This window comes from Chelon labrosus (assembly GCF_963514085.1).
Source record: "Chelon labrosus genome assembly, chromosome: 19".
In the NCBI taxonomy this organism is placed as follows: Eukaryota; Metazoa; Chordata; class Actinopteri; order Mugiliformes; family Mugilidae; genus Chelon; species Chelon labrosus.
Window position 1 is genome coordinate 21427490 of NC_140352.1, and position 141010 is coordinate 21568499.

The following is a 141010-nucleotide window of genomic DNA, read 5'->3' on the forward strand; positions in this document are numbered from 1 at the left end:
GGGCTAGAACAGAACGCAGGGATTGGCTGGAATAGTAGAACCAGCCATTCTCTCTTTTGTGAATTTATTTTATAAATTGGTAGATACAGGAAGTTATGGATTAGAGAGAGAATGGAGGGATGACATGCAGGAAATGGCACAGACTGGACTCAAACCTGCACCACTGCATTCAGGACTGTAGCCTCATTTTGTGGATCACCTGCTCAAGCACCCCCTTTTTAAAGCTAGCTCACTGTCAGTGCAAATATTTGATGAGCCAACAAACTAACCTTAGACCAAATTTATCCACCCCAATGTCTGTCAACACCATCTAATGTGTTTTAGCTTGTTTGACCATACTACATAAAAGCTATAAAGATTCAAACATTAAGGTCATTGAGTGTCAGCGTGAGTGTCTGCTCCACGTCCATCTGATCATGTGTAGCTGTCCGTTTCTCCCTTTAGGAATCTCACACTGCATAGGACAGGATTATTTGTTTGGTTAAAAAGCAGCTCGGTTCAGACAAAATAAATGACTCATGACCAGATGCTGGAAAAGTAAATCTATTAATCTTCGATTTGACAACAATAGCTTTACTTCTTCATTATCTGGAATTCCATCGTTTTCTCTTCTCCCATCCTGAATTTGCGCCCGAGACTCCCAACAGAAATGTGCCATTTTGTAACCGGCTACTACAACATGTCAGTCCAGAAGAAAAGTCATGAACCCGTAAAGCTAAAAAGGTCTTTAAAAGGTGAAAGACATATCAGTTGAGATGGGATATTCTTTTCACTGTGATTTCATCAGCTTATAATCACCTCTAACCACGAATTGTCCCTTTTTGTTAGCTTAACCTGGGTCCCTCATAGGGAGCAGGTCCTCCTCCACAGAGTCGCTACGTTTCTGCAGTAGCCCAGAATGGAAAAACCAAACACTCACTCTAGAGGGGGCCTTTTGAATTTTTACACAAACGTGCAGAACACTGGCTTGCAAAAAGGAGGGCTAAGGGAAGGCTATTCATTCAGGCTATTCACCACTAGATGTCACTAATGCTTCCACCGTGGACCTTTAATACCTCTGAAGCGATGCGGATGCATATCTATCACTTCACCCAAACCTGACAAGTACAAAACATGATATAGAAGTTTGTCAGTGCAAAGCACAAAATCACATGTCCTCCAGTGCTAGTGCCAAGATAAATTTTGATCAAACTGTTGAGCAATTTCAAATATTTTTTTTTTTATTTATATTGCAAGTGCTCTACAAGGGTGCAATTTAAATTATTCCTGTTTCCAAATGAATAAGGTAAATAAAAATCTCTTCATAACTGAAACTTTTAAGATGAAAAATTACATCAAACGCATCCTATTTAGTATCACTACACATGTTTATACAATGCATGCTTTTTTTTTTTTTTTACAAAATAAATTGCATGGTGTGTGATGGGGTGTGATGGGCCATGCCAAGACAACTTCAAACAAATGGTTATTATCGTAATCATCAACATATAGAATCAGCTGTACAATCATAAATTACTATACTATCCTCAGCCTGGTCACCATACTTGAACACATCATATCACACACACACATCATGAATGTTCCAAATATTTCAACGAACTGGAAATTAATGAATGTTATTCAAATGACCAAATGATGGCTACACGTGTTTTGGAAGGTTTAAGAAAAAACAAAAAAGGTTTGTGATTTCAGAGTAACTTACACTGATGCAACCTATTGGAGACCAAAGGGAGGAAAGTAAGAAGACCAGATAAAGGAAATAAAAAAAGGGAAACAGTTTGAGAGTGCAAAAATGTGAAGGGTTGGGGGACAGGAAGGACTAAGAATCAAAAGGTCAGAGCACATTATGACGCTTCTGTTATGAGCACAGAGTTTTTGTGCTCCTTTCACTCTCGTGCTCAACAACAACCTGGTCATTAGCTGAACGTCTCATTAGGTACATCCACCTTAAGATGGAAGAGCCAGGAATCCGGTTGCAGACCTGAATAAAAATATGTATTAAACATATTTTGGTCTACATCTACCAATTTGTAATCCATGTGAAAATACCCTCTGAAAATAAAGGACCTACTCCATGTTGCTTTTCAGCTGATGCACAGTACGCTTGTCCAGGTAACGGCAGAAGAGAGTGAGCAGGTTTGAGGGCAGGAGGAGCGGCTCCACCAGCGAACACTGGGACAGCTGTCCTGCCACCTGGAATATTGTGTCAGTCCTAAAAGATAAAAGTAAACATTAGACATAACATTAGAATATTGTGAAAAAAAATAATGATTTTACTTCATTTAACACTGGGCTTTAAATTCCTACCAGGTCTCAAAGTCACCAATGCTGGGCTCGAGAGGAACGCCAGAGGAAAGCAGCTTCTCTCCTTGAGACAGGAGAGCGTACAACAAAGATAGTCCAAACTGAAAGGAAAACAGATAAATGACAAGACCTCAAACTTCATAAAATAGCGTTAAATAAAAGCCAGGCAGCTACACAAAGCACAGACCTTGTTCTGACAGGTCAGCGTGAGACACTCATATGTCGTTACAGACTCTGGAGATGTCAGATCTTTGAGGACGCTAATGAGCTGACTGAACGTCAAGCCTCCGATCACGTTTCGGAGAGGTGGGTAGAGCACAGGAAGGGCCTAAAAAGATGACATAGTCAAGATTCAACACACTTTTACAAAGCCTAAACTATTAGACAATTTTGCCACATGTGGACTAAACCTGAACATAATCAACGTTCATTTGCATCTGGATTTAAGACCATTTGTGCTACATCAAGCAACAAGGCAATTATTTGGATAATCAATTAAATGGTCTAGGCATTTTGTTTAATCCCATTTTATGAAGACACACCAACATTTGACTGTTCAGTTTCAACAAAGGATAATATTGTAGTATTAAGTTATCTTGAGCACAGTAGAGAAATAAAGGTGAGAATTTAAACCACCTCCTCTGTATCTCTGCTCATCAGTGTTGTCAGATTTGAGGTCACAACGTGCAGGATTTTTAGTGCAGACTCGTGTTTCAGGAACGGGAGCAAACGGCCAAGAAGCTTTTTGCCCTTTGAGACCAGCAGGAAAGGAATGAACTCCCCTCCTGAATCTCTGAAATAAGGAGAAAATGTATTGCACAAAATCAATTATGGCATACATTTAAGGAAACTTTCACTTTTAAGCTATGTTTCCAACAATAGCTATCATTTCTAGGAAGTGACAGACTGTATAACTCACACATGGTTGTGGTGTTGTAGCTGGGAGTAGATGTGTTCCACTTTCGTCTGGGTCTTCTCCATTATTCTTTTTTCTTCTGCTTCAGGCAAGACTGCAGTTTTCATCCTCACCGCTTCCTCCACCTCCAACAGAACTATGAACAACTGCACCACATAACGCGTTAAAAAGGTAAAACTCAAATCTTGCAGTACCAAATCAAGTAATAAACAGGTACCTTTTCTATTTTGCTAAGGACTTCTAACCGCTGTTGTCTGGTGTCTTTTAGTTCCTGTAATAAGGAGTAATAAGTGTCAGATAATGCAGGCTAATGTGATTATGAAATATTGTCTGACAGTCTAAGACAGTCACCTCGAGTGGACCCTGAGCTTGGACTGCATGAACAGCACTGATGGCACGGCGAGGAGAGTAACACGTGGACACAGCAACTTGACCCAAAGAGCCTTCAATGTGCACCACTGAAACAAAGACTTTTACTGTACAACTGCACAAAATCATGGAAAGCATTGCACGTTTTATGCATTTACACAGTGGCATAACTTTATTTTCAGTATTGGGGTATCACCCTTTCAGGCTGCATATAACCTTTAGTACTAAAGACAAAGCAGGCTGTATGCAGCCCTCACAGCAATCTGATAAGACGACACATAGATGAGTCTATCAGCATTTCTAAATTAATTTAACAAGCCAAAAGATTTTAGTAAGCAATTCTTTAACCCTTTATAGGGCACTCATTGAAATCATTTCAACCTTAGAGTGTTATTGTAGGGCATAAGACTTAACTTTAGTGACATTTTTCAAAATTTTTAATTTTCATGGGGGACCTGGTGTGTAGGTGTCTGTTTTTGTGATGTAAGGTGTGGTGAGTTTGGGTGGCTCCCTCTTGCTCCTGATGCCCAGCTCTTCCTCTGCCATCTTGGCTTCTATTCGCCGATAGTACTCCTATGACAAAGTTACACCAGCAATAAAAATTAAAACAGGACAAAAAAAAATAGGTAGTGACAAATTGTGTCTCAAATGCCACGAATAGTAATAAAGACAGAAGAGCAAAGCTTTTTTTCTACCTGGTAATAGTAATCCTCAAGGTACGGATTTTCACTTTGCAGCTGAATCATCTGTAGCCGGGTGATCCACTCCTTCTCTTTGGCTGTCATGAGATTAGAGTAAGGATCCCAGCCCTCTGACTTTCTAGAAGGGAGTCAGATTGTTCTATAAATAAAAAGGTAGCATTTTTTAAATAAATATATTTTACTGTAGCAGCACCAACCTTTGGAATATATGTTGTTTTTGACAAAGCAGTCGTTTATGCTGGGGATGGAGCTGTGTAACTGGCCCGGGGTACCTGTGAGTCAGCAGTGTTCATTTCATTAACCAAGAAGATGATCAAAAATATTTGTTACTGACACGAGCCCTGTGGCTACTAATTAGGTGGGGAGAATATAGGACTTGAAGGTACGTCACCCTGATATTTATGCATGGTCACCAGAAGTAAGCGAACTATGAAGTTAAATAAGTCTCATCTACTTTCAAGTTGCCGTTTTGCACTACATGAAGTTATTGCCTTCACCAGACTTTTTACTGACACATATCAACAGTGTACAGTAGAGTGTATAATGGATTAGCATTTAGCAAACTAAAATTGTCCATAAATGTAGTTCCTGGAATTAATCCTTCTTGTGTCCAAGTCCAAATAATAAAGTAATACAGTATATCATTCAAGTTGCAATTTATTGTTTAAGATTTGATATGTTGTTTTGCTTCAATAGTTAGAATAGTTACAAGTTCTCTCCTCTTGAATCCACTGGCAGTTATTTTCCTCCAAAGACTAAGACTAAATCAGAAATGGGTGTCAAAATTAACACTGGGTCAGAAAAAGGTGCTTCATCTGCTTCCAGTAAATTCAATCTGCTCGTTTAGACATTCATAATGTCTTCCACCTAATCACTGAAAAGAGTTTTGTATACAAGAATGTAAGGACATAAATTATATTTCAGACCACAAACCTCAAACATCCAAAATCCCTTTGAGATTCATGAGGTGGTGACACACCTGAAATGTTGCACTGGGTTAGACGAGGGACTGTAAAAGGGGGACGGCCTCGGTGAGTTGGCGCCAAAGCGAAGTTGCATCATCTTGGGAGTCAGAGGCTGAGGAGTGGAGGGACAAGGGCGATTTGGAGGAAACATGAAGCCCTGTGTCCAATTCAGCACAAAATATCAACATGAGTCGGTTGAGAACAAACCTGTTTCAGTACATTTGATTTAGTGTCATCAGTAAGGATCTGACTAGCTATGGAATAAACCTGATTGTAATTCTGTCGTGGGGTTAGCGGCTGACGTGTGAAGATGGGAGATCCTGGCACCATAGGCACCTGCATCTGCAATTGAAAAGCACTGTTAAAGCGACTGTTTAAATGAGTAGTTACATATTTTGGGAAATTCTAATTTTTGCCAAGAGTTGTATTTAAAGATTGATAACATGTATCCAGATGAACAGGTATTATCTCCATTTGTTTTTGGTATCAATATCGATATTCAGCTAAGCTAACCCACTGCTATATCCAGCTTCATATTTATCATGCAAAAGTGGTACGAATCTTCTCAGAAGCAAAACCCTTAAAAATTTAATCAGTTATTTGGATTTCCACCCGAGAGGGTCCTCTTTGGCCAAAAGGTCTTCTGGAGTACGATCCTCCGAGTTCCCCTCTCCTGCCCCCAAAGGAAGAGATGGGGTACGGTGAATCCAGTAAGTTGGAGTTCAGCTGCTGACCTCTGCCTCTGTGACCAATCACACACACTACAGCGCTGTCCTGCGAAACGCAGTAAGACAAAAAAAAAAAAAAAAAAAAAGATTGTAAAACTAACCCACTGTCGTGCAAATTATGAAGTGTTTTTTTGTTAGGTTTAACCTGAAGTATTGATCCTGAGATTCTTCTGGTCTTTCTGTAGGAAGGGATCATCCTCTGGAGTAAAATTGAAAAAGAAACATTAGCAGCACAAAGTGTGATAAAAATCACATTCAAAGTTAGCACTTACATCATCCTCAAAGGTATTCCTGTACACGGTGTTCCCACAGTCCACTATAGCACTGTCAAGACTCTTCAAAAACACAACATATCAATGTAAATTATATTATTATGTCCTTATTATAAACATAAATTCACAATAGAATAGATTCATCTTTGTCACCTTAAGGCTCGGTCGCCCCTCTACTATTCTCATCACTGCTGGGTCTTCAAACATCTGTCCCCTGCCCAGTCCTCCCCTGAATCCCCTGCCTCTGCCACGCTGCCCTGGAGGGGCCCGGGGCAGGTACTGTGGTTTCTGTCTAATAGGGGAGGGGGTTCTGTGAGGGGACAGAGGTTTGAGGTCTGGTGGTGGAGGTGTTAGAGGCGGGGGCAGCGGTGGCTCTCCAAACTCAAGGCAGCTGCTGGGGTCTTCCAAGTTGCTGTGTGTATCCAGATCTACGACACATGTGAAACACGGAGTGAAGCTTTAAACTTTTTACACTGGAAAAACTCCAGTTTATACGCTTTGGGATAAATAACAAGCCTTAAGCATGATTTATACTCCTGCGACCAGTCTACGCAGAGCCTACACCATAGGGGGTTACGCCGTCAAAAGCATTTACACCTGTGCGCTGGTGTGTCCATATTGTTCTGCAAGTATGCCATTGAAACACTAGGTGATGACGGGCCAACTATGTTGAGTTTCACTCCGTATTTCACACAATGGCGAGAGGAGCCGAGTAGCTCATGGTGGAATTCAAGTTAATAAACGTGGATTAACAGTTACTTTCACTAAAATCACTAAGGCACAGAACATAGAGAAGACGTCTGAGTAGATGGTGTGTATGAGCCTGAACTAAGGAAAACTTTCTGTGCTTGTCTGTCCACCGAGTCTCAGACAAGGAAATGAATTTCAGACCAATCACAGCTATTATGGTCCGCGTCACCGCAATGCATAGTTTCATTTCTGGGGAGTTGCATGTCAGGTTATGGTGTTGGCTCCAAACGTCAGGACTACAACTTCCTTTCTTTACTTCTTTATGTGCGATTTGTTTTTGTTGTGGAACTTTTAAAGTTGACTCACTTTTTCTATACCATAATATAAATTATTATATTTTACAAACTATGTGAAATTCTGAAACTGTTCGATTTTAAATTGGTTTAATCTAAATGACCACTTTCAGAACTTATATCAACTGATAATGTAAAAGTTTAGTCTTCTAATAATATGTCAAACTGATCACTTAACAAAATGGTTTGGTTATTAGTATGAACTCAGAAAAAAAGTTCATACCACCTAGTGTAGGATGAGTCAACATTTTTAATTAATGACATTAAGAATATACACATAAAACAACGTTTTAGTTATTGCAGTGTCAAACATCGGTGTATAGGTTACATTTAGTGCAAAACATAATGTAAAATCCCTTTAATTTAATGGGGACTTTAATCATTTGTGTTAAAAGGCCATCATTTTTGTAATCCAAATAAAACTAAAAAGATTGATAGTGCTCGGGTCTGGATTGTAAATATGAACCTGCAGCCAGTCAATGGTTAGTTTACCGGGAAAACTAAATTGAACTGAATCAGCTCCTCTGCAGCCACTACATATTAACTTTACTAGCATGAGATCCATGTTCACATGTCAAACTACACTGCCTGGCCAAAAGAAAAGTTGCCGCCTGGATTTAACTAAGCAAATAGATACGAGCCTCCTATTGGGTAATTACTGCATGAGTGATTATCTTTCAGCTGGCAACAAGTTATTTAAACCCAACTGATGCAATGAGTAGCTTCTCATTTCTTAAACAACCATGTCAAGTCGTGGAAAAGATGTTAGTCTGTTTGAGAAGGGTCAAATCATTGGCATGCATCAAGCAGAGGAAACATCTAAGGAGATTGGAGAAACTACTAAAACTGGGTTAAGAACTGTCGACCACATTATTTAAAACTTGAAGGGCAGTGGTGAACCATTGTCATAGAGGAAGAATTGTGGTCGGAAAAAAATTCCTGAGTGATCGTGATCTACAATCGCTTAAATGTTTGATGAAATCAAATGGAAGAAAAACAACAGTAGAACTCAGGGCTATGTTAAATAGTGAAAGTAAGAGCATTTCCTAGGTTCAGCAACATTATGTGCCCAAAGAATGAGGTCAGCTGACTACCTGAATATACTGAATGACCAGGTTATTCCATCAATGGATTTTTTTCTTCCCTGATGGCATGGGCATATTCCAAGATGACAATTCCCAGGATTCATGGGGCTCAAATTGTGAAACAGTGGTTCAGGGAGCATGAGACATCATTTTCACACATGGATTGGCCACCACAGAGTCCAGACCTTAACCCTATTGAGAATCTTTGGGATGTGCTGTAGAAGGCTTTGTGCAGTGGTCAGACTCTCCCATCATCAATACAAGATGTTGGTAAAAAAAAATTAATGCAACACTGGATGGAAATAAATCTTGCGACACTGCAGAAGCTTATCGAAATGTCACAGCAAATGTGTGCTGCAATCAAAGCTAAAGGTGGGCCAACGAAATATTAAGTGTGTGTGACCATTTTTTTTTTTGGCCAGGCAGTTTATTTTCCTAAAGTTGATCAGGAGCATCTGTACACAGAAGCTGAACAGGCATTTTCTTTTTTTTTAGATGTTTTTTGACTTGACCATTATTTAAAAAAAAAAAAAAAAAAAAAAGGAGACACATGTACACACCCATCCCGAAAGTCTCCTCGTTGTAGACGTTGATCTCTTCATCGTCCTCGGCCATGACCTGCAGCAGCCCACAGTCCATGCTGGTCTCACCTTCTCCATCACTCCACTCATCTCCATTCTCAGGCCACTGGGGCTCACCCGCCTTCTGCGCTTCCTGGGTGTTGAAAATGTACACAATATTTTTTTTCCTTCCAAATAACGCACCTTCAGAAGCACAACAAGAAATGTCTCAACCTCCATCTGCTTAATGTCAGCATAGGTGCCTGATAAGCTTCTTAACGTGAAATGAAACGTGCAACGTGAGAACATTAAAAAGTTTAAAAACGATTCTGACTTACTTTTAGCTGCTCTGAATCACTCATAATGTACTTTGAGGTTGTTGTTTTTTGTTTTTTTTCTCTCTCTACACTGAAGCCGGCGAGTCTCGATGACTTTCTTCTCAAAGTTACCTGCTTTCTCTCGTCAGACAGCGAGACGCGCTCATCAACTTTTAATTGGACTCACCTGTGGGGTCAGGCGCACAGGCGCGGGCACGTCAGCACGCGACTTCCAGCAGCCGCCATCTTGTGTCGGGTAAGTCCTGCATGTTTAATTTTGGCTTATGAAGGGTTTAAAAGTTCAGTTATCTCTTGTGTCTTCTGTTCTTTTCCGAACCTTTACTTATCTGAAAGGTGTAATGTCACTGACTAAAACCAGTTATCCAACACTGACCTCTGGTGGCCAAAGTTAACAGCATCACCTTTCCTGCACATTTGGTTCAGTCTTTCTTGTTTTCAGAATGATTAAGATTTCTGCTCCTATTTTGTTTAAAATCAAGAATCTTTATTAGTAGTATTATGTATTATTTTACATATATAATGTAAAATATCCACTATGCATGTCCAGTAAATGCATATTTATAGAGAAATATGCATATAGATTTAATTTCCATTTCATTTGTATAGACAATGACTTTACCCCTATCCAAGTTAGCACTGCATTTCCAAGAATTGGAACAGATTTGCTTTTATGAGGCAATATCCTGTTGATGTTCTTCTTCAAAGCTTTGGCTTAATGGCATGAATTCCGTATCATAAAAAAAAAGCTTACCCTGGAATTTTTTACCACAATTTATTGTCAGGCATGTTCCTTTCAGATAATAAAAGTCATCTTTCTTTTCCCGTTTTAGAATATTAATGATCTCAGTTCAGATATTTGTATTCCCGGAGAGGCTTGTTTAAACTGGCTTACGTGTGAAACTGTTTTCATGTTTATAAAGGAATTCTTTTTCCAGCTTGTACTTCTCAAATAACGGCGAGAAGCACAAGCTGCTTTAATGACAGATTAACGTTTGAATGTTTTCTTACAACAAACACGTCTTCTCGTGTTTGTGATTGGATTCATTCACGCACAAAACAGCAAAACGAGTTGTGTTCGCCTTTATTATATTCTTTGGAATTGATTTTGGCAACTTGCACAGAGCAATAGTGAATGAATAATGCAAAATATTTGACTTTAAACATATGATAGCTGAGTTTGCAACACACATAGCAGTCAGCATTCAATATATAAATGCAATTGCAGTGACGTATACTTTTTGCAACGCAAAGCAAATATATTAAAGGGGAAAAAGTCCTCAGTTGAAACAATAGATTTGTTGTTTTCTTTCTACCTTTGGCAAAATATTTCAAATTTCAATATTCAATTTGAATTAATACAGTATGTAACACTTACATACATGATCATTTGGCATCATATTGTGGCTAACTAATGCTATTTCATACTTCCAGTCCAAATATGGTCCTTTTTTGTCAAATAAACAGAACTGAATCAGAGGATTTTCTCTTTTTCTCTTTCCTGAAATACTAAAACCAACAAAGAGACCAGCTCCACCCTCACTGCTGCAGTAAAAAAACAAACAAATTGAGAACTCAGAGTTCTTGGTGACCTGGCGGACAAGGGGCAAAGTCCCGCTGCGTCCTCAGCCAAAGAGTTTGATGAAGCAGGGGTGGCAGTAGGGCTTGTTCTCCTGCTCCTTGAAGCAGCCTTTGCTCAAGGGCTTCAGGCAGAAGTGACACACGAGGTGGTGCGGGTGGAACTTGGCCCCCATAGCTGTGACGCAGCGGCCCAGGATAGGCTGCTGGCAGGCCTGACACACGCTGCCACGGGACTGGTGGTAGTGGGCTTCACACAGCGGCTTTCCCTCGTGTTCGAAAAAGCTGCCATTGACGAAGGGGCTGTAGCATTCCTGCAGGGGAGAGCAAAAGAGTGAGGCAGTGAGTCACAACGAAGAGCGCTGACTCACGAAGCTGTAATTAGACAGTTCTCATGTGAAACAGTAACTTTCCCATGACATAGTTCCTACTTTTTTAGTTTTACTTTTACATCCTCATGGAAGAGTCAGTGCTGATGTGCAGTTTCACTGCACCAGCTCAGGGCGTCATAGTAAACAAGTATCAGTTCAGTGGCCATGGTTATTTCCCGGGGACCGTTTGCAGCTCATAAATTCAAAATACCATAGAGGCTGACCCCTACAGACTACCAACCAAACTCTCTGTTTCTATTTATTTTCCAAAAGATTAAAAAGATATTAGAAAAAAAAATGTGACACACTCACCCTGCACACGAAGCATTGTGGGTGCCAGAGAGAGTTAAGAGCTGAGATGTAGTTTTCCAGAATGGGCTGGCTGCAGCCTTGACAGCGGGAAGCAAACAGGGTCAAGAAGCACTGCTGGCAGTACTGCTGGCCGTCACGGTCATGGAAACCTGCACCAGATATCGTCACAGTTTTACACAGTCCAAGATTTTCTTTGACAAAAATAAAATGAACGTATAATGAAAACAATGATGAAAAAACTTCCGTCTTTTCCGTCTGACTGGTTTGTGGAACATTAAACTTCAGTCAGGTTGTAATTATTCGTTGTTCTACTGATCTGAACTGTAAATTTGGCCATTTTAATGACAAGGAAATATGAAAATTCAGTGTGGAAATGCTTTTTACAACAGGATGCGAGACATTAAACACATACAAAAGGTTTGACGGGTCTATTCTTCAAGTGAAGAATAATTGTTCTAATTAGGATTAGAGTGTAATGCTGTCTTCGAATTTTAATTAGTTAGTATTGAATATTGGTGATGAAGTTCCATAAGAGGTGACCTCATTATAATACACAGTTAATTCACTTGGATTCAAACAGGATGCAGCAGTGGCGACCATTACCTTCCTCTCCAAAGGCGCGGCTGCACTTCACGCAGCAGAAACACTCTGGGTGCCAGTTCTTGTCCAGAGCGGTGACCATTTTCTAAACAACAAGAGGCGTATAGGCTGTGTAAATGGGGGAATTTAGAGTTGCATAACGTGACTAAAACCGGACTAAGCGTCTCACGTTTAGTATGGGTTTGCTGCACTGTGCACAGTGAGGGGAGAAGAGGGTGAAGTAGTCCGACTCGCAGTATGGCCGGCCATCCTTCTCAAAGAAGTTGCGACTGCCCAACTCCGTCTCGCACTCGGTGCACACAAAGTGCTCTGGGTGCCACACCTTTCCCAAAGCTGTCACCACCTGCTTAAACAAACAGTGAAGTCCATTAAAGTGGGATACTGTTGGGACTGCGCCTGTGTCCATAAAGACCCAATCTGACGTCTCACCTGTCCCACTACTGGCTTTTGACAAGCTGAGCAGTTTCCCTTAGAGGATGTTTGAACCCCTTGTCGGCTCAGGTCCGACTGGAGGAGCCCCAGCATGCTGTCCAACGAGCCACCGGATGAAGCCTGTGGTGGGGCGGCGGGCTGCTGCGGTGCTGTGACCACTGGAGTGACAGGTGCAGCTGGCTGGGAAAAGACAAAGCAGGGAGAAGGCGCACGTGTCTTTGGGATTTGGGATCTTCAGGACTTTATCATCGCTCTGTTGCATTTGTCAGAAATTAAACAGTTTGAAAGACTGCGACTTAAAGTGAAATCATTACAGATAACAGTTTGGGAGCCATAAATGTGAAAACCTTGACCTCAGATTACTCAGAGTAGAGGCTTCATCCTCTAGAGACCATGGATGTCTAGACAAAATATAAAGACAACCCATCTTAGTGACGTGTGCTGCTAGCCAGGTCATAGACTTGCCAGATAACAACATTTTGGACAAGCTGAACATCACATTTTGCAGTATCCAGTGGAGATTAGCCTCTTTTAAAGCTCATTTCCCATAACCTTGTGGAGTCTTGTTTATAACCCACAGCTGGACTGCACACTGAAACCAAACAGCCTCATCAGGACAGAACCGCTTCCCCTGATCACTGACTCTCTGAAAAGACAACAACTACATTATAAACTATCAAACTGTACAGATGTGAATCTGACCTGTCTGAAGCTATTTTTGAAGCTGGAAAATACTTCCACAAGAACAAATTTTTGTCCACAGGCCATATCTGGTGACTGATATGCTCAGTGAGGCACGTGCTGTTGCCAGGCCGTTCAGTAACAGTGTAGTCATTATGAAGTCAAGTGGGACGTCTTCATGAATCCACCGCAAATCAGCTGTGTTAAAGCTCGGGACAGATCGGGCCGAAAGGGAGAAAAAGCACAACACCGTCTTGCAGTCGGTGGGTTTCCAATTAAACCTATATGTGATCGTCACGCTGCAGTGAGGACCCTTACTGTGGTCTGGACTCTGAAGTCAGACAGAGAAGCCATCAGTTTGTCCAGTTCCAGTGTGGCCGATGTTGCTGACGGCTTGGCAGAGCTAGAAAACAGAAGACAAACCAATAAAATGCACAATTTAAATGTGACTCCAGCCATGTTTCACTTTTGTTTAAGTGTGCACAACTTTAGGTGGAGCCCAGCCATTCTGTACACAAACCTAGTGTAGGCTACATAGGAAGAATCAGACTAGTTTAAACTTTATCATTAATTTAGCTGTGCATCCTTCCAACAAAAATCTTAGTAGTTTGCAGTGCAGACCTAACTGACTTTATTTGTTACCTGGAGGAGGGGACGGTGGCCTTGTCCTTGATCTTGTCCCTCTCATCCTTCTTAGAAGAAGGGAACTGAGCCAGGATCTCGTCTAAAAATGAAAACAGGGTCATTAAAAAAAAGAAAGAAAACCTAACCTTGAATTAAGTACACAAAAACACACACACAGTCGCCGACCTGTGATGTTAAACTGGGTGGCATTGAGCTCCTGTAGCAGATGGTCCAGCTCACTTAGGCCTCCGCCCAACAGCGAGGAGGAGAAGGCGGGAGGAGGATCTGCTGTGCGGGGAGAGCGCGGTTTACACACTGTGCTGTGAGAGAGACAAGTCAGACAGCATCCTAATTAACAACGGTTATACAATATAGTGCCATCAATGGATCAATCATGATTATTGGTCTATAGCACATGTTTAAGCTCCAAACACACTCATTAAGGCAGGTGTTTCGCCATGCTAACACCCTGAAAGCCTGACTATCTCTCTGATGTAAAATCTGTAAACAATGTTCTTCCCAGCTAACCAGATCTCCACATGCTGTCCACACACTGCCATGCCAGCTGTATGACAAATGTAGAACCACGGAGCACATCCTGAGTTGCTGTTTCAAGGTCTTGGGAGAGGGGCGATGCTGTTGGCACTGCAATCAAGCCATGAAGGTCATTGCAGGAATCACCAGAGTTGTGTGGCACAAGCAGTCCTGCCCCTCGAAGCGGGCCATCATCAGCTATCCTTTGAGTTGGAAAGCAGCCAAGACCATCATCTGGCGCATCTGCAGGAACCTTGGCTTGTGCAAGGGGCTAACAACAGCTGTTGGTTGATTTGAATAAACAGCTCAAGTTTCCTCGGTAAATCACACCCACTTCTTTGTGACTAGATATCGATTGCGTGTTCAAGTGCTCCAGGCATTTCATCTCACTAGGAGTTAACAGTATAAGAATGAGGCTTACACAAGCAGCAACCTCTGGGATTGAAAGATGACGCCAGCACAAAAGTGCCAAAAGCTCCAGTTCCTCAAATGACCACTTGAGGCTGGCTCCAAAAGCGAGTCAGTCTCTGTGACATGCCAAACTTTACAGCAGTAACTAACATGTTTACAACCTAGTTCAAAAAGGTTTTTGACTCTGTAACTAATGTCCCCATTCATGACAACTGTGCGGTCGGTAATTGTCATATAACTCAACCATTTAAATGATATCATGGCTTAATCTTAAGGAAGTGACCACTCTAAGTATCAGGTGGTTGCCGTCTCAGTTTCGCTAGATGTCGGTCTAGGTGCAGGTCCCCCTCAGCTCCATTCACACTCAACCTCTTTGCCCATTTTTGAATTAGCCTGGAGTCAGGAGTCACTGCCAAGATGGTGATGCCTCTGCCTAGTGCCACCCACATTGAGCTTCAGATATGCTCTTCAGAAAAAAAACATCACAGAAGGTACATCTATTTCTATACACAGTCAATGGGCCTCCAAGAGAAAGCTCACATGCACAAGGGGCTAGTTGGTGAGTGCAAGCAAGTTGAGGTTGGACGAAGGAGAAAAAGGCAGATAAGATCCATCCATAACATCACAGTGTGTCAGAGAGAGCATTGCGATCGAAGGCAGATTCATGGCGAAGATCCATCAGATAGCCGACCTCTACAGTACACTGCTATGTGTTTAAAATGATCAATTTTGATTACTGAAGTTCATCCAGGGCACTAAAGAGACTAGAACCACCTCTGCTTGTGATAGCTGTGGCTCAAGAAAGAAGAACCACAAGTATAATGGCTAGCTGGAAACATCTAATGACACGTTTGCCCATATAGGTAATACTTGGATTATTTAGATGATGTTGTTAACTTAGGAACACATCTCAGAAGGACTTACCTGTATAATTTATCTGGGTTGGAGTTCTGCGAGGACTTCATTGCAGAAGAAACAGTCTGAGAGAAATAAACAGAAGGAGAATCGATCAACGGATTGGCAAACAAGAAGTTACAGGATTTGCATGAAGATTGACCCAAAGCTCAGCACAATCAGAATCAGCATCCAGGAAATGGTTATGAATGAATCCCTGATCGCCCACCTGCTGGGGCGTGTAGGCGGGTGGTGGCGGCCGTGCCTGGGCTGGGTCCTGGATGACAGGATCGGCATTTTGTGGAGGGTCAGAGGTGAGGAGGACGGGACACCGAGGTAGAGGAGAGCTGGTGTTCTCCAGATCAGCAAGGAGGGCATCTGGAATGAAGGGAGCATGTATGTGATGGAAGATTGACTTAATTCACACGGATTCTACCAGATTCATTTGGGATGAGCATCAAAGAAGTTTTCTCAGGGTGTTTGTATGTTTATGAGTCACTGAAGATGATTCAAAGGATGAATGTTAAGAAATCAATTAAAAACCATGCAATGCAAGACACTGAATGACAGACAAAAACGTACAGATGCGCAGGTGAAATGACACGACGGACTGACAGGATGAAACACATACAAACACGTGCACTGACAGTTACGTACCAAACACAACAATACGAGGATTGAGAGGGTAGTTAGGTGGTTCAGGCACTCCTAAAGAGAGACAGACAGCCTGTGTGACCAATACAGCAGCAGAAAATCAGCCCACAAGACGTGGAGGACAATGAGCGTCCTCTGACACTTATCACTTAGAGGACAGCACAGTCAGAACTCAGAAGATAATCCACATTGAACTTATTAGGACACGCAAACATTTCTGCATTCAAACTCTGTGCATGCCAGCATGGAAAGGAAGCAGAGGAGGAAGAGTGTTTGGCAACTGATATCTGTATCCACCCCCCTCTCCCTCACGCTCAGCACTCATGTTGAAGTGGAAGCTGTCCAGAAACTAAACTCGCTCCAGTGCTCAGCCGTATGACATCATTTAGTGCTGACAAGTCCCTGTACGTGCGACTAGGGGCCAAAGCAGAGGACGTTAGGACACTTAACACGAGTAGTTACTAACTCCAAGCTGTAGCAGAGAGCCGCAAGGTTTTGAACTGCAAAGCCAAGGGAACTGATCTTAACTTGATCTCGTCAGGTCAAGCTATGAGGGGTAGCCCTTTATTAAAAACAACAACAACAGCTTGATTTAATCTATTTTTGCAAAAGAATGGCCACAGAGAATAAAATATCCGTGCTTGTAGGCTTTCGAAAGGCTGAAATTCCAATAATGCAACATTAGTGGCAAATGGTAACCTGTGGGGCTAAAATGTGAAGCGATTACCAAGTGCCAACACCTGCAGTTTTTCAAATGGCCTCTAGGGGCAGGCTCTAAAAACTAGTCAGTACACACAGACCCAACTTTACAGCAGAAATGAACATGTCTCCATTAGCTAATTTCTTCATTCATAACGGTACAGGCATAATTGTTTTTTATAACTCATCTGTTTAATTCGTATTAAGGCTTAAAGTCATTCATAATTTAGGATATAGCTGCCTTTGGTAACGGCTTGGTTCTGTTGCTAGCTGCCCACCTCTCTACTCTCTACTCCACTGACGCTCCGTCTCTCTGACCGCTTTTGAATCATTTGGGAGTTATGTCACGTCAGAGGCTACCAAGATGGCGACTGCCAGTGCCACCCACATAGAGCTTTAAAACTACTCTTCAGGAATCCTACAGGTGACTTAACAGAAGGCCGGTCTATCGGTATATACAATCAATGGTACCCTAACTTGGAGATTTCAAAAAAGTCCTAATTATGCTTCGGAACAGAGACATGAATGTCTTTTCAAGTCGATGTTATGATCATTTTGATGAAATTATGTGACATAAGAAAAATAAAAAAAATCCTTTCAAATGAAAATGACACAGATGAACTGTTATGTCACTCCGTGTAGCGCTCTTTAACCAAGTGAAATAATCATGGGAGGTAAAATGTGTGCAGTGCCCCTTTAGTTAGGTCAAACTGAATGTTGTCACACAAAGGTTTTAACACATGACAATGGTTTTGGGATTGTTGAGGTGCAGTTTTGGTCAAGTTTGCACCCAGCTACCAAACTGAACATTTCCCAGTCACTTTTTTTTAGGGATCCTCTAACTCCTCTGTTTGCAAGTGTGGTTCAAGTTAACAGAATCAAGTTAGTCCAGGGGAATTCGTCTCCCGCAGCTGGTGTTTTGTATGTTATTAATGTAGAATAAAAAATAAAAATACACACTGGTAATCACAGAAAATGTATCCTCCAGTTGGATAAACTCAAGTTCATGTTCAGTCTTGTTTGTGAGTTTTGGCAGCATGGCAGCTGAAGGAAAGTCTCACCAAAATGTAAATTTAGTGGCTTTTGATGAATTGCAGGTGTCGAAATTTACTTCTTCTCCATCGCACTTTGGGCAGTTTTCGTCTCTTATGAGTCCTTGTGCCTTCTTGACTTTGGAAAAAGCAGTTCCAATTAAAGCGGCCTTCCAAATATGTTCCCGTGTTTTCTTCACATTCTTTATTAAACTGATAACATGAACGTTCAAACCACAGCGGAACTCCGTGTTCAACATCTGTGGTGATCAGTTACGTGACACCTAAACATGCCCAGCTTTAGTTCATCCCTGCGGTCATTTCTGTCCCAGATGATTCACACTTCTGGTACGACCATGTGGTGAGACTCTTGTGCATATACTACATGCCCTTCTCCTCCCCGCTGTGTCTCTCTGTCTCTTACACACATACTGTTACGGCCCTGAACTGCACATATAAGGAGTTGAACCTCTCTCAATGGGAATTATGACCATATTTAGAGCTGCCTGTCGACTTGTTTGTCTTGGCCAAAGGCCTCTCTAACAAGTGGTCTCTCTCCCTGGAAGCCTCGCCAGATCCAGTGCATAAACTTACAACATTGTTGGACAACAGCGTAAACCGAGAGCCTCAAACATGGCCACTGCCTCACACTAACACTCACCCAGTAACTCGCTGCGTGGAATCCAATCCAGATGTGCCCAGAGGTGCTTGGCTACATCTCGCCTTTGCTCTCCGAATTGCTTGAGAAGCACGAATGCCTGACTTTATTCAGGAAAAAAAAAAAAAAGGTTCCAGAGAGAGCGAACGGGCAGCTTTTCTATTTTCATTGAACTCTGCGGCTTTTACAAATAGCAGCGTTGAACCGGGCTATTTCAGGGGCCTTTCCGACACGGCTGTTCTCAAACACACAAAGCTTCTCAGGATGCTGTTTTAAGAAGAATAAAATCCCGATGCCGCCCCCTTTGATGCTCTCAGCCCTTCGAAATGGGAGACACTCTGTTGAACATCATGTGGCTTTCTCTCCATCCCCGACATGTTAATGTTAATGGACGGAAGGGCCTGCTGTGGATCCCTCTAAATCTAATTTTCAAAGAATTTATTGAATTTGCAGGCTTGAAAAAAACTCAACGGCGGTCGGGCAGATGTAGAACAATGTCCATGTGTTACCTGTGTGTGCCCTTCTGCAAATACTATTTAAAAAGAATCTTTGCAAACTCCTGGATGTCACAGAGATGCACAACATTACAGAAGTCCTTGGACTTCATATTAAAAACATTACTCAGTGTTTGTGACAGAGAACTTGTAACCCTTCATATTTTGGCTTCGGAAATCCTTTTATATAGAAGCCACGTACATGTTCTTGTGAGAAAGGAACTGCACTCTTTGCCTGCCAGAATCAACAGAGACCTTATTTCCTCTGTTTGGGCACACCACCCCTTCCCACAGATCCCTCCAAGATATCCCAACATGTAGCTCCAGCGCATGAAACGGCTGTACTACTTACCCAAATCCTCCATGATATGATCTCAGCCCACTGTTGTCCCTTTGGAGCCACAGCACGGACAGCATTAATGAGTAGTGATGGCCGTATCAGAGCTGGATGGACACTCTATTGTCTGCGTCGGTCCTGAATAACTTCTTGGGGACCGTTATCCGCCGAGAGAGGAGGAGGAGGAGGAGGAGGCGGAGGAGGAAGAGGAGAAGGAGGGCGTCCCGTTTCTTTTTCCTACGCGGCTCTCTTCCTGTGTGTAATGCCTACCAGGACCTCAGACTGGAGAAGGCGTAGTTGAAGAAATGTGGTTGCAAACGCGCATTCCCCGGACACAAGACGTCAGCCCGGACATTCCTAGTCCATATTTGGGAGAGAAAATTTAGGATTTAGCGGCGGCGCAAACGGCGACTGGACGCGCAATGTGTCCTTCACGGGACAGCAGCGCAGGGACAAACCCGGACGAACCAATTCATCGTTGTTCTGTTGTTTATTTTTATTATTTTTTTAAAAGTGGAAACTTTGGGTTTCTTTTAATGTATTCACTTCAAGTCCAAGCGAATAAAAGAAGTATGTTAAATCATTGGCTTAATTAAGACATTTAGAAAATCCTTGTAAATAAACTAGCTCTATATCAGGCTATATCAAAAAGTACAGAAAGAAAAAAAGTAGTAGTTTCAAACGTTTCAGTGATTGTTTATCTATTTCTCCATTACATTAGCAGCATTGGAGGTGCATTCAGGTGCATCTACAATGCTCACATTCACATAAATATGCTAAACCGTAGTTCTCCCCCTGTCCATGTTGTCAAAGCGTTGACCTTTAAAACTCATTTGTAAAGTAATTAGCTGTCTCAGGCTATATTAAAAAGTTTCTCATACAATAAAATAAATAAATGAAAAGAACTGGTTTCTAACGTTTCACTAGACTACGTGATTGTCTTAAATGTTTTTTTCCTACATTACATTGGCAGGGTTGAAGATGCATTCAAGTGCATCTTAGTACAATGCTCACATTCACATAAATATGCTAAAAGTTGATCTGGTCTCTGTGGCCAGTGGAGACACTTTAAAAAATCAGCATATGAGGATATTTCTGTTATCTTTTAATTCCTGTTGCCTCCAAAGCTCAAATCCTACACAGCGCAATACACGGTGTCCAAGACACCTACCTGCACCCACGTACCGGATCATGTTTTCTTTTGTCAGATAGTGGAATTGTGCTTATCATTTGATGAAACACCTTGATTTAGAAAAACGCATCATGTGATGACGCAAAGTCACATTTAAAAGTTAATTGTGGCTGCATTCCATATTGGTTACATGGTTTACTAGAACAATAAATGTCACAGAGGAGGAATGTGACTTCTGGCACAACTTCACCAGAGTCCAAGGCGCACGGAGGAGGAAAAGAAATATGGTCTAGACTTGGTAGAAAGGTTAATTACATTTGTAGCATATGGATCAACTTTACTCCCCTTCATCAGGCCTAATCAAGATGTCCCATATATGGCAAGTGTTGCTGGAGTCTAGACCAATTTAAAGTCAACATGAATGCAGTAAAATATATATATATATATATATATATTTCTGGGCTATATTCATTTACAGACTTAAAATAACTTGAATCCCTGCAGTGGGCAGAATCAATTTGTTAAGGCTGACTGACTGAAGGGTTTACGTGAACGCTAAATAAAATCATCAAATAAGATGTGTACATTTAAATGCCCCAAAACATCGATCAGAGCATACCGTTATTTATGACTTGACCAAGGTGGATCTGCCTGCTGTGGACCATAAAATCGGCCAGAAATTTAACAAAGAAGTTTTTTTTTTCCACAACTTTATTGACAACACTGAATTCACTCAATAGAAAAAGACGACCAAGATGGAACCACGTTTTCAACGGCTCAACCCACGATGATTCCGGCTTTGTTCATTTTTTTCAAACTATGTCTCTATCTCCCGGAAACCAACGGATCAAGCATCTAAATGGTTATTAATAATGCTTAATGTATTGGCGTTTTCCTGTTGAAGGGTTTACACCTCCCCTTTCAATCTAATTGGAAAGTCTTTCCGATCAGGCCAGTCTCCTCAAAATGAGGTGGTTACACATTAGCAGAAAACCTGTGTCCGTGTAAACGTACCAAGTCTCACCTTCTCGCCTGCTTTTCTAAAATTTCTGCTATGAGAGAAGACCTTGGACATAAACCTGTTTTTTTGTTTTTTTTAATAAAAAGAAATAGCCAGCAGAGTAAAAAAAACAAACAGGGAAAACTTTTAATTAAGCAAGCTCACAGTTACAAGCTATGTTTGTGTAACTAGGGGAAGGTGCCACATTAATGTTGATGACATGTCATGTTTGTATTTTTAAAATGAATGTTTAATACAAGGAAACGTGTCCTCCTGCATATACTGTACATCACAGACAAAATGTCCTCTGACCAAAAAAATAAATCCCTCTGCTGTCCGAGAGGCCTTTGGTCTCAGTGCATGAAACACAACGAAGGACTAGCAAGTAAGAGACAAAATGACAACACAAAAAAAAATAACATAACTATCATAAAGACGTGTTTTTTTTGTTTTTCCTGGTATGAAATCAAATTAAAAATGTACAACAGAAATGGGAGAATGAGACCAAGGAAACATATCAGTGGTAGGTCTATCTGTTTCTGTGAAAATAAAGCCTTTGTTGTGAATTTGTTCATGCAGTTTGCTGATTCAGACACTGGACTCCTACCCATGCATGGTACTTCTAGAGCACTGTGACGTAACACTATGCCTCCACCGTTTCCAAAATATTAATGATAATAATTATAACAACTCACACGCACACAATCATACTTTCCAAACCAACTTCGTTACCAATCATTTTGAGCCAGTTGTTGCTTTAGAGCAAATTCAAGGAGCAGAACTGCATGTGATGTGGGTATCATAATAATAATAAAATATTTGTGAAGTAAATTGGGGGGGATGCCTAGATGATAGCATGATGGTAACATGGATAGGCTCGATTACCTACAATGTCCCCATCCATCAACTGAAATTATATTACATATCCTCCACCCCGCTACGTCTTCATTGCAGTTAATCCACACACACCAACCACTTCCATCCTTCCCTCCAGTGCTCGTTTGCTCCCCCGGCTATCACTGCACCGACTGTTCATTGGCAGTGCTACCGGAGTCCTGAGGCTTCATCACATCAGGCAGTTCTGGGGGGCTGGAGAAGGCCTCGATGTGCAGCTGCTCGAACATCTCATCTGGAGGGAGAGGAGAGGAGACAGGGAAACATGAGCTCCATGGTGAGAGCAGAGTTTAATGTGACAACATAAGTCATGTCACGAAAGTTGCTGCAGTGAACATTTACTCTGGCAAGTGTGTCCGGCCGAATCCCCATCAGCTCAAAATGTTGCACAAGTAAATAATAGTAGCCTCAGAGTTGAGTAATTCACAGCTGTGAGGCAAGATGGCCTCGGTGTCACGTCAACACATTTTCAGCACTCGTGAGGGTTAATATGTTGGTAAATCACCCCGATTGATCAAATCTGGAAGGTAAAAATCTACAGATGTAAACTCTGTGAATCATATTTAACCTACACTAACGGACAGTTTAAACCCCAACTATAATTTGTAGACGGATTTAGTTATAGACACTGAAATTACATTTAAACTGTCCCTTATTTCACTCACAATGCACCCCATTCAGTGGTGTTATTACCGAAGCAAACTGATGTCAGTAAAATCCAAGCTGGGATGTATACACCTCTTCTTTCTCTCCAACAACGTGATATGAAGCTTATAATCAATGACCACATGGAGATTTTGTTTGTGAATGATTCGAACAACACGCATGTGACGCAGCAAATCTCGCATTGGGGAGAAATCGGAGCACAAGGGGCAGCCATGTCAGTTTCTCCAGCTTGTGTGAAGCATTGGGAGTACAGATGATGCAAATAATTATTCGATTGATTAATCTATTGATTATTTTCTGAGTAGTCGACTAATACTTTGGTTAACTTACCAGCGAAAAAGAACTTCTATCATTAACCTTTCATTCAAACATGTTCTTGTAGTAACATATTCTAACATCTATTAATCTTAATATTTAATATTAATTAAAAGCCAAGATTTTGATCAACTAACTGCCTTATTAGTAAAGATATTTTTATTAACTCTGTTCTTCCATTATTCAGCTCAGTTAGTGTAAATTGTGTAAGATTTAACCTAAGTGGCTTGTGCCGATTCTAACTGCAAATTTATCTGAATGTAAACATTTCAATCCTTCAACGTGATCTACGCAAATCGATGAGTTTACAGACTTGATATCATCAATAGCACGCCATTACAGGCCTAATTTAGAGCAAAGCCAGATTCACTGTACTGCATCAGATCTGTGCGGTAGCCTGACATACACCTCCATACGTTGCAGTGAAGCAGATCACTACAACGGTAACATGTCTCTCAGCAGTCAAACAACACAGAAACGTCTCCCTCCTTCTGCCTCCACGCCATCTACTCAGATGTCTCCCCTCAGTTCTGTGTTGCTTAACATTTAGCAACTTTAACTTCATCATGAGCTGTTCAGTTCCAAATGGCATTGTGGCACAGCTCAACTCAATCATGTTCTCTGAAAACTGTGAAAGAGCCATTTGGTGTAATATTTAATGAAGAAATACTTGGCAGTGAAGAGTCAAGACTGATATTTAATGGTAGGTACAAAAGAATGGATCAGTGGTTGTTAATAATAGTTATCTACTGTCACTGCCGATGCAGACATTTTTAAAATGACAGGATCGGTATCTGGCTATTTATTTTAGCTTAAACCAAAACCCTCTCCCCGTAAGGTCAAAACTTCTTCTTCCATTTTAATCATGTTAAGCTAGCATCAAAGATGCCAAAAACTGAAGAAGAGGAATTACCAAAGTCACATGACTAATCATGTCTGCTGTGTGGAAAATGCAACCTGAAGTCAAAATGAAAGTCAGCCAGACAGAAATTTGTAAACTGTGCAATGTGGTAGTAGGACATCATTATTCAATACTACCAACTTGATTCGCCACCAAAACAAAACATAATACGTCGAACACTCTAACAACAAACACTGAACGCTGCATTTGAAAGAAAAGAAAAGTTTCCTGGAGACTGTGTTTAGGCGAAAAAACAGATAGGGTTACGGAGTTTAAGGTGCTGGATTACCAGACGAGTTCTGTAGTAGAGAACACACATACACACACAGGTCTTTACTGTATGCTGGAGTCAAGGTACGAGCTACCCTCTCTGTGCTACATTAGCTCTGACAGCCCTATTTATTGGGCTTAATACAGTCACACGATGCACAGCATGATCTATGAGAATACAAGGAAGATAAGAGAAGCCTTTATGAATCTTCAGGGTAGGAAATTTTGTTTATTTAGGATCGGATCGGGACTCTGATCAGCCAATACTGAATATTAAAAGATAGGTATCGATCCGGGAGGCGAAAAACTTGATCGGGACATCTCTAATACATACTACCACAGCACACAAATGTATGAAATGTAATAAAATGCTCTTCCTCTTTTGTGCTAATAATTTCAAAATGTTAATCCAAAAATGGTATTAAACAAGAAAACCCCAAAATACTTCCTCAACCAGAATATCAGGAAAGGGTTGAAAAGGCGTAGAAAAACAGGAAATGTCTTGTGTTGCGCGGAAAATCACAGAACATGAGGAAATAAAATGTATGTCTGAGGCTTAGAAGCACACAAACAGAATACATGGGACCTACCGTTTATACGGAAGGCCAGGCCAATTGTAGCTGGGGCTTGGGGTCTGGCGGTCTGGTTGGTGAATCCACAGTCACCCAGAGTTTTGCTATCCTCTAGCAACTGATCATCCTGTAGAAAAAAAGGATGATAAATGTCACAAAATCACACAAAACTAAACCAAATTGTATAATCAATCCCTCAGACATTGCAACACTTGGCCTTAAACTCACTTTGTAGAGCCGCTGGTCTTCAGGTGATCTTTTAAGTATTCCCTCAACAATACGTTTCAGCTCATAGACAGTAGTGGACTCCTTGGCATCTGTGAAGATTGTGGTCTTGTGACGCCGGATCATTAAGAACACGTCCTGAAAGAAAGTGGGCAAAAATGTTTGATAAGAATGTTAAACACAACTTTTTCTTTTTTTTTTCCCCCTTTAACCAAGAAGACAAGGACTCTTGGCAAGGTCTCGTTGCTGGTTCTGCAAAAGTGTTAAATTCTATTTTTCATTTTACCAAGAATAAAAAGACATGTTACTGGTTCTGCTAAATGTTTCTCCAACACGTTGTTCTATGGTTATGGCCATGTAAATCGTTAGTATTGTGTGTCCACCAGCTGTTTAAATCCCATAATGTGAAAGTAGGCTAAACGTGTCTCGCTAGCATACACATTTAAGGCATCTACAGTATTTTCTTAGTTGTTTTGTCAGTGTGTTTTTCAGACTACATTAACGCTACTGACAATTCATTTATCCGTAAGGTAGGAAACAGAGCAGTGACAGGCAGACGTAGCTCTGAGCTAACGCGACATTAGCCGACATGAAACAGCCTTGTGAATTCAGACAAAAATAGGCCCAACAGTTAAATTATTACATGCGGTATGTCCGACAATGATAGTACCCGTTAGGCTTATCTAAAAAGTCCACCTGGGTTAGTTAGCTGGCTAACGTTACATCTCTTCCAAGGTTAGCCAAGCTAAGCTACCTCGCTAACTAGACCACCCATTACAATACAAATGGGACGGCGAAGCTAACACAGCGAGCTTAGCTTTAGCTGGCTGGCAAAAACAAAGTGAAATTAACATTTCTATAACTGAGAGTATGGTGTATCATTATAACACCTTTGAAAAGAGAGCTAAACGTCGATTCCGTCTTCATATCTAAGCACTAATCGCACAAAATTGCCCCTAATATTAATAAAGTTACCATTTCAAGTGGTCAGCTAGCTAGCCAGTTACGCCAGCCCTGTTTTGTGCAGCAGAACCCCAGACTGCACCGCTTGCGGATATTGCGCAATGTAAATAACAGTTTGTATTCACGGAGGGCAGGTACGCAGCACTGCGTCAAACTTTCAGAATTTGGCGCGAGGTGCCTTCATGCCTTGAAGTGTGTACCCGCAGATTTGGATACAGCGACTGTCCTTAAAACCGTATTGTTATGGTCTGTATGATAACTTTACTTTATTCTGCTTTATTCGACACTGAAGTGGCAGTTACTGGAAGTTATTTCACCGCAAGCCGGCTAGCTAGCTAGCTAGTTTGTGTGTTGTTGGTCCGCCCTTCGTTGACGTTAGCCAAAATTTGTTATTTTGTTTGAAGTGACAGTTGTCAGTGTTAACATAAAATTGATAATAATGCTGTAGCTAGTCATAGCTAAGTAACAAAAATAAATATTACAGGTGAAGACTGAGATTGTCAAATGTGCAGTATGTTTTCTGTGTTAGTGTAGCTACGTTACTTTCAGCAGGGCTGTTCCACCTCTTAGCACCGGTAGCTTTCCATAGACGAGCAAGACTTGTTGTTTCACTAAAGAACTTGTCAGTAATGCATCGATGGGTTTGATACTGATACCTACAACCTGTCAAACGAGATTTTCAAGATGTCATATCTCTCTAGCATGACAAATGGAACATTTTGGGTTCACTTCACTTGCTTGTGAAAACAGATATTTTGTATGTATGTATTTTGTATGTGTTTTGTAGGAATATTTCAATAATAAGTATTTGCTTTTGCTGTGTGGAAGTGTAAAACAAATTGTTCACAAAGATTTTAGATCAGCATTTTCTGTTCATTGCCTGAAAAAACAAGTGCATTGGTTGATCAGTCCAAAAATTGCCACATACATACTAATATAAAAAAAATTGGTTTTCTTCTAAATGTTGCAGGTTGCTGTCTTCATGGAAAGAAGCTAAAAAAAAAGAAAGAAACAAAAGGTCCTTGTCATGATGTCCATGGCAGTGGAAACTACAGTGTCCAGGGTGCCTCTTCCTCTCCCGACCCACTTCTCCCATGCAGAGCAGTCCTTCTCCCTCAAAAAGCGCCGCCTCCCTTTTTCCTCATCGTCCACATCCAACTCATCCTACTCTTCCCCGGCCAGAATTTCACATTCTCTGCCCCCACTGCCACCATCTAAGGGATGTCCCCCTCTGAGCAGGATGTTCCCTCAGCATCCATCCCCCTGGACACCAGTGTCTCATTCCCTTAGTAAATCTCCACCTCCAAATTCCGTATATGATCCCAGCAAACAGCAGTCTTATTTCACTCAGTGCTTTACTAATCTGGGCCTGGTGGGAAGAGGATCCTTTGGAGAGGTCTACAAGGTGAGCAAGACGGAGATTTCTGTGTTTACGTGTGTGTGCATGAAAGCTGTATAACACTGGATTATAGCCTGTTGTGTCTTCACATTAAGGAAATTAGAAATTGTTCTTGAGTTTGTGAGAAAGTGGCCTTAATTTGGTCAGTAGTAGTCAGTAAAATCACTTGTTATTTAATCAGGAATCTCACAATCCAGTTTAGATTAAAGCACCAAATCTATATCTGAACAGAAGACAGGACTTCACAACTCTTTGTTGTTTTTTAGGTGCAAAATAACAAGGATGGCCATCTGTATGCCATCAAGCGCTCTGCTCAGCGGTTCAGGGGTAACAGTGACAGGAACCGGAGCGTGAGGGAGGCCAGGAACCACGAGCGCCTGTGTCCTCACCCTCACATCCTGAATTTTGTGGCAGCCTGGGAGGAGTGCGGCCGATTGTACATTCAGACAGAGCTGTGTAGCACCAGCTTGCTGCTCCATGCCGAGAACCAGCCTCCTGGTCCAGGTCTGTCCGAAAAATGCCGTTTGAATCTAGTTAGACGTTGTATTATCTGACACCTCTTTTGATGCATGTACTGAATTCATACATGTTCTTGTTCTAGAAAATTCTCAAATATCCGAGATATACTGACTCTGCCTTTGTTTGAAACACGTCAATCCAGATGAGCCCGCAGCGTGGGCCTACCTGTGCGACCTCCTTTCAGCACTACAGCACTTGCACTCTCATGGTTTTGTGCATCTGGACCTCAAGCCCGCTAACGTCCTCATCACAGACTCTGGCCGTCTGAAGCTTGCGGACTTCGGCCTGTTGTTTGAGCTGAAACAGACAAGTACAGCCGAGGGAAAGGTGAAAGAGGATTTTCAGGAGGGAGATCCCAGATACATGGCTCCTGAGCTGCTCCGTGGGGAGTATGGACCAGCCGCAGATGTTTTCAGGTTCGCATACCATTATTTAACATGATAAAGTATAATGTGTAATTGATTCCTCTGATTTAAATTACTGTCTTAATCTTATTTATTTAGTTTGGGTGTGTCTATTCTGGAGCTCGCCTGTAACATTGAGGTCCCAAATGGCGGTGAAGGATGGCAGCAGCTCAGGCAAGGCTGTCTCCCCTCAGATTTGACCAGTGGTAAGATCCACTTTCTGTTAAGCCCTCATAAATTGCCCCTGCTGTCTTCAGTCAAGTGTTTTTTTACCTGTCCCATCTGTATTTGCAGGCCTGTCATCTGAGCTGCAGGCCGTCCTACGAATGATGCTGGCTCCAGAACCGTCGGCGAGGCCAACAGTCTCTGAGCTTCTGGCCCTCCCTTCTGTTAGGAAACACCGGTGGAAACGACGCATTTATCTTATGGTTGCTGAAACCTTGCTGACGCTGGCCTCCCTGTGCCAGGTACTCAACCAACAAACACTGTAAAATTTAACTTTTCAATTGAGTTTGATGATTAAATGTATTAATGTGTAGGTTTGAAAAGATTAAGTAAATGTATTTTCAAGGGGTACGCAATTCAGACAGATTTTTCTGAAAATATACAATATGCAAACTTCTTATTTTTCCTCATAGTTGGTGGTTTACTCTGGGCGTAGACTCCTCTCCTCCTTTCACTTGTCCTTCCTTCCCCGTTGGACCAAGCCAGTGCCCTGCACTCCGCCCAAGGACAGCTGGGACAGGGATTTAACCCTGTCCCTCACTGCCATGCAAACTGACACAGGAAGCCCGGATGATGATGAAGTGTTTGTGCATCACGCAGACCCAGAGCTTTCACCCACTTTCTCACAGAGGTAGAAAATGATTGTCTTGATAAGTCGATGTTTGAAGCTTGTTGCCCCAACTTAAATCACTGGGTTACATATATACACTGTATATAAGTCATTATTTGGTTTCATGTTATGTCTTAAATGTCTTTTGTTATTTCTGTTCAAATGAATACTTATTTTTTGCTGCTTCTCGACAGGGTGAAATCCAGACTATCTATGGGAAGCACATCCACTCCTCTCCCAGGTTCACAGATACACAATCATCAGAGTCCTGCCCACACACCCACTCACTCAAGTCTGGGTGACTGGTCCTCCTGTATCTTGGCTCAGACCCCTTCCAGTATTCATTCTAATGGTTCCTGCCACACTTTGACACCCAACGCAAGCCCAATACACAGCAAGCTTCATACATCAATGTCAAGCCCGCATTCTTCATCATCCACTAAATCCTCACAGCGTTGTGCTCGCAGCTGGGTCTGCACAGAGGAAGCTTTACCCCGACCCAGCTTTGAACCAAAGAACCTTCTCAGTCTGTTCGAGGAAACGACTCCAGAGGCACAGCCATAAGTACAAGACTGCCAAGAAGTTGTTTCTCTTTAAAATGTCAGGTGGAGGGGACCTCATGTCTGAATGTACCAAGTTCGCTATTAAGTGTGTATGAACTGTTTCTTGACATTTTCTTACAGTCCTACAATAGCTTTTTTTTTTTTAATGTGTATTTGAATGAACTTAAGGAAAAGGGTTGAATATGTTATAAAACCTCAAAGCACTTTTTTATGTTTGTGTAAATGTAATGTGTTACTGCAATGACAAGTCATGATTTATTGCTAAATAAGTTATCAGTAGCTTGTTGTATTCTGAGTAAATTACCATGAGTTACATAAGAAGATGAAAAGATGGAAACTGAATATTTGTGGAACATGTCTATAAAACAACTGAAAATTCAAAATATAAGTCTGATGGTGTCTACTGTGTTGTCTGGGTTCACGTGAGTTAATTTTTTCCCCACCAACGATTACTTGGAAACAGAATCAGGGATATAAATCAAAAAGATATAAAGTCAGCAGAATGAATGTAGATTTAGTTTTAAAACAGTTTAAACAGTGAGACTGTTTTATTGTTTTAGCTGTTCACCAGAACGTACAGATGTTACAGTTGAGTAGGGTTGATGTGCAGACACTCTTTACTAGCAGGGTCACATCCAAGATGGAGAAAAAGGTGTAGGAATTATAGCATTTTTCAAACCCCACACCCTGTTGTTGGAGACTCAAAGGGGATTAGACAAATAATCATAAATAAAATGTTAATGTTTTAGCTCCGTTATGTACAAAGGCTCCCTGATGTTTGGAAACAACATATATCACTGAAGAGTGGCTTTCTTCCTATTAGCCATCTTTGCCAGGCCTGTCTTAAGATGCTTGTAATTGCATCTTTCTGCCTTTAGTTTTGTCTTCAGCAGGTGAAATGCAGCCGACAGAATAGAATAGATTGTCTTTATTGTTCCACTTCCAGGGTGGGTTGTGTCCTTGAGTATCGCCTGGGCCTTCCTCAGGCAGCGGAAGTTGTACAGTTCCTGTAAAGAGGGGATGGGGCAGCCGATGATCCTCTGGGCTGTGGTGACGACCCCCTGGACCGCCTTCATGTCTGCTGCAGTGCAGCTGGAGAACCACATGCAGATACAGCAGGTGAGGATGCTCTCTATGGAGCATCGGTAAAAGGACACCAGCAGTCTCTGGGGGAGGTGGTTATTCCTTAGAGTCCTCAGGAAATAGAGTTTCTGCCGTGCCTTTTTAATGATCTCTGGTGTTGGTACTTTGAACGCATTTCGCAATCAGGTTCAAAGCAAAGAATTCCGTTCTTTCCTAACAGGATACTTGTCACTTCCTTCTCCAGGCTATAGTTCCACATTTTCAGACAAGCTACACTCTGATACAAACGTTTGAGAGGTAAGTTTGATTTTTCCATTTATTCTTTTCGTCAATATTATGTTTGTCACCATAAGGGTTCAAAATTACACATTCTGGGAAGCGACATTATCCTTTAAATATGACGTACTCTCATATTTACAAAAGCTCTGGTGGTTTTCAGTCGTGTCTATACTTGAGAGACAAGAGCCTGATTTAATGTCTTGAATGTCAGCTTGAATATCTGACTACAATACTTGCTCTGTGGTTCTTCGCTTAGTCTGGATTTCACTTTGAGCATTAAAAAACAAAACATCAGAGCCACGTTCAAGAAAGACAGAAAGAAAGAAAGTGTATATGATCAATATATTTGCTTCTAAATGCATTTACTTAGTTACTTTTTCAATTAATTACATAAATTAAGTCATTTCTTTCTATCTCTATTTCTTTCTGATTATAACAGTTTTGTCCCTCTGTATAGGACCAGGTGTTAAAGTTTTAACACTTTAACACCTGGTCCTATACAGAGGGACAAAACTGTTATATGGAAAGGTTAAGATGAAATCCATTACATCTGAGAAAACTGTGTTGTGCTTAACGAAAATGAGGAAATGGAATATTGTGCTTGTGTTTTCAGACTTTTCTGAGGCAAAACTGTGGTGATGCAGAGCGTCAAGTGTGTGTGTGTTGGAGACTGTCATGTAGGAAAAAGCTGCCTAATCCAGACCTTTGTCAAAAAGACCTTTACAATATGTTACCCAACAGTACTTGACATGACCACTTCAGACGTCACTGTTGACGGCCAGTTGGTGAGACTTGATCTTTGGGACTGTAATGCCATGGACGATTATGAACGTCTTCGCCCCATGCACTATGTCCAAGCCAACGTCATCATCATCTGCTTCTCCATTGACTGTCCGACATCCTTGAACAATGTCAGTTTAAATTGGCACCCAGAGATTAAACACCATTGCCCTGATGTGCCCATTCTCCTTGTGGGAACTAAGAGTGACCTGCGTGATGATCCAGACATCCTTAAGAAGCTGAAGGAGCAGAATCTGACCACAGTCACCAAGCAGCAGGGAACCCAAATGGCTGAACAAATACGGGCTGTTAAATATCTTGAATGTGCTGCAATCAACCAGGAGGGACTGGATGAGGTGTTTGATGAAGCTGCGCGTGTCTTTCTCCCAGCCACCACCAACAAGCCCTGTGTTCTCTTGTAACAACGCACATGAATATTTTCTTTTGAAACAGCGAGGTTAAACTCACAATATGCTTTTCTTCAATAATGATTATGCAATCAATTTTCGAAGCACCTTCTGATTGTTCATGTAAATGTAATCTGTTGCTGAAGTCATGATGTATTGTTAAATAACTAACAAAAGTCCACATGTGGATGCTAAGGTTGTGGAACATGCTGTGACAATAAACCGCCTCAAAATACTAGAAAGAAGTTTGACTAGTGCACTGTGTTTTCTGGGTTCAGGTGAGTTTTTTCCCCAACTCTGACTTAATAACATGCTCATTAATGCATGGAGGAATATGCTGATATAATTATTTACACAGAACCAGATATAAATCATAAATGATGTATCATATAGTCAGCAGTATATGCTCAAATAGTGTTTTTTTGGGCAACACCCATAAACCGTTACCACGCCTTGTTTAAGGACGTTTGTGGGATTCATCAGTGTCTGTGTACTTTGTTCTTATGCATGAGCAACGTTTAGAGTGCTGTCTTTGTGCTGACAGCATGTTTCTTGGTGGTGGTACTGCAGGTCCTGCACAAGTGGAGCATCGGGCTGCAGCGGTCAGTCATACCTGTAGTTCTGACAGTTTTGAGAGTTGGTAAATAGGTTTTCACATTTAACTATTTTTCTTTTCTGGATGATGAATGCAACATGGGGTTTTTATATTGTCTGCTTTTAGCAAGTACAGATACACGAAGGGGAAAAACATTGACGAATGAGGCCCATTGACCCCAGTTTAAAGTTTGTATGTTTTGCGTCTCTACCAGTAGGGGGCAGAAACGTGCTGCACACTGAGACAAATTTACATTTCAGAAAACAAATTAACAAGACTCAAAACACTTTTACAAATGCCTAAACAAATATACAAGTGGCAAAACACTTTTACAATTCCCGAAACAAACTCGTATTGGCCGCTCCTGTTATCACTTCCTGTTCAACCCGGGAAGTTGATACATTCCCTTTCCGGTTGATGGTTGATATTTGTAAATTTGTTTCGGAAATTGTAAAAGTGTTTCACCACTTGTAAATTTGTTTCGTGTCTTGTTAATTTGTTTTCTGAAATGTAAATTTGTTTCGGAATGTGATATGGCAATGTAATTTTGTTTTATGATATTCATTCATTCATTCATCTTCTATACCCGTTTAGTCCTGTTAAAGGTCACGGGGGTCCGCTGGAGCCTATCCCAGCTGTCATCAGGGCAGGGGTACACCCTGGACAGGTCGCCAGTCCATCGCAGGGCCACACACAGAGACAGACAACCATTCACACTCACATGCACACCTATGGTCAATTTAGAATCACCAATTAACCTAATGAGCATGTCTTTGGACGGTGGGAGGAAACTGGAGTACCTGGAGAGAACCCACGCAGACACAGGGAGAACATGCAAACTCCACACAGAAAGGCCAGCCGGCCCATGGATTCAAACCCGGGACCTTCTCGCTGTGAGGCATCAGTGCTAACCACCTCGGCACTGTGCCGCCCCGATATGTAATAATGTTTTCTAAAATGTAAATTTGTCTCAAGCTTTGTAAAAGTGTTTCACATTTTGTAATATTGGTTTGCACCACTCGGCCACCATACACAACCTTAACCGTTTTAGAGATCAGACAGGGTTTAACGGTTTAATGCAAGGAACAAAACACATATTAAGACGCCAAACGGACACCTGCTTGATATTTCTTGATTTTTATAAAGGAGTCATTGTACCTAAATGCAATTACCTGCGCAAGTGTGAATATTGTAAACAAAGTGGGGTTCCAGCTTGAACAGCATTTGATCAACCGGAGGTCATCAAAGACTGACTGCACCTGTTTCCCAAGTTATGAGAATTTTTAGACCTACCCCATAGCAGTGACACTCCTTGATGGCAGCAGCCATCCCCAGCAGGATGCACCCTGACACAGACACACACACAAAAACACTTTAGGAACAACTCAAAAAAACATGAAGAACAGCACAAGGTGTTGACCTGGCCTCCAAATTCACTAGATCCCAAACTGATCAAGTATCTGTGGGATGATCCACAGAGGCCCCTCCCCTCAACCCATAGGACCCAAAGGCCCTCACTAACAACATTCTGTTACGAGACACTACAGGACACCCTCAGAAGGACCATGTCCATTCTCTGATGAGTCACAACTGTTTTGGAGGCAAAAGGGAGACCTACACTATATTAGGAAGGTGGTCATAATGTTATGCCTGATCGGTGTGTGTATATATTTGTATATATTGTGCATATAGGCATCATATCTGTGAGATCTGGATGAGCAAATTAAAGTCAAGAAACATGGTGCTGCTGAAAATTTTTAAAAACATCTACACACTGATCAAACCCTCTTGTATTTTTATCTTTTCAGTTCGTAAAGATGTCCAAAGTCGAGCGTTTGAATGGCAGAGTGGAGAAGCTGCTGTCCAAACAATGCAGGAGGTTCTGGAGGTGGTGAGAGAAACAGTGTTGGAGTACCAGGAGAAAACTGCCAGAACCCAGAGAGAGAACCAGAGCCTGAAGAGGAGGCTGCTGGAGCTCCAAGATTTGATAAACAGTGAGAACAATGGCAAGACAATACACTTATTTGTGACACATTCTCTCCATAGTATACTTGGATAAGGATATACTGTACCTTCTTCCTTGTAGAGTGTTCTTCACTTGGCTGGATATTGTGAAGTGGTTTGTCTTTAGAATATGAAGAATCCTGTTATCATCCACCACTGTTGTCTTCCATCAACATCCACATGGCAGAGATTGTCCATGAGTTTGCTTTTCCTGAGGATGTAAGAATCTAAGGAGTGTTTTTTGAAAAATGTCACAAAAGTAAAAGTCTTTTTATGCTGTACAACAGGGGTGTGAAACATATGACCTGGGGGACAAAACCAGCCCACAAAAGGGTCCAATCTGGCTGGGATGAATTAGCTGCTATTCCTAATTTGTCCACTGTTTCTGTCAGTGTTGCGGACATAATGCAACACAACATCCAGAACTAAACAGCAGATGGCAGCAATGAGCTGAAATTGTACTTTTATTTGTCTTAAGAAATTTCAGGTTGCTCATAAACTGTTTTGTGAAAGGATAGTTCATTAAATATGAACATTTCCATAATGTACTTGTTCTTCTTTGAACTAAATCAAAGGGGGAAATTTAGAGTTTTCATTATTTATAGGTTATTATGCTACTGTTCCGACCCGCTTGACATTACATTACCCCTTACACTAAAATGAATGACACACCTGCCCTACAATAACACTCTAGAAATTTAGAATTTTCAAATATTTCAATGAGTGCCTTATAAAGAGTTAACTGATGAAGACTTAATTAAAGAAAATCTGTAAAATCAAAGCAGGAAAAAAAAATGTTTAGTCAACAGTCACTTTTTAGCCCTAAAAAGTAGAGAACTGTGTATTAAAAATATTGTAATCCTACACCACAGCTGGAAGTCTGCACATTAAGCCTCACACTCAGTATATCATTTCAACTTTACGTTTTAATAGACATCTGAAAGGAAACGTGTCGGTATGGAAACATTTATGGAACCAACTGTATGGGAGGAAATCAGAGCTCAGTGAATGATAAAGCAGTACCTCATATCGTCACTTTTCAGAAAAGATGAGGAAAACCATTTCCCAAAACTTTGAACGCGTTTCTCAATCAGGTTCAAAGCAAAGAAAGTCTGTTCTAAATTCTTTCCTAACAGGATGCAACTTGTTTCAGAGTGAAGCCAGATTTGTCATTTCCTTCTCCAGGCTATAGTTCCACATTTTCAGACAAGCTACACTCTGATACAAGCGTTTGAGAGGTAAGTTCGATCTTTCCATTTATTCTCTTTGTCAGCATCATTTTTGTCACCATAAGGGTTCAAAAATACACATTCTGGGAAGCAACATTATCCTTCAAATGTGACGTACTCTCTCATATTCACAAAAGCTCTGGTGGTTTTCAGTCGTGTCTATACTTGAGAGACAACAGCCTGATTTAATGTCATGAACGTGAGCTTGACTATCTGACTACAATACTTGCTCAACGGCGTAATTATGATTCACATAACAACAAAAGAAGTCACCTGTTTTTCTTCCTCTGTGGTTCTTTGTTTAGTCTGGATTTCACTTTGAGCACTAAGACACAAAACATCAGAGCCACGTTCAAGAAAGACAGAAAGAAAGAAAGTGTATATGATCAATATATCTGCCTCTAAATGCATTTACTTAATTACTTTTTCAATGAATGACATAAGTTAAGTAATTTCTTTCTATCTTTCTTTCTTTCTGATTATAACACTTTCGTCCCTCTGTATAGGGCCAGGTGTTAAAGTGTTAAATGGAAAGGCTAAGATGAAATCCATTACATCTGAGAAAACTGTGTTGTACTTAACGAATATGAGGAAATGGAATATTGTGCTTGTGTTTCAGAATTTTTCGAGGCAAAACTGTGGTGATGCAGAGAATCAAGTGTGTGTTTGTTGGGGACAGTGGAGTAGGAAAAAGCTGCCTAATCCAGACCTTTGTCAAAAAGACCTTTACGATATGCTCCCCAACAATATTTGACATGACCACTTCCAATGTCACTGTTGACGGCCAGTTGGTGAAACTTGATCTCCGGGACTGCTCTGGCATGGACGCATATGAACGCATTCGCCCCATCCACTATGTCCAAGTCGACGTCTTCATCATCTGCTTCTCCATTGACTGTCCGACATCCTTGCGCCATGTCAGTTTAAAATGGCACCCAGAGATTAAACAGCATTGCCCTGATGTGCCCATTCTCCTTGTGGGAACTAAGAGTGACCTGCGTGATGATCCAGAGGTCCTTGAGAAGTTGAAGGAGCAGAATCTGACCACAGTCACCAAGCAGCAGGGAACCCAAATGGCTGAACAAATACGGGCTGTCAAATATCTTGAATGTGCTGCAATCAACCAGGAGGGACTGGATGAGGTGTTTGATGAAGCTGTGCATGTCTTTCTCTCAGCTGCCACCAACAAGCCCTGTGTTCTCTTGTAACAACGCCCATCAGTATTTTCTTTTTAAACTCACAATATGCTTTTCCTCAATAATGTTTATGCAATCAAATCTCGAAGCACCTTCTGAATGTTTGTGTAAATGTAATCTGTTGCTGAAGTCATGATGTATTGTTAAATAACTTATTAGTAACCAGTTGCATTCTGAATGATCTACTTCATAAGTTACAAACAAAAGTCCACATGTGGATGCTAAGGTTGTGGAACATGCTGTGACAATAAACCACCTCAAAATACTAGAAAGAAGTTTGACTAGTGCACTGTGTTTTCTGGGTTCAGGTGAGTTTTTGATACTCTGACTTAATAACATGCTCATTAATGCATGGAGGAATATGCTGATATAATTATTTACACAGAACCAGATATAAATCATAAATAATGTATCATATAGTCAGCAGTATATACTTTTTTATGCCCCATCTATAAACCGTTCCTACACCTTGTTTAAGGACATTTGTGGGATTCATCAGCGTACTTTGTTCTCACGCATGAGCAAAGTTGCTGCTTTTGTGCTGACAAAATGTTTCTTGGTGGTGGTACTGCAGGTCAAACTCAAGTGGAGTATCAGGCTGCAGCGCTCAGTCATACCTGTAGTTTTGACAGTTTTAACAGGTGGTAAATAGGTTTTCAAATCAAACAATTTTTTCTTTTCTGGGTGATGAATGCAACATGAGATTTTTATATTTTCTGCTTTTAGCAAGTACGAATGAGGCCCATTGATCCCCAGTTTGAAGTTTGTGTTGTTTTGCCTCTCTACCAGTAGGGGGCAGAAACGCGCTGCACACTGACCCAACGAGCCCTAGGACCCAGGAAGACAATGGAGAGGCTTCCTGCACGCAACCCTAACCGTTTTAGAGATCAGACAGGGTTTAACGGTTTAACGCAAGGAAAAAACATCTATTAAGACGCCAAACGGACACCTGGTTTGATATTTCTTGATTTATATAAAGGAGTCATTGTACCTAAATGCAGTTACCTGCGCAAGTGTGACTACAAAGCGTGGTTCCAGCTTGAACAGCATTTGATCAACCGGGGGTCATCAAGACTGACTGCACCTGTTTCTCTGAACTGCGTTCAAGGTATGATGCTACTGTCTAATTTTTAGAAATATATGTTCCCGTGCATTTTGTCTGAGAACTATGGTGGTAATTATTATTATTATTATTTCATTTGTAGCTAAATATGTCTTTTCATACACTGAACAGTCACAACATTAAAACCACTCACAGGAGAAGTAAATAACATTGACCATCTTGTGACAATACAATGTTCTGCTGGGAAACTTTTGGACCTGGCATTCATGTGGACGTTACTTAGACATGTAGCAGTGCTACATGTCTAAGTAACATCAATCAGTATGCTACAGTAGCACCCACCTAGACCAGACCAGGCCCATAGCAATGACACTCCTTGATGGCAGCAGCCATCCCCAGCAGGATGCAGCCTGACACAGACACACACACAAAAAACGGTTCAGGAACAACTCAGAAAACATGAAGAACAGCACAAGGTGTCGACCTGGCCTCCAAATTCACTAGATCCCAAACTGATCAAGTATCTGTGGGATGATCCACAGAGGCCCCTCTCTTCAACCCATAGGATCCAAAGGCCCCCACTAACAACATTCTGTTGCCAGACACCACAGGACACCCTCAGAAGGCCCGTGTCCATTCTCTGATGAGTCACAACTGTTTTGGAGGCACAACACAATATTAGGAAAGTGGTCATAATGCTATGCCTGATCGGTGTGTATATATACATATATGTATATATTGTGCATAAAGGCAACATATCTGTGCTATTTGGATGAGCAAATTAAAGTCAACATGGTGCTCCTGCATTTTTTTAAAAAAACATCTACACACTGATCAAACCCTCTTGTATTTTTATCTTTTCAGTTCGTAAAGATGTCCAAAGTCGAGCGTTTGAATGGCCGAGTCGAGAAGCTGCTGTCTAAAGCGGTGCAGGAGGTTCTGGAGGTGGTGAGAGAAACAGTGTTGGAGTACCAGGAGAAAACTGCCAGAACCCAGAGAGAGAACCAGAGCCTGAAGAGGAGGCTGCAGGAGCTCCAAGATATGATAAACAGTGAGAACAATGGCAAGACAATACACCTATTTGTTTGCATTGATAATAGAAGTTTTGTCTCTTCTGTGGCTCATTGCAATTTTTGTCTTGCAGGAATGGTTCCACAAATGTCTGATTCATCCAGACAGACTGAGGGGCAAATAAATGAGAGAGAAAAGCTTGGAGAGGACATCAGAGTCATCCCTCCTGATAAGGACATTGCACTAATCAGTCCCTCTGATCAATTTAAAGATCTCGCTGTGTCTATTAAATCATTAGCTACGCCATGTGTCTCCTCTAAAGGCGCAACAAGACCACATGATAGCTTACACAACCTAGGAAATCTTAAATCAGAGACTGATAGTGGACCAATTTTGAATCATGTGGGCTCCATTGTTGTACTTCCAGTCTCTGAATATGATCATAAAATAAAAGAGCCCACATCAGATGAAGATGGCTTGCACATCGTGGATTGTTTTTACAACAGTGCATCAGACGGTCTAAACCTAGAACTTCCTCAAGCCAGTTCAGGACTCCACAGTGAGTCAAGAGTTGTCTTCAGTCTGAATCACAACGGGACAGAAGAGCCACGGTCTCAAAGATATGACAATGCAAATGATGTTGGAGCAGAAAAACTGTCTACCACTCAGTTCCAGAGTAGTGTGAGAAAACAGTACAGCTGCTCTGTCTGTGGTCGAACCTTTGCTCATGCAAGCAACTATAAGAAACACAGCAGAACGCACACAGGGGAGAAGCCGTACTGCTGCCCGGTATGTGGGAAGAGCTTCAGTCAGTCGGGGTACCTGACGGTGCATCTACGCTACCATACAGGAGAGAAGCCGTTCAGCTGCAGCTACTGTGGCAAAAGTTTTGCTCACTCAAGTAACATGAAGCAACACGAGCAAACTCATCGGTGAGTCTGCTGTTCAACTGAACAGCTGATTGATCCAGACTTCTCCTTTACATATCATGTTATTTATGAATGGACACTTATTTCAAGTCATGTATCATTAGAATTTCTCTTTTTTATCTACTTCAAATATTTGTTGTGTTTTATATTACTATATAAAGAAATACATCTGTGTATAGATTTATTTTTGTTTTACTTGCATTTGCAGTGTGTTTACAAATCACTCAATAAAGAGTTTCAAAGTTCTCCTTCACAAATCTCCCATCCTCTTCTCGTCTGTGAATGCAGCTTGTTAAGTGAGTTTGCTGTAAGACATGTTAATGTAAACATCAATATTCAAAAGTAATGATACTGAAGGTTCACGTCTTGGTGGAACCTCCTTAAAAGCATGTATACTGTCAGAAAACTCATCATTAATGCATCACTGTAATCCCATCAGACTATTTGACAATTTCAACAATAGATCTGTGGTTCCAGGACTCTTAATCCAGCTCAAAATCTGAATTCAAATCCCAGAGGAACCTAGCTTCAAAGTTTATATCCCCTGGCAAAAGTGAAAATTGCAAAAAATAAAAAGGAACATCAGAAAAATACTGGCAGAACGTATAGGTTTTAATGTCTCATTAAACACAGACCATATACTGTGGTATATAAGCTGTGGCTTGGAGGACCCTACAGTAGTTTGGGGAAGTATTTCTTCTTTGGTAGTGTTGCCACTTGCTTGGGTTGCTGAAATTATTGCTACTCTCCACAACTAACAGCTCAGACTATTGTTTGGTGACAGGCTGGTTTCAGCGCCAACTCTTGGACAACTGAACCAACCGTGAACAAATCGTCCGGTCACCGTTTTTTGCTCGAGTCACTGAGCAGTTAAGCTAGGTCTTGTTAAGACAGTTGGCACAAGAGCAGATATTTGGAGCTTTTGCTCGTAGTGAGAAGAGGTTTTTGAATAACTGGCAGACAAGTGTCCAGCCCTATTATAGGGGGAGGGTCTTCACCCTCTAGGATAGTGATGTGCATAGCTCCCCCCAATCTTGGCTGGTGGAGTGCAACTGGAGCTTCCGGTGAAGTCACGCTGTAGGTGTTCCCAATGTGAGACACGAAACCAATGCTCTGAGAGGGAACTTCATTCAGTCTCTTCAGGTTTATCGCAACCTGATCACCATGCTGGTCACTCCATTTACTTGCAAGGCGAATCGGCACATCAGGGCACTTAACAAACGTGCCCTGTGTCTCTGTGGCGCAATCGGTCAGCGCGTTCGGCTGTTAACCGAAAGGTTGGTGGTTCGAGCCCACCCAGGGACGACTGTTTTCGAGATAGGTGTAGATTTATATTGAAAATAAAACTCAAACTACCTCTGCACCACTGGTAGTTTACATTAGTGAAACGTGTTAGTGACGTCCTCAGTCCTCACAACTTTGAGGACTCAGGATACAGGAGCTGGATGAGGGAAAAGGAGACATTTAGGAGATGCTGCTGACCATGGAGAAGTCCACCATGATCAACAACATGGAAAGGTGGTGGCTTGACAAATCAACCACCTTGAGGACCTCCTCCAAAAATAAAAAACAGATCAACCTGGAGATCAAGAAGAGACAAGCTCAAACTGTGGAGTTTGCTCTAAAGAAGGGTGCCCTTGAAGCAAAAGCTCTTTAGAAAAATTTCCAACCAACAGAAGAAAATGTTGAGAGCAAGGTCTCTGTGGCGCAATCGGTCAGCGCGTTCGGCTGTTAACCGAAAGGATGGTGGTTCGAGCCCACCCAGGGACGGCTGTTTTTGAGATAGCTGTGGATTTGTATTGAAAATCTCAATCTACACCAGTAGCAGTCTCCGCTGACCACCAGCGTGTTCGGTTGTTAAGCGAAAGATTGGTGGTTGAACACCACCCAGGGACGAAGCCTTAAGGTTTTATATGCAAAGTGTTTTCACATCCACATTAAATACTCAGGTTTATCAAAAAATTAGTCATCTAAGACCTCTACCATACAACATGAATCACGTTTGAGAAGATGCTGCATGGGAATGCAAAATGCATAAAGGTATGCTTTACTTACTTGCATACATTTGAGAAGGGATGGGATGTTAGGACTGATGCTTGAAACAGCTTAAAGTCCTGGTGGACATTTAGTCTGTTACAAGGGCAGGCTCGCACCTTGGTTTAGTCATCTGCTTTAGTGTGGACATTAGCTGTAGCCATGGTCACTAGCAGGATTTATTAGCTGTAAAGCTATGGGTATGCTCTACTTGAATATGCTAATCTGGTGTGGCTAGGTGATTGCAGGACCCTACAGTGGGAGTATTACTACTTTAAGATCGTAGCCATTGAAGTTATTGTTAGTTTGGGGAAGTATTTCTTCTTTGGTAGTGTTGCCACTTGCTTGGGTTGCTGAAATTATTGCTACTCTCCACAACTAACAGCTCAGACTATTGTTTGGTGACAGGCTGGTTTCAGCGCCAACTCTTGGACAACTGAACCAACCGTGAACGAATTGTCTGGTCACCGTTTTTTTTCGCTCGAGTCACTGGGCAGTTAAGCTAGGTCTTCTTACAGTTGGCACTAGAGGAGATATTTGGAGCTTTTGCTCGTAGTGAGAAGAGGTTTATGAATAACTTGCAGACAAGTGTCCAGCCCTATTATAGGGGGAGGGTCTTCACCCTCTAGGATAGTGATGTGCATAGCTCCCCCCAATCTTGGCTGGTGGAGTGCAACTGGAGCTTCCGGTGAATTCACGCTGTGTTCCCAGTGTGAGACACGAAACCAAGGGTCTGAGAGGAAACTTCATTCAGCCTTTTCAGGTTTATCACAACCTGATGGCCATGCTGGTTACTCCATTTACTTACAAGGTGAATGGGTACATGAGGGCACTTAACAAAGGCACCCACGTGTCTCTGTGGCGCAATTGGTCAGCGCGTTCGGCTGTTAACCGAAAGGTTGGTGGTTCGAGCCCACCCAGGGACGACTGTTTTCGAGATAGGTGTAGATTTATATTGAAAATAAAATTCCCTCTGCACCACTAGTAGTTTACATTAGTGAAACGCGTTAGTGACATCCTCAGTCCTCACTACTTTGAGCACTGAGGACACAGCAGCTGGATGAGGGAAAATGAGATATTTAGGAGATGCTGCTGACCATGGAGAAGTCCACCATGATCAACAACATGGAAAGGTGGTGGCTGGACAAGTCATCCACCTGGAGAAGCTCCTCAGAAAAAAAAAGCAGATCACCTGGGAGATGAAGAAGAGACAAGCTCAAACTGTGGAGTATGCTCTAAAGAAGAGTACCCTTGAAGCAAAAGGTCTTTAGAAAAATCTCAAACCAACAGCAGAAAATACTGAGGGAAAGGTCTCTGTGGCGCAATCGGTCAGCGCATTTGGCTGTTAACTGAAAGGATGGTGGTTCGAGCCCACCCAGGGACGGCCGTTTTCGAGATAGCTATTTGTATTGAAAATAGAACTCAATCTACACTAACCACCAGCGCATTCAGCTTTTATCTGAAAGATTGGTGGTTGGACACCACCCAGGGACGCATCCTTAAATGGGAATTACCATTTTTTACAACCTGGACCTTATTTCTGGCATAAAAATACGATCATTTACTCACCCATATTACTTTGGTGTCATTTGGAGTCGTCCGGACAATATTTAGATCCGTTTAGTCCAGTCCTTTTATGAGGGACAAGACCCTCATAAAAGCGCTGGACAGTGTACTACCAATTACTCAAACTTCATCTCTTCCTCGGTATGAAAAGCAGGGAGGAGGTCTGGTGAGACACTCACTCATGCTACTCAGAGAACCGGGGTTATGCAAGTAACCTAAAGTTCTATTTCGTAGCATTCATTTAATCTCGCATTAAAAAATACTGACTGCGGGGTAGATGTTCCTCAGTGATCCATGGCCCCAGGACGAACCCTGTAAAGGCTTAGTCACACTCAGCTCTAAATGGGCTAATTATATTGCATCATTTCCTGCTTCTGCACCGTGTGGTATTGCTGTTTACAGAGTGTTAGCGTCGCTCAACTTCCAAAAAACGTTCTGTTTATTGCGGGGAATTCTTACGTATCTTCAACCACCTGTCCTCTATAGCTACTTTTTGAACCACACACACTCTCTCTCTCTTCTAATCAACTTTGTCTGCTAACGTCAGCGAATTAACCATGGCTTCTCCCTCTGCTTCCTCTTCTCTCTCCTGCATCTCGTGCCACATGTTTAGTTACTCCTCTGCCTCCTTTAGTGGTAATGGTATGTGTAACAAATGTAGTTTATTCGTAGCACTGGAGGCGAGGCTTTCCGAATTGGAAGCACGGTTCCGCACCATTGAAAAACAACCAGCAGCTAGCCAGGGCCCTGTAGCCGGTGCGGACCGACCAAGAGTAGCTCCTGTTAGCATAGCTCCAGTTAGCTGTCCCCCGACAGCTCCCGAGCAGCCGGGAAACCAGGGCGGCTGGGTGACGGTTCGAAGGAAGCATAGTCCCACAAGGCCCGTGGATCACCACCAAACCCTTCACGTCTCCAACCGGTTTTCTCCACTCAGCGACACACCCGCTGAGAAACCAACTCTGGTGATTGGCGACTCTATTTTGCGGAACGTGAAGATAGAGAAACCAGCGACCATAGTTAGATGCATTCTAGGGGCCAGAGCGGGCGACACTAAATCTTACCTCAAACTGCTGGCTAAGGCTAAGGTTAAATACAGTAAAATTGTTATTCACGTCGGCAGTAATGACACCCGGTTACGTCAATCGGAGGTCACAAAACTTAATGTGGAATCGGTGTGTAAGTTTGCTAAAACTATGTCGGACTCCGTAGTTTTCTCTGGTCCCCTGCCCAACCTGACCAATGATGACATGTTTAGTCGCACGTCGTCATTCCATCGCTGGTTATCTAGGTGGTGTCCAGCAAACAACGTGGCCTTCATTGACAATTGGCACACTTTCTGGGGAAAGCCTGGTCTGATTAGGCGAGATGGCATCCACCCAACTTTAGCGGGTGCTGCTCACATCTCTAGGAATATGGCCGATTTTATTAACCCCCCGAAACCATGACAACCCAGAGTTCAGACCAGGAGGTGGCGTTGTAGTCTTACACACTTCTCTGCCGCTTCTCTAGGACTGTCTCACACCCTAAACTCTATCAACTCTATAGATGTTCTGTCTGCTCCCAGATTATTTAAACCAAAAAATAACAACAGAGGAGTTTCTCATAGGAACCTGATACAAATCAGTACAAGTTCATTGGTAGAACAGAAGAATAGGAAAATTAAATGTGGTCTTTTAAATGTCAGATCTCTCTCATCTAAATCTCTTTTAGTGAATGATCTGATAACTGATCATCAGATTGATCTATTTAGTTTGACTGAAACATGGCTACAGGATGATGAATATGTTAGTTTAAATGAGTCTACTCCGCCCAGTCATAGTAATTATCATATTCCTAGAAGCACAGGTAGAGGAGGAGGAGTGGCAGCAATTTTCCACTCTGATTTATCTATTAATCCTAGACCTAAGGAGAGCTTTAATTCATTTGAAAGTCTTACTCTTAGTCTTCCCCATCCAGAACAGAAAATACAAAAACCAATTCTTTTTGTTGTGGTGTATCGCCCACCTGCTCCTTATTCTGAGTTTTTAGCTGAATTCTCTGAGTTTTTATGTGATTTAGTTCTTAGAACAGATAAAGTCATTATAGTAGGTGACTTTAACATCCATGTTGATGTTGTCAGTGACAGCCTTAGCTCCTCATTTACATCATTATTAGATTCAATTGGCTTTTCTCAGAATGTAAACGGATCAACTCACAGTTTTAATCACACCTTAGATCTTGTCCTAACATATGGCATAGAAACTGAAGGTTTAACAGTATTTACTCATAACCCTCTTTTGTCTGATCATTTCTTCATAACCTTTGAATTTGCAATAATGGATTACACAGGAACTGAAAAGACATTTCATTACAGTAGATGTTTGTCTGACAATGCTGTAACTAGATATAAAGAATTAATTCCTTCTTTATTTACCTCAGTGCCATGTACCAATGTTGTGGACGACAGCAACCACAATTTAACCCCTGCACTAATAGATTATTTTGTCGATGGCACTGCAGCATCGCTTAGTTCAACTTTAAACTTAGTTGCTCCTCTGAAAAAGAAGGTCATAAATAGGAGGAGGCTAGCTCCATGGTATAATTCACAGTTGCGCTGTTTAAAACAGGCAGTCCGAAAGCTAGAAAGAATTTGGCATTCCACTAATTCTGAAGAAGCTCGCATAGCCTGGAAAGATAGTTTAACAACTTATAAAAAAAGCTCTCAGTAGTATTAGAACAGCATATTATTCATCATTAATAGAAGAAAACAAGAACAACCCCAGATTTCTTTTCAGCACTGTAGCTAGGCTGACAAAGAGCCACAGCTCTGTTGAGCCATCTATTCCTTTAGCCCTCAGTAGTAATGACTTCATGAGCTTCTTTACTAATAAAATTGTCGGCATTAGAGAAAATATTCAAGGCATCCTTCCAACAGCTGTTAAAGATGCAAGTACAGCGACATTAGAAACTTTTGTACGACCTTATCAATATCTGGAATCCTTCTCCCCAGTAGATCTTCTTGAGCTCTCTTCAACAATTACAGCATCTAAACCATCAACCTGTCTTCTAGATCCAATCCCAACTAAATTGCTCAAAGAAGTTTTTCCATTAATTAACATCTCCATATTGAACCAGATAAATTTATCTTTATTAACAGGATATGTGCCTCAGTCTTTTAAGATTGCTGTAATTAAGCCCTTACTTAAGAAAGCCACTTTAGATCCAGATGTTTTAGCCAACTATAGACCAGTCTCCAACCTTCCCTTTATTTCCAAAATTCTAGAAAAAGTTGTTGCTAATCAGTTGTGTGACCACTTAAACAAGAATGGTCTGTTTGAAGAGTTTCAGTCAGGTTTTAGAGTTCATCATAGTACAGAAACAGCTTTGGTTAAAGTTACCAATGATCTCCTCATGGCTTCAGACAGTGGACTTGTCTCTATACTTGTTCTGCTAGATCTTAGTGCTGCATTTGACACTATTGATCATAATATTTTACTACAGAGACTTGAAAGTGGGGTCAAGATTAAAGGAACTGCATTAGACTGGTTTGAATCCTATCTATCTGACAGATTCCAGTTTGTTCATGTCAATAATGATTCCTCTACTTATACAAAAGTAAGTTATGGAGTTCCTCAGGGTTCTGTGCTAGGACCAATACTCTTCACGTTATACATGTTGCCATTAGGCAAGATTATTAGAAAACATGGCATAAACTTTCATTGCTATGCAGACGACACCCAGCTATATTTATCTATGAAACCAGATGAAACTAATCAGTTGGTTAAACTCCAAGCATGCCTTAAAGACATAAAGGCTTGGATGACCTGTAATTTCCTACTCTTAAACTCAGACAAAACAGAAGTTATTGTATTCGGTCCTAAGCATCTCAGAGATTCATTATCTAATCACATGGTGTCTTTGGATGGCATTACCTTGGCCTCCAGTACTACTGTAAAAAACCTTGGTGTTATATTTGATGAGGATATGTCCTTTAAATGTCACATAAAGCAAGTGACCAGGACTGCCTTCTTTCACCTGCGTAATATCGTCAAAATTAGGAACATCCTGTCTCAGAGTGATGCTGAAAAACTAGTTCATGCATTTGTGTCGTCCAGACTGGATTATTGTAATTCATTACTGTCTGGCTGTCCAAATAGCTCTTTAAAAAGCCTCCAGTTGATTCAAAATGCCGCAGCAAGAGCATTGACAGGAATTAGCAAGAGAGATCATATTACTCCAGTTTTAGCTTCTCTTCACTGGCTCCCTTTAAAGTCTAGAATAGAATTTCCTCCTCCTTACATACAAGGCCCTTAAAGGCCTAGCTCCATCGTATCTTAAAGACCTTATTGTACCATATCATCCCAGCAGATCTATTCGGTCTGAAAGTGCAGGCCTACTTGTGGTTCCTAGAATTTCAAAAAGTAGAATGGGAGGTAGAGCTTTCAGCTATCAGGCTCCTCTCCTGTGGAACCAGCTCCCAGTTTGGGTTCGGGAGGCAGACACTCTCTCTATTTTTAAGGTCAGGCTTAAGACTTTCCTTTTTGATCAGGCTTATAGTTAGGGCTGGACTAAACCATCCCTTAGTTATGCTGCTATAGGCCTAGGCTGCTGGGGGATGATGCACCAAACACATGTCCTCCTTCTTTCTTCTCTCTCCTCTCTCGCATCCTCCACTTTCTTTTCTCTGGCACAGAGCTCTTGCCCTCTAATTTCCTATATACTACTAGTCATACAATTCTGTGCTATTACTATGTAGAATGTTTACTGCTGTGTGTGTCCCACCCCTCTTCCCCCCCCTTCTCCCCCTTCCCCCCTCTTCTTGTGAGTATCTCTGGCCTGGAGTTGTGCGTTTCCTGTGGAGCTCTATACTACATCTGTTATCGTGGTCTCATCAGCCTGCCTAGTCTTCATGGAATCCTGCAGTTATCCACTCCTACCTGAATGAACAATTCTCCAACCTGCCTATGATTCCTCTTACATTTTCAAACTGTCATGTAACATCACCAGTTTGTATCATAAGATTCCACATGTACACTTTAGTCAGATATGTGTATCTATGACAGATGTATGTTTATCTTGCTGTTCTCTTCTCTTCTCTCTTTGCTGTTCTCTTCTCTCTTTCTTCTGTCTGTACCCGGCTGGCCTTAGGCAGATGGGTCCCTCCATATGAGCTGGGTTCTGCTCGAGGTTTCTTCCTGTTAAAAGGGAGTTTTTCCTTGCCACCGTTGCCTTCAGGCTTGCTCTGGGGGTTTCAGGCCGGGTTTTTGTAAAGCGTCTTGAGACGATTTGTATTGTTATTGACGCTATATAAATAAAATTGAATTGAATTGAATTGAAAAGCAGGATCAGAAGACACCTTGGTTGAAAAAGAGAATCCAGGAGATCAGAAATTTTGAGAATACACTCAAAATAACAGGAAAGTAAGGTTTCTCTACAACCCTCCACTCTTTTCCCTTAACCTGATGCTATCTTAATTTTTCTTAATTTTCATAAAATTTTTAAAAGGTACATTTATCTTAATATTCTGAATAGACACATAAAATGAATCCAAGGTAGTCCCACAAGGTACTGTTGTGGGTTATTTATTTGCTATTTACACCATATTAATGATTTATTGTCATCTCACTCCAGTGACACTGACATTAGATAAGATGTTCCTTAAGAAATCTACTTTAGGGAAATTAAAAAATGTCACAGCGAAACTAGGATTAACAGCACAAAAAAAAAAAAAAAATAATAATAATAATACGGAAAATACACAAAAAACAGTAACCAAACATGCAGGATAATAGAAAAAAGAGACAAAACAAGAATCTTTGTACATATACTGCACATGGGGAAGATATAGTACATGTGGCATTTGTTTACAAAATGTGTTTAAATGTGTGCAATATCAGTGGTAGGCTCTGCAAAAAATGTCTATAGACACGTGCCAGGATATATTTTGTACAGGATGTGGTTTAAATATATATGGTACTGTTTCTAAACTGACTCTAAACAGTGTTGCCTGTTTGGGAGAGACAATAGGTGTGCAGTTCTCTTGATTGTGAGTATCTGGCTGATAAAACACACAAGTATGAAGCTTACAGTAACTCCACAAACAACCAGGACAACAATGGACAGCATCCTAGGGGCTGAATTGGTGCAGTAGACAAATCATTTATTGAAGTTAAATCATAAAGAATCAGTGTCACAAATGTCATCTCTCAGTTTCTGCTGAAAGTAATCATGTATGAATATAGATAGTGTGTAGAAACTTTTTTATAAACCACATGCATACATTATTCACCCGGTAATAGGTGTCAGTCATTAGATACAACATTAGTAAAGGGGACATTGTTATAATCCATTCCATTGTATGGAACTTTAATGTTACATGCTTTTACTCTATGAGATGTGCTATCACGTCCTTCCTCACTGTATGACAAAAAAAGCCAGTCGGAGAATGAATCAAACTTAATTTTATGTAAAATGTGATGCAACTGCAAATGGCTCAACTTTCTTCAGAAACGGTGTGTCGGGCTATTATGGCAAAAATGGTCCAATAAGTTAAGGTGTGTGTGTGTGCGTTTGTGGGTTGTAACAACAAGATGTCTTACAGTGCCAGTTCTTTGACACTTTGACACTTTTTTTTTTCACCTCTCTACTAACTTTCACACATCCAATGAACCTTTTCATTGAGATGATTGTAGTGCTGTGCAGCAGATGAAGCTCTGCCTTGGTTTCACCACACCTGTCTACATTCCTGTATTTAAGCACAAGCAAAGAGAGAGAGGCTGGAGGAAGGAGGGAAAGAAGATAGAAGATAGAATGCTTGACAATTTTTTTTTTTAAAGCAAAATACTCTCATCAACTCGTCACTCCCCAAACCAGGCTTTTCACTAATGTCTGAGTGCACTGTGTAAAACATATGATAAAGCCTGCTGTTTATTAATTTAAATATTTTATTGATAAATTCACAATGATGTATTAAAAGTAGTTTTACCTTAATAACTTTAATTCTAGCTTCTTGTGTCTTTGCTTGCAACTGCCTTCCAGAAGAAGGAGGTGAGATGTTAACCACTAACCAGGAAGTAGACATTTAAAACTGTGAGCTGGTCCTGACTGTTCAGTCATTCTCTGCTCATTAATATGGCTTCAGTTCTTCTCAGGATTGTTCTCATCTTTACCACACTCCCAGGTTGGTGTTTATTTTATAATTCTGACTCATTATTGGAGCATGATTCCACTGAAGCAGATTCTTTAAATGCCACATGCTTAAATGATTAAGCTAATATTATCAATTTTATGCTTGTTGTTGCAGGAATCCAAAGCATAACTACAGTCAGTAAAGTGTCAGTGAAGGCTGGAGGCTCTGTCTCTGTACCCTGTCTCTATGAGTCCAAGTTTACAAGGCATGTGAAATACTTGTGTGAAGGACACGAGTGGCTTCTCTGTCATTATAGAGCCAGAACAGATGAACCGAAGACAGGTTCAGGGAAACATCTGATCGAGGATGACACAAGTCAAAGAGTCTTCACTGTAACTATTAATGATGTGATTTTTAAGCATTACTGGTGTGCTGTGGAGATTAAAGACGGGCCAGATATAAAGACGTATTTTCATCTGTCAGTGACCACAGGTAAGAACCCTTAAATATTTCTATATTATATTTCTAATTTTGTTTAACAATGTGGAAATAGTAATCAGACTAAACTTCTGCCATGTAGAAGACTTAATACCAAAGTGAATCTTCTGGTGAATGATATTTCTATCAAGGTTCACCCCAGCTCTATGTGGATCGTCAGCAGATGACAGGATTTACTGGAGAAAATTTAACCATCAAATGTCGCTACAGTAACACTGGAGAAAATCAGTGGTGCAGGCTGGGAGGCCCCTGTGTGAAAAGGCCATCTGGATCCATACACGGAACAAGAGTGATCATTTTTGCAGAAGTTTCGGTTTTCACTGTTAGAATGCAGGGACTGAGAAAAGAGGATGGCGGCTGGTATTTTTGTGCCAAAGGGGACCTACAGATGCCAGTGCATGTAACGGTAAAACAGAAACCTCGCACTAGTAAGTACCGTACTACTTACCACTAATGGGGAGGTGTATGTAAAATATGAAACACACTGGAAATGTTTGCTACATGCAGCTGTAGTGTGATTATAGAAAGAATGGGTTGTTTCTACTTGCAGCAACCAGACAGTTAGTCACCTTTTCACCAACCACTGAAGCTGCGGTTCTTACTTCTACCTCTGCAAATGCGACACACACCACAGCTGAGAGTGGATTTCACAGGTTGGCAGCCTTTGTATGTATAAACTGTATTTAAAGGGCTTTAAACTTACTTTTTTATTATTATTAAGAGTGGACTTTCTTCAGTCTGGTCCAAAAGAGACCACATTGAAAATATATTATATAGTCACATAAACCTTAAGATAATCAGATAATGTGAGGCTTTAGAGACATCTAGGACACCTAAGCTTTACAGCATGACATTATTAAAAAGGAACTTTTCACCCAAACTGTTAAGCTGAAATATTTTTGATTGAATAGTAAATACTGTCTACTTATTCTTTAGACTATACTGGTTGACTGTCAGCATCTACATTAATTGGTGTTTGTGTTTAAATTATTTTTAATTTCATTTTAATTTTAATTTTGCCATAGCACTTCGATTTCCCCACTGGGTTTTATCATCTGTTTAACTTTGTTGATCTCCATCGTGATAGTGGCCTCGTTGATCGGGCTCACATTGAAAAGATGCGGTGAGTGTACTCTCATAAATCTTGTCATGAAATATATATGTATGTATGTATATACATATATATACTATATATAAACTGTTTTTGCCATTTCACTTTTAGGGCAACACAAAAAATCGCCAACTACAACAAGGGTAAGAAAAAGTTTTTTTTCTTTTTCTTCCCAAAAAGTGCTATGAAGTAAGTGGTGGACTGTCAGTCATCAAGAGGCTCACATGTAATTATTATTAGTAATTAACATACAATTGGCAACATTTGACCTGAAAATTAAAAATTAGTTAATTAGTAACAGGTTTTTACCTCCGTGTAAGTAGCGTATTGTAGGTGTTGTAGCTGGCCGGCTGTGAAGCTTTGTTTTTCTTTAATTGTTCTTTAATAAAGAAGAGAAAAAGAAAAAAAGAAAAAAAAAACTTTTCCAGTGAAATATAGAGTAAAATGTAAGTACTTAAATATAGTTTTTAAGTACAGTTTTAAAATACAGTATAAGTAAACATTACTTTTTTTCAGTTAGTTAGAGACAGCACTGGGTAGTTATTTCCTTATGTAAAATGAACAATAACAACATCCTTGTTTTTTTTTTTTCCTACGACAATTTAGTAACCAAGAAGTGAAAAGAACTTTAATGAGACAAAACAAACTGTATATTGTTTGGTTTTGTGCATTATACCAAATTGTATGTTTAATATGTAAAGTAACTATAAACCGATAGGATGCTGACCACTTTAACAGTGTTCTGTTATAATTGTACGTCAGTTTGCATTGGGTGTCATGCAATATGCCAGTGTTTTTATTACCGTTTCAGCATTGCGTATGGTACTGCAGAAACCCTTAGGTAACTGTAACTGCAACATTTTTTAATTTTGTTTTAGAATAAACTGCACTGTCCCTTTGAGGAGCCTTTACGGATGGAATATGGAATATTAATGTTGTGGATTTCTGTGAGAAAAAAAAATAAAAATTCACCATGCCTGTGATCACAAAGTTATAATACAGTAGCAGTTCTGACTACAATGGAAGTTTTAGATACAAGTTGAATTAAATACATTTCTAGTAAATCTGAGTTTTAAATCTATCTCTCCTTTATTACCCAGAGGTCAAACCTCGACAGTGAAGTGGAGGTCATATATAGTTCCGTGGGTGTCTTAAAACGACACACTGTGCAAAAGGTAATAAACTTAATCTCTGAATTAGATTTCACAAACTTTTTTTTTATGGTTTTAATTAATTGTACTTTCTCTCCTTTATTTGTGCTTCTTTTCTCAAACAGGTTGAATCAGCAGATACGAATGTTACATATAGCACATTGGCTCTGAAATAAATTGTCTTCTTTAATTTTTTATTTTTTATGTTGAGGTTTCACACCTTCCCAACTGTTCTATTGTGAATACGTAGCTGCACAACGAAAAGCCTAGCATGTGCAGTGGCAAGAGCAGCCCACTCATGTCATCCGTGTCTACACAGGATGCGTTGAAGTACACAGCTGAGTTGTGAGATCTGAAAGTGCTCTTGGTCACAGGCTCCGAGGTATGAGCTTGAAATAGCATAAAGCAGATTTGATGTGTAAAAACTGAGCCATTGCACAGCCCTCGTCAACAGCGGGATGGATTAAAATAACAGCGTATCTGTTCCGTTAGGCGCACGGGACTTATGTAACAAACGTGCAAAATGCAAATGAAGAACAAAGGGGTTTCTATTTTTGACCTTACAAAAACCTTTGACACATTAAATCATGTTTGTATGTTTTATATAGTTTTTCATGCCTTACTATTCTGTACAGCACTCTGGTCAACATTCAATGTTTTTAAATGTGCTTTATAAATAAATTGACATTGACATCTGAGGCGTTCCACAAAGATCTGCGCTCATACCACTTGCATTTAATATGTACTTAATATGATTTCTGTTTGTTCTAATATAGACATCTGGTTATATTCAAATGATGCAGTGAGTTATGTGCATCGTTTCAAAAAGCATCGTGCAACATTATAATAAGCTAGCATGTCTAAACAACAGTAAACAGTATTAGCCTTGACAAGAGACACAATTTAATTTTCTTTTATCTTGACAGATTATGCCACATGCTAGTCAAAAGTTGAAAGACTGACATTCACACCAACCTGTCTTCTCCTTTGTACACATTTACTGTACAAAGAACAAGCATTCACGCTACCACAGAGGTACCACAGAGCGGCAGAGTGCACCACAATGAAGAATAGAATTTCCTACCACTGCATGTTAGAGAAACCAAACTTTGTTTCATGAGACACTTCAACATTTGGCTAAGTAATATTAGAATATTAGACAATAGTTGTCTGTCTCTGCTGCCTTCCTGTCTGTTATGTCTAACTTTATCAATCACGTCAATCTTTTTTCTTTATGTATTTTGTAATTCTTTGTATGGAATATTGCTCATTACTGTCAAACATATTGGGCCATAGTTTGATTGTTGGATGTACATTGTATTATTCTGTGCATATTAAACACTGTTTCAATGAACAATGATGCATTATCACCTTTTTATTTAAGTTATTGAGTGGTTATTTGCACATCCAACAGTTACAGAACAACATTATTTCTCATTAGGAGTGCTGTTTGTGACGACTTGATGAACCTCAGTCCAGTAGTCACTCTGTTGTTACAGATTGTGATCATACAGACTAATGTGTCCTGAATGAGTATAAATCATTGCTAACTTAAGGAAGCACAAGGAAATCCCTCCCCTATAACTATCAAGGTGGAGAGGGTCTCCTGTTTTAAATTTTTTGGGACCCATATCACAGAGGATCTCACATGGGGACCAAACTCAGCTGCCATGGTCAAGAAAGCACACCAGCGGCTCTACTTTCTAAGGACACTTAAGAAAAATAACTGATCTGTCTGCTGATCTGCTAAACCCTTTTTATCATTGCTCCATTCCACATCAGCGGTGATGTGCACCTTCTCATAAGAACAAGTTACTGGTCTGTTCATTTAGAATTTATAGATCTATGCTGCACTCTGCTGGACAACATTAAAATTCATGTTGAAAGGAAAATAAACGTGTTAACAGGAAAACACACCTGCATAAATGTATGTTAAACATACTTGTTCTATTTGATTATGACAATAGTATACATAATATTTTATGTATTTCCTTCTGCTCCATTAACTTTAAGTTAACTCCTTTGTTTGACTTGTTTTAATTCAGCACTTTAAATCTTCCATAATATACTAAAGTAAACTAAAGACTGCAATGGGGGTAGGGGGTAGAGTGGTGAGGGGCATAAGACTTTGGTCTTATTTGCAGCATGCCGCTCTGGAGCAACAACATGAGGTCTGAAAGCAGTGGCATAAGGCTGTGGGCACATATATCCTCCTAGTAGAAAGGTTTATACCACTGCAAAACATGTTCTGCCCTTGATTTTTTCCTGTTTTCCCCGTTAAAAGGGAGTTTTACTTCTAATAGTTCTTAAAATACAAGCAGCGTACCACTCAGGCAGCCTAACAATTAGGCTAAAATTCTCATGGACATAAACAGGACCCTTGACCCTCTGCCCCTCATGCCAATGCTATGCCCATTGTATACAAGTACAGCCGTGATGTTATTACAGTTTTTTCCAGTTGCTAACACACTAAAATGACATGGATAGCACAAATATTTAAACTGACACATAGGGAGCAAAACCTCATCTCAAATCTCCAAAACTTTAAACACTTTTTCTGCTTTACACACATTTTGCAATTCGAAATGGCACTTTTTAAGGTTAACTGAACGCAGTTCTCTGCATAAGACACAACAATCTGACATAAAGTCACATGTTTGCGATTTCAAAACACTGCCATTTAAAATGATGCACTACATGAGCTCATTGGCCACTATATGTGCTACCTGGCCAAATAGGTGTTATGTAATTGTTAACACTTCAATCAGGAAGTAAGCAATAAAAGACCACAGGTGAGCATCATTTTTTTCTTTTACAACAACAATGGAAGACATTGCTGAGAGAGGAAGAGGAAGAGGGAGGGTGAGAATGTGACGTGGACGAGGCGTTGTGGTCAGACCCAGCTGTCCAGCAAGATGCTGTCTAATTATTTTGCTTTCCTCTTTATTTATTTATTTATTTATTTTTATCTGCACATTTTTTCTGCACATTGTATTTTTCAGCTTACTGTGTTTTGAGCATATTTTAGTTCACTCCAATGTAAATATATCTGCTGTGCATGTGGTTGCACTGACTTTGGTGAAAAATAAAAAAAAAAAATATTTCAATAGCACGTGTGTGTATCTGTAAATATTTCTGTGCATGTGAACAATCTGAAGAATTCTCTACAGTTTGAACTATGTTAGCATTATGGCAAAGCATACTAAAGATGAGAGTGCTTTTCATTATGCCCAACAGTGTGTAGTTGGTTAGACAAAATTGTGTCAAGACAAAAAAAGCTTGTACCATCTGGTGCAAAAGTTTGATTTTGGTTGAAGTGCTTAATTTTGCGGGATATATGAGGTATTTTGCAGTTTGGGTGAGTGGTTTGGTGAATTGTGTTAGTATTTTGATAAAACCAGTGTAGTTTGCAAAATCGTGTTTAAGCAATTGGAAAAAACTGTAATGTGTATGGTTTTACTCTAAGTCCCAACTGTGGTGTAATATATATCTGGCAGGAGGTGGACGTATACATTTAATGACTCGTTCTTGTTCCAGTCATATGTGTTTGTGCCTTTTGCCTCTATGTTACCAAATGGTTACATGTTCAATATACCGTTCCATAGCAACAGCATTAATTACAGTTTTTCTCAATTGCTAAAACACAATTTCTGAAACCTTGCTCCATTTTCTCAAAACCTTAAACACAAAACCTCAGCTTCAAGCACGATTTACAAAACCTCTGACTCCTCTTGCAAAATCAAACTTTTGCCTCAAAACAGTTTTACGTGTGCCCAAAATGAAACTTTGGCCTCAAAACAGTTTTACGTGTGCCCAAAATGAAACTTTGGCCTCAAAACAGTTTTACCTGTGCTCAAAATCAAACACTGCTCTCAAATAATAAACAAATTGCTCAAAATTACATACACTATCAAGCAGTCAGTAAACAATACACCAAAAAATAGAAAACACATTGTTCAAAACATATAGTTCTCAGGGAGAAGTACATTTTTAATCTCAAAACAAATTTCATATGTTTCTGTCATTATACAAAAAGCTCAAAACTGATCAGAAATTACTGTGTTTTGCTCTTTGCATTTTTTTTGTTCTTCCTCCTTCTTGTACCCTTATTTTTACAGTGCTGTACCCTGCATCTCAAAAACTTCATCTCTGTGATACTGTAATTCTTGTTCTTTGATAATATGAACCTGTAACCAGTCGAAATCTATTGAGCAGTCAGTACTGAAAACAAATGGAAAGCACAATGTTCAGGGCCATACAATTTGTTTATTGTACCATATACAGCCAACAACATGGTCTATGATTGTTGCTCGAATTTCATCGGATATTTCCACTCTTTGTCTTCCTCTTCCTCTTCCCCTTCCTCTTCGTCCTCCTCTTTCTCTTTCTTGCCCTCCTCCTCTTTCTCCTCGTCCCCCACCTCGCATACGCACTCGTCCTCGTCCTCTCACATAAATTCTTCTGTCCATTCTCACACTTTCTCATTCCCACCTTCAACAACCTGTTTGCTCTCTGAACTGGCTTATATTGGTTGTCACATCATTTGAAACAAGTGAAATCAGTTTTGACTGATTGTGTTCAATCAATGACATTTCTGCTCTCTTTATATGTAATTGTTGCCACTTGTGTTTACCAGTATGGATGACATGTGCATTAGAGTGCAGAATGTGTTTTAAGAATGAGAATGTGTTTAGAGTTTTGCTAAACCATGTGAAATGGTTTAAGGTATTGACAACAGACTGAACAGTTAGCTTAATGAGTTCAAGCAACTGAGAACTTTCTTCAGCCAATGGATTTTAGTGTTTTAGCAACTGAGAAAAACTGTAATTATGTAAAAATCATCACAAAAAATGGAATTCATAGCAGGAGCCTAGAACAGAAAAGTGGCTTGGGCATTGTTTTATTTCTTTCTATATACTTTTTACAATAAAGATATTTTGTTATGCAGTGCAAGTGGCGTTTAGCATATCAAAACGTGTGTGTATGTGTTTGAAATTTGTAATAACAATATTGTTAATTAAAAAAAAGTATCACTAGTTTGCCCTAAATGCTATGCAGCTCCTTAATCTCAGTGTTTCAGTAGGCTAGGACCAGGTAGAATTTACCGGGCTTCTCTCAGCTGATTCACCTCAGCCGTTGTGTAATAAAGCATGTGACCTGATTTCACCATGTAGTAGTAGTCTACGCTGACCACCAGCGTGTTTGGCTGTTAACCGAAAGATTGGTGGTTGGACACCACCCAGGGACGCAGCCTTACAGGTTTCATATGCAAAGTGTTTTCACATCCACATTCAGGGGCGTAGCATTAAATTCTGGGCCCTATACGCTCTTGATGTCAGTGGGCCCCTATCCATTCCAGTGCGTGAGCAAAAAATAAAAAAATATAAAAAATTGGGGGCATTTATTTATAAATAAACAAACATAAATCGGGTTTTAAGCTAAAATCAGATCAGATTATATTGATAACTGGTTCTTTCATTCACCACTTGAATTGATGCATTTGGCCTACTTGTGCTCAAACACCTATAAACATTAGGCTACATCTGGTTTGTGTACTAACGTTTTGATCCATGACACATTTTGATTTAAAAACATTTATTCTTGAACAGGAGCTAACAACTGTACACAGAGAATCAAATCAATTTTTTTTAAATCTAATTTTTCAATAAAATTGTTCTTCAGCTTGCAGAAAAAGAAATAAAGCATTGCTAAAGCCTTCACGAGATGTAAGGATGTTGTTGGAGCCATAATATGTTTTGTATTTCTTGTTGGTTTGGGTCACTGTGTTCATGTTGCGTGAAATTCCGGGGTTTTACTTAGGGGGAGCACCAGTGTGGAAGTGCATATAGCTGAGTTAAAGGTGTGGGAAATCAGGTGTGTGTTGAATCTGGAACAGTGCTTTGGTATTTGAGAACTTAATTTGTGACTGAAAATAAATGGATTAAGAATCCAACTATATAGAACGCATTGGACATTGTTCAGTAGCCTACACGTGTCAGAACAAGTACACCTGCATGCCACCTCAGTGGCTTTGGTTTTCTTTAAGTCACTACAGATGTAATTTACTGACTCTGGACTAAGACAACGTTAATTGGATGCAGTTACACAACAAGTAAACTCGGTTCACCTTTCGGAAAGAAAGCAATTAACAGTTGCTTCCCCTCATTCTGCCCTATTTCATTTTCTTTCCGCTCTTTCTTTTTCTGATACCCCGATTTGTGTTTTTTGGTCGGCATGATGACGGTGAGCCTCCATTCAATCTGCACTCACTGACCTACCGTATTTTCCGGACTATAAGGCGCACCAGCTAAATTACAACGCTTGACGAGGCAATAACGTTGAATGGCAGCAAAAATGCAGTAACCCGGCTGCTCAACAAAATAACCAGCATCTTTTTCGAAAACAGACAACACAGCAGTAAAGGTGCAGTAACACGGCCGTTTACTGTATCAAAATAACCAGCCTACTATACCAGAAAAGTCAGTTCTTACAGTTTTTTTCAATTGCTTACACACATTTTCAAAGCTCTATCTGTTTTTTTCAAAGCTCTACACACAAATTCAATAATTGCTCAAATGAAATGCAAAAAGTGACCTCTATCTTGCAAAATCAAACACAGCGTTCAAAATATTGTACACATATCTCAAAAGCAAGCATTTGTCTCACATCATAAACACATTTTCCATAGTATTATAAACTTATGTCTATCATGTACACACTGTTACTCTAAATCTAAAGCTCTTTTGTTTTTATGGATTTTTTTTTCAATTCCTTTCAAATGGGACCTTGTACAGCTGTTTCATTCGAAACTGATTCCTCTGCAGGACACGGTGTATTGTTGCAAGATTCACAGCATCAATATTGTTGAATATGTCTTCATCTTGCAAAATACGACTTTGGATCTCACGGATTCTAATTGCATTGTTTGCTAAAACCATATTCACAATCGCGGTCTCTTGCTCTTGTGAGAATATACGACCTCGTCCTCCATGATACTGTTGTCTTTCAATTCTGGAAAATTCAGAAATAGCTGTATGAGTGTATGCACAGTAAGTCAAGGCTGTAATGCCCTGTGACCATTCATACAGTATGCAGTATATACATTGGATGTTTTGAGCTACAATAGAATACATGTATTTTATAGTACTACACTGTAACAAATTTCAGTGTAAAATAACAGTAAAATACTGGCAGCAGGGACGCCAGTATTTTACTGTTATTTTACAGTGCATCTACTGTAATTTATTTTTACAGTATAGTACCGTATTTTGGATAACAGTACACAACTGTAGGATAACGGTAGGTGTTATGGTAGTTTCACTGCGCATTTACTGTAATTTTCAACAGTATATTGCTGTATTTTAGATTACAGTATATGACAGTAGGATAACTGTGGGTAATGGTAATTTTACAGTATGTGCCAGTGTGTTACTGTTTTATTCACAAAGGGTAATGAAATCTGCTATTTTTGCATTTAATCAACATTTAATCAAATGTTGATTTAACGTCACTCTGTTCCACACCAATCATTCCTGACCTCTTACCAAATTTTAAAAAAACACATGCAGACTGCTGAGTAATAAGTTTGAGAATCCTGGGTATTGAACACAAGAGAATATACATTCTATAACATTGCTGTTGTTTATTACAAACCCTCATTTGTACAGCAGACTTGTAACATACATTTGAAATACAAAACATGACAAGGTGTGGCATTGCCATATATCCTGTCATTAAAATCATTAATGACAGGATTTACTGAACTCATACTGAAAAGGGAAAAGGAAAATTTATGACATTTAGGAACAACAAAGTACTATATGTTAGGACAACAAGGCAATACTTGGCTAATATGATGTTGGCTACAACGTAGTACATAATAACATGTTTTTGCTTTGGTTTTAATGCTCCAAGGAAGAACACAGTGACACACCTCAATTCTCCATCAGCTAAGACACGGTGGCAATTCCCAGTCCTCACTCCCTTTTACAATCCTCCTGTTCCTTCCCATTTGCAGTTGTACAGTCAGCTCTATAATAGCAAAAGTAAACACAAGTTAATTATTTCATAATAGTGTGTTGTTAATATATTTGATATATTTGTAAGAATTTGTAAATCAAATCAAATAAACAAATAAGACGATAAGATAAGCTAGCTACAAGCTAACTTGAGCTAGCTTGAGCTTGCTTCGCCAATTTTAGCAACCTGACCTAATGAAACATTATCTGAAATGTCAACAGTTCAATAATCATGCAGACAAAACAATACTGAACTCTGCAAATTTCGGAAGAGATGTGCATAACTTTACCTCCTCGATTGAACTCCACATGGACTGCTCTGGTTGGAATGATGACAAAGTTGTGCTGTCCAAAGTCAAGTTTAAGAACAGCCAGTCACATCTTGTCACAAAAAATGTGTAGTGTGAGGAGTTTGATTAATAAAGAAGTGACTTATCATCAAAAAAGAAACATAAGCCCACAATCATCAGTAAGATGTAGATGGATTGTGACTGGACTTGTGAAGGGACGATGATAGTGCCTATGGGGAGGTAAAGTGCAGAAAATACTGTTTTATGTTGTTAAATTACAGTTTTTTATTGTTAACCAAGCATCAACTGTTAATTTACATACACAGGATGAATATTTTACAGTATTTTACAATTATTATAAAATACAGTAAACTGCTGTTGTAATCCACTGTAAATTTACTGCAATTCATTACATATACTGTTAAATTACAGTTATCTACTGTGATTGTTAACCGACCTATTTAACTGTTAATTTATATGCAAGGGATGCACATTTAACAGTATTTTACAATTATTGTACGGTATTTTACAATTATTGTAAAATACAGTGAGATACTGTTGAAAATAAACTGTAAATTTACAGCAATTCGTTACAGTGTATGTATGCAGAAATGGCTATTACTGTACTCTACATTACTGTTACAATAATTGTTGCATACCTGTTCTCATTTCGAAATGTTCGAATTATGGCTGCCACTGTAAATCGACTCAAGTTGGGTTGGACTCTGAGTCCAGCCTCTCTCATGGTCAACCCATGATTGATGACATGATCAATGAGAGTAGCCCTAATCTCATCAGGGACTACTCTCCTTGGTTCCTCCCTTTCCCTTACTCCTCCAAGTCCTCCTCTTCCTCTCCCTCTTCCTCTTCCTGCTCCTCTTCCAAAGTGTCCTCTTCCTCTTACTGCTCCTCTTCCAAAGTGTCCTCCAAGAACTCGAACTCCTCGCCGTCCTCTGTGTCCTCCTCTGACTCCCCTGTCTCTCTCTGCATTGACGTTATCCATTGTTCAAGACAGGTTACTTGACCTTTGGCCTATTTATAGGCCTATATCAGGCAGTGATTGGTTGGTGTTCAGTAAAGCAATTATTGTTTGCACACATGAGGATGGAGTCTGAGGCACTGATGACTAAGTGTGGCATTTTCATTGGTTGTGTTTGAAATAGGAAATCAAGTTACTTCCTGATAGATTTTTGTGTGTTAGGTAGAGAATTGTGTGTATTGAATTGCAAAAAGTTAAAAGCTAAATTGAAAACTGTGTCAAGGCTGAGAATTAGTGTATGGTTTTGCTGAATTGATGTAGAGTTATGAAGTTTGAGTCAAAGGTTTTAGAAAGTGTGTGCTACATAAAGGATTTGTGTGTAAGCAATTGAAAAAAACTGTAATCCTCGTGTCATCGTCTAAGGGCCCGTCCACACTGAAACGCAAAAACGCCAAAACGGAGGTTTTTTTAATCGTTTTGGCCGAGCGTCCAGACGTATCCTGTAAACGCATAGCCCTAAAACGCACTTTTCTGAAAACGGGTCCCAGGGTGGAGAAATTTGAAAACGCAGCTCTAGCGTTTCTTTGTGGACGGCGAATACGGGGAAAACGATGACGTCATCGCCACACTCCCGAGCAGCCTTCCACATCCCGCGAGACGTCTCATAACAACATTAACAACAATGGCGGACTACATGCCAGTTTTCATGCTAGAGAAGATATTGAGCCTATTAGGTTTACTAGGGCAAAATATCATGCTCCTGTGCCACCACGCTGAGCAAAAAAGGCGATTTGTAAACAGCGCTCAAGATTTATGCGCATGCTCCGCCTCTTCCTCTACGTTTTTGGTGAATTTCTGAAACTGAAACAGCGCCACCTATAGGCCTGGCATATGAAGCAGCGTTTTCGGTCGTGCTGAAACGGACCGGTGTGGACGCGGATATTTCTTGAAACGATGACGTCAAAAACGGAGAGAAAAAAGATCGTTTTCGTACGTGTGGACGTGCCCTAAGACATGATAGTGCGCCCCTGGTGACCGTTAGTACTTGCCGCTGTCTATGGGCGGACTAAACCATTTTGCATCTCCAAGAGGGGGCCCCCAGAATAATATGTCGGGAGGGCTGTTACACAAAGTTCATTCTCTCAGTTGATGTTATCAGTATATTTGAAATACATTATGACACCAATTAATTGGAGGGCCCAATTCATTCCAAAAATAAATAATAATTAAAAAAATAAATAAATAAATCAGGATTTTCATGGGCCCTGTCCCTATTCGGGCCCTGGGTAGTCAGGTCCCCTTTCCCCCCCACTACCATGCCCATGTCCACATTACAGTTTTTCTCAGTTGCTAAAGCACTAAAATCCATTGGCTGAAGAACGTTCTCAGTTGCTTGAACTCATTACAGTTTTTCTCATTTGCTAAAACACTAAAATCCATTGGCTGAAGAAAGTTCTCAGTTGCTTGAACTCATTAAGCTAACTGTTCAGTCTGTTGTCAATACCTTAAACCATTTCACATGGTTTAGCAAAACTCTAAACACATTCTCATTCTTAAAACACATTCTGCACTCTAATGCACATGTCATCCATACTGGTAAACACAAGTGGCAACAATTACATATAAAGAGAGCAGAAATGTCATTGATTGAACACAGTCAGTCAAAATTGATTTCACTTGTTTCAAATGATGTGACAACCAATATAAGCCAGTTCAGAGAGCAAACAGGTTGTTGAAGGTGGGAATGAGAAAGTGTGAGAATGGACAGAAGAATTTATGTGAGAGGACGAGGACGAGGACGAGTGCATATGCGAGGTGGGGGACGAGGAGAAAGAGGAGGAGGGCAAGAAAGAGAAAGAGGAGGACGAAGAGGAAGAGGAAGAGGAAGACAAAGAGTGGAAATATCCGATGAAATTCGAGCAACAATCATACACCATGTTGTTGGCTGTATATTGTACAATAAACAAATTGTATGGCCCTGAACATTGTGCTTTCCATTTGTTTTCAGTACTGACTGCTCAATAGATTTCGACTGGTTACAGGTTCATATCATCAAAGAACAAGAATTACAGTATCACAGAGATAAAGTTTTTGAGATGCAGGGTACAGCACTGTAAAAATAAGGGTACAGGAAGGAGGAAGAACAAAAAAAATGCAAAGAGCAAAACAGTAATTTCTGATCAATTTTGAGCTTTTTGTATAATGACAGAAACATATGAAATTTGTTTTGAGATTAAAAATGTACTTCTCCCTGAGAACTATATGTTTTGAACAATGTGTTTTCTATTTTTTTGGTGTATTGTTTACTGACTGCTTGATAGTGTATGTCATTTTGAGCAATTTGTTTATTATTTGAGAGCAGTGTTTGATTTTGGGCACACGTAAAACTGTTTTGAGGCCAAAGTTTCATTTTGCAAGAGGAGTCAGAGGTTTTGTAAATCGTGCTTGAAGCTGAGGTTTTGTGTTTAAGGTTTTGAGAAAATGGAGCAAGGTTTCAGAAATTGTGTTTTAGCAATTGAGAAAAACTGTAAGCTAACTGTTCAGTCTGTTGTCAATACCTTAAACCATTTCACATGGTTTAGCAAAACTCTAAACACATTCTCATTCTTAAAACACATTCTGCACTCTAATGCACATGTCATCCATACTGGTAAACACAAGTGGCAACAATTACATATAAAGAGAGCAGAAATGTCATTGATTGAACACAATCAGTCAGAACTGATTTCACTTGTTTCAAATGATGGGACAACCAATATAAGCCAGTTCAGAGAGCAAACAGGTTGTTGAAGGTGGGAAAATATTGCATGTGATGTCGATGAAGTGCTCTGGCCTGACCCAGCCCAAAGACAAGAAGAAGCCCATTGATCACATGTTTAGTCCTTTGATTTTTGTCACTTTCATTGTATACTGTAGCACAGTGCATTGTAGGCTGTATATGGTACAATAAACAAATTGTATGGCCCTGAACATTGTGCTTTCCATTTGTTTTCAGTACTGACTGCTCAATAGATTTCGACTGGTTACAGGTTCATATCATCAAAGAACAAGAATTACAGTATCACAGAGATGAAGTTTTTGAGATGCAGGGTACAGCACTGCAAAAATAAGGGTACAAGAAGGAGGAAGAACAAAAAAAATGCAAAGAGCAAAACAGTAATTTCTGATCAATTTTGAGCTTTTTGTATAATGACAGAAACATATGAAATTTGTTTCGAGATTAAAAATGTACTTCTCCCTGAGAACTATATGTTTTGAACAATGTGTTTTCTATTTTTTGGTGTATTGTTTACTGACTGCTTGATAGTGTATGTCATTTTGAGCAATTTGTTTATTATTTGAGAGCAGTGTTTGATTTTGAGCACAGGTAAAACTGTTTTGAGGCCAAAGTTTCATTTTGGGCACACGTAAAACTGTTTTGAGGCGAAAGTTTCATTTTGCAAGAGGAGTCAGAGGTTTTGTAAATCATGCTTGGAGCTGAGGTTTTGTGTTTAAGGTTTTGAGAAAATGGAGCAAGGTTTCAGAAATTGTGTTTTAGCAATTGAGAAAAACTGTAAGCACAAGCAAAGAGAGAGAGGCTGGAGGAAGGAGGGAAAGGAGACAGAAGCAGAGGGCTTGACTTTTTTTTTTCAAAGCAAAATACTCTCATCAACTCATCACTCTCCAAACCAGGCTTTTCACTAATATCTGAGTGCACTGTGCAAAACACATGATAAAGCCTGCTGTTTATTAATTTAAATATTTTATTGATAAATTCACAATGATGTATTAAAAGTAATTTTACCTTAATAACTTTAATTCTAGCTTCTTCTGTCTTTGCTTGATACTGCCTTCCAGAAGAAGGAGGTGAGATGTTAACCACTAACCAGGAAGTAGACATTTAAAACTGTGAGCTGGTCCTGACTGTTCAGTCATTCTCTGCTCATTAGTATGGCTTCAGTTCTTCTCAGGATTGTTCTCATCTTTACCGCACTCCCAGGTTGGTGTTTATTTTATAATTCTGACTCATTATTGGAGCATGATTCCACTGAAGCAGATTCTTTAAATGCCACATGCTTAAATGATTAACCTAATATTATCAGTTTTATGCTTGTTGTTGCAGGAATCCAAAGCATAACTACAGTCAGTAAAGTGTCCGTGAAGGCTCGAGGCTCTGTCACTGTACCCTGTCTCTATGAGTCCAAGTTTACAAGGCATGTGAAATACTTGTGTGAAGGACACGACTGGCTTCTCTGTCTTTATGGTGCCAGAACAGATCAACTGAACAACTCTGGGATATATCTGATCGAGGATGACACAAGTCAAAGAGTCTTCACTGTAACTATTAATGATGTGATTTTTATGAATTACTGGTGTGCTGTGGAGATTAAAGACGGGCCAGATACAAAAAAGTATTTTCATCTGTCAGTGACCACAGGTAAGAACCTTTAAATGTTTCTATGTTTCTAATTTTGTTTAACAATGTGGAAATAGTAATCAGACTAAACTTCTGCCATGTAGAAGACTTAAAACTAATGTGAATCTTGTGGTGAACGATATTTCTATCAAGGTTCACCCCAGCTCTATGTGGATCATCAGCAGATGACAGGATTTACTGGAGATGATTTAATCATCAAATGTCGCTACAGTAACACTGGAGAAAATCAGTGGTGCAGGCTGGGAGGGCCCTGTGTGAAAGAGCCGTCTGGATCCATACACGGAACAAGAGTGATCATTTTTGCAGAAGCTTCAGTTTTCACTGTTAGAATGCAGGGACTGAGAAAAGAGGATGGCGGCTGGTATTTTTGTGCCAAAGGGGACCTACAGATGCCAGTGCATGTATCGGTAAAACAGAAACCTCACACTAGTACGTACCGCACTGCTAAACACTAATGGGGAGGTGTATGTAAAATATGAAACACATTGGAAATACATTGCTACATGCAGCTGTAGTGTGACTATAGAAACAATGGGTTGTTTCTACTTGCAGCAACCAGACAGTTAGTCACCCTTTCACCAACCACTGAAGCTGCGGCTCTTATTTCTACTTCTGCAAATGCCACACACACCACAGCTGAGAGTGGATTTCACAGGTTAGCAGCCTTTGTATGTATAAACTGTATTTAAAGGGCTTTAAAATTACTTTTTTTATTATTAAGAGTTGACTTTCTTCAGTCTGATCCAAAAGAGACCACATTGAAAATATGTTATATAGTCACATAAACCTTAAGATAATCAGATTAATGTGAGGCTTTAGAGACATCTAGGACACCTAAGCTTTACAGCATGACGTTATTAAAAAGGAACTTTTCACCCAAACTGTTAAGCTGAAATATTTTTGATTGAATAGTAAATACTGTCTACTTATTCATTAGACTATACTGTTTGACTGTCAGCATCTACATTCATTGGTGTTTGTGTTTAAATTGTTTTGAATTTAATTTTTATTTTTATTTTGCCATAGCACTTCGATTTCCCCACTGGGTTTTATCATCTGTTTAACTTTGTTGATCTTCATCGTGATAGTGGCCTCGTTGATCGGGCTCACATTGAAAAGATGCAGTGAGTGTACTCTCATAAATTCAGTTTAGAAACCTTGTCATGAAGTACACATATATATATATATATATATATATATATATATAAAAACAGTTTTTGCCATTTCACTTTTAGGGCAACACAAAAAATCGCCAGCTACAACAAAGGTAAGAATTATTATTTTTCTTTTTCTTCCCAAAAAGTGCTATGAAGTAAGGAAGTAAGTGGTGGACTGTCAGTCATCAAGAGTCTCACATGTAATTATTATCAGTAATTAACATACAATTGACAACATTTGACCTGAAGATTAAAAATTAGTTGTCATGTTAATGAGTAACATCTAGAGGTTTTTATTATTACTGCTGTGTAAGTAACGTATTGTAGGTGTTGTAGCTGGCCGGGTGTGAAGCTTCGTTTTTCTTGAATTGTTCTTTAATAAAGAAGAGAAAAACAAAAACAAACAAAAAAAAAAACTTTTCCAGTGAAATATAGAGTAAAATGTAAGTACTTAAATATAGTTTTTAAGTACAGCTTTAAAGTACAGTTCAAGTAAATATTACTTTTTTTTCAGTTAGTTAGAGACAGCACTGGGTAGTTGTTTCCTTATGTAAAATCAACAAATAACGTGTACTTGTGTATTTTTTTTTCTACGACAATTTAGTGACCAAGAAGTGAAAAGAACTTTATTGAGACAAAACAAACTGTATATTGTTTGGTTTTGTGCATTGTACCAAATTGTATGTTTAATATGTAAAGTAACTATAAACCGATAGGATGCTGACCACTTTAACAGTGTTCTGTTATAATTGTACGTCAGTTTGCACTGGGCGTCATGCAATATGCCAGTGTTTTTATTACCGTTTCAGCATTGCGTACAGTACTGCAGAAACCCTTAGGTAACTGTAACTGCAACATTTTTTAATTTTGTTTTAGAATAAACTGCACTGTCCCTTTGAGGAGCCTTTACAGATGGAATATGGAATATTAATGTTGTGGATTTTTGTTATCATGAGAAAATTCAGTATGCCTGTGATCACAAAGTTATAATACAGTAGCAGTCCTGACTACAATGGAAGTTTTACACAAAACCTTTATGTAACACTGTAAACATAGCTTGAAGAGGAGGTAACATTCATTAACTGACACAAGACACAAGTTGAGGGCGGCACAGTGGAATGGTGGTTAGCACTGATGCCTCACAGCAAGAAGGTCACCGGTTCGAATCCATGGGCCGGCTGGCCTTTCTGTGTGGAGTTTGCATGTTCTCCCTGTGTCTGCGTGGGTTCTCTCCAGGTACTCCAGCTTCCTCCCACCGTCCAAAGACATGCTCATTAGGTTAATTGGTGATTCTAAATTGGCCGTAAGTGTGCGTGTGAGTGTGAATGGTTGTCTGTCTCTGTGTTAGCCCTGCGATGGACTGGCGATCTGTCCAGGGTGTACCCCTGCCTCTCGCCCGATGACAGCTGGGATAGGCTCCAGCAGACCCTTAACAGGACAAAAAAACGGGTATAGAAGATGAATGAATGAATGAAAGACACAAGTTGAATTAAATCAATTTCTAGTAAATTCTGAGTTTTAAATCTGTCTCTCCTTTATTGCTCAGAGGTCAAACCTCGACAATGAAGTGGACGTCATATATAGTTCCGTGGGTGTCTTAAAACAACACACTGTGCAAAGGGTAATAAACTTAATCTCTGATTTAGATTTTACAAACTTTTTTTAATGGTTTTAATTTCTGTTCTTTCTGTTCTTCATTTGTGCTTCTTTTCTCTAACAGGTTGAATCAGCAGATACAGATGTTGTATATAGCACATTGGCTCTGAAATAAATTGTCTGCTTTCATTTTTTATTTTTTATGTTGGGGTTTCACACCTTCCCACCTGTTCTATTGAGAATACGTAGCTGCACAACGAAAAGCCTAGCATGTGCAGTGGCAAGAGCAGCCCACTCATGTCATCCGTGTCTACACAGGATGCGTTAAAGTACACAGCTGAGTTGTGAGATCTGAAAGTGCTCTTGGTCACAGGTACCAAGGTAGCTATGGGCTTGAAATGGCATAAAATAGATTTTATGTGTAAAAATAAACTGAGCCATTGCACAGCCCTTGTCAATAGCGAGATGGATTAAAATAAGAGCGAATCTGTTCTGTTCTGCACACAGGACTTAAGTAACAAACGTGCAAAATGCAAATGAAAAACAAAGGGGTTTTTATTTTTGACCTTACAAAAACCTTTGACACATTAAATCATGTTTACATGTTTTATATAGTTTTACATGCCTTTCTGTTCTGTACAGCACTCTGGTCAACATTCAATGTTTTTAAATGTGCTTTATAAATAAACTGACATTGACATTTGAGGCATTCCACAAAGATCTGCGCTCATACCACTTGCATTTAATCTGTACTAAATATGATTTCTGTTTGCTCTAATGCAGACATTTGGTTATATGCAAATGATACAGTGAGTTATGCGCATGGTTTCAAAAAGCATTTTGCAACATTATAATAAGCTATATTGTAGCATGTCTAAACAACAGTAAACAGTATTAGCTTTGCAAAGACACAATTAAATTTTCTTTTATCTTGACAGATTATGCCACATGCTAGTCAAAAGTTGAAAGACTGACATTCACACCAATCTGCCTTCTCCTTTGTACACATTTACTGTACAAAGAACAAGCATTCACATCACCACAGAGGTACCACAGAGCGGCAGAGTGCACCACAATGAAGAATAGAATTTCCTACCACTGCATGTTAGAGAAACTAAACTTTGTTTCATGAGACACTTCAACATTTGGCTTACTAATATTAGAATATTAGACAATAGCTGTCTTTCTCTGCTGCCTTCCTGTCTGTTATGTCTAACTTTATCAATCACGTCAATCTTTTTTCTTTATGTATTTTGTCATTACTGTCAAACATATTGGGCCATAGTTTGATTGTTGGATGTACATTGTATTATTCTGTGCATATTAAACACTGTTTCAATGAACAATGATGCATTATCACCTTTTTATTTAAGTTATTGAGTGGTTATTTGCACATCCAACAGAACAACATTATTTCTCATTAGGAGTGCTGTTTGTGACGACCTGATGAACCTCAGTCCAGTAGTCACTCTGTTACAGATTGTGATCATACAGACTAATGTGTCCTGAATGAGTATAAATCATTGCTAACTTAAGGAAGCACAGGGAAACCCCTCCCCTATAACTATCAAGGTGGAGAGGGTCTCCTGTTTTAAATTTTTGGGGACCCACATCACAGAGGATCTCACATGGGGACCAAACTCAGCTGCCATGGTCAAGAAAGCACACCAGCGGCTCTACTTTCTAAGGACACTTACGAACTTTATAGATCTATGCTGCACTCTGCTGGACAACATTAAAATTCATGTTGCAAGGAAAATAAACGTGTCAACAGGAAAACACACCTGCATAAATGTATGTTAAACATACTTGTTCTATTTGATTATGACAATTGTATACATAATATTTTATGTATTTCCTTCTGCTCCATTAACTTTAAGTTAACTCCTTTGTTTCTCTTGTTTTAATTCAGCACTTTAAATCTTCCATAATATACTAAAGCAAACTAAAGACTGCAGTGGGGGTAGGGGGTAGAGTGGTGAGGGGCATAAGACTTTGGTCTTATTTGTTCTTAAAATAAGAGCAGCATGCCGCTCTGGAGCAATAACATGAGGTTCGAAAGCAGTGGCATAAGGCTGTGGGCACATACATCCTCCTAGTAGAAAGGTTTATACCACCGCAAAACATGTTCTGCCCTTGATTTTTTCGTGTTTTTTTTTTTTTTCCTGTTAAAAGGGAGTTTTACTTCTAATAGTTCTTAAAATACAAGCAGCGTACCACTCGGGCTAGCATTCTCATGGACATAAACAGGACCCTTATAACCCCTTGACCCTCTGCCCCTCATACCAATGCTATGCCCATTGTATACAAGTACAAGTCCCAACTGTGGTGTAATATATATCTGCCAGGAGGTGGACGTATATACATGACTAGTTCTTGTTTGTGCCTTTTGCCTCCATGTTATCAAATGGTTACATGTTCAATATACCGTTCCATAGCAACAGCATTAATTAACTACGTAAAAATCATCAAAAAATATGGAATTCATAGCAGGAGCCTAGAACAGAAGTGGCTTGGGCATTGTTTTATTTATTTCTATATACTTTTTACAATAAAGATATTTCATTATGCAGTGCAAGTGGCGTTTAGCATATCGGAACGTGTGTGTATGTGTTTGAAATTTGTAATTACAATATTGTTAATTAAAAAATCCTGTCTCCTAGGTGAATGTCTTTGTATGAAAACAGTTCAGCCCCGGAGGTTGCCTCTTAAGCTGATCTATTAAGCTGCATTCAGGCTACCGAGGCTACCTAGGAGAAACCCCGCATGATTATAACTTCAGAAAGCAACATGATAGTTCAGAATCAGTTATTTAAAAAAAATAAGGGTTGATACAGAATGTCTCAAATACATCCATAAACATTTCATTGTGAATTATATCAAAATGGCATTTTTGTAAATGAACGTTTCTGTTGAGAAGAGCTCATTTTTACTAGCTTTTTTTTTTAAACTTGAATGCAGCATAATGTTTGCTAGCTAGCTAGCTGAAAGATGTTAACGTCTGATGAGACTCCCGTGCTAATATTACCACAAATGGCAAATAAGTACAACATTGTTAATAGTCCAAAATGCCAGTGCCGGAACACTTGTAATCTGATTTTTGGCTAACGAATATTGTTAAGCTATACCGCAATACCAGTGGTATTTTTTTGCTAACGGTAGCCAGCGTAGCAGGACTGCTAGCCAAAATAACTGGCTCTCTATTGCCATGGTTATTTCCTCCAGCTCAGAGACTGAGGACGTGATTGAGGGCAAAGGTACCGACCCGGCACCCGCAAGAAAAGCACTGCTGTCATAAAACAGGTAGCAAGAAGTATATTTAGTTTAGTTATTTAGTCTCGGTACTGAGTTTGTAACGTGTTGGTGATTGTATATTTGGTCTTTAACAGTATTATGTTTTGGACCGGGTATCACATTTTTAAAAGTGTTACTCGTTTGCCTGCCAGATACATCGCCGTCCAAACTGGAGACATCTTGGCTGTTGCTTCGAAACTGACCTAGGGATGTGCATATCGATCAAGAAATATCGATACTTCCGATCTAGACGTGTTAGAATCGATCTTCACGTCAAAATATCTTTCCAAGTCCGCTTTCACAAGAAATATTAATACTTTTATGACACCGAATCTGTAACCAATTCTAAAAAAAAAAGTGAAACTGGGGTTAATATTTGTGTAGGATATAGGAATTACTTTTCCATCTTCCGAGCTAATCACACTTGGCACGGCAGCAGCATAAACACAGCATCACAGGGGAAAATGAATGAATGAAGCTGCAGTGTGGCAGGCAGAAAAAGAAGCGTCCTTTGGAGTTATTTCACTTCAGTAAACGCAAATGAAGCAACATGTGACTTGTATCGAAAGTGTGTGAGGTATCGTGGCAACACCACAAAACTGAGCAAACACTTGAAGATGAACCACACAGAAGAGCAAGACGAGTTACATTAGAGGAGCGTGAGAGAGAGGGAATGAGACAGGCCTCTATGATGGAAGCCCTTCAGAGAGGCAGGCAATATCCAGGTATATATAGCGAAAAGACATCACAGTGTCAGTCACAGGCATATACACGTAGATTAGATAAATCTACATAAAATACAATAATGTATTTTTGTCAATTTTGCATTTCTATTATTATTTTAGTGTTTAGTTGGAAAAAAAAGTTTCCGTCCAGAACAATATGTAGTAAATTTAACTTGTTCCTGCCATCTTAACAAAGTCTGATATGTGGCAGCTTGTTTAATTCTTATACAGAGTTATAAAAGACATTTTTTTCATAATTACATACACAAATGTTCATTGTAAAAGTCATCATTTTCATATACACAAGTAGACGTCTAAAAGTATCGGTATTGGGATAGTAGCCTTGGTATTACTTGGTATCGGATGGAAAGGAAAAATAGTGGTATCGCACATCCCTAAACCGAACCACATCTGCTGTGAGGCCCCTTTGACTGCTAAAATAAATAGGGCCTGTCAGGTTTGTCCAAAAAGCACACTGTAAATCAGTTAACACCCCATGTCCGTAATGTTTTTAACGGGACATTTCAGTTATGCTCTCATGAGAGAGAGCTGCGGCGAAAGACATATTTGATATTATATCTACACATACAGTAACCGCTTTACAGTTTGTGGACCACTCGTGCGTAATTATGACCTTAGCGTCATCAGATGATTTTTCAGCCAATTTAACAAATGAGACAAGACGTTACACCTGGAAATTGATCTGCCGAGGGTAAATGATCCAATATTGCTTGTCATCATATGGATTAGCATCAGCACCACATCAGTGATTTGAAGGGGAATTTGGCATCAGGAGCTTTTAGTCAACTGAACAGTCACTTCAAGAGCAAGGAAACATCACAAAGGTGCTCAGGGTAACATCTCATGAGTCTACCACCAGAACACTTAATGACAAAGATGTGCATGACGGTTTCAATGAGAAAACGGCTGCTCCACTCAAAAATGACCATTGCTGCCCTTCTGTAGTTTCCTTAAGGGCAAGCTAGAAGACTATTGGAAAAATGTTTTGTGGATGGATGAGAACAACTGTTTATAAACTTTATGTTGATAGTAGCATTATGGGCTTGTTTTATCATATTTAGGCCAGGACAGCTTGCTTTCATTGATAGAATAATGAGATCTTAAATATACATAGTCTCAAGCGAATACCCTAAGCACAATGTGCCAAAACTCACCAGGATATCTGAGTGTGAAACAGTTCTATACAGAGGAATGGGCTCCATGTTCAGCTGTTTCCGGATGTGTTCAACAGAAGTTACTGTGGGATAAGGAGGTGAAACTAGAAATTCACATATTTTTACCACTCACTTATACAATATTCAATACATAAGTGTGGTGTTTGACTCATTTTTTGTTTAATTGGGTTCTCTATATTTTCTTTTAGGATTTGTGTGAGACTTTATGAAGAGAAAATTCTTGTACAAACTTTCAAACACAACTGTAGTATCACTAGTTTGCCCTGAATGCTACGCAGATCCTTAATCTCAGTGTTTCAGTAGGCTAGGACCAGGTAGAATTTACCAGGACCAGGATTAGATTGCTGTGGTTTAGTGTTTTGAAACTAAAGTGGCCTATCACTCTTCTGCTGTTAAAGGTATCATCATAACCCTTTTTTCTTTCTTGTCTTCCTAATTATTTGCTTAACTTCCTCAGTGCTGTAAACTACAGCCACACGGAAAAAAAGATGCAGTATGATGCACTGACCAGACAGAAGCAAGCATTTCGAGGTATGTGCAGTATATTACCAGATGCTTCCTTTTTTAAGTGGCCTTTAGAGGTGGAGGTCATCTGAGATAAGATAAGATAGGACTTTATTTATCCCTGTGGGAAAACTAGAGTGTTATAGCGGCAGGGAACAACAGTGCCAGATACAAGAAGATACAAAAAATAGAATAAGGTAGACAAGAAAAAGTAAATTTTCAAGTGAGATGGAGCTAAAAATGTGCAGTTAAGGGAATGTAGATTTGTTAATTTGGAACTAGTCACTGCACCAGAAGTTCAATTGAATTGTGGGTGGTGCTGTGTACTTTGGTTTGGCAAACTAAGCAGTTTAACTGTCATCAGTAGATAGGATGAACTGTGAGAGGATACACTGTGCACATTGTGTCAGCTTTGTTAAATTGTTTGGCTGGTTATACTGGTTAGCTTACATTATCAGAACAGGTGTGCTGGTGGATGTGACTTTGCCGACATATGATATTCACAAGTGTCTGGACAGGCACAGAAGCATAGCTACATTCCTCTGTTTCATTTCCTTAGATACAGGTTTGTGTCTATCAGGGAGCAGCCTACACGGTGAAATCAGGTCACATGCTTTATTACACAACAGCTGAGGTGAATCAGCTGAGAGAAGCCAGGAATGTGAAACTCAAAGCCACCGTTTCTTTACATCCCTCCCTCAGTGACACATTTGTTTTGTTTTCCCTTCTGTTTCAGCGTCGGTGTTCCCTTGCAGTGATCATGTTATGTTTACTTCCAACTGCTGATATTAATGAATTAGTGCCTCAAACATTCAGGTGAGCTGTACTAATGAAACTGCTGCTCCCTTCTGTTTGTAGTCCCTTCCTATGGCTTTGTCTGTGTGGTGGGACATAGCCATTTCCAGGAACATGAGAACTGTCGCATGTATTAATTGTCTTGAATAAGCGTAGCAGTTACTTTCACTTTCGTTTCTGCCTCTATTTGCTAAGAATGAAACCCAGAGGGAGAGGGGAGAGAGAGGGAGGGGCGTATATAAACTAAAACAGGAAGGTTGCCGGCTCAGTCCTCTGACAGATATGAACTGGGCATCTTGTTATCTGAAACAATAGGTAAGATAGCTGTTTCATGCAACTTTAAACCTTTGACCGTAGTTCGTCTTTATACATGTTGTGTATTTGACAAGCTGTTGAAGTTGTGGTATAGTTTTGCAAGTGAAATCTCAAAGCAGCGCTTCTAAACTAGTGTTTTGTTTTGGGTGTGCCTATTTTGACAGAAAAAATAATCCACCCTGTTGGCTAATGTGCTCTATTTATAGCTATGCTGTATTGGCTGCTTGGTGTTAAAGACAGTTTAATCAGGTGAAAGAAAAGGATTTGGTGATTATAGCCTCACAATTTAATATTGCAGTGTTATTATTTGCAAGTATTGACAAGTACTGTATAATGACAAGGGCTGAATATGAAACCACATCACATTTGGACTAAAACGTGTCTGTCTGCATCACAAGGCTGACGATTACCATAATTTGTTGAGTCCAATTAAATGCTTCGACAGCCTTAGACACATTCCAGTGTTTAAACCAGGAGACTTCTGTGTGTGTAAAGGGCTAATTTTGTTGAAATATTTACACACATTTTTTAACCAGTGTTTTTCATTAATATAGTTTATGTTAATTTCTAAAACCTGATGTTTTTGAGAGCTTAGGGCCAGCACAAGATACTGTAAAGCTCTGTGTAGCGAAGGCGTGTAGAAGGTTTATTAGCATTTCCTCCAGAGTAGCTAATCAAAGAGTCGGCAGACATCAGAAAGAGGTCTCCAACTTGTTTGTGTATTACCTGTTGATCTGAACATCCACCATAGAAAGTCTGTTGTCCGCGGTGCTATATCTACTGTCATACATGAGCTGTGGTATATAGACAGTGTAACCTACACCACTCGTTACTGAGGGAGATAAAAAGAGCTGCAGGCAGAGGGCACAGTCTGTAGTGGCAGCACAGAATGAATTTTGACCTGGTGGTAAGAGGGGGCGGTAAGACATCTTGTGGCGGTATGTGGCATTAAGTAACAAATTAAATCAACTTGGATCATTCATAAAAAGATTTTTTAAAAAGAAATGGTATGGATTAGAAGCATGCACACAGTGCAATCGAAACAATGTTTCCTGGCACATTATACTTTTTTCACGTTATTTTTTTGGCCTTCTGTGCCTTTATTGGCTATTTTCAATGGAGGCACACAATAGACTATTACAACATCTAAGCAATGCCACCTCCTTAATTTAGCAGAGTTTTCAAGTGGCATGCAACTAAAAATGAAGGTAGATCTGCTAGCTTCTTTCTTAAAAGTTCAAAAGAACAGTAGAATGCTAGGTGGTGCTGTGTACTTAGATTTTGCTATTTACTCAATTTTACTGTCATTAGTAAACAGGAGGAAATGTGAGGAAATACAGCGTCTAAAGATTTATGGGCTGCCAGTTTAACCAGGTGAGCTGTGGGGGTGTCCTACATGATGCATTTCTTTTCAATCGATGTGGAAAGTTCCTCAGGAAGGAACCTAATGTGACGTAAACAACATGTAGCTGGTTAATAACTGACCCTTCTCATCTGCTCAATTGTCAGTACAAACAAATGTCTTTTTATACCAGCTTTCAATTGCTAATACCAGATCTGTTTTTTATTTATGGTGCTCTCTTCTTCCCTTGATAGCATTACTCAAGATGGAGGACGTTCTGGAAAATATAGTGGCCTTGGTGAAGCAGCACCCAGATGGGATACCGATACACAGGCTGGCTGTATTTTACAACCAGACATACCACAAGAACCTGAACGTATCCTCTCTGGGCTTTGACTCCACAGCCGACCTGGTAGAGTCTCTGAGTCTCCTGGGAGACGATCTGGTTGTTGAGGGGGCACTGGTGTTTCACAGAGATCATCGTACTGAAAGTGAAGCTGGAGCCGCTGCTGCGGCTGCTGGAAGTAGGGCATCAGCGAAAGCTCCTAAAGCCAAAAAAAAAAAAAAAAAAAATCAAGCTGAGACATTATCGAAAGTTAAAGAGAACAGCAGACCCACAACACCACAGACACCAGGATCACGGACTGGCAGCCCTGCCCCGTTTGTGAATGTGACACCACGGGATGTCAGCCCTCACGTCGTGCCTGAGACTCAAGCAAGAATGAACCTTGTAGGCTCTCCTTTGATTTCCACTGCGTCTTTATTCTCCAGTCCTTATGTTGCTGTTAACCCAATATTTGCTGCACCTCAGATAGCTGAGAAATTGACTCAAGAGCAGCTGTACCAGCGAGTTTTAGAGGTTAGTTGTGTATAGATACTGTATACATTGACCACTATCTATGTGTGTCTCAAATCCATATATAATGCTAATTACTGCAATACATAAATGATTCTAAGGCAATCACAAGCATGTTAAAATAATTTAAAATCAATTTTGTGATTTACATAGGCAAACATCAATTATCAATCAATTATCAAACAATAATTTCAACTAGACGTCACTCAATATTTAGCCTAACCTGTGGCGCTCTGTTCTTAAATAGAAAAGCACGTCACAATTAGATGATGATAAAAGCAATTGGGCTCTGTAAATTTTAGCAGATGGTAGCCATATTGGAGAAAGTAATACATTTGTTGGGGACTGTGTTCAGTTTAGGATTAATACACATTTCTAATCAGTTGTTATTGCAAGAGGATGGTGTAATGTGAGCTTTGATGACAGTAAGAAAAAAAATCAATGATGACACCATCTTTTAACCTCAACCACACATACAAGTCCAGTACATATAAATATTGCATGTACATTGTATTGGTCTGTGAGATCAAACTAAGCAGAGCAAGCAAATGTCCCTAGAGAGCAGAATAGCAGGCTTTTTCCTGGCCCCTCTGGACCTGTTCAATTTCTCTACGAGATGAATGAAGTGTGTAATGCTTTAAATAAAACACACAAGAACCAATCATTCACTCGTTTCTGAAGCACTGAGGAGTAATGTTGGTGTTTATGAAACCTTCTGTTTCAGTGGCTTTAGATGCCACATGTCAAAACAGTGTTTCAACAGAGTGTTTGCCTTCTATGTGAGATACAGACAGATTACTAGAACTGTTGGTATGATGTTGATACTTGAGAGGGCAGTTTACATTTTATTTAGGTATTATTTAGTACAAGGTAATCTATGTTAAAAATGTTGCTATGCTATGTTAATCCTAAAACAACCTTCAAAAGCATACAATGATGTTAAGCTATTAACCTATAGTTCTACTTTGATTTGTATGTTGTATTGCGCTTTTAACCACCTTATATATTTCCAAAGATTCTTTTGACATTTACGGTACGCAGTGATAAACAGTAATTCCAGTTGTCTGCCTGTATAAATCAGTAATACATTTTAGTAAAAGATTATCGATGTGTTCCAGGTCATGAAGACGTTCCAACCAACTACCCCATCAATGGACCAGCTTCAAACCTGCTATTTTCAGCGTTTTGGTGAACAGCTTCCTTTTACACAATACATGTCTATGTATGACAACTGGCAAGCTAAGAAGCTGCCCACTGAATCTGAACCAACAGCAGACATCAAGACAGTTGTATGGCAGACAGCGCCAGGTAGCCAAACATAACAACATTCAGTCTGTTGCATCAAAATCCAAAATTGGTGTTGATCCATACTTATGAGAGACATGTGTTTTGTCATATCATCCCACAGCAACGCGGAATCTTACAAGAGAGCCTGAAAAAGAGCAGGAGCCGGCCGCTGGGCCCAGCTTTCTCTCTGGCTCTAACTTTCCTGAGCTGGGGGCACATGCAAGCTTGACCAAAGAGCAGAAGAGCAAAGTGAGAGATTCCAACCAGAGAGAAGCTAATGCCCCTGTCTTAAGAGAAGCTTATCATGCCCAGCTGAGAGAGGTCCATGGAGGTAATATGCGGGCTGTGGAGGCAATGGAGAGAGATGAGGAGGAGCTCCCAGGAAACAGGAGGAATAGGCCCGTGGATCGGGATACGATCAACAGTGTTGCTGAGAGTGTGATACGAGAAATTTCTGCTGACGGAGAGCTGGTCACCAAAGAAAAGGTGAGGAGGAACAAGAGATACTGTCATGTAGTTTTTGTTGTGTGTGTGTTTTTGAATTTTTTTGTATAACTTTGTATTTTAGAGCTATTATAATTATCTTTTTTATTTAGCATCAAGCTCAACTTGAAACAGAGAAACACTTAACCTTGTTCTGTCCAAACCTTAAAAAATTACCTATAAATAATTCTGAAATTGCACCTCATATCTTGTTGTTTATGTGTAATAATTACTTATCAGGGTGCAATGGGGCTTCTGATGGTTGCTTGGCAACTTTTAAAGTGATGACAAGAAATGAAGTCACTGCACCGAGCTAAGAAACAGATATTTTTTGCAACACACATTTTAACTTGACATAACAGGAAAAGCACAGGTGGATTTTACAACACTGCTGATGGCCCAGTTTGATAACCACAAGCTCTGAGAGTGAACCACCATACATGCAGCTCCTCCCCTAACAGGAATCATTAAATGGATCTCTGGAATGTAACTATTTAAATTTTCCTGCTTAGACATATCAAAATTGTTGCGTTGAAATGGAACTTGTGAGCTTGTGGTTATGACATGTCGTACGTTGCTGTTTAGTTGTTGCAAAGACAGGCAAAAAAAAATTCCTAGCAACAAGTAAATGTGTCTTAAGTTATGAGAACTCCTCTCCTAGGGAACTGTTGGCTCATAGTTAGGCTGCTAGCTAACAACTGGGATACTTAATGTTGGAAATTCAAAGGCATAATTAAAATGAGGCCATTGGAAATGTCAATATTCCACTTTAAATGCCTGTTCATGCACAGGTATATTCACATTTTCTGGCCGGTAAGGTACAATGAGAAGCTGTGAGAAACCATGCTACCAGTGTGAGATCACCTGACGTCACATTGTATTGTTTGAAAGCCAACATATCGAATGAACTCACTTCATCAAAACAAAGATGATTTATTTTGAATAACAGTCATGTTTGTTGGCTAGCTGTGTTCTCTTCTTGTGTCTTTGCTGTTGCATTGCATTATTGTCAACTGTCAGGGAGTGGAAAAGCATGAAACCATCAGCAGGACCATTGAAACCATCGCTCATAAAAATGCTGCTCCATAGTGTTTGTCAAAAACCTCATTCTCTCCATGTGCTCTCACTGCCTTCCACGCCTATATCCAGGTGATATCCCGGGTATGCGGGCTGATTCCACATTTGGACCCAGGAAAGATAAAACCCTGGACAGTTCCAGCTCTGAAAGACCTTCAGTACATCTTGAGAGAGATCAACATGTTCATAGAGGTTTGCACATTTATATTTGATATTACTTTTTTAGTATTTTTTTATTTTTTTAATCTTAGTGGTTATATTGAGAACATATTTTCTTTTTCCGTTAGTCCACTGAGGCAGTGACATCCATCTGTACCCTGTACGAGCTGGGTCAGTCACTGGCTGGTCTGAAGGACAAGAAGCGCTATGAAGAGCTCAACCTGGGGCCTCTCTGCAAACTCCCCCTCATCCACCGCATGTTCAAAATTGACAGCAACACTAAGGATGATGACATCCACCAGATTGAGACCATAGATATCTTAAAGGTACGACTCACATGGACCAAATCAGGAAACCAAATCCCTCTGTACCTTCAGTACAGACAGTAATAGTTCAAACATACATCACATTTCATTTAAAAAACAGGATGTATTAACAGTGATAACCTGTTATTGTTATTATTACCTATTCACCAATTACAAATTCATGATTGAATTTCCTGTCGATTCAACTTAAATGTGTGTGTGCCTAAATGTGTCTACTCTGTTTCCTTGTTTTAGCAACTTCGGAATTTTAGGAGGAAGCAGGGCAAGATGAAAGTAGACTTAGCGGAGTTTATGAAGTATCTGGCTGACCACTACAACTGTGACTCTCCCTACGAGCTGGGCATCAGGATACATAGCGTTGGGCTGCCCATATCGGTAAGATGCATGAAGTTCTGCAACATTCCAAGATGGTTAACTCATGAGTTATTATCAGTAGAGGGGATGGATTGTTCTCTTTTTAAATGTGCACAGACTTTTTGATCTATGGTCCTTCTGAGAGAGTACGTCCCTGCAGCAGCACTACTCATGGAAATATTTAACACAAAAGTGAGGTATACACAAAAAGGAATACACTGAAAATAATTACATATGCAATTTTTATTTTTCAGTTAAATTCTTACAAAGAGCAGTAAAGAAGAAAAAAATGACCAAGTCAAATCAACATTAGGTCAGACATTACAACAGCTACGGCTCACCTAGGTACACTTACACACAGTGGTAGAAAGGTTATTCCACACTTCACTTCTGTCTTAGATTCAGGTTATCTCAGCTGCCGTGTTTACATGGACACTAGTATTCTACTAATAGTCAGAATAATAGGCCAGTCAGAATAAAAATGCCTCATGTAACCACCTAATTAAAAGACACTTCTTCCTTCCCAATCCAGGCCGTCTTCCCTTGTAACTGAAGGTTTGCAACCCTGCTTCTGGCACATTGGGCTCTGTGGATGATGTACATTGATAGAAAATATGAATGTTTAATATACAAGTAATTATGAATGACAATGTCTGCCAAAATCCACAGTGGTAAACATGGTGCAGCTGCATTTTGGATGAAATTAGCCTGCTTATTTTTATTTTACACTAATCTAAAAGTCTAACTTCTCTGTTCACTCCAGACACTAATGAAGGTGAGTCGTAATGAGCACGCCATTTTGGAGCAGGCCAGGGAGGTCATCCAGAGAGAGATGGAGGAAGAGACCCAAGAGCGGTTGAGAAAGATCAAAAAAAGCGTTTTCGAGACGTTGCAAGGCGCAGGTTCCTTCTCCTCAGCAGGCAGTCTGGATCTCAGGAAAAAGTACGCCTCCCTGCCGGCGGCCGAGGTTGTTTTGACAGTCTTCTCAAACGCAGAGGGGGTGTTCAACCCCAGGATGGCCAAGGTGGGTGCAAGGCACTGACAAATATATTCTAATAATGAATTTCACACTTCTTGACTTCTTCACCACTTGCTCTGTGATAGTGTGGGAATTTTGGGTCTGCTTTTTTGGGAGCTTATGATTACGATACCCTGATCCTGTGGCCTTAATTCTCCACTATAGGCTGTAGGGGTGTTAATTCCACTAAGCCTTCCAACATGAGCTGTCAGGGGGATGACAAGGAGTTTCAGGGCTGCTCTCCAGTTTTGAACTCATTAACAAAATGTCACCCTTCATAATCTCCTAGTCCTTAACGAAGGCACAAGATAAAAGATGAAAACTGACTAGACATCAAATATGGGCCCATACTCATCTAGTCAGTCGCCTACTTGTTCTCGAATTATCTTTACCCTAAAGAATTTATTCTTTTCTATAGTTTGTGTTATCATTGTGATTAAACTGGTTCATTCTAAAACATTCAGGTCATTCTATCTGTTTCCAACTTTGACCTGAGATGGAGTTGGAAGAACCCTATATTCCAAAATATATTGCATCATTGTACACATAAGCTGCTTAATTACAGCTAAGGGGCTTATCCCACACTTTGAAAAAAGAACAGAACAGTGTCAAAGTTTCTCTCTCCTTCCATATCTTGGAGTTACTCTGGAAAGTTTTTGTGTAGGTGATACTAACCTCCTAATAGTTTTCTTGGATGTAAAAAAAAGCAGTCAACAAATGCTGTCACAGAATCCCTCCAACTGTGGACTTTTATACAGGAATAATACGTGTGCTACAGGAAAGATGACTGTCAACTTTCTTCATTTGTCTTTAAAAAGATACAGGAAACATACTGGAGGAAATGAGAATGTGATTCTTAGAAAATGGAAACTTATCAAGCAAGACCTCATGTTCTCCCTGCATGTTTGCATATGAAATGCTGTTAAAATCTAAAGTTAAAAGAACTAACTGAAATAAAAGAGACAAACTGAAACTGACAAAAGGACAAGAATGCAACACTATCAGCACAACAGAATGACTGTTGGAAAATTCATTCATTCATTCAACTTCTGTAACTGCTTGTCCTGTGAAGGGTTGCGGAGGGGTTGGAGCCTATCCCAGCTGTCATTGAGTGAGAGGTGGGGTACACCCTGGACAGGTCTCCAGTCTATCGCAGGGCTAACACAGAGAGACAGACAACCATTCACACTCACATGCACACCTACGGCCAATTTAAAAATAACCAGTGTACCTAACAAGCATGTCTTTGGACAATGGGTGAAAGCCGGAGTACCCAGAGAGAACCCACACAGACACAGGGAGAACATGCAAACTCCACACAGAAAGGCCCCAGTTGGCCTGAATTTGAACCGAGAACCTTCTTGCTGTGAGGCATCAGTGCTAACCACCATACCACTGAAAATATTTTAGTTTATATTCCACAGATCATGTGATAGTGCCAGTTGAATCAGCACTGGCTCTTTATCACACTGAATTGTTTTATTTATATAACAGCATAAAATACACACTTTATTAGGGTGCAAATTGGTTAGATAGAAGCCTGTGTATACTTTGGGCGTGACGGAGAAATTAAGCATGCAGGATTTATTTCAGATAATGTCAGTACCATGTAAATCATTACGGTCTTTCTGATGTAGAGTTTTGTTTTCCAGCAAATCCAGAGCTTCCTGCTGCAGGTGTCAAATGACCGACTGGCAAAGGCTCTGTTTCAACTAGCCATCTGTGGAGGCTCACTGGCTGTTCCACAGGACCTGGTGCCCAAAGACAAGGCATCTAGGAGCTCAGAACAAACTAAAACCGAGGACATAACCACTGCATCCGTCCCCAGCGAAGGTTCTAATGCAGTCTTTCTCCCACACATATTAGCTGGTCTGACAGTGTCCTCCAAACATCTTTAATATGTGTATGTTTAACAGGGTTTTCTGCTCTATCTCTCAGCCCAAGTGAAACAGTATGTGAAAGACAGCCTGGCTGCTCTGAAATCAGCCATCACTTTGGCCCACCTTGCCTCTCTGGAGAAGAAGTTGACCAAACACTTCCATGTCAAGGATTTCCTGTCTTTAGAGCAGGGTAACTTCCTGGAGTTCCTGGTGAAACACATTCAGGTATCTATACAACTTGGGGGATTTTGCAGCTTCCTGAGTTTGTGTATGAGTGTGAAATCTACTGCATACCTAATGCATTCACACCACATAACTCTTGCAAAGTTTTCTTGCCATAATGACAATTAAAATAAAAATGTACATCCTGTCTCTCTCTGGTTGTGTGCAGTGTCTGCTGGATACACTGGGGTCCACTCTGATTTTAAGCAGTAACAACATGGAACATGATGGCAGTGGTTTCAGACCCAACAAACAAGATGTGTTTGAGTTCATCAAACAGTGTGGCAACATAACCTCTATTGATCCAGATGAAGTAAGTCAGTTATACGTATCAAACACAGAAACTAAAACAACACTCCTCTTTTATACAGTATATAAACAACACTGGACGTGTTCTTAAACCAAATAGCAACGCCGTTAACATACAACTTTCTTCTTTCCTCAGCTCTCCCACATTGAATCAGCAATCAGGTCTCACTACAAAGTCAAGAACAGTCGTGAATTAGGCCATGGCACTCTGCACATGCTGGCTGGCCTTGTCCAACGCCAAAGTGGGCTGGCTGGAGGAGGACTGAGCAAGGTCTACTATGAGTCAGCCGTGTTTGCCAAACACAACGAGTCAAGGTTTGAAAAACGTCACACAAGTGATTCAGTAGTGTGCTTCCATAGAGCTGAGAGATTTGCAGAGACCGACTTAAATAAGAGTAGACAAAATCAGAGCTCTGCAGTTCAAGTCAAGCTCCAAAAACAATTTCCAACAACAGAGTACATTTATTTTATATTTATTTTAGATAAAGGTTGTGGCCAATAATGAGTGACCAATACATTTTCTTCTGGGATGTGGCTCTTGACATAAATTAACAGCCACTAGGTGTCTTATGGGCAGCACAATGGGGGCACTGGTAAAGAGCCTTTATTTGTCATTATATTATACAAGTATCATATAACGCCTGTGGGCCAACCTGACCGGTGCCTAACACCTAGCATGTTTTGAATGTTTTGGGTGCCATGGAAAACCCACACAGACACAGGGAGAACATGCAAACTCCACACAGAAAGGCCTCTGCCCCGTGGATTTGTGAAGTTTGGATGTTTTCCGTGTGTATGTAGTCTTTCAATGTTGTGCTGGCCATTTTCCAGAACTGTATAGTTACGGTGATATTCATGGCCCAGCATTTTGCAGCATTTTGCAGCTGATTTCATCAGTGTCAAATGTGGGGGGAAATATTTTAATTGCTCATTTGCATCAAAATGTAGTGAGCACATCTAATTCATTTGAGGTTTCATATTTTCCTTCAGCTCATTTGAAACTCACCCTTAAACCTTTCTCATTCACTGACTTTCTGCTAATCTCCCAAGTCTTCAACTTGAAATATTTTGTTTGATATTAGGAGTATGGAAATGTTGATGCAGATGATAAGCAAATTGAGGTGCTAACTAACAATACCAAAGCCAGAGGTGAAAGAGATTTTGTTTTCTTTTCACTTGAGCACATCACATGGATGGGGTAGGGGTTAGTGTGACTCTTTTACTCTACTGTGCTGCAGTAGCAGTGTGAGTGTAGTCTTGTGTAGTTCACGCCTGATTGAGTGCACCACATCTCAGGGGAGTCATATATTCTGTTAATGTTTTAAAAAGATCATTAATCAATAGCCTGTTCCTTATCTCCTTAGTGGGATACGGATGTCATTCTGTGACATTGATGAGCGTTCAGTGAAATATTAAAATATATTACAATGAGGTTTTGATATGTGGTAATTCATGACAAGCAATTAAGTTAAGTCAGTTCTTGTTGTTGATATGGCATAATGTTATTTGTTTGATTGTAACTAATGTATATCCTCAGTTGTTGGGTATACTTTACAAGCTAGAAGTGAATGAGATCTCATAGAAGAGAAAGAGAGTTACTTACTATTCTGTACTGCCACTAGTGCCGGGGGGCGCTCAAGATCTAGAGGCTTTAAATGAGACTGAACTAACAGAATCAACATGGGTAAGCCATGTTAAGAAATCTGACTGACTGAGCAACTTCCTTCTGTCCTTGTCCTTCTCTCTCTCACATCTGTCCAAACAGTGCTGAAAGTGGATCAGAGTCTGTGGGACGCCTGGGTGACATGTCCAAGGCCCAGGCGCTGGCTTGCTTGCTCTCCTGCCCTTTGTTGGAGGATTTAAGCGATTGGAGCCAATGGGAGTTGATCTTTAGACCCGTTCATGGCTCCCTTAAATATTTCATTGAAACGAATGCAGGTAGGCTTGAGCCATTTTCATCAATTCCAGACTGATGAATGGATACTTGATATCAAACACAGTGTAAGCTGTGACCAAAATGTTTACACGTTTACTATACAGTGCACTATATCTGTAATTCACCACTTTATTTTATTGCAAATTGTTCTTGCCACAACTTCAGCTTTTGTCCAAACATAACCCTGTTTGCAGTTTTAACATTGAAATAGCGAATGAGGAACGACCAGTGTGTCTGTATAACACTCTTCTAAGCTCTGCAGGGCAGGAAAGGGGTGCTAATCTTGCCTTAAACGCTGACTACATGTAAAACTACACAGTGAGCAAATACTTACACAGCAGATGTGCTGGTTGTTTGTTTTTACATAATCTGTAACCCTACAAGCCAACTAGTTATTTAATCACATACTCAATGGTTGTTCTGTGATGTGGTAAAGTCATACATGTAGTATAATAACAATTTCATCTGGTCCATAAGCAAAAACAGTCTCTAGCTTCAGAGCGTGTTTTGTGCAGCCCAGTGCAAATGTTCATTGGTGGTTTTCCTGATTTTCTAACCCGTCCTCTACAATTCAGCTGGTAGATTTTACATTGGTGTGGCATCAAACGCATAAAAAATGGTTTTCTAAGCTGAGGTAGAGTTTTACAAGTATAAACCCTCCATGGATTCATAATAAGAACAGTGATAATTGACCTTGTTTGCAGTTGTAGGTACCCTGTCAATGGGTAATTATTTTTTACGTCACAGGGGATTGTTTGTTGCTGCCTTGCATCGACTATATTTTGTATACAACTATAAAACTTGTACACAGTATTACCAAGTAATGTGGATTTGTGCAACTAATATGTGAATTATTTACTTACAACACAGGTAACACAGGCCTGGCAGCATTAGAGGTGACACCAGGTTTGCTGCTTAGGATCACCACAGACACAGGAGACAAGCACTTCTCTGGGGCTGCCAAGTGTCTTGACCCCGTTGGCACGGCTGGCCACCTTGTGTCCATGGTAGTGGCTGATGGGATCGTCAATGCTCCCATAGCACTCCTGGCCAATCACATGGAGAGCTCTCTGGCAGAAGCTGTGGGTCAAGGAGGTAGTACCGCTATCAGTGTGGGAGATTTAAGGGCCTGTTTAGACCTTGCACTAAGATCTGAACTGGGCAATCCGATCATGTAAAAGACGGTTATGAACACCCCCAGGATGCATTGAGATCGGCTTTTAGAGATCCTATCTCTGACCACATTTTGAGGTGATCTGGGTCACATGTGTCCGTATGTGTCTGCATTCTTTTGGTAGTGTGAACGCAAAGTGTCCAGAGTCGTATTAAGGACCGCCTATACTCAACAGGGGTGCTCCTGCATCAGTGGAGTTTTGCCTCATTCATTCAACAAAAAAAAAACACACGACTGCCTGAAAAGGTTAAAGCACCGTAAGTGATGTTTGTTCATTAGTGATGAGAGCCTTTTAAAATATTCTGTCCTTGTAGCTGTTAACTAACTAAAAAATAAATAAATCTAAGTAACAATTTACAAATGAAAGTATTTAAGTATTTACACAAGTGTGATTCTGTGTTAATTATTGATGCAGTTGTGTGATGAGATTAGATTGATACTTTATTTAGCCCGTGGGATAAATCCACAGTTGGAGTTTTAATCTGAGTTTTATACTAACTAACGTCAGGGTGGAGATCAATAAATAATAACTTAATGTGTGTGCTAAAGTCATGGCGCACGCACATAAAGCAGAGCTGTTCTTGGTTCTGGATCCATTAGAGACAACCGCTGTTCAAATATTCTGTTGTGGCTGATGATGTCGGTTTTATTTGCACATATCGCAAAACTGAGATCGGATCTAGAGACGCATTTGGAGACGCATGTTGTGCACATGTACCTAAAGCTGGTCACCTGTGACTGAATTGCCCAGACTGGATCTTAATGGAAGGTCTGAACAGGCCCATAGATCACTTGGATTCTTTTTTGTTATACTAAATAGATGGAATAGTGCATTAAAAATGTAGCATAAATGTGTCCTTGTTACTAAAATAAGGTTTGTTCTTTAGGTTTGTCCCAGGCTGAAGACGATGTGTCATGTTACAGCAGAGTGGCTGAGTTCCTCCTGGCATGTCTGGCACGAATCCCCAACAGAACCTGCCAGGCTCTTTCACAGCAGGTCAGTTTCCCAACCCCCATAAAGAAGCTTAAAGGGAGGTAGAAATTCAAGCACCACCGTTGTCTACTTTTACAGTTGCAAAATTTAAAACCCTTATAATGTCTGGAGAGTGCATTGTGTAAAAGAAAACATTCTTCTCTAGAAAACAAAATGCAGCACATCTTTTAACAAGCACACTGACAACATGTCAATGTCTCCTTGACCAAATGAGTGGGCAGCTTTAGCCTATGAATTTAATCTGCTCACCTAAATTTCTGAAGAGGTGGTTCTTATCAACCAGTTGTCATGCCAACCATGGACTAAGATGCTGCAGCTTTCTGGCTTTTTGGTCATTTCAAGCTCTTTTTTTACATTAGACACATAACTAAAACAATGGTTCCTGCTTTTTGCTTTATGGTTTTTGCAGCAGTTTCTATTCTAGACTTGCAAAATATTGAAAGGTCACGCATTACTCTTGCAACTCTGATAAGAAATGTTGTGTACAATCTCTCATGAATATGACTTCCAGGTGTTCTTGGAGCCATTCTCCCGTGTCCTGGGCCAGGCCAAGTCTAAAGAGGTCCTGATCACTGTGGCTCAGTCTGATCCAAAGTACATGAACTGTCTGCATCGTCTGGGCATCCTCCTGGGCATCACAGACTGGGTCAAAGACTACCAGAAAAAGTTGAACCCGACGCAGACAAATGGCACATACACAGCACCTGTGTATAAGACCAAGGTCAGAATACGAGTCAGGAAATATAGAAGAACTGTACTGAGTCAGATTGAATGACTGAACAGATATCAGCTACACTCTGTGTTTATTACATCTTTCTTGAAAAAAGGCAGCAGCCTCAGTAAAATAATCAGAGAAGATTCACATGGATGACTGACCCCAGAGTTGAACCAAGAGTAACGATAGCAAAATGTTCAACTTTGATATGAAAGAGATTTCTAGGTAGTGCAGTGCCACAATACTGCTACTTGTAACCACCAAACCATGAGATTGATCAGATTTATTTCTCGGAGTACTTTTAAAAATCAGTTGTAAGTTTTAAATTTGTGTGTGGTCATGACACACTTGAAATGTGAGGTATGAAACACAGTGGAAGTACAGATAAGTGTATAAAGAATTACTCAGAGCAAAGTATAAATAGATGTTATGTAGCCTGTAGCAGTAAACCTGGCAAACTTAACTAACTCACTGTTATTTTTATGACTTCAGTCTAACTTAATAGATTCTGAGAGCAGCAGTCTGTCAGCTCTAAATATGAGTGAAGACGAGTATCCAGAGGATAACTTCATGGACAACAGCTTCGCTTCCTCCCAGCAAGGTGACTAAATTAGTGCTCTACCACAAGAATGGGTACTTTAATACTGGCGAATACAAATTAAATTACTAAATATCTTCTTCTAGTCAATGGTGAGCAAGATGTCGAGATAGAGGAGAAAGAGGACGACGAGGACCTGTTTGAGTTGGCCTCACTTCCTAATGGAGAGACATCAGACGTCAGCAGTGAAGCTGAAGGAGGACAGGTTGAGGAACTGCTCGAAAAGTCTGATAGTGATGAAAAGGATGCTGCCAGCAGTCACTCGGAGGCCGCAGTCCCTTTCCAAAAGGCCTTAATTGACGACATCAGGTTCGTCACCTCTGCTTATATTCATGCTGTCAATTTAAGTGTCGTGATTTTGTTTTGTTAAATGTGGCTTATACAAAACCAAGATTTACCAGCCTTTACTGGTCCCTTCTTGTTTTCTGACAGGAAGAGCGAGTTTGGCATTGGAGTGGAATTAACTGCTCAAGGCCAGAAGCTCATGGAGGTCCACCAGGAGAGGCTGGGCCGCAGCTTGGACCGCCTCTCCACTGAACTCTACAGCAAAGACACACACTTTGTTCTGGAACTCATTCAGGTGGTTTCTAATACATTTATACCCCTAAAGATGAAGCTAAAATCTAGATGAAATGGGAAAAATAGAGTGGAACATACCTGGTACTAATTAAGGATTTTGGTCATTTATATTAGTGTACAACTGAGATTTAACTTCTGTAGATAAAAGCCGTTAAAATGTTTCTGCAGAGTTTGTAGTTTGTTTGTTTGTTTTTAACATCCAACTAGGACTTCCTCTGACCTCTTTGCTCTCCATTTTTCAGAATGCTGATGATAACAATTATCCATCCGAGGCTGGTGTTGTTCCAGCACTGGCATTTGTGGTGGAGAGAGACTGCATCACCATCCTCAACAATGAGACCGGCTTCCAGGAGAAGAACATCAAGGCCATCTGTGATGTGGGCCGCAGCACTAAGGGCAAACACAAATATGGATATATTGGTAACTATTTGCATGATGCCTTGGTTAGCATTTACATCTGTTTTGACTGTTACAGCATCAGTAGGAGTTCAGCAGGATAGTGTCCTGGTTAACAGGAAGATGCGTTGTGTTGGTTGCTTGCAGGCTGAGGGTTTGCCCCTCACTGTAATTTATTTTATATTTTATTGCTTTCCTGATCGCTTTTAAATTTGCATTGAATGTATGCTTGAAAAAACACACCTGCCACTCAAGTTTATATTTTAAACAAAAGTATTGGTGTTGACCCAAAGTTTCACAATGCCTATTTATAAATATCACTACTTCTAAATCTTATAGGGCAAAAGGGAATTGGCTTCAAGTCTGTGTTTAAGGTCACAGACTGTCCTGAGATTCACTCCAACGGCTTCCACTTTCGCTTTGACAAGACCTGTGGCCCGATGGGATACATCCTCCCCCACTGGACTGAAGATGAGAGGGACGTGCCTCTGAAAGACATCAATCAGCACAGGTTGGATGATTGAGAACTACCACTTTTTTTTACATTCAGCACTTCGACAGTAATCCTGTGTGCACAATCCCAGGACGTTTAAACTGAAGCAGCTAAACTGAATTCTGCTATAACGTCAAAATGTTGTCAGTACTATGTCAGTCAAATTAAGGCATCAGGTTTATGTTAGATTTTGGGTTTTTTTTGTTCCTCAAAATGCAGTCTGTTCACTTAGCTTAGTTTGCAGACTTTTCTATCTTGAAGCATCTCTGGTAACACAACTGTTAATTGTGTTAAAGGTCTGTGCATTTGTTCTCTTTCTAACAGGTGGACCACTAAAATCAGCCTTCCTCTGCGTTCTGAGAGCCATCAGACCAGAAACCTCTTTCATGACGTGCACCCATCTCTACTGCTCTTTCTCCACCGCCTGCGCTCCATCACCATCTACAATCAGGTAATTCATTTTGTATGTGCAGACAAATAAACAAGTGCAACCACTCTAAAAGAATTCATCAAAGATCACCTCAACTTACTTACTGTGTCTGTGTGCAGAGCGAGAAGCGGCTTGTGACAATGACCCGTAAAGACCTGAGTCACAAAGTGGTTGAGGTGGAGCACACAGACGGCACGGAGCGCTGGCTAGTGGTCAAAAATACACTGCAGCCCAAGAAGGTGATGCACACAAACTAACCACCGTATCTATTTCTGTTGCTTCACTTTCAAGCACATATCATGTTTGCATTTCAGAACAACAAGTTAACACATGTTTCTATATTGCTTTCTTTCCTGGGGCATAAATAAAATCAACAGCAGTTATGCATTTCTCTGACATTCTCCTGGCGTTTTAGCTTCATAAATTGAATTCGCTCTGCTCCTCACAGGTCTTTCCTTATCACCTCGTAATCCATCCTTGTGGAAACTCACTCATTATGCAGGGTTTTCATTCACACAAGCATATATAAATGCCTCCAACCAGATTTTAACGATCTGTCAGGCTGACGTTTCTATAATCCCTGCTACTCTTTCTTCTTCAGCTACTTTGCTTCTCCCGTTTCCCAGAGGCAGCCACCCGTTACCTGTGGTTAGGTTATATAAAAGAAAGTACAAAGCTGAGTGAGAGAAATATTTTTGAGACATTCTGTGCTCCAGTTTTCCAACAGCCTCACTGTTCGTTTAGCAGACAACTGGATCCATCCAAACTTTCCGTGAACTGTTGCAAATGTTGTGACAATGATTTGTGCCTCCTCCAGATCAAAGAGGACATTGAGTCGACCGAGATCGCGCTGGCTTTCCAGCTCGGCAGCGACATCCCAGGAAGTGACATTGTATGCCAGCCTCAAAAGCAACCTGTGTTCGCCTACCTGCCGCTACGCAGTTTTGGTTTCCGTTTCATCATCCAAGGTGAGCATTCAGATTGAGATAAAGAAATTCATTCATGGACACTGTTTGTTAAAGAAAAAAGTGGGTCTAATTGATGCCCTTTTCTTCTCCAGGTGACTTTGACATTCCTTCCTCTCGTGAAGATGTTGACAGAGACAGCTCCTGGAACCAGTGGCTACGATCTGAAATACCACAGCTCTTCCTGCAGGCCATGGATGTTTTCTCTGTAAGACAAAACTAGGGAGGTTATCACAAAAATAGATCAGATGAGACACTTGCAAGTTCACAATTTGCATGCATAAAACGAAAGAGATGTATGTAAATTTAAAATAATACATATGCAATAAGAAGGACGTAGGATGCAAGTCTAATGAGCAGATAAGAAAATATTTGTACAATAAATGATCAAATAAAGGTTTGTATTAATTAGTAATTAGTAATAATGATGCCAGGGCTGTAAATAATAAAGTAAACAAAAACAGGATAAATATGTGTTGCACAAAATAGCAAATAAATATACTTTGTGATTCCTCAGCAATAATTTCATTATTTCATACAACATTCCTGCAACTTGGAAAAGGAGGGATTATGCCTTTAGAGCCACTGAGATTTGGAATTGAAAGCCCCCCAAAAATGTGTAACAATCCGTTCATCAGGATCGTGTTGATCTTGTTCATATTTTCAAACCTTCATCTTTTTTTCTGTGACTTACACTTGTCAAACCAGAGAGAAGCTCATAAAGAAATACACGTGACAGTTTGATTATTGCACAAGAACTGTTTATAGTTAAAAGCAGAATAGCAGAAAATATTTTCAGAACCTTTAATATGAAATATCTGGACAGGAAAGAGTTGAACATCATTGACAGTAGAGACTAAAATATAACTTAAATATATATATAACCGGACTGATTGGAAATACAGGCGTGTCCTAAATATACGTCTGTTTCACATAAAAGGCAGTTATTTTTGCTGTTGAGGAAAGATTGAGAAAACGTCCAAATTAGAATTTGCAGCAGATCTACATGTCTAAAATACGATGCAGTGGTATCACTTAACAGCACACATTCAGCCTTTGTTTGTCTTTTAAATAGTGTCCTGTTCTCTTTCCTTATTCCAGAATCATCCTAAGTTCACGGGCCTGAAGGGCCTTTGTCAGTTCCTGCAGTTCGTTCCGCTACCTGACGAGGTGTTGGACTTCTTCAAGCCTGTTGCTGGGCAGATCATTCAGCTGCTCAAGGGCAAGGCCTTCCTGCCTACACTCAGCTCAGGTATCAGTCACACGTGCAAGTTGTGAACAGAATTTGAAAACACCGTATCTAACCCTGTGAATGTTTCTCTCCATATTGTCTCACCCAGATGGTAAGGTTGTGTACAAGCTGCCGTCCCAAGTGGCTGTCTGTCAGGACCCTGTGATCCGTGACGTGATTGGCGGAGACGAGCTGGAAAGGCATCTGTCTCTCTCCTATCTCCATCCTGGTCTAAGCCCTGCTCCCCCAACCACCCTGCTCACTCACCTGGGAGTCCGACACCTGCAGGGATCAGATGTTACCACGGTAACCACAGCAATGGCCAAGGAGCTGATGAGAGGGGAAGGTATCCGTTCAGGTGAGGGCAGAGTGATTTCAAAGCAGCAAAAATGCAGCGCGGTCATGTATGCTTTCTATAATACAGAACAGATCCTTAAAAGAAGTATTTATTGTTATTTTTATTGCCACAGTGATGACTGTGTACAAAAAAGAAAAAACATACATTCATTTAATAGTTTAGTTTGGTATTTTGTCGCATTAAAAATACCCATAGAATATTCATCGCATGAACCTGGCAACCTTTACTAATTAATTAACTACTGTAATTTATAAGTGTTGTCATTAGCATAGCTTGTTTTGTCAGATGGCTCACTTTGTTTGGTTTTAAACAAATTGTGACATCATTTATGAAAGTGAGATAGATCATGCTTCATTAAGTTTTTTATACTTGTGTGTGCATTCACTGGTTACAGACCCCTCTTTGCTCTTAATTTGGTTAAGTTCTCTGTAACGCCTCGTGATGTTCTTCTAGACGGAGACCTGCGTCAACTAGCCAGGCTTTTGGTTTGCAACTACCGAGCTCTGGAGCATGGCTACGGAGAGGCAGATTCCATCTTGCAAACCCTCCGTGATCTACCCATAATTCCTCTGGCCGACGGACGTGTCGTGGCGCTGAGTGGAGATGGAGTGTTCTTTCCTATGGAAGAAACCAGGTCCAAAAAAAAGAAAGCTCAAGCTCAGACAGGTAATTCTGTAACTTAAACATAACTACATAAGTGGCAGTAGCTAGAGGCTATTTTTTTTTTTTCAGTTGAAGTTGAATCAGTGGAATGAGGTTGAGCTGCAAACTGACATCTTGTTCAGCCAAATGACTTTGTCTCACAAATACTGAGATATTCTTACAATGGATTTATTAAGAATGGACATTGAGGTCTGTGAACGTCCATCGTTGTCCTGGTCACAGTATATCCAAAAACAAAGCTAAAAATAGGGCAACCGGACAGCAGATATACACCACCCACGGATGTACCTTGGGAAAACCTAAACTCCCCTCCAGTTTTATAGAACTGAAAAGGCAGTTAACACTAAAATAACTTCACACTGCTGCATCATACATGATTACATGGCAATCACATGGTCTGGATGCTTTGATTCTTTCAACAAAGGAATCCAGAATTCTCACCCACAGCATCCTTACTCAGAATAGGATCCCCATATACAATGCACAGCAAAATGTAAAGTTAAAAAAAGAACTGGGAGACATCAGTGTCTGCATTTACTCTTTTTTTATGCGGATAAGTGCTCTGCACCTGCAAGCAATGTATGGATGTGCATGTGCTGATTGCACAGTGCTAAATCAGCTGTGGCAGTAGCAACACACCAGTGCTGCAGATGGAGAAAAGCAAGCAGCCAGAATATAGGACAGTACTGTTTCACAGGTTTTCAGTTTCTAAAAATGTGAGAATCTGATGCAGAAAAACAAAAATGGATAAACATGTATCACCTTGGTGACTGTTTGAGGTGCACACATGACAGTCTCCATCTGTGCTTCATTGAGCTCAGCAGTGTAATACTTGCAAAAGCTGGAAATAAATATGGCACTTCATAACAAGTAAAAATAGCATGTTGAATTATATGCTACATTTGGATCAAGGCACTCAGTTAAACTCACTTTATTCTCTGGTGTCTGAGTAGAAACAGAGCATAGCCTTTAAAAGGATCTGCGTCAACAGCTCTGTCTGCTCTCTTGGAAGGCAGCACATGCAGGTCATGCAGCTATGTAGATGTGTGACAAACCTGTACGTAGTCTCCAGAAAGACTTGACCTCTCTCTCTAAGAATAAACAGACATGCAGCCTCTCAGATGGGAGCACGGCCACATAAAAGTGGTGGAGCGCTGCACTTGCTGTGCGTCATCACATTCAAAAACAGCACCCAAAGCAGAGGTTTAGAATGGCAGACATGAATAATTGATTTTCACACTCTGATGTAAGCATCATGCCACTGCTGCTTGCAGGCTTTAATAATCATGTTGTCCAAGTGGTTTGGTGTATCTATATTCTATTCTCCCTCAGCACTCTTTATTATCTAGCTTCAATGAGCCTCATGTGAGCACCACTGATGTGTTCTTCCATCACCATTCATGTTGTTCATAAATTAATCAATGAATTATTTAGTTGAAACAGTGAATTTCCTGCTGATCAGCACTGAAGAGTATTAGTGCATTAACGTGCTCTTAAATATCCAGATTGTAGTCACCTTTAAGCAGTAATCTGCTACACCTGGTACTGTAGTCAGGATAGAAGATTAGCGATATCCTGAAATGCTCACTATGCATGCCCCAAGGTAGTCTTGTGTTTAGGAAAACCTATTCACCAATTCTAACCCTTCAATTTACTTCTGTAGTGTTCACTCTGCCGAAATATTTTTATAATGTCTTGTGAGAAAATAATGATGACATCTGAGTAAATGACCCTTGTTACATGGGGTGTTTACCAGACAGAGAGGGTCCTACAGCAAGATTGTTTTTGGTTGCATTATGGGAAGCATCCAGCTCCAACTCCCTTCATTTTTCATAAATCTAAGCATTGATATAATTGAAACAGGTGAGTCATAAATATCATTCAAGGATCTGCAGTTTCTGGCATTTCTGTGTTGACTTCTTTATTCAGCACTGGAGGTTGCTGCGTGGACAAGGTACCAACATTAATTGTAAACATACTGAAAATGCCCTTTATTCTGTGGACGCATCTACTGCAAAAACAAGGAATGCCCTCAGTGAAGAAAACAAGAAAAGCTTTCTTTGTCTGTAGAGGGCTTTTTGTCAAAAGTTTTATAATGGTTGCATGGCAAGGATGTTGCTTAAACAGCTAAGAGAAGAAGTCACACACGATTATCTAGTCACCAAACTCTGTGGAGACATGGAAAGCTGTGTTCCAGATTTCATCTGCTGGGTCTAGATGCTGACCATAATTCCATATTTTCTAAAGTTTGTGGTGACTGATATAAGAAGCATGTCGATACAATGGACTAAATAAGAGGCAGGCATAGACTGTGGCACTCTGATTTTTGGCTTTAACCTGAGTCCTGTCACCCACTTGTATGTAATAACAACAGCGTTTGAGTAACAGAAAAGCTTGACAAATTCTTTGGTATGACTGCTTGCAAAGTTAGTAGAAACAGTACTAGTATGAGTAAAGTCTTGACTCGGCCTTGGCTGGTATTTAGAGTTAGAACTTTTGCAAGTGATGTCAATGTGAAGCACAAACCTCCGGCTCTGCTAAAAGGTGAAGTCAAGTGGACAGAGATGAGCGTGAGAGCTTCAGAGAGAGACAGCTGAGTTAAACACAGTGTTCTTCTGAAATATTGAGCAGTACAGAGATCACTGGGGAAACGTTCCATCAGATGCCAGCCTCAGAAAGTAGAATGTAGGTCACTGGAGGGTTTCTGTTCTCGTGATTTAGGTACAATGTGTGTTTATGTGGTTAAGAAAAACACAATTATTTAAAAATAGCTAAGAAATTTGAAATCCAAGAAAGACGAAAATCACCAGGAATTGTTTATTTCCGAAATCCAGATCAAACTTAAAACTGGGCTGACATTGTATGACCTACAATCTAATGCTATTTGCTACCACAGTAGTCTAACAAATATGGTCTTTGGAAAAACTAAGTATTTGTGTATGGACTGAATGTTACATTTGTGGATGTAGGTGGGTGGTGTTAATCTGGCTTGATTTTTTTCTATTTGCAGGACCACTGTCTGCTTTGTACAGGGATGTGAGTGTGGTTCACCCCTCTCTGCTGAACTGTTTGGAGCCTCTGGAAAATCAGCAGGTCCATGAGCTGCTCAGAAGACTTGGGGTTCATGAACTGGAGCCTCAAGAGTTGCTGGAGCAGCACATCTACCCTTCAATACGGAACAAAAAATGGAAGGTAATAAGCAGTATACTATGTACTGCATCTCAGGGGTCTATTTCCTTGTCAACCACAACATATCAGCATAATTATCATGTTGTTTTGCTCATTGAATTTGCCTTAAATGTCTTTCCTGCTTTCTATCATTGCCCTTGTTTTCCTTCTGCGACATTCCCACTGATTCCACCACAAGTCGAAGCCCGAGGATGTGGTTGTGAGCTACTTGGTTTTCATCAAGCAGCATTCCTCCTCCAGCCAGGAATATTCAGATGCCACAATACCCGTCCTCACCTGCAGGGGGCTGCTGTGTCCAGCCACTGACAGGGTGCACTTCTCTGAAGAGTATGACAACATCAACCTGCCAAAGAAACTGCCTGGTAGGGAGAAACCCACACCTCTTTATACTGACACAAACATAAACACAGAAACTGTGTTCATGCTGGTGTGGCCAGACTTCTTATCAGATTCTTATCAGAATATCAGTCAACGGCATTTGTATTTCATTATGGGGAATTTTTCAACAGCTATAGAGACAAAAAATACATGCAATTGGATAGTCCAACAACCAATCAGATTTACCCACAAAGACCTCCTAGACTTAGAAAATCAACTAGAATATTCAAAACAATCAGCAGGCCTTGCTTCTTACTGTCCACAGCTGCCATCTCCTTTTTTTGTGTGGGTACATTTGGGACATCAGCTGTGGGTTTGTGTATTTTTGTGCATATTTTCTTTTATCAGGACAGTGGTTAGTGATTATGTCATCGTTTGCCTCTATTATTAGGGTTAAAGAAGCAAGACATGCCTGAGATTATTGGACATAGTGGTGTGTTGTTGTTATGTAAGTGGTGGTGGAGTGGACAACATCCTGTAATGGAAATGCATCAAGAAAAAAGGCTGAATTTGTGGAGATACAAATTGATTTTCTATTTAAGATGTTTCTACTTCGCATTTTAAAGACATCAGTGCAACATTTTTACTAAAGACTCTGATCGTGTAAGACATTTATTGCTGAGATTCATTCCAGTACATTTTATTGGTTCAACAGCAGCACATTTGACAGTGAAAGTCCATCACAGAGGCAATCTAATTTTAGAAAGTTGTCCTTGAGAACAGCCATACATTATGAAAACAGCTGCTTTAACAGAATTTTGTTAAATTTTCCTGATATCTAAAGCTAAACAGCATTTTTAGATATTTGTCCATTTATATTTTTGTCCACAAATTAGTGACTCTTTACAGCATTTCTTTATTGATCTTCCTTCTGTATGACTTCATCTTGCTGTCTCCACTTTCACCTCCAACAGGCTATGATTGGATCTTGCTGAGCCCCTGCTATGTGCAGACAGACAACGATGTAGGAGGATGGAGGGAACTGTTCACCAGACTAGGAGTCAGAGACGGCCTTATCATTCGTAAAGAAAGAAAAACACTCACTGCCACAGAACTGGTGAGAATGACCTCCCTGAACTGTTACCTCAGCTGTGTAGGAATCACACTCAGCTCATGCTGTAAAGGTGCAGCTTTACTGACAAAAAAAGACTAGATATGAAGGTCTTGACAGCCCTGCATGTAATCACTGATGACAAAAGGCTATGGATTGGTTGTGTAAGGACACAATATTTATTGGTTGCGTGGACACCAGAAGCAGACCAGAATCTTCCTCTGTATCTGTGACTCATTATGATGAACAAGGTGGTGATTAAAGGGATGAAGATACTAACAATTATGAGTCACACAGGACTCGAGAGATCAGTAGCTGCTTTCAGGATGAGTAGAAAAAGCAGGTGGCTGCCGGGACATGTCACGGACAGAGCTGAGGCTGGGCAGGTCAGACATTCCTGGAGCCTGTTTAAGCCTGGGCTACTGCTACAATGGATCACATGGGGATTTGTGATGATACCATCAGTCAATGTGCGATTGTCATTGCCTGCATGTAATAATAGAAAGAAGTTACGGACATTACTGTGCACACCAGACCCTAATAATTAACTGTAAAACTCTGGTCATTACAAATGAAGGCAAATACTTTAAAGGACCGCAGGCCTTTCTTATTTGTGGTTAGCACTGACGGGGAAAAACAAATGGCAATTTCCATTTATTAGTTGCTCTACGGCTTTTTTGTCACATGCTCTTCATCAGGAGGTGTTTTTGAATTGTACATGTTTAAATGTTTTTTCCAGCTGTTACAGAACAGTTTTCCCTACAAAATGGACCTTGTGGTGAGATTGTTCAGCAGTCAGTTAATTGATCAGTTCATTTTCAGGAACATAGTAGGCACCAGTTGCAATTACTGGTTAAAACCATCATGTCATTTATTTTCAAGTTACATATGATAAATTCTGAATAATTCTTGTAAGCCAATTAATGAGAATCTGAGTAACAAATGACACTGAATAACTTAGTCTCTAATTAGTGTTAGTATCTAGTCAGCTTTTATACCATCATATGAAGTTCTGTCTCCCTGAACTTCCATACTAAGAGATTATTTGGAAAAAGGACTGCAGACTGGGAGAATAGTTGTCAGTTGCTGCCGACAACTAACGGTTTCTAAATGGAAGAACATAATAAGGTTGCATTTAAAGACAAATAGGAGATGATTCAATCAGCTAAAAAATAAAACTATACATATGTTTAAGTAAGAGATAAGATAATCCTTCATTGATCCTACATTTTATTAAATAGTAAAACATTTGAAAACATTTGAATTTGCTTGTTTAAACCAAATAGGCATTGGACCAGTCAATGGTATGTAGTTTAGGATGGAGAAAGGAAGACAAGAGTCAAGAAAAGCCTAGCAGTGCAGTCTGCGACAAACCTGCAATAACAGTGTAGAACACTTATGGATTTTGAACATGTGAGATGTTGTAAGCTGTTATTAAATGTGAAGGTAATTTTTTCCCTGCTCCTCCACCAGGCCTCCAGTCCCTGGTCTATTGAAGGTGCAAATTGGCACCAAAATCCTGGGGAGGGCTATGAGGTTGATGACTACCCCTGCGAGGAGTTTCATGCCCTGGCCACAGCAGAGCTGCCTGGCTCCCTCCTCCTGCAGCAGAGAATGGCTTTGCTGGAGATGCTGGAGTCCAACTGGGAAACAGGGTAACGCCCACACGTAGACACCCACACACTTAACATGTTCCTCCTCCTCTGTCACATTCTGTCCAGCAAATATTGTGCCATTTTTAGACGAGTGCATTCACTGGGTGCCTGTTATATTTAGGAAACCTAATGGTCAGAGATAAAGGATATGTTAATGGCTATGGGATTAGTTAAGCAGGCACTAATTCCCATTATTTCCTCCGTAGCCATTAACAAGAGATATCGGATTAAAAATTGGGATTTAGTTGCTTTTAAAGCATCTCGTGAGCTGCTGTTATGGATGTGTGTGAGGAGAGGACAACAGTTCAGGTTACTTGGTCACCCAAGCTAATAAACTCACACTGGTGAGCAGTGCACACTGCTAGTGCATGGTTGAATTACATCCTATGCAACATTTCCTACCAGCCGCTCCTTTATGTCTGGGACGAATAATTAGCTTTGTAAATTGTAGCTGATTTATTGTTTATAACACACACACAAGGTTAGATTCCTCAAAGTAGCCATTGTTTACCTTTATAACTGCTTGCTACACTGCTGGTAGTATCTTAAACAGCTTCATGAGTTAGTCAGCTGGAATGGTTGACTCTTGTCAAAAATTAACTAGTAGGGTTTCTTCCTTCTTGATGCATTTACAGTCATTAGTTTGGTTGTGCTGAAGTAATCTTGGTGTAAAGTAAACAGCTTAACAACTACTGTAGTAATCTATGAGGCATTGCTCGGCAAAGTCTATAATTACAGCATGAAGGTCAAAAACAGTTCTGTCTCAAAAACCATCAAATATTTTCATGAAAATGGCGTGAGGATGAGTGATCCAAGTTATCATTAAGTATAATGGGTAACTTGTTTCAATAAATGCTTACATATTATAATAACATTAATGAAAACTAACTGCTGCTGAAAAATACAATGTGTACTGACAATATGTCTGTATGCAATACTGATTAAGTCCCAAACTCTCAGAGAAGAATAGCAGAGATTCTAGTTTTCCGTATACTGTGAACAAGCACAAAGTTGCATTTGTTCATTTATTTTTTTACCACAGCCCTGTAAACTCACTGAAAGAGAAACTGCCATCTAAAGCACTGATCAGTTTGACTTGAGAATTTCTCAGTGCATATAACTGATCATCAACCACATGCAGTGTTGCTGAGTGCTGAATATTGTGCAGAGGAAATTAGGTCACTCAGTTCTGCCACTTTGTTGACTTGTCATTTGTGTCCTCAAGATTACTGAGCTCCAGTGAAGAGGTGGTCATCCATACATTCAGATCTCTGAAGATACACAATCCTATGACAAATGCAGTGGCTGGCCATGCATTTTCCACCTTGGCCTTCAATCCCCTCCAACCTTATTCAAAACACCTCTTAATACGATCGTTGACACTACTGCTATAGAAACCGTCAACAACATAGGATACACAATAAAACAGGACGTTGCGTTGTATCTCATATAGAGAGACGAATTCCAATACTAAAGCGAGAACAATTCAAAAAGTCTCCTCTCATTCACTGCAGCCACGCAAAAACACTGACGGTACCATAGGTCACAGAGAAGGCCTAAGAATACGGACTTGAAATGTGATTGGTTAAAGGAACAGCGTCACTACAATGTGTTTCAAGCTTCAGCCGCCTGCAGTTTTAATTGTGTAGGCCCAGGCAGATTTCTTTGACTCAACACGTGATGGCTGAAATATGACTGGATAAAAGCTCTAATGCAAAGTTACACTGCAGGAATCACTGCAGCTGAGAGACAGACATAAAATGAAAAGAATAGGCTATTGGGAAATATTTAATAAGATTTAGGGAAAATATTAAAATGTAAGTCAGTGATTTTGATAAAGTTTAGGTCAGCAGAGAAGGCTTTGCTGGCCCTGACAGCCCACCACTGGTTAAATGTATGTTGTCAAATAAGCAGCCATTATATGGGTATGTATTCTGTTACTTTTACTGTAGACGAAAACTTATTTACTGGATGAAAACTTCTCCAATTTGTCCTGTTCCACCAGACATCGCTACTCTCAGTACCTCACAGCCCAGGTGATCAACAGCAATGGACCACCAGTCAAGTCCTCCTTCTACCACTTCTTGTGTCGCCTTGAATGGGTGCCAGCCTATCGCCCAAGAGAAGGAGAACAGCTTGAGAGAAAGTACCTCTGTCCAAGCTCAGTCTATCTGAAGTCACCCGAGGTCACCAGCCTGCTGGCCACTCATGTCTATTATGTGGACATGGACTCCAGCGAGTTCAGCAGAGCTCTAGGTAAAGATGTGTCAACAGTCTCTGCCGTCCATGGCTGTAGTCATGGATTATCTTCTGATTGCATCATGTTAAGTTACATGATCGCCAGTGTGACTGTCCTCTGTCCACCTCTTTTAGGAATGAGACAAACTATCTCAGAAGAAGTTCTGTTTCACTACCTGAAGGAGTGGTGCGTCAAACCAGTATCGGATGACCAGGAGCAGAAACTCCCTGAGGACGAGTCAGAAGGGGCAGAGTTCACCTCCACCATGCAACACATCCACAGTGTCTACACCTATCTGTACACCAACTGTTCCCAGAGCAGTCTCAAGGAGCTGTTCCAGCATTACCCTGCTGTGTTTGTGTGTGAGCATAAGAGGTACGTTGTCAGCATTATTACTCAGGTTAATGCCAAAATGAACATAAACACTCAAGGCCACAAGTAAGACTTTTCTTCCCTAGGGACAATGACTGGTGTTCAGGGCGCTTCCACCACCTGAAAGAGGTGTGCTGGAGTGACGCAACAACCATGTTCAAGCGCTACAGATCGCTGACTCGCAGACCAGACAGTCCCATCCAGGACCCCAAAGTCCTTGCTCCTTTCTACAGCCAAATGGAAAACATGAGCGAGTTCTTCCTCAAGGTAAGCTGCTGCTGCCGTTAAGGTCAATCCACACAAAAAGCCTGTGTAGGAGCACGTTTGATGTCCATCACTTACTTGTATCACAGAATTAGTCCACAGTGACCAAGTCACAAACATTGTGTTGTTTTTTACACTACATGTCTTTTTCTCTTTGCTCTCATGTGCTCAGTGAATCTTAACATTAGTCACAGACAGCTGTTTAAATCACAAAATATCTTAATATTTATATGTTGTGAAGTCTGTCATGGTACCTGTAATCATTAATCAGACTCTCAGTGTCACTGTGAGCTTTCTGGTTTCACATGGAATCAGTTCAATCAGTGAATCAAAACATAAAAACAAAGCTGATATCCAGTACATTTATTCTACTGGCTCTGCTGTTCCAGCTCTGAGGGTAGAAACAAAGAGTGGCATCTTGCTTTTCTTGCTCCCAGCATCTTGCTCCCAGTTTTCCCGTAAATCATTCTGTCACAGTCTTAGTTAGTCCTAGTAACAGCTCGCATAATTTCCCTGCATGTGAGAAATGGGACTCATGGCTTCTTGTTTAATTGCTTGTTTGCTAAGCCTCTTCCTCTGTAGTTACTGCTCTTAAGTTTCTGTTTTCTCACTATGATAACAGCTCTTGTGGTCCCTGAATTCCTACAAGGCAACAAAAACTTAGAGCATCATCTGCTGTCACTGGGTAGCTAATAAAGCTAAAGATAACTGGAGAAGGATTGATGGGAGTAGTTACTTTGAATAATGTATCTTGTCTGCCACTTGTTCATAGTCCGAGATCAAGGCAATACATGATTTTACTACATATAAACTTTGTTGTAATTTGAATTCCTGAAGCCCATACCAAACCATACTTACCCACACTGTGATGCTTTTAGATGCTGAATGTGGACCCCAGCCCCAATATGAATCAGTATGTTGGTCTGTTGGAACTGATCTGCTCATCGTCTCCCATACCAACTGCTGAAGTGCTTCAGGATGTGTCAGTAATCTATGCCAGGCTCGGTAAGGACATTTGGACTGCTCAACAACCACTATGTCTCCCTCACTAGTGGGGAGTAGCTTGAATCATTATATCCTCCCTCTGTTTTTCTTTCTTCTAAATATAATGTAATTTATTATATAATATTTTTAACAGCTCAAAAGTGTAAGCCTCCTAAATCTGAAGGCCAGGATTACGCCTCTCGGCCCAAACTTGATTTTCGTTACTGCTCCACTTTGAAAGGTGAGTAATGCACGTGTTGTAAACATAATTCACTATTCATTACTTATTTATTATGAGTGTGTTACAGACTTTCTGTTTGCCTGACTACAGAATACACTGCAAGATATTTGCTGCAAACTATTGTTCTCTACCGTGTGCTTTAAATGCAGCTGGGGAAATTTGCTACTGCTGCAGCCTGGAAATACTTTTTATTGGAGACTGAAGCAGTCAGATAGCTTAATGTGCTGACTTTACAGCAATACTAATGTAATCAAGGGCCATAGAAGACATGGAATAAAAATAATTTAATTTCCAAATAAGTTAAATAAAATCTAAACTTCGGAAAATGTTCATCATGACCATGAAAGAGGCATAGACTGGTCATAGACTGTAACTGTGAGGTGCTCACCCACAACCTGTGCAGAGTTTAGAAGGCGGTACAAGGGGAAGATGTGACGCAAAGATGCTGCTTGAGGTGAAATGTGCAGGTGCATTCTGTGTGCTAAAAACAGTGGGAAGATATTGTGGTCAGCACTAACAGCCGTGACAACACAACTAATAGAAGGAGTTGAGGTTTAAAAAGCCTTGTGCCCAATTCCTGCAACTTTTAATCATAATTTTATCAAATCTTAACACCCTGACAAAATACACGTCCTCAGATTTAGTGTGGCTCAAGACTTCCTGAGGATATCAATATGTATGAGGTCATCTACAGTATACTGGATGCTTAAAAATGCAATGCATGTGTATCTAATCATCAACAAGCAGTTATACTAGCACAGTGAGAGAAGAAGGTGACATGCTAAATCTCAAAAGTCCTTCTGTCTGTCCTTTTTCCATGTTTTCAGGTATGGTGTCTGATAAGAGGGTCTTCCCCACCAAGGATAACAACTGGGTGAATCTGGCACGTAAGCCTATGATTGCTGACGATAAAGAGCTGGAAAAGGTCTTTAAACCTCACAAGCAGGTGTGTCTGCTCAACCTACCGCCAGCAGAGAAGAAAACTGCTCCTTGGAACAAGAACCTTGGTAAACTGCTGCTACTTTGATTCTTTAGTTTCCACTATATAAGTTTATTTTTTGAACGAAAAACAGAAGATTATTGACTGTTGTCGTATGATTGCCAACCAGGTCATACAGCTGCAGAAGAACAAGCTACAGTGCCTACCTTCAACGAGAAGGACAGATTGTTGTTTCTGGATATCTGTGGGGTCCGACAGCTTTCCCAGTGTGTCAAGCATGAGCCTCAGACTGAGAGCTGGAGGCCCTGTCCGTCTATGCAGGCCATGGTGCGCTCAGTCATCCCCTACATCCAGAGGTTCCTCAGACACCACGATGAGATGGATGAGGTCTATTCAGAGCTCATTGACAGCAACATAGCAGACAAGATCAAGCACCTTTCCTTTGGACAGGTGAGAAAATCAGTGTGTCAGAATTGCCACCCCTTGTTGGTGTAGAGATGTTCACAGAGTACTTTTCAAAAGCATACAAGTGGAAGACTTTGTAGTGGAAATACCTCTGACCCTGATCAAACCCAACATTTAGCCCTGCGGAGAAGTTAGAATTACTCTTAGATCTTGCCTCTCCTCTTTTGTGCTGCTGCTTTCTGTATTTACTAGCATAAAGGAGCAGGACACATTTACACTTAGTATGTGGTTCACAAATATTTTACTTAGACAATAGCTCCTTATGCAGTCAGCTCCTGTGAGTACTAAGATAAAAGTTTGGTAGGTGTAGTTCAGTGGTGGATTTCCCTGAGTCGTGCAAGCTCAGGAAAGAAATTATTTTGTGACAGTCCTGATCCCCACTCACTGTTTGCATCTGTACTTTCATGTGTCTGTCAAATCAAATTCACACCAATCTTAAAAATATATTATTCTTCTACAACACATTTTAGACAGAATACAGCTCAAATGATCAGCGAGGACACTAGGACTTGGTACCTAAAGTCAGGAGCAATGCAGAAAAACAAATGTATATAACATTTGTTTGAACTTGTTGTCTGGTTGCTTACAGGTGGGTAAGCTGTACATTCGCTACCAGCTGGATATCACTGACAGTGAGGAATCTGTCATAGAGTTGCAGGATGCCATCTGTCTGCTGAAGGAAAAAAAGGAGCTCTACATCCAGAAAGATCACGTCTCAGACCACCTGGACATATGCAGGTTTGTGTGTGATGGAATCCCAACATTCAGTCCTGGCTCGTAATAGTCTAAATGTGCTGGACCATCATTTGCATTTTGCACTTTAACACTTAATATACACCGATCAAGCAAAACATTAAGACCACTGACAGGAGAAGTAAATAACATTGACCATCTTGTGACAATACAATGTTCTGCTGGGAAACATTTGGACCTGGCATTCATGTGGATGTTACTTAGACATGTAGCACCCACCTAGACCAGACCAGGCACCCCCACCCCATAGCAATGACACTCCTTGATGCAGCAGCCATCCCCAGCAGGATGCAGACTGACACAGGTACACACACAAAAACGCTTTAGGAACAACTCAAAAAACATGAAGAACAGCACAAGGTGTTGACCTGGCCTCCAAATTCACTAGATCCCAAACTGATCAAGTATCTGTGGGATGATCCACAGAGGTCCCTCCCCTCAACCCTTGGGACCCAAAGACCCCCACTAACAACATTCTGTAACCAGACACCACAGGACACCCTCAGAAGGCCCATGTCCATTCTCTGATGAGTCACAACTGTTTTGAAGGCACGTGGGAGACCTACACAATATTAGGAAGGTGGTCATAATGTTATGCCTGACTGGTGTATAAAATGATAACCAGTATTAGAAGCCATATTACCAGTTGAGTAAAGCAGATTATATCTCTTTCTGTGGAGATGTCTTGCTAGCAAAATACGTCAAAATGGGCTGACTTGCAGCTTTATTAAAACAACCAAACACTAAGCAAGCGCAGGAACAGGAGACGCAGCAGGCTGACATCATCAAAACAATATTGCTTGCTGTAATGCTGTCCACAGAGGACATTGTAAGATTCATGTGACTCCTAACATACTTCCAGTGTAAGTGTTGGGGGGTAGAACCAGCAGTTCTCATTCTTAAATTCTTAAACTAATATGTGGATTCAGCAGTGTGTGATATCTAGATCAAGTACAAGTGTTCTTAGTGTAAAATTCCCTCTTTGTGTTTCCTTAAATGGGAATTTCATGCCTGTGATTTTATAAGATATCCAGTTGATACATCAAGCTCGGACTGTGGAAATCTCTCGCTGAACTTCAGAAGTTCATTTTATACTAAGTTTGTCAACCATCGCTTGCATTTGAGGCACACAAGGAAAATGGCTCCTGATTGAAAGAGTTACACAGTCCATACATTTTTATTGTTTAAGCAAATCCTGAATGCTCTTTGGCATATGTCTTTCATGTTATATCATATTACCTTGTAATCCCATTTGTGTGTATTTCAGGGAGCTGGAGACACTGTTCTGCACAGAGAATCAACACAGAAAAGAGCTGAGGCGTTTCCTGAGTGGCCTCATAACTTGTCTAAATGTGAGTGATATATGATGCCTTCACACATCGATCACTAGTCCACATACAGTGAAAAGGCCCTTTGCCCACTCGCGGTCTTTCATCCTGTCACTCTCAATCCTTTCGATCAAACGCTCCCGCTGCTGCCACCGCAGAGTTGACCACAGCTACAACTAATGACTGTTTCCCTGGAGGGAGTCACGTTTACATTATATTGCAAATTGCTCTGGTCTCTGTAGAGCGGCGCAGCTGCACAGGCGCTCAACTTTGATCCTCCTATAGTGAATATTCTCTCCTGGTTTTCTTTGTGCAGCAGCTTCTTGGAGAAATGCAGCAGAGCTGGAGCTGCATTATATCATCAGTGTTCAAATTTGGATAAAATGCAGCTGAATATTTGATTTAAGTTCAATGTCTGGATTTACTTGTCATTCAAATGGGAATTTTGACAGTTTGGTTAAAAATTCTCCTGCCTCTCATTATTGTATACACTAGATAGATGTAAGAGGCTTATATAGATAGCCTGCCAGCCGGACCAGCATCCCCACCTACAAATCTTTGCCCATAAATTCTGGTCTGGAGTTGCTCTGTTGGGAACTGATTATGCTGCAGCACAAAATGCATTCTGGGATACCTGGCTGTCCCAAGTTCACACAGGTTACCTTTCCAATACTTGGACTATACTTGGTCAGGCTTTGAGTGGGAACAATACTTGGGCAGCAACTGAAGAGATTTCACAAGAATAGAAAAACCAACTGGAACACATATTGATAAACGCCCTCTGCATCAGTTGAAACAAACCCTATAATGAAAACCAAGTGACGGGTTACCAGACTCATGTTGTGATAAGAACTGAGTCTGGCTACAGCCGGCTAGGAAATTGATCAGTCACTGGCAGTACGTGCTAATTAGGTCAGCATATCTGCAGTGTAATTACATGTGGTGAGGACAGCCACAGAGTTTTTCCACTGCCAATAAAATAATGAGATGAGGCTATACGTGATATATTGTTGAGACACCAAGAACTCTAAACTGTAATAAATGCATGTCCAGGACCCCAGAGCCCTGCGGAGATTCTTGGACAAAGAGGGCGTCGGAGAGCTGCCAAGTGGGGAGGAGCAGTGGGAAGTCCCAGAGCCTCCCAAACCAGAGATTACCCTGGACAGAGGTAACAATGACACATGAACCCTCTAAGATGAAACAAAAACACAATTATCACATTATCAACATGTTTTATGAGAAAGAAATTCAACAATCGGTTGGTGTCTTAATACTTAGTACATACTAATACTTGATCATTCTCCCCTGTCTGTGGCTCCAAGCTTATTGTTTCGTAATGAATCATCTTAGGAAGGACTAAGCTGGGCTCTGTGACTGATTACATTAGTTGGATCTATTTTCAGCAGCATATTAATCCACGTTTAGTGCTCTTCTAAGTATTTATGGCAGCAGGACGTTGAATGTGGGATTATCTACTAATCTACAAAGTTCATGGCAGTGATGGAACGTGTCACTAATGTGTTTTAATAGTTTTTGGGAAACAGTGAAACCCTGTGACACAGTAAGAAATTGGAAACAGAATACTAGACAGTCAGATATATAACTGGAGTTTTGATTCAATTCTCCAGTTCTTCTTATCTAGATAATACCACTAATGTGTTCAGTAAGAACCAGGGTTAGTGGTTTATTCTATTCAAATCATTTTTTCACTGTAACAGAACTATAGATTATCACTTTGACTCAGAAGTATAACTTTAGCCTTAAACTTGAGTCAGTTTGTAGAAAAGGATACCCATCGGGTTGTTACTGTTCTGGGGGAGCTGTGTCAGTCTCATTAAAGGCAGCAAACTATCGTTAAAGTGTCGAATGTTTGGAAAAGACCCAAGCAGCACACATCTGCAGCCCAGTGTTGATCACAGTTTGATGCAGAACATCAACTCAGAGCTAGAACTGCAGCATGAGATGAATTCTAACAACTCACTGCTGCTGCTGCTGCTGCTGCTGCTTTCTCTCGGCCTTATATCTGCAGCTCCTCCAGTTCTCTCTGTAACACTCACCCCGATTTCCATTATCATTTCATAATATTCAAAGTGTTTTTCGTCTCAGCCTCAGCCTCAGCCTGGCTCAAACACTGTCCTTCACACACACGCACACAGAGGAAGATAACTGGTGTGTTTCTTGCATATGCAAATTCTTGTGTGTGGCGACATAAAAGAGCAGCTGTTGCCAGGGCTCAAAGAGCAAGAGGAGCAGATCACTGCAGCAGAGCACACTCACACGTCCCTACGAGGATTAATATGATCAAAGACCTGTTCATTAAAAAATCTGTTTTCATGGCACAGCAGCCCTGAAACAGGCTCGTGCTTGTGTGTTATTGGGCTTTTACGGCTTTTATCCAATCTCTTCTCCTTCTCCTTCTCTGGTTGTAATTCTTGAAAATCTTTACTCCAGTGCTTTCAAGGAGTCACTCCTCCATCAGCTCCCCGGAGGAGCCGTCTCGTCCTGCACGAGACGACGGCGAACAGACGCTGGTTTGCTGGCCTCCTCGAGCATCTATCCTCAATACCGGAAACAGCCGTGCAGGTACTTCATACAGCTCCATACAGTTGGGAGTAAAGAAAATTTAGCTTGTCGCAGAATTATAAAACACTTTTTCCTTATCACCAACAGGTCAGGCGGGCAGTGACGTGGTAGAAGCTGTCATGAAGATGTGGCCTCCCCCAGCTGGACCTAAAGACCGAGACACAGAGAAAGAAGTCCCCTCCAGAGGAAGCAGCCAGGACGGAAACCAGCCGGTCAGGAGCAGCAGACCTGCAGACCAACAAGGCCTCCCGAGAGTCTTCAGCCATCCAGCTCAGTCTGACACTACTGCTGCTGTGACCACTAACACTCCACGTCCTCCAGGTAACTACACACATGTCTGTCTCCTCCTGCAGCTGGTTTGGTCCAAACTAATTTATAGTTACAGGAAAAAAGTCCTGTAACCGGAGCAGAAAACTGAACTTGAAGCAGTCGATAGTTTTTTGTTTTCAATAGATCAAATTTAGCAGCCAGCACGTGGAGAAAGTGGAAGCGCTAGCAGCTGAAATGTCAGGGACACGGCCGCACACCAAATCTACCAAATCAATGCTGACACTGCTCGGTCCACTAGATGTGTAAATTAGGAATAAATGATTAGCACAACAGTGTGTCCACAATGTGCTTTCAGCTTGTTCTGTTGTTTGTTAGTGGACAAAAAATGCTTTAACTCGCTTGAACTCACTTAACCACTGATATTGTCAGTAATAATATATATTGTGAGCTTTACTTGGTCTTTAGTATGTCAGCTTTGTAACAGATACAGCCGTTGCTTTCTGTGAATTTGAATTTAACTTGTGCGTCCATGTGAGTGTTTTATAAAGTGACAGTGGCGCTGACATAACTCATCCTGTACAATGCCTGGTTCCTCCATGTGGTGTTGTCTGTCACTGACAGAGCGCAGTCAACAGAGTGAGATCCCTGATGGAGCTGAGGGTGGACAGGAAAGCCTCGCAGCCCCCACACCAGCACAGAGTCCTCCATCTGCGCAGCCTGCCGAGGCACCCAGCGACCAGCCGCCTCCAAACAGCCTGTAGGCTCCTTCTCCTCAAAAGATCTGAAATATTCACAAAGAGAACTTGTGTTGATTTTCACTGTTTCTCAGTGTAATCCCAATTGACTCCTTTTCTCCCTCTCCTGACTGATCCTGTCTTTGTTTCTCTCAGTGCTGTCCCTGAGGCTGTGGTGCTTTCCGGAACTTTCCAGGGGACTGCAGCCGCTGCAGAGACTCAGCGTCCTCCTCTGAACCTGGACTTCCCTCTCTGGAACAAATTTCAGCACCCACAAGCCATGCTGGAGGACATTGAGCTCACCTGCCAGAAACCAACCACCGTCAGTATACTCGCTGCTAAGTGTTGGGTCTCCCAGTAAATCCCTTTCAAGCTTTTTGCCTAATTGCGCCACTCTTTTGTAGGTGGTGTTATCCGATGACGGCATGGATGTGGCAGCTATCGGCGAGTGGGGGGAGCAGCTGGTCAACTCCTTCCTGTGCCACTGGAGAGACAGCAGCGACCCTGGGCGACCTACTCACATCCTTTGGTGCAATCAGAGCGGGGAGACGGGCCAGCCATACGACTTTAAACTGACCTTTGGACCAGCAGTGGTGGTGTACGTGGAAGTGAAGTCCACCATAAAGAAAGAGAAGTCCTTCATCCACCTCTCCGCCAACGAGCTCGACTTTGCACTGAGGGAGAAGGGTCGCTACCACATATTCAGAGTGTACAGCGCAGGAGACGCTCACAATGTTCGGCTGTGTCGCATTCAGAACCTGGCGCACCATCTCCACACCAAAGACTTGGCACTTTATCTGTTTGTGTAGCCCCTTTTAAAGTCTGTCTAGATAGTTGCACTAAACCCATTGCCTAAACGTGTTTTTATGCCTTTTAAAGTTCATTATTTTACCTGCGTGTGAGCAAATTTTGCATATTTTTTCTCATTGTCGACTGTTGTGCACTGTATTCAAAGTGGTCGGTGGCCTAATTGAATAATTTTAACCTTTTGTATTCCCACTACCTCGCCTTTACTCAAGCATTCCTATTAAATAAATAAATAAATACATTTTCTCTGCTAGCTGAAAGAGTTCGTGTTCCTTAAATAATCTTCCAGACGGTTCTAGTACGTCTTTAGTAATGAGTGGTTCTGTCATCTTAAGCGTGCTGACAGACAAAGTGATTATAACTAAGGGTTCAGTTAAATCAAGTGGAAGCAGAGCTGACTGGACAGGTCCCTCACAGTCTCCCATCATTTCTGGTAATTACATTGTCACAGTGAACGGGCTGTGGAGGTACACGTAACATCTATGATGCTCACAGAACTCCTCTGCATATCTTCAACCACTCACCGGGCTCATTCTCAGTTATTACCCTTCAAAGAAAGGCCACAGTGTATTCTGATGAAGGAAAAATGTAGACATAATAAAATGCCTTTATTCTCTATTTTATAATATTATATGACAAACACCTGAAATCTACAACTTCTCAAAGGAATCCATGGTAATCTTCAGAGCCCTCTTTAACAGCCACAGTCTGCAGTTGCTGTAGGATGCTTATCTTTCCAAAACAGGACATTTATTGCCCATGTGAGGAGTGTTGGTGGAGGGATCAGGGACAGCCTCTGGGGACAGCACCTCCCTATTTTCATCCTGTGATGCAACCTCTTGGTAACCGGGGGGCTGTTTTCCACAAAGGATCAGTCACAGGGAGCACGTCGCTGAGACACTAAATATACTAAATGAACCAATAGTGGGACGTCTGTGAAGTTATTTATGTAAATCTGCATGATATAGATCTATAAGGGCTCACGAGGAAGGCTGTTTGTTCAAACTGCACTGCAGTGTCTTTCAATGCACTTAACAGGACCCTTAAAATGTAGAATAACTCCTGACAGAATAAATGGTCAAACGGCATCCAGTGAAAGGGTCAGTGCGGACCCCAGAGCTGAATATTGCTCTGATGTTTTGTCTGATACAGACGGTGATGCAGGGCCACAGTCATGAGTCAGAAAGGAGATGACTACCAGGTGATATTTGTCTTCACAAACACCACATTTATATTAGAAGAGGGACTCCTCTTGCACTGCGTAGCTGCACTCTCTGTACTGAACTGATGCTGCATTCGCGTGTGGCTTGTAAACTCAAACTCTTACTATTTTATCATAATGAAACCTTTAAATGAGCCACGCGTTATTTATTTGTGTAAAGTGTCCGTTTCCACTCAGTAACCTGCTCCACTGTTTCAGCTTTGCGCACACGAATTATGATTTAAACTCCTTAACTATTTAGGACACACAGTGGGCTTCTAAAAAATGTGCCTACATTACCCACGATCCAACTCAACCACTGACAGCTCAGTCTGAGCTCCTGATGCTCTTATCGTAACGGCTAGCCTCAAGAAGAGATGATGAGTGGACTAAATATCAGTCTTTTAGTCTCAACCAACACTGACATCACCTGAGAACAGACTTTACATGCCTTCCTGTGGAAACACTAAAAGCTTCAGCACACCTAATCTGTTGGAAGTCTATGGTTATTCTGGCCCTGGCGAATTGATGAATAAAATCACCTCCTTTCTCTTCTTCTTGCTTGAGCGATAGGTGGACGTTGATATTTCCGATAACCCCTGAAGGCAGCGTAGTCTGTATGGAGACAGCGAGCAGCGGCGGCTCCCGGCGGGGCGGCGCTGCGATTGGCCAGAGCGGTGGGAAGAGGGAGGGCTTTTCCTTCTCCTCCTCCTCCTCCTCCTCCTCCTCCTCCCCTGCCTCCCCTCCCCTCTCCTCCCCATCCTAGAGGACAGAGCGATGCGGAGACAATAGGACGCGGAGCCCGGAGGAGGCTGCAGGATGCTCGGCGCCACATCCACCGACTCTCGGCTGCTCGGACGCTTCTCGCAGGACCCCGACACCAGGCTCAGCTGGCCTTAGTATGCGCTCACGTCTCCCCGTGTATTTTTGGCAGCAGCCTGGGCTGACAGGACGGACTTCACAGCCTCCTTATGGGAACCTACTGAAGGGTGAGTGGCAGCGAACACCCTGGACTGACCACTGAGCCTATCCTCACCTGCACCCTGACCAGCCCGCACCTGACCCATCACATTATGCTGCAGTTTATTACAAGGGGGGGTGGATTACACTGGGATGCATGATGGACTGGGCACACAATGTGCAGCAGCATACACACTGAAAACAATGCTGTGATTGGTCCTTAGTGGTGTGTGTATGTGCATGCGTGTGTATAAATGATCCTATATATCTACAGCAAAAAGAACAACAACAAAAAAATATATATCATTTCTTGTTAATATTTTAATCTGTTTACAGATTTGAATGTGTAATGGAATTTGTGTTATGTTGATCACAACCTCATCCTAACCTAACCCAGCACCACCTCTTTTGTGTGTTGGAGGGTGGTGGGAGTGAGGGTCAGGTATCTGCAGCAGCTGATGGTTTTGTGTCTGAGCTCTGCTACTTTGAAGTGACAAAGGTTTTTTTTTATTTTATTTTATTTTTTTCCTGCGAGTCAGTACAGTCTGAGGGCACACTGCAGGTGGCATCCAACATGACGCAGCCCCACACAGCGCTAAGACTGAGGATGACTGGAGAATAATGCAGAACCATAATGTTTACATCCCGACCGGCTCAGCCTACACTCCCTTTTCTGGTCATCCTTGATTTTTAAAAAAAAAAAAAAAAAGGCTTGCAACAGTGTTTGCATCTGATATTACATCCACAAACCTTTTTATTATATTTCTGACAGTATGCAGGAGTGACTCACGCTGAAATTGTTTCCTCTTTTAGAGTAACCATGTATTGCTTTATCCGTTCTGTGGCCTTGTGGGAGGTTGTCTGGTTACATGCAGGCGTATGTGTGTGTGTGTGTGTGTGTATGTGTGTGTTAAGCCCGAGACACAGCTGATCAAAGTGGGCTTAAGCCCTCCTTGATGTCATGGTAAAAAGCAGACCCACACCTCACACACGGTAAAGACACACACCAGCCGGATGAGTCACTGATCGCAATGTAGGTCACACGGGTGGGCTTGCTGACAGCGATGGAAACTTTAGCTCGGGCTCATCCACTTCATATCAAAGTTTGAAGGTTAAGAGTATAGCCTGGTGCCCGAGGGAAAAAAGGCTAACTTCATTAAAGTTCACTACTACTTGCATGTGCTCATTTTCTTTGTTTGTTTATTTGCATACAAACCCAAAATGTTTGTTTTGTTTAATGTTTGTTCTCAGAGAATCTTCTTCAAATCTAGAAGGGAAGTGAACCACACTAGTTGTTCTGCTATGCTAAGCTAGCTTTAGCCGAGGGGCAACCTCTGAGAATGAAGTGCCAAAAATTGCAGTTCCTCAAATGGCCACTTGAGGTTCACTTCCAAAGTGAGTCAATCCCCACAGACCTCAATGATGAAATGCCCAACTTTACAACAGAAATGAACATGTTTACAGGCCGCTACAAAGGACACGGTAATTGGCTCAGGGTTAGAAAGAGTCCGGCAATGCTAAGATGGCATCACCCAGCACACCGCACAGGGCTTCAAAACTGCTCTTTAGTTTGTGACGTCACGGAGGGTTCTTCCATCTTTATGTACAGTCAAAGGCTCCAGCTTTATTTTTAATGTTTAGCTTGTAGAGGTGAGAGTAGTTTCGGCCTTCTCTTTTAACTTTTGTCAGCATGAGTGTTCTTGTGTGAAAATGTGCACTATTTTAAGAAGATGTAGAAATGATCTCTCTAACCCTAACCTGCACATACAATAGAAGAAATTGAGTTTAATCTGTATATAAACAGGTCTTGTTTTTAAATAATGCTTTTCTACCTATTGGTACTCTCACGCTTTACAGTCGTGGTGACACATCTACAAACTGGAGGTCTGAAGTTTGAAAGATGTGTTTGTTCACCATTCAGTGAGTTGCATTATGGGAAATGTAGGAGCCAGTGTTTTGGGGAATGTTTGTTGTGCTTAGGGCTGAAAAGTCAGCATAACTTGGCTTCTGCTTATTCGATTGCGTCCATTCATCTAACTTAATGGAAATGTTAGGCTAAAGAAAGTGGCCCTTTAAAATGTTTCTTTTTATTTGTGCCCTTTAAACATAGAACCTAGGTCTGCTTTCTTCTGAAGCTAGTCTTGATTATGATTTTAGACCTTTAAGAATCTCTATCTAATTAAGGTCGGAAGTCAAAGATCAGTTACAGAAGATTTGACCTCTGACCTTTACAAAGCTGCAAACATGACCAATATTCTGCTACACAGGGAATCTGAACTGCTCTTTTTTCAGTATGTGCTGCTGGCTAGAGGTGCTGAGATATTGGCCACCACACTTTATTCTTTATCTCTCTCCACACACACTGACTGGTGCTTTGCTGCTCAACGGTCCTTGTCACTGTGCTGCTCTCCCTCTCTTTCCTCGCTCATTATTTTCTCTCCTATACGCCGCTCCCAGCCCGTGCACAGTGGCACACAAAAGCAGCGGCCGGTCACCTCCTCTGATCGTGCCTCCTTTTTGTAAACAGAAGACAAATCGTGCGTGGTCAGAAAACGGAGCGGCTGAGTGTTTGTTTGTGCTGCGGTTTTCTCACGGGGGAAAGAGGGATGTGTGTGTTTGCGACATGTGCATCAGGCCAAAGTGAAAGGCCGTTGAAAAGTGAGAACGGATGAAGATGGCGTTGCTCTAATTGTCAGAGGGCAGCGTCGGCGGGGGTGGATGTAGCTGTGATCATCGCCTTGGCACGCTCAATGTGCTCAGCCGGTCAACTCTGCCCGCTGGTTGCATAAGCAGTCTGGGATTTAGTCAGCTGTGGCCCCTGGTCGCTGCTCTGTTTCCGCAGAGTGTTAAACCTGGTGGCACAGAGTGTCAGTATTGAGACAGGGGGCGGGGGGAGGAGGAGGGGATGGGGGGATTTGTGGTCCATTGAAAGGAACATGGTGTATTTTGTGTCCGTTTCCAGGACGGTGCATTTCAAAGCCTGTGGGAGGGAACAGGCCTCGAGAGGAGAGGAGGGTTGTCGCAAGCAGATCGTTACTAGACAATTTAATCTGCTGATTGATTTTTGGATTAATCTGTATTTTGTTTAGACCATAAAATGCCCAATGGTAGAAACAAGAACAAGTTAATATTTTCAATGTGTCCACAACCCACAAACACTAAATTCATAATAGCAGGCTAGAAAAATCGTGTCTCGGGCATTTGTGCCTGATGAATAATTTAAACAATCAATAATGAAAACTGGTGACTCATTTTTTTCAGCTTCATTTATCAACCGTTGACTTCAGGGCAAATGATTATAAATGATTACCCCTTCATTGCTTTTTATTTTCTGCAATGTGCTGCATGGCTTTAAAGCTGCATTATCTGAATTCTTTGGCCACAAGGGTGCTAAGAGAATCCACCCAAACTGAAAATATTACCGTGCAGCATAACCCTATTACAGTATGTTGTACATGTGTAGCTGTGTTTCTGGCTGCTTGATGGTTGTCCAGTATTCACTCACTACCAAATACTAAGAGTAGAAGTATTACTTGTTAGCTACAGACTTTTGTGGCTAATGAGAGTAGAAAACCAAAAGCAGCCAGCTATAAAGAGGCTACATAGTTCAGGATGAAGTGATAACTTTGTGTCCACAAGTGGAGTCTTTCGTACCACACATAGCAATATATTTAAATATTGAAGGCTCCAGCTTTAAGGTAACCTCTAAAGTAAGCATAGCTAAGGATTTCAGAGATCTGTTGTATGAACCGAAGTCCAAAGAGTTTACTTAACTGAAAGCCTTGATGTATATGCCAAAGCTTCACCTACTGGTTGCTGGATGAGTGTTATTTGTGCAGATCATGGTTTGTGATGGTGAATGACTGACCTAATGGGTAAAATAGTTAATTCAAATAGTGATTTTTTAATGTGTGTTGTCAGTAATACCTTTTCCTTAGAGTTGTATAAACTTATTATGACTTATATGTAGGCAAGAATATTGCAAGTTCCTGTGTATAGCTTGAGCCGCAGTTCCAACTGTGGCCACTGGGGGGCTGGGCTACCTATAGAGGGAGACCTTTAAAAAGTATTTGTCTTCAAATGAGCAGAAAGGATTGGGATTTTAACTTCTGCACACTAGTAGTAGTGGCAACGTTTACATGGATACCAGTATTCCACTAATAATCAGAATAACAGCCTGAACAAAAATGCTTCATGTAACCACCTCAGTCAGAAAAGGCTTCTCTGATCAGAGTCAAATTGAAAGGGTTGTTGAAACCCTTTCCATAATTCATTCAACAGGAAAATACCAGCACCTAATTACCATGGGGCTTTGAAGATTTGACGTTTTCTCTCTGGTTGGCCATGTTTGAGTTTCCGGGAGGGACTAAAACATGAAAGTAGAAAAGCGACCAGCAGTTCAGACAAGTGTGGAGAGCTGGAATTGAGGCAGAACCGTTGAAATCGTGAGTCCCTTCATGGTTGTCTTCTTCTATTGAGTGAATTCAATGTTTTCAGTAAAGCTGGCAAAAACACCACAAAAACGCCACAGTTGGGAGACACACAGCTAATGGTTCCATTGGGTTGAAAGAGTTTTGTCCATGTAAACGTAGCCAATGCTAACTCTGGTCACCAATAATTTCACAAAAGAAAGGAAGGAAGAGCTCCAGGGTAAATCTATAGCCTCGGTCCAAACCAATTTTTCAATCAGATCTGGTTCTAGCCTGTCCAGGATGCTGTCCATTGGCTTTGCAGCTATTTCCACCAAGGATATAGCGTCAATAACAATACAAATTGTCTCAAGACGCTTTACAACATCCGGTCTGAAACCTGACCTGAAACCCCCAGAGCAAGCCTGAAGGCGATGGTGGCTACAGGAAGAAACCTTGAGCAGAACCCAGCTCATATGGAGGGACCCATCTGCCTAAGGCCAGCCGGGTAGAGGAAGAAAAGAGAGCAGAAAAATGCTTGTGAAATGCAGCTAGTTCTGCACTGAGTTACATCTATTGTTAACAATGAGTCTATGTGATGCACGCACGCACACACACATGCACCGTGGGATCAGACGACATTTATCCTGACCTGATGACTCATTCAGCTATGAGTCTAATACAGCCTCCATATAAATACAGATGCAGTTCTCTTTGTGGTGCACACAAACACACCCAGCAGCAGCAGCAGCAGCAGCAGCAGCAGGCTGACACACACACACACACACACACACGGATGTCCATCCAAGCCGCCAACACAGACCTGAGAACAGAGTGTGTTGTCTAGACGCACTCGCACAATCATCTGGCCTGAATACTAAACGATTAATGAAGTAGCATCGCGTAAATACTGTGACTGTGGTTTACAGAAGCCATCGCAGGTGTTTCACCAAACCAGAAAACCGATCAAGATGAGGGATGCACATACAGTATAACTGACCGGACAACTTGCTGTACAGTTTTCATAAATTATCCATCCATCCATGCATCCGTCCTTTGCCTATTAATGTATATCTTGTAGAGGGTGGCAGGGGGCTGGAGCCTCCCCCGGCTGCCGTTGGACGAGAGGCAGGGTACACCCTGGACAGATCTCCAGTCTATCACAGAACTAACACAAAGAGACAGACAACCATTCACTCTCACGTCCCGCCTAGGAAGCTGGAGCACCTGGAGAAAACCCACCCAGGCACAAAGAGAACATGCAAACTCTGCACAGAAAGGCCCCAGCCGGCCAGCAGGTTCAGCCTCAGATCCAGAACCTTTTTGACCGAGAGCACCTGGCATTATTTTTCCTGTTAACTCTGTTAGTTCTTTTATTAAGTGCCTTGTAAGTTGGTTAGGAAAACACTGATGATGGTGCTTAATGAACAGTCTGGGGAGCAGCAAATAATTTTTCCCCGAGGAGGACATGTACATCTGCACCAATGCACACACACCTTTAAATAGCGCTCTTAAAAACACACAGTAACCTGATACTCAGGACGATCAGGACTCCTGTGGTACCGACATACAAAGACGCGGCTCTGCGTGCGTCCTGCAGTGCTACAGCAAGCGCTCCTGATCCCGGGCAGAGACAAATGGCCTTCTCTGTTTACAACTCCCTGCTCTCCCTTGCGTGTTTGTTTTTGTGTGTGTGTTTATCGCATGTGTCCCCGAGCGAGGGAGAGAGAGAGAGCGAGGGAGATACAGTACATCCTCTCTGCGCTGCCATTTATCACCCCAACTGACTCATCCTCCCTCACCTGCTGGTCTCAACCTCTCTTCCTGTTCGCTTCACACAAAAAAGATTGCACTCCCACAGAGGAGCACAGAGGCCTGTGGAGGGGATGACGAGGCGCTTGAACCATCGCGTTGCTGGGTGTGTATTTTGTCGCATGCTCTGCAACGTAACGCGTGATGAAGCAGGTTGTGCGTGCTTGCGGCTGCTTGTAGCCATTATTTTCGACATCCTAAAACTAGACACTCGAGCGAGCTTCTAACGCTTTGCAGGATTTGCAAAGAGCATCAGATAATTTATGCATAGATTGGCAGAGGTTTGTGTTGATGATAAATAAGGTGCTGTAAATATGATAGGAATCCAAATCTGGGCTCACGGAGAGAGGCTGCTCTCCAGCGCTTCAGATTATGCAATGAATGTGTGACTGTGTGTGTGTGTGGACGTGCAAGCTCCTATATTTTCTCACATATTTCCTCTACATGTGCCTGGATCTATAGACTGAGGGTCAGGACTTGGCAGGTCTGGCTGCTCAGGAAGAAAAAACTGAAAGCAATCACTAAGAATAATCACACTGCAGCAGGGAATGGATTTGCCAGAAAGGACTGTTATTGGCTGCTTGTAGGTTTGCGTGTGTGTGTTTGTGTGTGTGTGTGACTCAGCTCGCTGCTCAGCTCCACCCCCACCCCCCCACCACAGACGACTCGCTTTTAGAATTACTTAAGCCTTCACTGCAGATAATTTGCATTTTCAGTGACTATCACACCGCAGTTCAGAGCAGCTTAAACACAAATAGCACGTTGTCCTTGAGAACTCCTGTTTACATCCCATACGGAAACGTCCCTATGTTTCTTCCCTTTGTCTGTACCTTTGCAAAATGAAAAGGAGAATGGTAAAGGAGCTGGACGCCCTCCACACTCTTAGTTGAGTTGCAAACAAGAACAACAACAATGTCACCTTGTCACATGTACCCTCAAGTAGCATCTGATACGCACCCTCTCAATAATTCGATTGTCATGTATTTTACCTTTTAAATTAACTGTGTCATTTTAAAATTGTGTAACGTGGAATCTGTCTTTCATATTATAAATACAATTTACTGGATTTTCACAATTTATTTGGCATATTCATATAGTGTTATCTATATCTAGTGTATGCCATCAGTAACTATTATTTAGAGTTATGTAATTAGAATGATATTTCCAATGTAGGTACGTTATTTATTGAATAAATGAATAATCAGATCTAGTGTCAAAGCAACAACAAATCATGTGTTTTCCACAAAGTAGAGTAAAGTTGGTCTGGAGTGTCTCTGTTGGGAACTGATTATGCTCCTGCAACGATCTGCCAGGCCAATCAAAGCGTTTGGTTGGGCTTTAATGTAGTGATGGAAAGAAGAGTAACAGCAACATAGTCGTATATGTCATCTGAGTGCTGTGGAGCTGAATCTCACAACAAAATGGCTCTGATGGTTGTAGGACAAACCAGTTTTGTGTAGCGGGTTACTTTTCTCTGTATCGGTAGAAACTCACCCCATAATGACATCAAAAGTCTTACCAGACTCGTATTCAAGTACGAGTATACGCGTCTGTCTCAAGTATCGGAAAATAGTGACAAATTTTAAGAAAACCATAACCAGTAAAATTGAAGTCACTGAACTTAATATTTTAATAAGTGAACTCAGGATGTAAATTCAAATTAATACTGTAAATGAATTTAAAACTGTGTCTCCTCTTTGATCTGTACAGCTACACCAGCTGTTAGCTGCTCCTGTCCTGCCTGAACATCCATTCCACTATCGACACTTCCACCTGGTCCGAACCCTGAAGCATTCCCCAAAATGAGCTCCTCTCCGCTGGTTTCTCGAGCCAACATGGACATTCTGGACGAGCTGCAGCTGATTGCTGCCCAGAACCTGGAGAGGCTGGAGGTCAACAAGTACTATGAGGTGATCAGGGAGCTGGGCAAGGGCACCTATGGCAAGGTGGACCTGGTCATCCACAAGATCAGAGGTGAGGAACTATGTACAGGCCCTTTGTATGAACAGCACTGGAATGCTGATGTAATACAAAAGGTATGAAAAATCACCAGAAAAAAAGATGTATCTCATCTCTTTCCTCCCAAAAGGTACAAAAATGGCTCTGAAGTTCCTGAAGAAGAAGACCACCAAGCTGAAGTCGTTTCTTCGGGAGTACAGCATCTCTCTCTACCTGTCTCCCTGCCCCTTCATCATCAACATGTTTGGCATCGCCTTCGAGACAGACGAGTACTACGTGTTCGCACAAGAGTACGCTCTGGCAGGAGACCTCTTCGATATCATTCCTCCGCAGGTGCTCATTTACACATATCATTCTAATTATTGCTTCATTGCATCACTGGACTGTTGTCTGAACCATCCCAACAGGTTACATCGGTGTTCAGTCAGCGAGTAGACTGGTTCTTTCCACAATAAACAAATTACTTAAGATTTCAATAAATCAACCCCCAGCAAAACTATGGTAACAACATTTTTTAAAACTGGCATTTAGTGTCCTTCCAAGAAACGATGCAAAATTTTAAATTTAAAAATTCTTTGAACTTTATATTTTCACACAGGCAGATCAATCAAGTGCACTCCATGATTGGTGTACCTTAAACCTAGATAGACAGTTTTGTAATTGAAGTGTAGAATATTGAATTTAATGGAGCTTACCAAGATTCTGAATAGTTTGACTAGGTACTACTAGTAAGCCGGTAGCCAAACACCTACTAATTAAGCTCTGATGAGTTCAATCAATCAGCTACCGTATGTGCGACAGTTCTCTGCCAGAACCAAAGCTGTGTTCCTCCTGTTGGCTGACCTATGTGAAAATTACTTAAGCATACAGTCTTTTCCGTCCTGCTCCCTGCCGAGCATTACTGCATTGTATTACATAGTACCTATGCATCATTGTGCATTTGCTAATATAGCATGAGCTGTAAACAGACTGGCACATTGAAGCATTGCTTTAAAAAAAAATGTACTTGATCGCTGCACAAAACCTTAATAGGAAGAAGTGAATGGTCTTGTATTTATATAGGACTTTTCTGCCCATATGTGCAATCACAATGACACATGTACCCACTCGTTCACACATTCACATACCAGTGCCAGGCAATTGGAGCCACTAGGTGTCTTGGGAAAAGTGGTCCATTGAACTTTTAATCCTCTGGTTCGTGGACAACTCGCTGTACCTACTGAGCTACAGCTGCGCCTGTACACAATGTTATATCACAAGATTACAATAACACAGTAACAATTGAAGTTCCTGCTGTGGAAAAGGCCTAACCAGATTGCACCTGCTTTCCTTCTTTCTGCTCCCTAAGGTTGGTCTTCCTGAGGCAGTAGCAAAGCGCTGCGTGCACCAAGTAGCCATCGCTCTAGACTACTTGCACTGTAAGAAGCTGGTCCACAGGGACATCAAGCCTGAAAACATACTAATTTTTGACAGAGAGTGCCGCAAGGTCAAACTGTCCGACTTCGGCATGACCCGCCGGGCTGGCTCACCTGTGAAACGAGTGAGTAATTGTTTCTCTTTTGAAACATCTCAGGGAATCTTGTCCCTCCCATGTTTGTGACCTGTTGAGCTTCCCTTGCAGGTGAGTGGCACCATCCCCTACACGGCCCCAGAGCTCTGTGACGTGTCCTGTCACGAGGGCTTCTGTGTGGACTACAGTACTGACGTCTGGGCCTTTGGCGTGCTGCTCTTCTGCATGCTGACGGGCAACTTCCCCTGGGAGAAGGCGCTACCCTCCGACTCCTTCTATCAGGAGTTCATCCGGTGGCAGAGGAGGAGGACGAACACGGTGCCATCTCAGTGGAGGCGCTTCACCGAGCAGGCCCTCCGCATGTTCCGCCGGCTGCTCTCCGTGGAGCAGGATCGCCGCTGCTCGGTCAAAGAAGTGTTCGGTTACTTCAGTCACTCCTGGATGCTGGAAGCAGAGAACGACAACAACAACGGCAATACTGGGGGTGGAGGTGGTGGCGAGAGGGTTGGTGGAGGAGGCGGTGGTGGTGGAGGAGGAGGAGGAGGAGGAGGTGGTGTGCGAGGAGAAGTAGATGGCACTATCTCGTCATCCTCATCCGGGGAAGAAGACGAGGAGCTCCTCGTGGAGAGGATGAAGCAGCAGACTCTGTCACCTCGGTCCCCGATGTCACCCCTTTCTCCCATGTCTCCCATGGTGGTGGAGAGAGGGAGTGGCGGCGGCGGGGCCAAAGGAGGGATGATCGAACCAGGCGGGGGCCACCATTTTGTGTCTGTCTCCACCAACAGCTCTGTGTCATCCACCAACAGCTATGACCGAATGCCCAGAGAAAACAGTTCACCGGGCGGTCGCATGCTGGTGGCTACACCCATAGAAATCTGCGTCTGAGCGTGTCCGAAATCTGTCCCAGACTCACCGGGACACACTTTTATACCTCTCATCCAACCAAGTAGATGTGCATGCACGGAAAAAGAAACAATGGACAACGAGTACTATGTTTTAAACATCATGGCAAAGGACACACTGAAAACTTAAGAGAACGTGTCATAGGATGCATACTGTACATTCCTCACGACAGAGGGTTTTTGGTCAGATGTCCACAAAAAGCTCCAAAAGAAGCCCAGTTTACACAATTCAGTGATGCGTTCAAGTGCAGTGTAGGGAAAATGAAAAAAAATGAATAAACGAAGAATGCTTCCATCCTGTTACTAAGACCGTCCGAAAAGAAGACCAAAATGTATTTCTTAAAGCAATACTTCCAGCAAAAAAAAAAAAAAAAAAAAAAGACGGAAAAGTGGCAGGGCGCTTGTGCGCTCTCTTCAAAACGCGTCACTTTCGATGAAGCCAAGGGACAAAGGATTTGTATTTTTGAAGAAGACTGAAACACTGGACGCGCGCGGGACCTCTCTGTTTCACATGTAACAAATATGTGAGAGGGTGTTTGTGTGTACCTCCGTATGTTCCGTGCGTCTGAATCCAAAAGAAGTGGATTTCTTTTGCTTTGGTAATTTTCTTATTTATTTGAATCTAAAAAGACTACACACTCTATTTTTTCTATTGTTTTTTTTGTAAGGTAGTTTCTTTGTTTTCCATTCGACTCAACATTGCGACACAGCGTTTGGGCATATAGCTGTGCTAAATCCACTTCTATGTGCAACTCATTTGTTTGGCTGCTGTACATAAGGTTATCCATACTTGTATATTATGTAATATGAACAACAGACTGGCATACCATTACTGGCATGACCACGAGCGTCAGACTAGAGTGAAAGAAGGCTTATGATGTCTGTGTTCTCCATGACAAACATATCTACTTCACTGCTGAAAGACTTTTTTCTACTCACTATTGAAATTATGTTTGTATAGCTTCTAGTTTCTTCTATCGTTTAAGTTTCGTTCTAGACTGTGCGTGTTTGTTCTTGGAAGCTTTTAGCTGAAATGAAAAAAAAAAACAGATTAGTTTCAATTCGATTTAAAAAACAAAACAAATTGAAGAATCATCTTTTATAAACTGCATGACAAGCTCAGACTTCACAAAAAAATAAAAAAATAATCTGAACATGGCTTTCCAAAAAAAAAAAAAAAAAAAAGACAAAAAGAGAAAGAAATGTAAAATGTTGTGATGTGAATTTTTTGCAGTAGCACAATTTCTTGCGTTATGTCCCGGAGTGAATATTTGCTGTAATGATCTCTTGAGACATCCTAGGGCTAAAAAAACAAAAACAAAAAAACAAAATCAGAAGAGTAATTAGTTTCTATTCAGTGTGATGTATTTGTATAGCTATTAATGTTGTGTACTCATCTCACCACCTTCAGGAACAGAAAAGATAAGCTAAAGCATGAGGACGTAGAGCGAGAGGGTTTAATTAGAATCACTGGAGGGGAATTAAATGAGGCATCTTTGGAGAAGATTTTTACATTTAAATAGCCAACTTTAATGAAATAGTGTTGCCTGGGTGTTTTGATTTTTTAAAAATGTCCAATTAATGGCAAAAATTGATCCATTTGTTTTTGATTCCTCATGAACCTAAATAACTTTAAAAAAGGAGCACTGGATCATGCTTAGGAATGGGCGTTTTGTGTGTTGCTTTCCAGACATAAACCTGCATGAACTTGTATGTGATAAGCTCTGTGTGAAATCCTTATCAATGTTCCTCCTGTCACAAGCTATAGTACTCTGTAAATGGCGCCAAGCACTGGGAGCAACTCTGGGTTCAGTGTCTTGCTCAAGGAAACTTCAGCATGTGGTTCATGTACAGAGGATACGTACCACTAACCCTCTGGTTCATTCGACAACCCACTCTACTTTTTGAGCCACCAAGTCAGTAGGCACAGAATAGCTGCAAACATCATGTTTCTTTATGTGGCAAGAGTCTCCAGCCTCGGCCAGGATCAGCCCGACAGATGATCAGCTAAACTGGGCTTGGCCCATCTCAAACAAAAGCGCTTGGATCATGTTTTTCAAAGCTGCTCCCAGATCAGCGGGAGAGCATGCAGATTACTACATCTTGTGACAATCTCTGACCTCATCGGCAGCCCCCTGACTCAGAACAAAGGACGGTCCTGATACAGACACTGTGGCCACGCTTGTCTTCTTCAGCTGGTCGCTCCCCGTCGGCCAGCTGCAGGCGGCACTGGCTCTGCAGAGTTTTACTGTGTATGCCTCAGCATCAGATTCACATGACTCTACACAGCATGCTCATGACGTCACGTCACCTCACCTCACCTCACCGCAGTATTCACCCCAAGATCACCTTTCTACTCCTGTTCAGGATAATACGTAGTAGTTCTACAAGATACGACTATTATCATACCTGGTTTCTTATTTGCGGTCATTTGTAAGTGCAGAAGCCTGGTTGACCAGTGGGTTTGAACTTGTGGTTAAATGAATTTAAATGCAACCCACAAAAACTGCAAATTGAATACAATTATGACAAAGTTTCTTATTTGAGGTAATTTGTAACCCACTGGTTTGAACGTTTGTTAAAAATTGTTTTAAATAGTTCAATTTTAAATAATTAAGAACTAATATTGGTTAAAGTGGATTAAACTGCCACCAACGTAATCCATTTCGTTGACACCCATCACAGTAAACATAAAAATATAGTATGCAGCTTTAGATAAAATATTTCTCATTTAATTTCTGTAATTATTGGATTGAAATGTAGTTTGTAACCAACTGGTTTTGAACTTTGGTGAAAAAGTAATTTGAGAACAAACTGTAGTTAAAATGAATTTGATAAATTTTCTGCCCAGGTAACTTTAAAATGAAGATACACAGTGTTCTGTTAGAGGTAAGACTGCGCCGCACTCAAGCTAACAGTTGACTTCAGGATTGATGCTATGCTAACAGTTACGCAGAACAGAGCTTAAAGCTTTTACACACTTTACACACTTTTTTTATTATTTAGTGAAGCCGTTACATTTTTAATTTCTAATTTTCTTCATCTACTACTGCTACTCCTCTACTTTCTTAAAATGTTTTTCAAATGTAGAACCAACCTATAGCTAAATTAGCTAGCTAACCTTTTGAAGGCTTTTCGTTAATTTCGTATATTAGCATGTTATGAAATCTTAACGTGTTTCTTTGAAGTTTTAAATTGATGGCGTCTTACAAAACCAACATGCGCCATATTTTATGACAAACCCAAAATCTACTCAAACGCACACAACATCTCACCTCGGCTTAATGGTCCAAATGGCTGCTATGAGTTATAAAATAGAAAAGCATCGAGAGCTAGCTTAGTTTTTGCGTCGCCTCCCCCAATATACATATTCACTTGTAATAATACAATTTTCAGATGTGAAATATTGCAAAATAGATTAGCACAACATCCAACTTTCCACTGCAGCTGATGGCACCTACCTGGGCTGGGAAGGAAGGATGAGTCAGACCAAACTGGAAATTAAAGGATTTGCTCGCAAGCCACCGTCTCCTTTCCCCCTCCCAGCATCTGAGTCAGTGACTGCTGCCTCCTCATCTCATCCATATAACGTGGCGTGTTGTAATGGAGTGTCCTTTCTGTCCTATGACACATCATTTCGAAGCATCATGACTTTAGTGGAGTTTTAGTGAGTAGATGACAGCAGCACTAGAACTCGTACCTGGTTTTTGTCTTTGCAATACAACTGTCTTCCTGTAAGCTCAGATTTAGTCAATAAAATGAGAATTCTTGTTGGAGTGATGTTGGGATTTTTGTCATTTTTTCATAAATTAGAGCCAAGCAACAGATACAGGTTACATATAGTTTCTTAGATGGTTATGTTTGATTTTGTAAAGTTACTTTTATATCAAATATGGGAAAGGGGAGAGCTCCAAGGAGCAATAGTAAGGTTTCTGTCCAAATATAGTAAAAATCCTGAACACATTATGAGAAAATCTGCAATAGAAGATTCTAGTTAACACCTTTTCACCTCCTTGAACCTTCTGTGTCTTCAAAATCTGTCTTCAAATGGGATCGTGTTTACTGTGTTCACAAGAAGCGACCATATTGACGTACGCCTCTTGTGGCGTTTACAACCTCGACAGTGGCCATTTTCTAAAAGCTCAGAATTGGCTTATTGTTTTCAGAAGCAGTGGACAAACGTGAGCACTTCAATTTTTTTCAGTGTAGTGTATGGTAAGTGAATACATTATTTACTAGAACTCTGAACGCTCTCCCTGCTCCAGAGACTCACAAGCCCCCAAACACCACCACACGCATATCGCACACCCATGCAAGCACAAAACACTGCACAAGACAGCACTGCAAACCCATCACTCAGCTACAAATTCTTCTACCCACAGCAAAAAAAATAATGATTACTGTGTATATATGTCAGTAACAATGCATTGATTCACTGTATAGTTCCACTTGTAGAGTCCACCTGTATATCTGGAATTCCTGTTGTATTCGGTGTCATAATATGTTGTAGTGGAGTAGATGGAGTAATGAAAGCAGTGTGATAGTAGTTGCAGTAGTAGCAGTACTGCTCCTGTGTCTTGTCACCCTATATGTAGCATGGTGTCTAGGATAAAAAGTATTTCACACCTCTGTAGATTTTCATGAACACTTTGAACATTGGGCTAGAAGAATTCTGCTTTTGTATATCTCTTATTGAGAACACAGTAAACACCATTCATTTGTTGATTCAACTGCGTTTTCATTTTGGAGGCTACCATTATATTTTTTTGTGCTGTATCAACACGTTTTCCCTTTTTGACAGTAGGCTATGAGAAATAAACCCTTGAGATCCAGTTTCAATCCAGTTTAACAGCACCACAAACTACATCCAGATGAATCACCACCTGTCTGACAATGTTTCAACATCAACTGAACGATCATAAAGCGAAGACTTAGAGCAAGACTGTTACATGAGAATGAACTGACTTTCACTAGTGTTTGGTGAGGGTGCTATATATTTAAAGTCTATTATCTACAAACCACCTTCAAATAAGACAATCTCCCATGAGTTACCAAAGAAGACAGACTTCTTACAGAAAACAACAACGCTGAACAAAATATTTAATTTTGACAATAACATGACCTCTGATGCTCCAAGAGGTGAATAAGACGGTACAAAAATTTACCATAAAATAAGACGATGACAAAAGTGGGACGATGAGTTGGCGGTCCCATTTTAAACCTAAAAACACCACAGCACTGACGGACACATGGGGGAGGCATTGGAATGTGTAGTGTGTACCAGGACATAAAAAGAGAAAGTCTATGCATCTGCAGAGATAACCACATCCTGCTACGCGTATCATTGTTCCAGTCATTGTGGGGTTGACGCTAGATAAATAAAAATGACAAAATAAAATGATTAGAATATCTGAGATTTAGCCCTGAGATTAACACATGGACAAAAGATTTTTTTTTTTCAAACATTTTTAAGCTTGTAATAATAAAACATATTCCAAAATCTGTATTTGGTGCAACTGCTTGTAAAAGAAAACTGGAGTGAAAATTACAGGTCTGCTGAAAATCTTTAAACATACCTGCTTATTTATTTTAAAAAAAAAAAAAAAAAAGAAAGAAAGAAAGGAAGAAAGAAAGAAAGAAAACATGTAGATGGCACAAATGGAACAAACGTGGTGTTTTCATAGTAAGGAGATTTGGGTGCGTTGTGTCCAGATGCTGATGTGAGACGCAGGACGAAGCCTCCAGCTGCCTCTGTGTGGATGTCCACTGTCATTGAGTCATGGCTTTACAGATCTCACACTGGCCTCAGACAGCACAACGCTGCCTCTAATGGTGCTACGTAGAAGTACACAGGGACATAAACAACCACTTGACTACATAGACTTTTTCTTTAACGTAACACAAGCAGGCTAAAAGGCCAAAAGCCCTGACCTGATTCAACAGGCACCAATACACCAGGAAGTGATCTCTGTACATGATTTAAACAAGTCCCAGAGAGTCAGTGTGTACCTGCGTGGTCAGAGGGTTCGTAAGGAATTGGCCCATCATGCCTCTGGTCTTCAGAACAACTAAGTCTGCAGCAGAAAAGTGCATGCAAGCTGCCTTCAGTCATCAGGATGTCCAAAGGAACACAATGTGCAGTGCATCCACTGATTTGTCATTGCACCTCAAGGTTGGGAAGAAAGGAGGAAAAACAACACAAAAAAAAAACTTTACCTTTTGTATGTCGGATAAGGCGTTTTCAGAAAGGTTCTGATGCAAATGCACCATTTAGGCCCAAGACAGGCCACAGAGTAGCAGTGAGGAATCTCAATACTAGCATGGCCATTTCTACTGAACGTAAAATTCATGTAAACCGAAGAAGTGTCGGCACAGAAATGAGTGTTATACCTGCAAATGTACATCCTTCTTCTATCTTTACTGCTGAAGTCAAGACAACAATTCTTCGGCTGGGTGGTCTTGTACAATCCAAAAGATGGTTTGTCAAAGTGAATATTGTGCTGCAAAGTTAAGAATAGAAAGAAATGATTGCAGCTCAATGACCCCCTTTACTTTAGGGGGAAATCCTAAGCCTGCTTTATGAATTTAATATCCCCTAACAGGGTTTTCCAACAAATCATACCAGAGTTCTATTCTACCAATGGATTTAAGGTCAGTACAGCCAAACACAACGTGGGCGCATTTCAATACTCCGAGCCTGAACTGGGAGGTCAAAGTGCTTTAAGCCAAATAAAAAAAGAACACGTGGTCTCATTCTGCCGGTTGGATGTGGCTCTTTAAAAGTTCAAAGGTTGACCTGTAAGCGCCAAAGAGCCTCATGAGAGAGCCTGAAGCAAACGGGGGCTGGAGGCAGTCAGCTGAGGAAGGTAATACTGCAGCCTGAGCAGAGGTCCAAAGTGCTTCTTATGAAAATACATTCAAAAACACACACACTGTTCGGCTCCCTCAATATCATCAACCGGGCCCAAGGTTTAGTGGATCAAATGGATTAAAAATTTGCATGGGAAATGTACTGCCACGTGTGACGATCCAAGTGATTTTAACATGGAACCCTGTCGTGGTACCTTGATCTGTGAGGGTAACATCTTGATCCCCAGCCCTTTTGCTTCTGTTCCATCCTGTAATAAATCCAGCATCTCCTTGACTGGCTTGGTATTTTATCGCCAAACTGCTTTTCCAAATAACTTAAAAAACACACACAATCAAACCTCTTTTACAACTGCTAAAGAAGCCAAAAAAGCTAAGTCCAAAAATAAATAAACCAAATATAATCAAATACTTAGAAAATCTTTAAAAAATTAAATATCTTTGATTGTTATTCAGTTTGAATCCATGGAGAAAAAAATCCCATATAAATAACTACACAAATGACAAATTCAGCATGTTACTTAAAGAGCAGTTTTTTCTCAGTCCACAGTTGGTGTTGGCTGATGAGTACCGTCAGACTGGACTGAGAGAGGCTCCTCCAGTGACAGTGTTGGGGCTTAACAGTGCAGTTGAAGAGCAGGGGGTGAAGTTAAGGTTTGCGGGTGCTAGCTGTCAGTCAGATGAACCCTGGTCCACGGTCGCCATGGTTACCAGCAGAGAGGGAGAAGACCCCCTGCAGGGCGCTGCAGGTGGATTTTCTGGAAGAAAACATTTCAAAATGATCATCTGAGCACAGGTCTAGGTTATTCACAGAGGGCAACGTTGCTAGCTTGATAAAGATCTTTTATTCTAACAAACGATTTAAGGACAGTAAAGGCAAACACAACTTGGGCACAACTCAATACTCCCAGCCTGAACTAGGAGGTCAAAGTGCCTTAAGCCAAGCACAAAGAAACACATTCAATTCAATTTTAATTATATAGCGTCAATAACAATACAAATCGTCTCAAGATGCTTTACAAAAACCCGGCCTGAAACCCCCAGAGCGGCCTGAAGGCGACGGTGGCAAGGAAAAACTCCCTTTGAACAGGAAGAAACCTTGAGCAGAACCCAGCTCATATGGAGGGACCCATCTGCCTAAGCACACATGGTCTCAGAGAGTGGACTGTTATCTACCCTCTATAGGATTCAGATGTGGGCCTCTCCAAAGCCATTCGTCTTTTATTATTATTCCCTCCATGTTCCAGTGTAAAATAAAACTACAGAAGTTCTGATTTGATATGAATTAAATGATATCATTTGTTGGTTTAATGGGTTAAAACCCAAACCAAACATACTGAACATCTTTGTAATTCCACTCCCCCACTTTGTAACACAGTATATACAGTATTTGTTGCATCTAATGCCAAGCTCGGATTCACTTCACAGATGATTGATGATTCTGAGATCAGTTAGGGAGATTTAAGATGGGATCTGTAAACCACCACATTACCACATAATCCGGGAATAATCTAATTTCTCCTGTGATTGTTCAGGGGGTGGATAAATCAGGCCCAAGTTCCTGTAGTCTGGGCACAGTTTAGGCAAAGTGCAGAGATGTTATGCACAGTAGTCCCTCGTTAATCGCGGGAGTTACATTCTAAAAATAACCTGCAATAGGCGAAATCCGTAGTAGTCAGCTTTATTTTTTTACAATGATTATACAGTATATGTAAATTTGGCAAGCTGAACGCATTCTGTACTGTACAAGAGACACTGTACGGAGGAGACTGATTGACAATGGTCTACAGTCCCTTAGACAATCAGGACGCAGAAAACAATGCGCTATGAAAAAAAAAAAGCATGCAAAATTGCACTAAACAAAATCCGCGAAACTGCGAGGCCGCAAAAGGTGAACCGCGTTATAGCGAGGGACTACTGTACTCAGAGTTCCTCAACCCCAGTGACCACCACACTATGAACAGTTTCTCACAGGCTAAGATGTCACAATATCTAAATGCAGTTAAACCACACTGTGCAGCGATAAAGTAGAATAGGTACTTACTAACCTCATGAGGTTCTTTGTCACCTGTCCTCTGATCGGTTCCCTGGAGAGGCTTTGAATGTCTTGTTCTGAGAAAGATCAGAAATCAAAAGCGTTTAACAGCCTATAGTCAATTCTTCTGTAACAGCAGAAACGCAGCCTCTCTAGAGTTTATAAAAAATATTTTGACAAGTGAGGGTCATTTTAAAGCGCATTCATTGCTGCTCACCTTGTGCTTCTTACACTTCATGGAGAAATTTTCTTCAATGAGAATACAGTCTGCTAGAACGAGAACAGAACAGGAGGTGAAGATGTCACACCGATTCATCTGATCAGGTTCGACCGCCCACATGTGCGAGTTCAGGCTCAGCGGAAGTGATAAGAGCCAACGGCATTTCACAGAGCAGAACAAACAAACATGCGAACTCGAACAAAGCACCTGTGTGTCTTCAACGGGTACAAAATTAATGTGTGCACTAGTAAAAATTGTTAGTATAGAGCAAAAAAAGTAGTCACCTACATATCAGATATAAGAATAAGGAAATTGGAGGCATCTAAACGGTTTCTTAATCCCACCGGCGTGGAAGAAATATCAAAAACATATCTCAAACGCTGCACAGGCAAAGGGTGGATAAGGATTTCTATTTTGCTTCCTTGACCAGCACCTACCTGACTCCAGAGCACACTTGTAGTGGTACTTGTTGGGACAGCCTTTGAAGAAACAGCCCAGTGTAGCACCTGGATTGTGACACGCTGAACACATCTGAAAACACAACAGATGAAGTATAAAGAAGACATCACATGATAAAAACACGCATAAAAAAAGGCTGGATGAAAACGACCTAACAACCCTTGCCCTCGAAACAATGCAGTATTTTTGTATTATTGGAATTACAACAAAGGATTTTTACTACATTACTTTTATTTCATTATATGCGACCGACTGACAATTTAGATGCCTTTTCATATTAATGTCTTGGCAAGAAAATATGGTTAGATAGTGGGGTAGCTGGTTATTTCACTACAACCTGCAACACTTCTTTCTCAAGAGGAAATTAAAAGAAAGGAGAGTATGACTGTATTGTACCTGAAGAACTTTACATCCGGATTTAAAAGATCCCATATCAATTCTTAAAATCCTCAGATGAGACTCATTAAATACATGACATTTCCTCCACTGTCTCGTTAGAAATCTTGCCGTGGCTTTGCAATACGTGACACATCTGTCAAGACTGTGCAATGAGGTTAGTCACGACAGATTCTGCAACCAGAGCACCATCAGGCCTGCATCAGGTCTGAGTATGATGATGAGAAGAGCTGCACATGCAAGATGTGCATGTGAGATCATCACGCGAGATGGAAACACCACAAATCTCTGGATCCAATGATGACACTCGTTTTAGTTTTAAGTTAAATTGTTACTAAACTGAAGTATCTCTAAATGAATTGCTACTGAATTGAACCCTGTGAATAGGAATTCAGAAAATCAGAGATACCCAGCCCTACTTGATTTGATTACACATTTGAAATCCATAGGTATCCTAGAGGCACAGAAATCAAGAAACTAAACAGTCACACAGCAATACATTTGATCCGTAACGTTTTGTTCATTTCCAGCACCATCGTATCATCTGTGTGTGGTGTCGAGTAACAATTTGTTCACATTACAGATCTAGGGTAAAGCTTTACCGTCTCTTGGGCCACTTTGACGGCCTCCTCTAGCCCGTAGACTTTGCCCTTCACAAGGAACACGCCTGCAGACCAGATGCTGCAGTCTTCATGGAGCCAGTACTCGCAGGGCTCCAGAGGCAGCACAGGTGGGCTGTACCAGTCCTCCACAACTGCAGAGCCAGAATCTGGCCGAGCCCTCTTAGCTGCAGGGCTGCTGGTATTGTCACCTGTCCATCGGTGGCTCTCAGGGGGGCCCTTCTGCTTCACCTGAGCTCCTGGCCTCAGGGCCCACGGTGTGGGCGTAACGGCACACTTCCTCCCTCTGCCCCTCACGGTGCAGGACGACGAGTCAGTATCACTGTCGTCATCCTCATCCTCTTTGAGGCCCGATGTGCCGGTTGGCGCTTTGGTGCTGATCCGATACCCCTCAGGATAGTAGGGGCCGTGAAGGTCTCCCAAGTCCATGGTATTGGCAGACTGCCCACACAGGCAGCAGACAAGGGAGCGCTGGTGCTGGCTGTGGGTGGACACCCGGCCTAGCTGCAGACAGGAAGTGCTGGGTATAACTGCAGAAATAAAGCCACTGCCGTGAGCCTGCTGCTGCTGGCCCTTCTTGTGTTGCGTCCCCACGTCCTCAGGATAGTTGATCACAGTACACACCAATGGCGACGACTGGTGACGCTCCACACGGATGAACGGAGAGAAACTGTCTAACTTCAAGTCCCTTTTCTCCTCCTTGAAGTTGACATACCTCAACTTGATCTCGGGCTCCTTGGGAGAGAACATGGAGGAAGACTGGGCCTGTCTGCGTTTCTTTCTCCTTCGTTTGGTAGTGGGAGTCGCCTTCTTGGCAGCTGGAGATGTTTTGCCAGCAGGAGATATGCTTTTGGCTGTGCCTTGGCTTTTCTTTGGAGATTTTGAAGGAGATGGGGCTGGGGAAAATCTTTCCGTACAAATTTCCACTGAGGGGTCAGGCTGAGAAAGCAGTTCTGGCTCCTTCTTTGAGTTCTTGTGTACAGGGATCTGAGGCCTCGACTGTGTGGAACGTTTCCCATTTGACTTTACAGGACTAGCCTGTGGTTGGTTCACATGGTGAGAAAGATCCACTGGTTTTCTATTTGACCTCTTGTGCTCGGTAAACTGAGGACTTTTTGGAGGTGTGTTGCTATTTGACTTCTTCGAATTGATGATTTCATAATCAGAGGTAGAGTCTTTACAACTGTCAGTATTAACGTTAATGGTTTTACCCCTTTTAACTGGAGTTACTACTTTTTGTGTCTTCTCTCTGCCTTTCTTTTTACCTACCGACACAGTGTCATTACTTTTAGGACCGGCTAAGGCAGAGTCACTAGCTGCTGACTGAGAACCCTTGGCATTCTTATTGGAGCGTATGCATCCTGACACTTTATACCTGCTGGAATTTATGTTCATGACTATGGCCTCTAACCGCGTACCCCTACCTAAACGCATCGGCAGTTTCTTCTCCTCTAAAGTTCTCTCTAGCACCTTTGCATTCCCATTCATGTGAGGAATGACAGTGTTGGGTTTGTTTTCCAGAACATCCGACACACAAACATCCTCTGTCAAGTCAATTAGAGGCTCCAACACAGCCTTCCGTCTATGGACTGGCCGTTTATTGTCATCGCTCAAATCTAACTTTGAGGTGCCATCGCTGATGCCAGAGCTTGGCTGAATAGCCCCTTCTGTATTCAAGCCATCATGTGCAATATCCTCGACCGTCTTTAGATAAGAGTCGTCGCCACTCGGTGAGCTGGAAGCCTGAGGCAGCAGGAACACATCCTCTACACCGTCGAGTGAGGTAGCGGAGGGGGAGACAGGGTCCTCCAGAGGACTTTTATACTCCCTGCTCAGAGAACACAGGTCTCCAGAGCCTGTGCCATCCGAGATGACTGCTGAGTCCTGTTTCTTAGACATGAGGAAGAGTACCTCAGAGCCCTCTTTCTTCTCATCCTCTCCAGTGACACGGCTGACAGTCTCTGGTGAAGATTCAGCACATGCTGG

The 141010-nt window shown here is 41.0% G+C and overlaps 10 protein-coding genes across 31 annotated transcripts in view; 6 read left to right on the plus strand and 4 right to left on the minus strand.

Annotated features, from left to right (window-relative positions):
* Positions 1 to 664: 664 nt before the first annotated feature.
* On the minus strand, positions 665 to 9346 carry patl2 (PAT1 homolog 2). Of its 4 annotated transcripts, none has more exons than XM_084566907.1 (19): positions 9282 to 9346; positions 8944 to 9097; positions 6409 to 6683; positions 6256 to 6318; positions 6129 to 6182; positions 5868 to 6029; positions 5463 to 5597; positions 5270 to 5367; positions 4488 to 4562; positions 4285 to 4408; positions 4045 to 4162; positions 3572 to 3678; positions 3438 to 3491; positions 3224 to 3366; positions 2941 to 3097; positions 2492 to 2632; positions 2308 to 2405; positions 2072 to 2212; positions 667 to 1981 (listed from the first exon to the last, which is right to left on the minus strand). In XM_084566907.1, the coding sequence occupies exons 1-19, from the start codon at positions 9303 to 9305 to the stop codon at positions 1948 to 1950; spliced, it is 2157 nt and encodes a 718-aa protein (XP_084423033.1). In that variant the 5' UTR covers positions 9306 to 9346; the 3' UTR covers positions 667 to 1947. The 4 variants fall into 4 exon arrangements, with proteins under 4 accessions (XP_084423035.1, XP_084423033.1, XP_084423036.1 ...); XM_084566908.1 differs by having other exon boundaries at positions 669 to 1981; positions 5270 to 5412; positions 5523 to 5597; XM_084566909.1 differs by lacking the exon at positions 5868 to 6029 and having other exon boundaries at positions 665 to 1981.
* Positions 9347 to 10110: 764 nt separating this feature from the next.
* Positions 10111 to 19762, minus strand: LOC311503991 (transforming growth factor beta-1-induced transcript 1 protein-like). Its single transcript, XM_084566932.1, has 11 exons — positions 19604 to 19762; positions 15945 to 16093; positions 15746 to 15801; positions 14063 to 14196; positions 13895 to 13976; positions 13571 to 13655; positions 12569 to 12751; positions 12309 to 12482; positions 12143 to 12224; positions 11540 to 11688; positions 10111 to 11170 (listed from the first exon to the last, which is right to left on the minus strand). Exons 1-11 carry the CDS (start codon positions 19614 to 19616, stop codon positions 10904 to 10906), a joined length of 1374 nt encoding a protein of 457 aa, XP_084423058.1. The 5' UTR covers positions 19617 to 19762; the 3' UTR covers positions 10111 to 10903.
* Positions 19763 to 21799: 2037 nt separating this feature from the next.
* On the minus strand, positions 21800 to 26632 carry LOC311504633 (elongin-B-like). Its single transcript, XM_084567839.1, has 4 exons — positions 26539 to 26632; positions 25567 to 25701; positions 25357 to 25465; positions 21800 to 22849 (listed from the first exon to the last, which is right to left on the minus strand). The coding sequence occupies exons 1-4, from the start codon at positions 26539 to 26541 to the stop codon at positions 22737 to 22739; spliced, it is 360 nt and encodes a 119-aa protein (XP_084423965.1). The 5' UTR covers positions 26542 to 26632; the 3' UTR covers positions 21800 to 22736.
* Positions 26633 to 26646: 14 nt separating this feature from the next.
* pkmyt1 (protein kinase, membrane associated tyrosine/threonine 1) lies at positions 26647 to 30684 on the plus strand. 2 transcript variants are annotated; one of them, XM_084567837.1, is made up of 8 exons: positions 26647 to 26772; positions 27497 to 27931; positions 28192 to 28429; positions 28587 to 28860; positions 28948 to 29054; positions 29143 to 29315; positions 29487 to 29704; positions 29878 to 30684. In XM_084567837.1, exons 2-8 carry the CDS (start codon positions 27554 to 27556, stop codon positions 30245 to 30247), a joined length of 1758 nt encoding a protein of 585 aa, XP_084423963.1. In that variant the 5' UTR covers positions 26647 to 26772; positions 27497 to 27553; the 3' UTR covers positions 30248 to 30684. The 2 variants fall into 2 exon arrangements, with proteins under 2 accessions (XP_084423963.1, XP_084423964.1); XM_084567838.1 differs by lacking the exon at positions 26647 to 26772 and having other exon boundaries at positions 27303 to 27931.
* Positions 30685 to 32106: 1422 nt separating this feature from the next.
* On the plus strand, positions 32107 to 35625 carry LOC311504311 (ras-related C3 botulinum toxin substrate 1-like; the record flags this gene model as incomplete). The annotated part of the gene is made up of 3 exons (XM_084567330.1): positions 32107 to 32796; positions 35199 to 35384; positions 35522 to 35625. The coding sequence occupies exons 1-3, from the start codon at positions 32247 to 32249 to the stop codon at positions 35623 to 35625; spliced, it is 840 nt and encodes a 279-aa protein (XP_084423456.1). The 5' UTR covers positions 32107 to 32246.
* Positions 35626 to 36137: 512 nt separating this feature from the next.
* On the plus strand, positions 36138 to 38212 carry LOC311504852 (ras-related C3 botulinum toxin substrate 1-like). Its single transcript, XM_084568184.1, has 2 exons — positions 36138 to 36632; positions 37243 to 38212. The coding sequence occupies exon 2, from the start codon at positions 37268 to 37270 to the stop codon at positions 37829 to 37831; it is 564 nt and encodes a 187-aa protein (XP_084424310.1). The 5' UTR covers positions 36138 to 36632; positions 37243 to 37267; the 3' UTR covers positions 37832 to 38212.
* Positions 38213 to 38676: 464 nt separating this feature from the next.
* Positions 38677 to 41631, plus strand: LOC311504928 (uncharacterized protein). Of its 2 annotated transcripts, none has more exons than XM_084568270.1 (3): positions 38677 to 38927; positions 39747 to 39945; positions 40027 to 41631. In XM_084568270.1, the coding sequence occupies exons 2-3, from the start codon at positions 39756 to 39758 to the stop codon at positions 40827 to 40829; spliced, it is 993 nt and encodes a 330-aa protein (XP_084424396.1). In that variant the 5' UTR covers positions 38677 to 38927; positions 39747 to 39755; the 3' UTR covers positions 40830 to 41631. The 2 variants fall into 2 exon arrangements, with proteins under 2 accessions (XP_084424396.1, XP_084424397.1); XM_084568271.1 differs by having other exon boundaries at positions 38678 to 38927; positions 39747 to 39933; positions 40027 to 41630.
* Positions 41632 to 73403: 31772 nt separating this feature from the next.
* Positions 73404 to 116203, plus strand: LOC311504111 (uncharacterized protein). 7 transcript variants are annotated; one of them, XM_084567099.1, is made up of 50 exons: positions 73404 to 74050; positions 76420 to 76493; positions 77203 to 77282; positions 79173 to 79648; positions 79730 to 79777; positions 80893 to 81082; positions 81183 to 81547; positions 82694 to 82813; positions 82909 to 83106; positions 83341 to 83481; positions 84224 to 84484; positions 86131 to 86311; positions 86417 to 86583; positions 86750 to 86893; positions 87026 to 87204; positions 88655 to 88827; positions 89696 to 89920; positions 90887 to 90996; positions 91505 to 91714; positions 92201 to 92309; positions 92393 to 92615; positions 92739 to 92886; positions 93128 to 93305; positions 93621 to 93792; positions 94099 to 94225; positions 94324 to 94443; positions 95022 to 95172; positions 95265 to 95377; positions 96271 to 96421; positions 96510 to 96758; positions 97212 to 97424; positions 100432 to 100613; positions 100789 to 100972; positions 101903 to 102045; positions 103513 to 103694; positions 105700 to 105950; positions 106068 to 106308; positions 106392 to 106572; positions 107448 to 107574; positions 107708 to 107794; positions 108622 to 108801; positions 108904 to 109184; positions 109789 to 109937; positions 111220 to 111304; positions 112334 to 112448; positions 113732 to 113863; positions 113951 to 114184; positions 114755 to 114890; positions 115024 to 115189; positions 115272 to 116203. In XM_084567099.1, the coding sequence occupies exons 4-50, from the start codon at positions 79184 to 79186 to the stop codon at positions 115674 to 115676; spliced, it is 8592 nt and encodes a 2863-aa protein (XP_084423225.1). In that variant the 5' UTR covers positions 73404 to 74050; positions 76420 to 76493; positions 77203 to 77282; positions 79173 to 79183; the 3' UTR covers positions 115677 to 116203. The 7 variants fall into 7 exon arrangements, with proteins under 7 accessions (XP_084423225.1, XP_084423220.1, XP_084423226.1 ...); XM_084567094.1 differs by having other exon boundaries at positions 79173 to 79777; XM_084567100.1 differs by lacking the exon at positions 79730 to 79777.
* Positions 116204 to 125754: 9551 nt separating this feature from the next.
* On the plus strand, positions 125755 to 128839 carry bsk146 (brain specific kinase 146). Its single transcript, XM_084568212.1, has 4 exons — positions 125755 to 126030; positions 126146 to 126348; positions 127364 to 127555; positions 127637 to 128839. Exons 1-4 carry the CDS (start codon positions 125859 to 125861, stop codon positions 128408 to 128410), a joined length of 1341 nt encoding a protein of 446 aa, XP_084424338.1. The 5' UTR covers positions 125755 to 125858; the 3' UTR covers positions 128411 to 128839.
* Positions 128840 to 133510: 4671 nt separating this feature from the next.
* Positions 133511 to 141010, minus strand: part of LOC311504743 (uncharacterized protein) — a 9930-nt gene continuing 2430 nt past the window's right edge. For 2 of the 11 annotated variants that reach the window (XM_084568003.1, XM_084568000.1), the window contains 5 exons: positions 139007 to 141010; positions 137987 to 138080; positions 137547 to 137599; positions 137343 to 137406; positions 133511 to 136052 (listed from right to left, as the gene is read on the minus strand). The exon at positions 139007 to 141010 is cut by the window's right edge and continues 677 nt beyond it. In XM_084568003.1, coding sequence (XP_084424129.1) covers positions 137359 to 137406; positions 137547 to 137599; positions 137987 to 138080; positions 139007 to 141010 — 2199 coding nt within the window. In that variant the 3' untranslated portion in view covers positions 133511 to 136052; positions 137343 to 137358. Of the gene's footprint in view, positions 136053 to 137338; positions 137407 to 137546; positions 137600 to 137986; positions 138081 to 139006 lie in introns of all 11 variants that reach the window. The other 9 variants (XR_014699637.1, XR_014699635.1, XR_014699636.1 and 6 more) reach the window with 9 other exon arrangements.

What these genes read in the sequence shown, in the direction of transcription:
- LOC311503991 (XM_084566932.1), bottom strand. An exon ending in GCCACCGTCCCCTCCTCCAG is followed by an intron (nt 13,656 to 13,894) that starts GTAACAAATAAA and finishes TCTGTTTTCTAG; the next exon opens with CTCTGCCAAGCCGTCAGCAA. An exon ending in ACTTCAGAGTCCAGACCACA is followed by an intron (nt 12,752 to 13,570) that starts GTAAGGGTCCTC and finishes GTCTTTTCCCAG; the next exon opens with CCAGCTGCACCTGTCACTCC.
- pkmyt1 (XM_084567837.1), top strand. Translation starts at nt 27,554, where the DNA reads ATGATGTCCATGGCAGTGGAAACTACAGTGTCCAGGGTGCCTCTTCCT. An exon ending in GAACCAGCCTCCTGGTCCAG is followed by an intron (nt 28,430 to 28,586) that starts GTCTGTCCGAAA and finishes ACGTCAATCCAG; the next exon opens with ATGAGCCCGCAGCGTGGGCC. An exon ending in TCACCCACTTTCTCACAGAG is followed by an intron (nt 29,705 to 29,877) that starts GTAGAAAATGAT and finishes GCTTCTCGACAG; the next exon opens with GGTGAAATCCAGACTATCTA.
- bsk146 (XM_084568212.1), top strand. Translation starts at nt 125,859, where the DNA reads ATGAGCTCCTCTCCGCTGGTTTCTCGAGCCAACATGGACATTCTGGAC. An exon ending in GGTCATCCACAAGATCAGAG is followed by an intron (nt 126,031 to 126,145) that starts GTGAGGAACTAT and finishes TCCTCCCAAAAG; the next exon opens with GTACAAAAATGGCTCTGAAG. An exon ending in CTGGCTCACCTGTGAAACGA is followed by an intron (nt 127,556 to 127,636) that starts GTGAGTAATTGT and finishes CTTCCCTTGCAG; the next exon opens with GTGAGTGGCACCATCCCCTA.
- LOC311504111 (XM_084567094.1), top strand. Translation starts at nt 79,184, where the DNA reads ATGGAGGACGTTCTGGAAAATATAGTGGCCTTGGTGAAGCAGCACCCA. An exon ending in GCGTTGGGCTGCCCATATCG is followed by an intron (nt 83,482 to 84,223) that starts GTAAGATGCATG and finishes TGTTCACTCCAG; the next exon opens with ACACTAATGAAGGTGAGTCG. An exon ending in CCTGCCAGAAACCAACCACC is followed by an intron (nt 115,190 to 115,271) that starts GTCAGTATACTC and finishes ACTCTTTTGTAG; the next exon opens with GTGGTGTTATCCGATGACGG.
- patl2 (XM_084566907.1), bottom strand. Translation starts at nt 9,305, where the DNA reads ATGAGTGATTCAGAGCAGCTAAAA. An exon ending in AGGGGCGACCGAGCCTTAAG is followed by an intron (nt 6,319 to 6,408) that starts GTGACAAAGATG and finishes GTGTTTTTGAAG; the next exon opens with AGTCTTGACAGTGCTATAGT. An exon ending in CGCTGACCTGTCAGAACAAG is followed by an intron (nt 2,406 to 2,491) that starts GTCTGTGCTTTG and finishes TTTTCCTTTCAG; the next exon opens with TTTGGACTATCTTTGTTGTA.
- LOC311504928 (XM_084568270.1), top strand. Translation starts at nt 39,756, where the DNA reads ATGTCCAAAGTCGAGCGTTTGAATGGCCGAGTCGAGAAGCTGCTGTCT. An exon ending in GATAAACAGTGAGAACAATG is followed by an intron (nt 39,946 to 40,026) that starts GCAAGACAATAC and finishes TTTGTCTTGCAG; the next exon opens with GAATGGTTCCACAAATGTCT.
- LOC311504852 (XM_084568184.1), top strand. Translation starts at nt 37,268, where the DNA reads ATGCAGAGAATCAAGTGTGTGTTTGTTGGGGACAGTGGAGTAGGAAAA.
- LOC311504633 (XM_084567839.1), bottom strand. An exon ending in AAGACCAGCGGCTCTACAAA is followed by an intron (nt 25,466 to 25,566) that starts GTGAGTTTAAGG and finishes TTTTTTCTACAG; the next exon opens with GATGATCAGTTGCTAGAGGA. An exon ending in CCTGGCCTTCCGTATAAACG is followed by an intron (nt 22,850 to 25,356) that starts GTAGGTCCCATG and finishes CTCTCCCTCCAG; the next exon opens with ATGAGATGTTCGAGCAGCTG.